Source organism: Struthio camelus, chromosome 8 (assembly GCF_040807025.1).
Source record: "Struthio camelus isolate bStrCam1 chromosome 8, bStrCam1.hap1, whole genome shotgun sequence".
Classification (NCBI taxonomy): Eukaryota; Metazoa; Chordata; class Aves; order Struthioniformes; family Struthionidae; genus Struthio; species Struthio camelus.
Window position 1 is genome coordinate 29384614 of NC_090949.1, and position 128712 is coordinate 29513325.

Below are 128712 nucleotides of genomic sequence, written 5' to 3' on the forward strand. Positions count from 1 at the left end.
GACATCATCAGCCCTTGTTACTCTTTTTTTGTTTCCTTCTTCCGATTTGAAGACTCTATGACTTTTTCAAAGCCACTGTGGCTGTAAATCAGAATTCCATCCGGACACTGCCTCAGACACCCTGCACTTCTGTGCTTGTTTCTAAAACCTTCAATGTAAATGGGTTTTTGGGAGACTCAGGAAAATGGTGAAATAATGCACCTGTGTTTCTCTTCGAAGGAAGACAGCTGGAAAGGAGCCAGGCCACAGGTCAGATTAACTTGATGATAGTCACATTTCTGCCTCTGGTTTAAAGAAGCCTTTGTAAAGGCCTGGGATACACTGCTTAATGTGCAAACAGCAGACTTTCTGCCTGGGATTCCATCTCTGTAGTTTGAAAACATTCACTGGTAGAAAAAAGCAGACTCCTTAGCTTGAACATGTCCTGCAGAATGGCTCCCAGACTCTTCAGTGAACTAGGCACAGCTGAATTTCAGTGGTCTATGGATAGGTACCAGATCCAAGGGGAGGAGAGAGAGTGGCAGGAATAGGATGAGGAGCAGAGCTAGCACAGAGAAGCGGAGATAGATCCCTGGAGCCATGAGTTGCTGCACCTGCCACCAAAAGGAGAATGAGAGGACAGGAAGGCAACTGCTTCAAGCGGGAAGGGCTAGCCCTGCCTTCAGCAAGTGTTTGTTATGCCTGACCTTCTGGGGCTTTCTTCCCAAGATGCAGGCCATTATACAAGGCATGGGCCATGGATTTAATTTCTTACATTTATCACACACAGCAAAGAAATCTCTGTTGCAGATGGCTGCAAGGGAATGAAATCCATCCATGGTTGTAGGCTGCTATGATAGTACAGAGATGAGCAAGATGCTGGTCTTTTCCATGCTGAACTTCCACGCCAGGACAGCAGGACACTTCTATGAAAGCACCTGGTTACTCCATGCTCAGCTGCAATTAGTTTCCTTGTACCTTATATCACTAATGGAGCAGCACATGCACAAGGAGTTCTCACAACCTACTAATTTTTCGTTTAGTCCATTAGATGCAAAACACCAGTTCTGGAGTCTTCTGCTTTTTTTAAGGCTGTTCACAAAACCAATGAGGAACTTCCGCTGTTCTTTGACCCCTCCAGCACAAGATCGACACAGGGCTCGGTCAGAGCTGTTCACCAGTGCTTGCTAGCTGAAAGTACAGTAGAGGTCTCCTTCAGGTGTCCCAAATGATTGATAAAAGCCATATCACCTGTCCAGCTTTGAATCTCTGCAATTTGTGGGAAACATAATGGAAGCATAATTATGTCACTTAGCAGTCCTGGCAAAACACAACTGCAATAGCAGAAAACATCCAGGGGGTAGGGCTGGCTATTTATTCAGTCCTGGCCTTGGAGGTGTCAGTAACACTGTGAAAATGGATGGGCTATTTCTCTTTGCTCGCCAGTTTGAGAAAGTGAATAAAAAATGGATTTATCAAGTGGTTTAAGCAGACTGGAAGTCTCCCAGGGATTATTCCACATCACAGGGAGGAAGTTCACGCTCATAGAAAGAGCCAGGGCTGTTCCCGGAGGACAGAAAAAGCTGAAAAAGGCAGATCTTCCCCTAACCTGCTATCCCCTTACCCAACTGCCTGCACATGAATTGCCATGTCTCTGAAATGAATTTGACCTTCAGAATGGGAGAAGCAAAATGTTGCTTTTTATTCTACAGGCATAATCGCCTCCGCAGTCTGTTACATATCAGCACAAAGGAGTCATTAACAGCACGGGGTGTCCCGAGGAAGCTGGCAATGCCACTTAGGACAACATTGCAGTTATAATTCTCCTGGGGGGCTTCTCCTTCTTCCCCATCTGCTCCAGATCAAAGGGCCCAGGGGCAAGTGGATTTTAGGAGGTGGGGGGAGGTTAGCTGTTGTGAGAGTATGCTTGTGTGTTTTACTGCCATATCCCGGTGGCTGCGCAGTTCCGGCGAAAACCAGAGCTCTATTATTAATTCTGTTGTATCCGTAAAAAAGAGCAGGGCAGTAGGGTCAAGGGAACTGAAAGAGGCCTTGCAAGGCAAGCAAAAGAAAGCATTGAGGGGAAAGTAGCACTATCAACTCTTCTGATGTGATAGCAACTTTCATCATCCTTGACCCCTTTTGGAAAAAGCGTGCCTATCAGAGATAAATGACTGTGCTGGGAGATCCTAGAAGTTGGATTGAAGAGCAATTGAAAAGGTTTTTAAGATGCATGGGGGGAAAAAAACGCTACATATTTTATATAAAAAGTATAGCTAGATTCTAATGTCAGCTGTTTTTTGAAACACAGAAAATCAGCTCTATGGTAAAAAATGATATTAAAATTAAATTATGCAAGGTGATCACAAACTGAAATGGAAGCAGTCTAAAGATTTACAAAATAAAAAAAATCTGTGTGTGTATATGGTGTTATAAGAAATTATGTATTATTTATAGATAACTATTATCTGTGGAATTATTTAGTTTTTATTTTATGTAGTATACATAATGTACAATCTAAACTGATGTGTACTGTTCTGTATAAAGTGTCTAGAGCCCGGTCCATTTTCTTGAGGCAGATTGATGAGTTCTGATGGGGGATTGAAAGAGGTGACAGCTGACAGGAAGTTCAGCTTTAGCTGCGATGTGGAGCGCCTGTACCAACAGAGCTTCTGTGACACACCACCTTGTTTTCACTTTTAAAAGCCAAATAAATGAGCTTGTGACTCAGAGTCGTGATTGCAATGGAAAAGAAAAAAGTGCACAATGGCTTAAAACAAGCCCAGAGTAGTCCTGTCTGAGGTCACCGCCCTGCACAGCAGTGTAATGAAAGAAACAGAAAACATGTTGTGGAAAGCAGCAGGTGTTTTTTTCTTTTTCCCTAGAAAAAGGCAAGATTCAGAGCTAGCAGAGAGCTATCCAGTGAGGTTCCCATCCGTTGGTCTTACTTGTGCAGACACTGCACAAATGCTCAAATCTTCATTACAAGAAGGTCACCTGTGCAAGTATTTTCCAACTGTGATATGCTTCATTCCCTACACAGGCTTTTAAGGTCGTTGTTAGATTCTCTGGAGGAGGAAGGGAGAGAGGAAGTTATCTGTTTATCCAGGTTTCTGTGAAATTGCTATTAACCTGTGACACAGTGCAAGGCTTGCTGGCTCTACCTGCTGGCTAGAGGAGAAACCGCACTCACCTCACTAGGATGCTGTTAAAGCATTAACAAACCTTTTCGTGAGACAGTGGATTAGAGATAATAGAATAAATACAAAAGCAACTGCTACCTGGTTATTTTCGAGCTGTCAGATATGTCAGCAGAACTAGACTGATGGTCCAGAGCAGTGGGAACTGATAACATTTCTCCGCTTCCTGTCAGGCTCTCTCAATAACTGAGGGATGAGAAACATCAGCCTTGAAACCAGTTCCACTGCAGTAGTTTTGTCTATGTAAAGATTAACACTTAGACCATAGTATGTCCTGCTGCAGTTCTGAGAATTGAGGATCAAATACATTTCACCTCAATCCAATTCCGGCCTAGGGCAGTACAAAGCCATGGGCCGCAAGGAAGGTTTTTCATTACTGAATTTTAGCCCCGCGGTCTGAGCTCTGATGGAAAAAATGAACAACTACAAAAGCAAAAAGAGGTTTGTCTGTGGTTTAGTTGATCCCTTTTTATTTGGCATATCAGCAGGAATGAAGTGAATGGCCCTCTTCTCTCAGCTTTTCCTCCAAGTAATGATTGTCTCCAAACAGCGACTCTTACGCAACCAGTATTACAATCTTGACATTGTAATCCTTTCCTGAACACATTTTCAAAGTCGACAGTAAAGAATAGAGTGTTTTTCCTTCCTAACTGCCATTCCAACCTGGCTCTTCATGGCAGCTTGAGCTCTCCTGTTCATGTCCTGTCACAGGCAATCCAAGGTATGCCTATCCGGAAGCCTTAGGGAGCCTGGATGCCAGACCCATAGATGAAGATCAGTGAGTTTCCTGTGGAAAAAATACTGGGAAATCTTATCAGCCCAGTAATGTTATTTTCCAGACATGTCTAATCTTGAGGGACTTGCCACTGGATTTACATCTGGATTGTATAAGTTTCACTGAAACACCTGCATTAGGCTCCCTCACCAGTCAGCAGGGTTGACAGAGTCCTCTTAGAGGTACTCTGCTCTGCCCAGAGGCCATGGCAGGCACATATGGGTACGTGTCTTCTAGCCTGGATGCCAGAACAAAATGCTGAAAATGACAAGGATACGTTGGAGCCTTAGCTAATAATTTTGTTTGAGTTACCAGATCAGAACCTAGCTGATTCTTGTCTTTCCAAAGCAAACCCCACACAATCTGATTTTATCCCTCAGAAAAGTAGCTGAGCTTTTGCACACAAAAGGCCTTGGTGGTCTCCGGAGAAAGTAGAGATCATATTTTTAAAGCAGAACCTCTCAACAAGGAAAGAATTTTCCCCCACTTCTGCCCCATGTTTGTCAAACTTTGTTCCCACTGAAGTCAGCCGTCAACAGAGTTAGATCATCTTGGGCTTTTTTTGAAAACCATTCTTCAGCTATTCAGGAGATGCACCTATGAGTTTGCCTAGCACAGATCATGAAGCTTTTCTCTGTCTGTATGCGTGTGTGTGTGTGCATGTGTAAACTATTTAATTTCTCAAACTTTTGTCCCATGCAAACTGACAGCACGAATCTCCCTCCGAGAGACATGTTCTGCTCCCATAAGCAAGAAACCAGAAATGGAAGTGCTCAGCTGGAAGTTTATGGTTCCCTCTGGGTACAAACTGGATAGAGATATTGCAGCTGTGCAGTGTGACTACAAAGACTTTGGATCCCAAATTGCCTGCCCAAAATTTAGTACCACCACCGAGTACACAAAGCAAGCACATCAAAACCTCACAGATCGAAAAAGATCTGTCCACTGTTATGGTGGAGCTAAACAATGATGTGGTTCTTTTGTTGTTCTGTAGGGTAAATTCTGGGCAATTCCCTACTGGAGGATAAAATCTTTCTGTGTGGTTTCTAAAAGGCACTGGTGACACTTGGCTTTTTGGCTTTGCAGAAGAGCAACAGAGATGACCATAAAGTGTTGTTGCCCCTTTAATACATGCTTGCCATGTTGATTGTATGTTATGTGGCCAGCCAAGTGGTAAAAGTCACTAGAATCTCTAAAAAATCTGATTTTACTCATGAAAAAAGAAATACCTTCTAAAAGCTACTTTAGACAAAGTAGTGTCAAAATGCCCTAAATAAATATCATGTTCACAATAGTTCTATCACTGTCTCATTAAGACAAAGATCCCCTTGTGCCTGGTACTGTCACAACACAAGCTAAGATTACTCTTACCCCAAGGAATTTATGCTCTTAAGTCTAGGAAATAGTAAAATTCATTTTCTTCAATTTGCAGGTGGAAAAGAGTAAGTGATTCGCCCAAGGTCACACAGGAAATCTATAAAAGAGGCAGAAACACGACCCAGTTTTCCTGAGCTGTACTCTAGAGCTGTAACCACAAGATCATTTCTCCCCTTTCAAAGCATAAATTGGTTCTGGCTGCAGCATGTACTCAATGAAGGGATTTAACCATCATTTGGGTCTCCGTCATGGGTGGGCGGAGCTGAGACAAACCTCACCATTAAATCCAGGATGGTATTCATAGAATTTACCATGTGGATGTCCCCTATGCCCACAAGATATTCATTATGCAAATAACCCTAAAAATCAGCCCATCATTTCAAGTTGCTAATAGAAAACAATTCTCCCTAAACTGCATACCCAAAACATTTTCACCAAGCAGCAGGCTTTAAAATATACATATATACTCATATATATTTTTTATTTAATTGGTGTTGTATTTCTCTGACAGATTGGTCCAGAATGCAGAGGGAAGGGAGAAGCCACTGGAATGTGTTCTAAATTAATAGTGAATTCTGACAGAATCCAGAGCACTCATAATAATCAAGTTAGTATGTTTTACATTTTCTCTCAATGTGTTTTGCATTTTTGCTGCATTGGGAAGGAGGCTTTAGATATTGAAACAACATAATGTTAAACTTAAAAAATGACAATTCAAACACTGGCTGCTTTAAATAATTTATACCTTGATAGTCTAATGCTCTGTGCAATGTACATATGGCTGTGTTAGGGACCCCTCAAATAAATACAGATTATTTATGGTTAATGGACGAGTGCTATTAAAGATTGAAAAAACTTCTGACTGCTGCCTGGCTAACTACTCAGCAATGTTTTTTTTTCACATAGGGGCAATAACAGAACTGAAGAGAACAAATGATCACTTGCTGCTGTTGTTCCTGACCTTTACCCAGGACTAATTCCAAGGCCTGGAGGATGTGTGCCCATGGGTCCCTGCAATCCTGTTTAGTAGTACCAGGCAGCTATCGTCTCAGCCTTTCCCAGAACCCCGTCCTGCTTCCTTCAGTTTTCTCTTCCCATCTATGTTAAATGTCACCCTGTGCTCACCTTCTGACCTAGAGAAAAGGCCGTCACAGGGGGTTAGGCAGCAGGGTCGTTTAGTGAGTCTGTTTTAGGAGTCAGGCAATTTGGCTTTTAGTTCTGTTGTGAAAGGGTGAAATTTATTTCCTGTAACTTAAACTTTTCAAATAATAGATGTTTTGTTGAAGCTCATTGTATATGGCTCTCTGTCTCACCTGTCTTGGACAGATGAATCACAACTGAAGTTGTCTGTCACTCTCCTTTCCTGTAATGGGATTCTCCATGGATGTCTTAGTCCAGAAACTAGACTTTTAGATTAGAGGAATCCTACCGCGAACTGGCACATAACATGTGCAAGGAGAGATTCCCATCTTAGTCGTCGTGGCTAGGGTAACTGTGAAACTCAGCTCAACAACGGGCAGTGCAGGCTGACTGCTGTGTAAGGCAGCCGCAGTCCTGATGCTGAAGACGACAACCCGCAGTATATGGTAGCACATGACTCTGGGCCATTTCTCTGCTTTGGTTTACAAATTCCCAGTATTTGTATTGTTTCCTTTGTGCATTCAGGATAGAAGTTATCCAAGGCAGCAGAAACCTTCTGCTCAGCGTTTGTGCAGTCACCTGAACCATAGGGGGATGAATTTAGTTGGGGTGGACCCTCCTATAATAAAGTTCATCTCTTAGTAGAGCCACAAGTGGGCAAGTGCAGGCATATGAGACAGCCCAGCTTGCTTTCTAGTCTGATTATGTATGAAGAGATACATAATGTCTAAGTCAATTCAGTTTGGCTATTAGTTTAGGTCAAGAAATCGTGGGAAGCCAATACCTACTTTTACTCTATTCTGCTTTTGTACAAGCAAAATACTATTATAGCTCTTAATGATACTGTCTGACTACACTGTAGCCCTGAGAACAACGTGATAAGTACATATATATTTATTTTATTTAGGCCAAACAAGATTTCAAATACTTCTAAGGCTGCTCCATCTTATATGCCATTCTGCAATGCATAGTACAGATGTAACATAAGTAACAAGAGATTCCTGTTAGACTGATGACTAATGTTCTATTTTAAGAATCAGTAATATCAAAAGGCCCTGTTTAGGGCCTTCTTTGTATATGTATTGTGATCTGGCTAATCAGGTTAGACCTATCTAATTATTGGCAACAGTTATATTAATGATGTCTCCTATTATATAGATTTCCAAGTCAAAATTCAAGATCACATTGATTTTCCAGATGACAGACGACTTAAGTCAATAAATGGTTCTTGGAAAAAGGTAGAAAATTGAAATAAATTGACACAGAAAAATGCCTCAATGTGTGCATGACTTGGACTAAAAGAAGTAAAGATTCAGCTGATGTGTGTCATCTTTACTTAATTTTTGAAAGGCTATTTACATCCTGTGGTGATGGCTTTGATGTATGAACAAGATTCTTAGAATGAGAGTAGCACAGTAAAGCTGGTCCACTATTGTAGTTTTGTACTAGGAGTGTGTAGTTTGAACCCCCCTAGCCCCATGCTATGTGCTAGCCATGTCTGCAGCCACACACAAGCCTCAGTGCCAAAGAACTCCAAGCTAAACAGAGCAAGCTGAAAGGACAAGGAGACTTGCCTAATGTCACACAGCAGGTCTCTGGAGGATTTGAGAATAGAGCAGTTGGCAGTGGGTACCCATCTGATGATGGTCAGTTAGTCAAACCAACATCCAAGCAAGTTCACATCCTAATTAATACGCAACTGAAAGAGACTTGAGGATAATGTTTAAGACAATCCCATGTGTAAATGTGCCTTATTATATTAGCTGTAATAATTCAACACATTCAGAGAAAGAAGAACGCGTGAAAAATACAAGGTGATATTTCTGACTATGATTCCTATTCTTTTCACCTTTAGAGTGCCAAAAGAAGAAAAAGAAAAAAGAGGCACTGATGTTTATTGAGGGCAGAAGTCACTGTCTGAGGATCTTCTAATCAAAGTCGAGAACATTTGGGAAGCCTCTTTCTCCTAGGAGCATCCTGAAATCAGCCATACAGTTTTACTGATAAAGAAAGGAGGACCTCTGCCCTAACCCACTAACCTATGATTTCCTCAACTCATTGTTTCTTTTCTGCTGACAAACCAGCAAACACAATATGTTTTTGGCCTTCTGAGGCTTAACACTTGATTAGCACCTTAGTTTTCTGTGTTTGCAGTAAAGGATACTGTGGGTCTACCACAAATTAACCAAAGAGCACATAATACAGGGATTGCTACAAACATGGAGTGTTTCCAAATCAAACTATAGCACACGTTCCAGATGCGTTTTTGATTATCTATGACGTACATCAAACAAATTCAACCTTCTTGAGTCCCAGTGAGCCATTTAATAGTCTAGGCATAGTTAATCCATTGTAGTTTGTTTTTGTAAGAAGTTCAGCATATACATAAAAGTTAGACTGTCCATAGCCTTGTAGCAGTTTATTACTAGGAACACAGTGAAAAATTAGGTTATTGTGATGGGAGAAGGAAACAATTTAAGCAAAACAAATCCGTAGTGTTAGTTCCACTGCTCACATCATTACTTGTTTCTTATTGAATACTCTTACAGCTTCATTTCTTGTGTCTAGTCACCAGCGAGCAATTTTTAACAATATTTAACTTGCAATCTGATCACACCAACTATTCACTGATCTTTGCACAGGACTGATTTTTTAGGTTGCACGCCATCTCTTTCTGTTGCCTCGTTCAATTCCTAATGCTTTTGGACTTCATAATAGTACAATATGAGTCATAGAAACAACTAATGAAGAGCAATTAACTAATGAAGTACTGGAAATACAGACAGTAATTACCTATAGTCTGGGTTTCATGGTCCATCAGTAAGTCTCCAGACACTTTCAGAAAACAAGTAATATACTGCTACTCCTCATAAGAAATATATTCACCACTTGCATTCCCCCAAAAAAAAAAAAGTCCTCAAATCAAAATATTATGGTACAATATTTTGCAGCCTTCTCTGAATGCGAGTAGTGCTAATGCAGTCACTGGCTTAGTAAATGATGTAGCTGCAGCTTTGTAAGTACTGATGCTACTCCAGGATGTGTGACCTTATAGGACGGTTACAGTTTTTTATATGTGACAAATGGTTTCTTCTGTGCAGAAATGAACTGAAGGAGTCTGAGAGAAGATACTATTGACTGATACTAACGAAAATGATAGAATTTTTTTTTGAAAAAGGTGGAACACAAATCATACATGTTCTGGATCTTGCCATTTTATGGGGGTTACACGCTTTGTCTTAGACCTCACGTAGACCCAAGCTAGAAACATATCCAGGGGATAAAAGCATGCACAAGAGAAGAGCTATTAAAAATAAAGGATGAAGTTGGCATAGGGAAGACGACATGAAGAATAGAATAAAAACTGATCGTAAATATAAACTGGCTGTGAATAAGTTCAGACTGAAAACTAGGAGAAGAGAAATTTAATCTTGTAGTAGTTCTGCAAGAAGAGGAGAGAGGAAAAAGAAACAAACATCAAAAAACAAAGATTTGTGACAGTTTCAAGATAGAACTTCATGAAATTGTGTTTTGGATGCAAGACCATGAGGTCCTTCCAGATCTATGTTGTCTCTCGGAGGAGTATTCCACCAATATGAAAAAGAGGTTGATAACAGGAGACTGATCTTTAACTACAGAGATTTGGGGAACATAGAAAGGCAATCTCTGTTTACGATGCTGTGGTTCTGGCATCTGTCACTGTTACATTAAAGTCATGGTCTAATTGGCTTTAGAGCATATGTATGGAAGCTATCTCAACACAAAAACAGTTCCAGCAGCAGATGTGGACAGTGGCAAGTTACTCCTCTGTATGTAAAATGTTACTGGAAAACTGTATGTACACTTTGTTACTTGTCATGACAGTTTATTTCTTTTCTTTCTTCTTTAAATCAATCATTTGACTCCCCCCAAATATCAGCCTTTAGAAGCAGAAGGCATTTATGCAAGAAGGCTATTACTGTATCCACCCAGACCTCCATGCTGATTGTGCAGATTATATAAACCTTTTGGTTACATTAGCACCTGAATATGATTTATGAGCGTAGACGGGAGCTGGTGATTGACCTGCTTTCATGAACGCAGCCTGTTTGCTGTGAAACAGCTTCCGGCATAAATCATTTTAGACATGCTTTTACACCAGGACTAAGTAAACACTCACTTGCCCCTGGTACCTGCTAATATGTTAACAAGTAATGTCCTCTAACAGCTTCATTATTTGATTGCATCCGAGATTGGGGACTTTATGCTGGTGCTTTCTCTGCCTGCCGGGATCTCAAGAGCCCAGACACATTAGCTCACTTGAATACAGAGAGAAAGTGGGAGTTTTATCAGTCTCCATTATCAACCCAGCCTAGCAAAACAGAGCATAAGGGCATTTATGATCTCATGGCTGAAGCATTATAGCACAAATGTCTTAATCCTTACAGTTCCCAACAGTGCTGTTGCCATGTCCTTGGGTCAGTAACATGGTGCAGGGTTAATTAAGAAAGACAAATACAGTGGAAGAAAGAGGGAGGCTGGAGGGGTGCCCACATCCCATTTCCACCTGCACATGTGACCAGTGTTGTCTTGGCCTTTGGAAGACGTTCTCTGCTGCTGCAGTCTCAGTGTACCTACGCGTGTACGTTTGTGTGCTGACACATGTTTGGCTGGGTATATACAAAGATATGTCTGTATCAGCAGATGCACTCAGAGTCACCACCATATAGAGACAGAATTCCCTAAGCACTTACATTACAGCTGAACCAAAGGGCCTCAGCCAAACGCAGGTCCTGTGGTGCTAAGTGCTGTGCAGCCACCATATGAGAGGTATCACCTGGTGGCAGAGACAAGCATGACAAAGATGCATGATTGCTATGAGAAGAGAATCAAACCTGCAATGCCAGGAAATTGCCCCATTTTTGTCATGGTTCTCTGAGCTCCGAAGTTTGTTTCCTCACTCTAGCTTGAAAGGTGCCATGTTTTACAGTAACATGCCATTATCCCTTGCAAAAGCCACAGCAGATTTAACAGACTTCAAACCCTCACTCAGGAAAGCATTCCACAGTAGGAAAACGTCAGAAGTTCGTACAAGTCCCATGGAAGTCAAAAGGGATATATACATGCGCTGAAAGTCAAATACAGGTTTGGACAATTTACTGAATCAGGCCCAAAATGCAAGGTGCAAGAATGCGTTGAGTTCAGGATACTCGTTTACCTGAAACTACATTCTTCTGCCATCCCTGCTAAGAAAGATTATTAACACTGATAAAGGTGAACACTGAACAAAGACTGTTTTTATTTTACTAGATTTACTTTGCACCTCACATTTATTGTGGTTGTCCTAGCAGTGTTGCTGTCTTAGCCATGATGTAATCTGCAATTAACTAGTCTCCTTTTGTCAGCCTGCATCATCAAAGCCTCTTTTTATGGAGTGTTAAGTCTAATATTTACAGTGTTAAATACTTGGACAATATTTAAATTGGTTTCATCACGTACTATATTTAGTTGGAGTGATATTGTCTGGTTAACAGCAATGAAAACAATTCCGTTCTTTTGGGTTTTATATTTTGAGTGGGTATTAGGTAACTGGAAAATATGGTCATTATATTTGTCTAACATTTCTACAAGTTGTAACATGGCATTTCAATTTGGGCTTTAACTCATGAATTATCCGTACGCATAAGCCTTTGAGAAGTTTCCAGGTTCAACATCCAAACAAGCGCAGAGTTCAGTGGTGTGTCTGAAAGAAAGGCAATTTAATATTTATACACATGCATAGAAAGGTATGAAGACATTTTTAGGACCTTTTCTTTCCAGCAGTGTTGCTATTAGACAAAGCCTACTCTAAAAGTATTTTTACTATCAAACAAAAATCACAGTTAATGTACAATCTAATTCCAGTATCATGGAGACAGATATCACTACATTTCTGGCTATTGCTTCTTGGAGTTTGTATTCATCCATGAGATTCATGTTTGTCTCCATTTGTGGCATATGTAGACAATCTTGCCCATACTCTCCTGAATGATTTTATCCTTCAGCCCTAAGGCCCATAAGACCTAACCTTGTGCTTGCTTCTCATCTCCAACATCAAGGAACTCAGATAGGTGTCTACCTTCAAATTAGGGAACTTTCCTAGGAGTTTTTGCTAATGCTTATATGTTTGAGCAACTGCAGGGGCAAGCTCTTACCTTCTTTCCGGTCTTTAGATTTTCTTTCTTTTCCTAGTCCTGGTGTCAAGATATCTTCCTATCTCAGCTGTGTGATTTCTAGCTATCCCACTGAGCAAGTCATTCCACTGTTTGATGATCACAGCCATGGTCTTTGGGACAGAACAATACCTGCTCCACATATTGGCCCTTGCCCACCAGAAATATCTTCTATAGAGACTTTTGTCTATAGTTCAACACAAGAGACATAACGTTAGAGGAGCACTGCATTGAGAAGGATTTTCTTCTGACTCCCTTAAAAAGTCTCTTCTCACAAAACTACCACTCAGACAAAGTGCTGTTGAGCCAGGTTTCTATCCAGAGGATCCCATTAACAAGAAAGAGCTATAATCCCTTCAGATAGCCCTCTGAACTGCCCAGGAGCTCTTTGAAAAAGCCTGATATAACTTCTGGAACAGTGGAAACTTTTAATCATTTTATTTGGTTTTAGCAGATAAAAAAAAGGTTCTCAAGAAATCTACAGGCAATAGGCTACAGAAAATCTAAGCACAAACCAGTAGATATATGGTAATTTTGGTACTTGGTGTATGAAATAAAAATCAGTGCATTTCTTCCTTTGATATGTCATAGGCTTTTGAGATTTGAAATCTGTCTATTAGACACTTTTAAAGAAACCTGGTAAAATTCATTTCTTTCTTGACTGCAGTTTCTCCCTAGCACTGCAATGTTAGTTGGATCATTATATGTAAAGTTAGGAGTATGGAAATGCTGAGACTTCCACTATGCTTCTACTAAAATCTTTGTGTGTGTCAAAAAATTGTTGCTTGTGCATAGCTGGCTGGAAGAGGGGTTGGGATGAGAAGATCCCACCTCTGAGTGGCTTTGCCATGACTTGGTCTTTGACTGACCAAACTCTCTTGTGCGTGCTTTTAAAAATAGCTCAGATATCTTCTGCTGAAGTTCCTGCTTTCAGAGGGTTAGATTGAAAGTAAAAAATTACTCCTCTAATAAATAACTAAAGGAGTAAAACCACAAATAACAAAATAAAATATTCTTAAATTTGCCATCCCTGGAAGCTCACTTGGGTAAGGCTGATATCTACCTTTGGCCCCTTCCTTCCTCTCACTAGCTAAGTATTGCTGACGGAATACATCAAACAAACAACCTTTGCTTTAGCTTGAATGTCACTGCCAACCAGTCCAGGGCTAATACAGCAATCTGGGGAGCATTAGACACCCTGAACAGTCACTTCCAGAATATGGAAAGCCTGGATGATGTTTTCCTGTTTTCTTTTCTATGTGCTTATTGACCTTCTGCTCTTCACTGAGGGGGACACAATCTTTTCTACATAGGAAATAAGATGCTGAACACTTCTCTCACAGATTCTGATCTTATTTTTGAAAAAGTGCTTTGAGACTCTAGAAAGACGTTGGGCAACCAAAATTGAAAATGTCTTTGTTTTTCTTTCTGTCCCTTGCTCTTGCAGGATGGACCTCAGTTTGCAGCACATAGTAAATAACCTCAAACGTAATTTGGAATTCCCTGATGAAAAAATCTCTGAATGTTACAGGTGTGGGAAGAATAAATGGACCTGGAAACCTATGTCTTCGCGTTTTATTTCCTATTTTCCACATAATCCCATTCCTTTCCTTGTGTAAATTATTCTATAGAGATTACATAAAGTGTAGCATTTTGCAGCTTTCACTCAGTAAGAGTCTTCTGCATTTTTTTAGGGAAAAGTTTCTTTGGGTCAATCCCCTTCTCCAATAATCTGCAGAACAATTTGTGAAACTTTCAAAATATCGTTGTATGTACAAACACAGTTTATTTCAGGCTTTATTAAAGTAATGGGTTGTTTTGGGAAAATGAAAAGAAAAGGTTTAGTCGCATTCTTTAACGAAACTGTATTTTAGTTCAAAGATGTTACAGATTTTATAACAGTCTTTATTTACTTTCACTCCACCCCAAATAAATAAATATGATTTCCACATTTTTACAAAGAGAGCAAAAGAGCATGAAATGTAAAACAAACTTTGATTAAGAGCCTGATTCTGCTGATTAAAATCAGTGGCCAAACACTCTTTAACTCCAGAGAGATCAAATTTGAACCTCCACTGGGCTGGACATGCTCCAAATCCTGCTCAAGTCAATAGGAGTTTTTCTTTTGAGCCCAGTCACTGGGTATCTGTCTGCCTTTTTCTCTCTTAATTTATAAATCACCAGGAGGAGTTTAATCTTACAATTTTCAGTACCAGTTATGACATTTATTTTAACTTTGGCTGTTGACAAAGTACCCCACATCCTGCACTTCCCTGCTGGCGATCACATGTCTATTCTAACTCACATGTTTGTTTCTGTCAGTGATTTTATTTCATTTGTCCTCTGCTTGTTCCCATCCACTTCTCCAGCCCTCCGTTTTCATCCGCCCATCACATTTGGCAGCAAGAAAAATGGATCTGTTTTGCAGTACCAAATTCAGTGCCACTTGCCAGTCCAAATAAGAGTTGTGTATCTAACACACCGTACAGGGTCTCAGTTTCTGGATTTTGTCACAAGAGCTGTATTTTCTCAGCAGCTTATTAACAGCATGTGTTTGGGGTGAAAATTAAGCAAATGGAAAAAGGATGTCACAGCAAGGAGCTGTGTTGCAACACTTAGTTTATTATATTGCATTAAGTTAAACAAAGACTGTTTAGCCATGTTATGACTATGATTCTCATTCATTCCTGTTCCTTAAGAAAATGTATTTGCAAAGAGGCAACTTTGTTCAGTCAATTTCCCATTGGTCAAAATGTTCCCAGGTGCCACTCTTGTGAATTTGACAGGAAAAAAAAGATTTGTTAAGGGGGAGTAGAGCTTGTGGGGGGCGAGGGGAAGAGTGCCATAACTCCACTCATGCCAAGAATAAGAAGAATAATGGGAACCGCCACACACTGGAAACTTTCTTGTGGTCATTTATCAAGCCCATATTATTTTCCCATCTTTCACTGTCTTTGGAGCACGTGTGTCAGGTGAACAAAAAAAGTTACAAGAAATCTTGAATTGCACTCGACTTTCCCAGGAAAATGTGCTGACCATCTATCGTGTGCCTGAGGTCAACCATGCAGTTTTCAAACTGGCTCTGGATCCATAAATAGCCCTTAGACAAGCCTGCTAGACAGCTGAGAAAGCTTTGAATTTCTCGTTCAAGAAAGGGGTGATATACAATTGCTCAGTACCAACCTTTCAGTTGGCCCTTTCCCACATCTGGCCAATGACTTTGTAGCCTACATGGGAGCTGAACAATTCTGGAAATTGAACTCTAAGTAGAAAACATTCCCACTTCTGCTCCGTCAGTCATGTTGGTAAGGAAACAAAGCATGGTGACGCTTTTACCATATGTGGCTTTCAGAATAATTTCTAAATCCCCTGTGCCTGAGCCATAGTTTGCTAAACAATTCCCATCAACTGCTGTTCCTGATTAGGGTGGAAATGATGCCGGTGACTATGATAAGATGAACTTAATTAAAACACACCTATTCTACCTCATAGCTGCTTAGCCATTTGGTGGGTTTTAGCTGGAAAATTAAGAGTTCTCAAACTAAGAGGACAACAGTGTCTGCCAGGTTAGTTTTACAGAGAAAAGACTTTCACTGACCTCTGCAGGGAAACCAGTCCTTTCATATGCTCTAACAGTGAGTGCTGTGTTCTTTCTTCCTGTAGAATCTCTCATTTTAGGATCTTGCTTCCAAGTCTTCACATACAACCCACTGCATTCAACTCAGTTTTACTTACCTAAATCAATCATAAAGCTGTTGGAACACAATTTCCTCTTTCCTGAGCAGGGATGCCACCTTCAATCACAACACTTTCTACTTATCTGATGATCTGATTTTCTCCCATACTGTCCTTCATTTGCTACTCAGATTGTGCCCATCTTCTGTTCCTGTTCACTCTTGAAAATTCCCTTCTTCCATAACACAGATAGCAACATGTGACCTGCTAACAACTAGGCAGGTGAGGAGCTATGTTTACTCCTAAAACACACAGTCCATGATAATTTGCACATCTGATCGTAAATCTGATCATGTTACTTAAGACTCTTGCTTGATTACTTCATCTATCCATTTCCAAAGTGTGAGCCAGATCCAAGGCTAACCTTGAGTGGCATCCAACAGAGAAAACTCATCCAGCCTCAGAGTACTAAACAATGGGCTAAAATACGTGTTGTTAAGCTGTGAAACTGATTGCCACAGGAAATTGCAAATACAAAAAGATTTAGAAGTGGCTGGACAAATTAATGGAAGCAAAATTCACTAGGGGCTATTAAATACAATGGCACTACATCTGGCTCTGGAAATCCCAGTGCCAGAAATCACTGGCCCTGATCCATATGCCCTCTTACAAAGCCCTTCCTTAAGTGCCTACTATTGGGGCTGCCATAGGATAGTGGGCTAGATGGACCTTTGGTCTTACCGGTTTGGCCATTCAGAAGCTTTTTTATTAATAGATGAGCTGGGGCTGAATATCACATTCTGCATTAATGTCTCTGCCTTCACCCAGCAGCATTTCTATCACCGGCACTCTCCAAGCTGCTTCTGCCATGACATCTGGACATCACATAGCACCTGAAGCATATTAAGCTTTTTCAGCAGATAATAAACCCCTGGACAGTGTATGGCAGGCAAGCCCCTTTCTCTAAATACCCACCATGGACACTGCTTTCTCCAGCAATTGCCGAAGCCTGGTTTAGATTAAACTGCTTCAGACGAGCCTCTGCAGAAGGGCAAGGCTGAAAACGGAAGTCTCTCTTGTTTTGTTTGGGTTCTTTTTCTCTCTGATTGGTTGTTTTGGGCTTGTTTGTTTTTTGGCAAGTTATTTAAAGGACAAATATAAGGCTAGACAGCTGAACGCACCAAGAAGTTCAGCCAATTTCTCAGGCTACTGTCTTTTTCCAGCTGTTCCAGATGAGAAAAAGGATCAGGCAGGGCTATATCTCCCTGGTTGCTTTCCACAGAGTAAGGTAGTCTTATTTGATATAAAGCAATGGATTGCTGCTGCTGCCAGCTCCCAGAGAGGCTAGAGGACGCTGGGGGTGGGGATGCCATATCAAACTCAAATCAGACCCCTCTGCCTGGCAAGGGATTGCCCTTTTCAGAGCTATTCTCAGTGACACATATCCAAGCTCTGTTTTTCCCAAGACCACTGCATGTCAGAGCCCTGAAATAGAGCTGTGCTGTTCAGCTCTGGGACTGAGAATGATACAGGCATGGCATTTTCTTTCAACAGCTTGCCAGTCTCCGTGTATTACAGGGCAGTCTGAGCCACAGTGGTGGAAAACCCCTTCTGAGGCACGGGCGATGTCTTACTGTCCCCTGTAGCCAACTCTCTGGGGTAAATGTGCACAGATTCTCCATACACTCCAATACACAGCCCCATGTATTAGCACAAACTCACTTTTCCTGCTGGATTACCATGACCAAGGGAAGGTGAAGCGCAGCATCTCTTTTCCACATCAAATATGGGGACAAGACTGGCCTCAGAGCAAGGTGACACCTCCACGTTAGCTAGCTCCTCTAGAGATTCCTTGGGAATTATTCCCCTTTTGTCCTGTTTCTTGTCTGTAAGGGGGCATCTTAGCCTGAAAAGAATTACATCAAGGAAGTTGATATAGTAATGAAATATCACATCAAGAGTACAAGGGACATCTGGGCCTCTACGTCCTTACAGCAGCTGGAAAAGATGGTGATTGGGTTCTGTGAAGTTGGTGCCGCTTAAAATAACAAAAAAGGTGGTGGGGGCAGAAAAATATAAGTCATGGATGACCAGAGAGCTAAAACTTTTTCTGAACCATGCAAGAAAGTACTACAGGTAAGATAGAGGTAAAAGTCCTCCCGGTCAGGTCCAAAGGTGTTTGTGCGCATCTGATGGCAGTTCTTCTGCCCCTAATGCACTCCTCCCAGGACTTTTCAGGATGTTACCCTGAAAAGAGAAAGCCTTGGGTAAGGGACTACAGGACTCATGGGTGGAGTGGATCCCTCTGAATCCACTGCAGTGTCACTGACTCAGGCAGAGGGTGCAGGAGAGCTATGCAGCTCTGGCCTTTCACAGCCACCTTAGTTAAATGGGCTGATCACATGTGCATGCACATGACAGCACAACCAGTCCCAAGAGACAAACCAAAGCCTGCAACCCCTTTAATAAAGATCATTGTAAGAAGAGACAAGACAAGACAATCACAGGCAATTCCTCCTAAATCAGTCAGGAAGGGGATAATGTGGGGCACTCGTGTTCAAAATGCTGTGGGCTTGTAGATTCACCTACATTTGATGCAATTCCACATGGCAAGGTGTTCTTCATATTAACACATTGTGATATGAAGCAAGGGCATCTCTGGCTATGACAGATTGAGGGGAGAGAAAAAAAATCCCTGTACAATCAAACTATAGTGAGTTCCTATGCAAACTACAAACTTCTTCCTCTGGAGATCAACACAGGAACTTGAGCAAACACACTCTCTCAGAAGGAAAGACAGAAAAAATAAAAATAGAAACAAAAATTAAAAAGAAGGGGAAAGGGAAAGGGAAAGGGAAAGAGAAAGAGAAAGCAATAGGGAAAGGGAGAGGGGAAAAGAAGTGAAGTGAAACAAAGAGAAAGAAAAGAAAGAAGAAAGAAGGAAGAAGAAAGAAGAAAGAAGAAAGAAAAAAGAAAGGAAAGAGAAAAAAGAAAAGGAAAAAGAAGAAAAGAAAAAAGAAAAGACAAGGAAAGGAAAAAAAGAAGAGAAGAGAAGAGAAGAGAAGAGAAGAGAAGAGAAGAGAAGAGAAGAGAAGAGAAGAGAAGAGAAGAGAAGAGAAGAGAAGAGAAGAGAAGAGAAGAGAAGAGAAGAAGAAGGAAAGGAAAGGAAAGGAAAGGAAAGGAAAGGAAAGGAAAGGAAAGGAAAGGAAAGGAAAGGAAAGGAAAGGAAAGGAAAGGAAAGGAAAAGAGAAAGGAAAGGAAAAGAGAAAGGAAAGGAAAAGAGAAAAGAAAAGAAAAGAAAAGAAAAGAAAAGAAAAGAAAAGAAAAGGAAAGAAAAGAAAAGGAAAGGAAAGGAAAGGAAAGGAAAGGAAAGGAAAGGAAAGGAAAGGAAAGGAAAGGAAAGGAAAGGAAAGGAAAGGAAAGGAAAGGAAAGGAAAGGAAAGGAAAGGAAAGGAAAGGAAAGGAAAGGAAAGGAAAGGAAAGGAAAGGAAAGGAAAAGAAAGAAAAGAAAAGAAAAGAAAAGAAAAGAAAAGAAAAGAAAAGAAAAGAAAAGAAAAAGCAAGCATGCATTTCTAATGACAGCTGCACAAACGTGGCTTATTCTGGCAGATCTCTCAATTAAAATCAAGCCACCCTAATTTGAGGGGAAAATAAACACAGGACTGATGCTATGTGCTTTGCTTTCAAAAGGAATCAGCCTGAAAAGAGGCAGCTCCTGCCCTTCTGCTCTGGGAAGGCTGGTTGTGAATTAAAGGAGAGGCAGATCTCGTTGCGTTAGCTGCTGCCCCCTGATGCTGAGATTGAGCAGAGCAACAGCTGGTAGCACCTGAAGCCAGCTCAGGAGGCCAAGAGGGACAGAAAGGCCTCTGTTCCACAGAAAACTCTGAGGGATGAGGGGAAGAGGTTGTTTTCAGATAGGTCTGTACTGCAGAAAATTTGGAGCAGGAAGTGAAATGTAGTTTGACTCATTGCTTCTTTTTTGACTGGATCCATATCAGCAAGAGGCCACAAGGGAGACCTCTGAGTTGCCCTGACAGAGTCCGCAATGGTGAAGATGTATTGGGAAAGTCAAAGGACAACCATATTTTCTGATATTTCTCCTCTCATATTCTCACCTTAAAAATTAAGGACCTTTCTTTGCACATATCTATTCCAAGACTACTGGCAAACAACCCAAGGGGCTAGTGCATGAGCAAGCAAGATAGAAGTGCCATTTGCATGGAGGCCACAGCACACACATGGTGACTGTAGTGCTCGCTAGCTCAGTTAATCTGTGTGGCCTACATTTGGGCCTGCACTCTTCAGGATGGGTACTCCACTAACCGCTTGATGGCCACATCGCTGCCTGGGAATAGCAAGATTTTCTTAAAGGCTTGTTCTGCTGTTGACTTTTTTCTCTTCCTGCTGTACTCATGGTGAAATGCAGAATCACCATCCACCTTTGGCTGAAAAAATAGCTGAAGCCAAATGAGTCTGCTCACTGGGTGGGCTCCCTCTTTGTTTGCTGTGTTTACCAGATCATACTGTGCCATTTAGGGACTAGACAATATACCATAGGTAACTATATCCTATTAATACATCCTGGGGCTCTTGCAGACCTCCACAAGTCAGGTACAGCCCTTAGCTTTCACAGTGGGAACCACTGCTATGATATGATGGGAGAAACCAAGAAGAGAAGCACAGGAATGCAAAGGTCCAAGGGTCTGGGGCAGGATAAAAGGGACACTTGACCAGGCTGGACATATAAAATGTCCAGTTGCTGCACAGAGGGAATCTGCTTGAAGTTTTGGGGGGTGGGGAGTGAAATGACTTAAAGAGTGGCACAACAATACAAATGTGCAAACTCTACAACCTGAGCTATCATAGATTCGGCTTTGGATTACAGAGGTTCAAGAGATCAAAGCAGTAGTAACCAGAAGGGGCAAACCAGAGACAGCATACAGATAAAAGAAGAGATGAAAGCCAAAGAAAGCTTGGATAGGAGGCTGATATTGGTAAATGAGAAACTGGTGTTGGACTGAAATGGTACTGCTTGATGTGTTGTCTATTCCCCTTTTTGACCTCATCATTTCCTACAGAACTGAAGCTTTGGGGTTTAGGGGTGAGAGGTGGGGGGAGAAAAACAGTATTTCCATTCTTCATCCTTGCCAAGAAAACCTTCTGTGTGTGAGTCATCCCTGTGCTGCATGTGAAAGGCTGCAAGGAGCCAGGACAGAAAGGATCCTCTTGAGCTAAAATGCTGCTCAGGGCGATGGTGGACCCAGATTCAACTGTGTTACAGGCTCCCCAGATGTCACCCCATTTGGGACCCACTGCCTATTCTTTATCCTACCTGCTTGGACAGACATTTTACACTGTGCCTATATACAATGTCAGCCAACATACTATCAGTGCTTTGAGGAAGACTCAAAACAAACAGCATATGTGAATGGCCCCAGTTGACCTCGGTGGGACACAACTACCATCCAGTTCACCAGGGTGGACAGTAAGTGCAGACAGGGCTCTGTGCCGGTGCCCTGTGTGTGGATCTGACCAGCAAGAGACAAGAGGTTTTTGTCAACTGATGGAGTATTTAATATCATTTGAAATGAAGTATTCCTATTGTGCGGCTTGAGAGGGTAATCCAAGCAGTCTGTACTAGTCCACCCTGAGCCCATCTTGGCCTCTTGATGGAGAATAAATTAGTCAGTCAGTCAGGCAGGCAAAGGGCCTGGTCCTCAATTCTGTGGCTTGTGGAAGAAAGCTCCTCTGAGTGAGCAGGTGGGGCTGATCAGCTCCCACAGCTGCCCTGGATAAGTGCGGTTTCACATCTCTCCCTTTTCTGAGCTGTTCCACCTGGGCTGGGAAGACAATGACATGGCTGTGGGGAGAATTGTAAGGAAGGAGGTGTGGCTGGAGCAAGAGGCATAACTGGATGGAGAGAAAGTGAAGTGGTCCTGTTGCAGGAGTGATGGAATGGAATGGAGGGATGGACGGACGGACCTCTCTGAGCATTGGGGCCCAAAAAGGAGTGGAACAAGTGATGATAACAGGACAATACTAATCTCTGGGCCTGATGCTGTGGAGAAACATGGCAGCACAGTGTTGTGATGCAGTGTGGGCTGGGCCTTGGGGCTGAGGGGGGCATTTGTGCTCAGGGACTGCTGCTGTACTCTAAGTTACTCTATCCAAAATGCATTTGGAAAGACTGGCTGGGACTTCTGTGAGCAGTTCTGAGGTTAGGCTGGCATGGAAAATGAGATCTAAATGATCTTGTGATTTGAGAAAACAAGCTTGGGGTGAAGGGAGGGGAGACATGGCCTGCAAATTGTTTGATTTCCCTGTGCATGGATGTAGGTAAGCGTTGTGTTCTCCCCAGCCTCTTCTCTCTGTCCTTCTTGCTGAAGGTCCCTACATGTTCATTCCCACCCCAGGTCAGAAAGCAGGCAGGTCACCTCCCCCCTCAGGAGAGAGACCGTGGCTGCACCGAGCTCACCAGTTAATCACAAGTGGAAAAAACTCAAAATTTTCCTCCTCGCCATTGTGGAGCTGCACGGCAGCGATCTCCCGCTGCCATCTGCTGGTAACTGCACCTCACCGGAGCCGGCTGGCCAAAGCTTTGCTACCCGACCTGGACCGACGCTAGGGCTCTTCCTGGGCCTAGTACCCTGCAGCTCAGGTGACAGCTGGGCCATCCCTGGGGCAAGGGAGCTGCAGGAGGATCCGTGTGGGTTCCCAAGCTGCTCTGAACAAAGCAGGTGCATGTGACATGGCAAAGAGCTACCTGAGCAAAGGGGACCTTTCTTCATGGTGTGTGGGGATGAATCAATCCTGGTATAGCAGAGCACTGAAGCACAAGTAGGATTTAAGTACTGGAGTAAACTTGATGATTTTACTGGGGACTAACTTTTTTCAATTATGTTTTGATAAATACTAACACTGATAGCAGGTGGGGGGTGATGGAGGTGAGAGACAATCCATTAATTTTCTTCTGCTGTTTTCCAGTCACTTAAGCACAGAAAAATAAGTTAACAAAGGGTAAAGCTGTTAGTGAGAACATGAATCTCTAGCTAGCGTTTTGCATTGAATCGTTCAGCTCCAGAGTTATTCTGCTGTGTATTTGCCGAAGGAGATGTGACTCAGACTGGTCCCAGCAATATTGCATGAATACTGCCTGTTCCTCACAGCGTGAACAGTTGGTTCCTGGTGCCGTTTGCACCCTCAGCTGGACTGGGAAGACCCTTTCCCTGTCCATAGCTTCACACTGCAGTTACCCTTCTCATCTTAGGCCTTGTCAGGCACATCATGTAACACAGTGGTGCTGTATGACCTGCTGGCAGACATTTGTCCCTGCTGCATGTGACCCAGCACGTCACCCCTTCTGCTTTGGGTTACAGCATAAAGCTAATAGGTGTGCATCCAGACACCTTTAGGTGGGAGGTGAAAAGCCACAGATACTGCCAGAAGTCAGCCCAGGAATATATTTCCTGGGATTCAGGAGGGGGATTTCCTAGGACAATCACAATGTGGATGTGGCAGGTTGCATTTGTCCTTCTGAGCACCAGTCCTGGCCCCGGTCACTATTGGATGCATTGGTTTACATCGACTAAATGTAGAAGAGAACTAGCAGTCTTAAGTCCTTACAAGGCTCATGAAAATAAAAGGCTCTTTTTCTTCTACCTAGGCTATCAATCCCACTGGTGAGGGAAAGATGGAAGTGTTAACTTCAGCCTTTACTGTCCCAGAGATAATCCACAGCAGAGACGTGCTCTGACCTCTGGAAACACTGCAGTAAGAGCTCACGCCTTCCTCCAACACTAGAGGCTCCTATCACAGGACAAGAATCCAAAGGAACTAGTTTTCATCGGTTTACTGCTCACAGAAGAGCTTGTTTCTCAGGGTCTTTTGTTTCACAGAGAACTGACGCTAGAGCTGATGCCTGGAAGGCAGCCTCACATCAAATGCTAGGGATTACACGGGAGAGTGCAAGAGTTTAAGAGAAGAGCCTCAACTGAGTGCCAGCATTTCCAATTCTCCTGTGAAATTAGTTAGGTTTATTTGTTTTTCCTAAAGTCCTAGTTTCTGGAGTCATGGGATTGCAGCAAGCATCCCAAATTTCATGCAAATATAAAGTTCATTGCTAGAACTCCTTGTGATGGAGAAAAGTATAAAAATGTACCCTAAGGGAGCAGAAACCAGAAGGAACAAAAAAGCTATTCTGCTAAAAATGAAAAAAATCCTCACAATATCTAAGTCAAAATCATTCAATTTTGGCCCCCAACTCAAGAATTTTTAAGGCTTAGAGTTGGCAGTAACAAAACTCCCCCGATACTTTGGCAAGAATAAGGGCATTATTTTTTGTGTCCTGGCCAGAGTCCCAAACTAGATGATTCCATTTCCTTGTACTTAAAAATCCTTCCCTGGAATTTCAGCTCCGCATGGGTTTCTTTATCACATTTTGTCCTCAGTTTCTCCAGGGCATCATGAAACAGCAGCATCCTCCCACGCTAAGTCTCATCATACTGTGCAAGTTGATGGCAGTAGTTTATCAAGCCTGATGTATTCCTCAGGATACAAGCTGCTCAACTAAGGTACTGAAGTCATGTAAGTTATTAGTATTATCATGGTGAAGATTAACATTTGGGGTGTTGCTGAAGAGTGTCATAATCTTTCTATTTCATTCAAAATTTTTTGTAGGGCAACTAGATTGGAAGCTCAACCAAAGATACTTTTTATTTTATTTTTGTTTTGAGAAATATCACCCTCAAGGGACCTGTCATTCTGGGATGCTGATCAGCTTTTAAAAGTTGACAGGGGGCAAGATCACTTTCTCTGTAGCGATCCCAAGTACTCTCGCCTAATCAAGCCAACACTGCAGGCTCCATGCGGAGGAAGTGTAACCCTATCTCACTGCCTGACAACTCCTTCAGTTCCAGGCTTTCTTTCCTCAATCCCCACAAACTGTAGCAAACCATTAAGTCTGATTTTCATTCTTGCAGCAACCATTCTGGCTCAGCCTTCCTTGCTGGTTCTTTTCCTTGGGGATAGTAACTCTGAAGCCTGTACTCGCTTTATATATATCCTTCATCCGTAGAGCTTTCAACATCTATTTTATTGACTGGTCAAAGGAAATGCAGTATCCTTCAAAAATTCTCCTTTTAAGCTAAGAAACTTGTAACTTTTATATCCAGTTTGCTTTGAAAAATGTTCCAACTAGAAATGGGTCGACAAGCCTCTTAGAAGGCTGTTGAAGCTAAAAAAGGGGGTCTTGCAGCTACAGGGTTTGACTCATTCCCAGTTCCATTGGGAGGCTGTTGCTGAGTAGCTGTAGGGAAGTGACAATGAAGTGTAACTGCCTTTCATTGTGTGTAGCTGTGAAAAGCAGTTAGGCTTGTTCGGGAACAGCTTGTTGGAACAACAGAAGCCACTGCCCCAAACTCTCAGGACTACATCAAGGGAGGGATTGCACCTGAATCTAGTGGGCAGAAGCATTTTCCCTAGGGTCTGAATGCAAGCGTAGAGAACAGTGTTGTTTGAGGGACCTGCATATCAGAGGGGCAGAAGTAGCACAGAAGACTGAGGAAGACAGTATAACCTTAACAGAATGCCTGCAGAGCTTTGGGACAAAAGCCAGTTGGAAAGAAACTTCTTGATTCCTTCTGTTGGACCTTTTTTTTTTTTTTTTTTTTTTTTTTTTTTGAACAAGCAGGCTTGCACCACACTTCGCCTTCCAGCAAAAACAATCGCTACAACCCTAAACATTGACTAATCTGTCAAAAGGGATAACGACCTTATTTTGACTTCTAACTCAAAAATGAAGGTTATAATTCTTCTTTGCCATTTTTCCCTGCCATGGAGAAGGATTTTCTAAATAGTAACCAGGCAGAGATGGATGAAAGCTGCCGATACCTGACTGACTCTGCAGTTCCAAAACATCGGTTGAGATTTGTGCTTTTGCCATGGAGTCTTTTTTCTTGAAATGGGACTCGCAGTGAAAATCACATGCATTGGATTGCATTTTAGTTGTGCATAGGGAGTGCTTTTTAGAGAACACCTATCAAAACTACTTGGCAAAGACTTTTTTTTTTCTCTACTGCATGATGTGGGTTGTGCAAGGTCATAGCAGGAAATAGCATGGGCCCATAGCGTGGTCCCAGTCCTTCACCTACCCCACCTACCCCACAGGAGCATTACAGGTGATCGTGTATCACACCAGCTTTCACCAGTCTCTGTAAGTTCCTCATGATTCTTGGACAGCAGATTGTAGGACAGCACTGAAGGAAACCGGTTGTTCCTGTAGTACCAACCAAATATTCTTTTTGAAGGGAAGCACCACCTTACCTGCCTTGCTGTGGAGTATTGCTCATTTTGCTCGGACCTTCCTGGCCCACCTTTAAAGTTTTCAGGACTTTAGTTACCTTTTTTCTGCTGACTAGAACTGAATAAACATCCCGCAGAGACCACAGCACACCACCAGCCATGTCTCCTCTTTGTTCCCCAGGCAGCCTGACGCTACTCATCTGGCCTACCAGCTCCCTTTCCCTGGCTGTTGTCTTCAGAGGCACCTGGAGAAGATGAAATGAGGTGGACTTATTCTGCAGCTTCTCCATCTCTTCCATTTGTTCATTCATTGGTATTGAATCTTTAGGTTGCTGGTGCTATTTAATGGCCACAAACTCACGAAAGTCTCACTATGCGGCATCACCACAATCACAGCTCAAGTGAATGCTTCCACTTATTAGCAAGTCTCTAAGATGAAATGGACCAGGAGCAACAGCATCATTAATAGAAGAAGATTAGTGTTGGCTTTAGCTGTGTTTCATGTCTTCATCTTGTCTCCATTATATCCTTGTTTAAGTCTGGTTCTGGCAATGAACTTTCTCTGGTAATTTACAGCTCAGCTCCTAGGGTCTGTGCAGCTTTCAGCAGGAATGCAGTAAATTCTTCAGGGGAAGGGTGGTCTTTGGCAGTGTTTGGTGTCATATTGTTAATGGCCATCCTGTATGACAAATAGTAGATGTCTGCAAGATGTAAATAGCCCAGTTCACCTTTCTTCTCTGTTCCTTGATTTTTCACTCTTTCTTTAGTGTTTCTCACATCATCATTTCGTTTGTACTCCAAACCTGTGCTGTCTTTCCAAAAAAAGCAATACCTGGAGTCCTACTACAAAGTGCAAACAGATCCTTTCATGCCTTAAATTCATTAAAAATCCTCCTAACAACAAAAAGAAAAAAAAAAAAAGATTTATTTGCAGGGCTTTTTCCCAGACTTCTGCATGGAGTTTGGCAAAGACATTATGTAATAGCTAAATCTTCATTAGTTATATCTGTTTGCTTTGTGCCTTCGTGACAATGATGAATGCTGTAAATAAGTATACTGTCCCATCTTAACAAGAATAGCGTATCCATCAATAAGGACACTTACTGTGTTGAGATCTTTGCAAGGCTCTACAGGGGAGTAAATTAAAGGGAGAATAACATCCTTCATCTAAAGTGTCCTTGTTTTGTCACTTAATGTTTCACCCTTACTAATATCTTTCAAAGTCTGGCTCTTAGTCAGAAAAGTCACTCAGTAAATATGACACATTTTATCCAGCCTAAATCTATTCAGTACTAGAATGATTTTTCTAGGCAGCCACGGCTGCAAGTATAACCTGAAATTCTGCCTGTGGCTTCTCTCTTTAATTTATCAGCAGCCACAGAAGCTTCTCAGTAGGGTGAGTGAGGCAGGAAGGGGTATCCAGAGCAGTCACTGCCACTCAGCTGTATGAGGAGCTGCTAACCCTTGTTTAGGCCAGCAGATGAGTGAATCTGAGTAAAAGGCAGACGGGATGAGGCTCTGCTCTCAGTAACATTCATTTCAGCCTAGAATGATTTGATTGGTAACACCACGCTTAGCCCAAGGCGTCTCCACTCAGCAACTATCTCAGTTATGCACAGCAAAACTATATGTTTACTTGTAACTGCACTGTATTTCAAGGACATCCTTAATCTATAACAGATTATAGGATCATAGGTCCACAGTGTTCAGACAAGAGCTACAAGTGATCTTCTGGGTTTAGTGAGGAGGGGGAAAGCATGGGTCTGTGCCACTTTTGTGACAGGTCCATGCTCACAGCTGCCTACCAAGCAGAGGACCTAGAGACAGCATATCCACCGTAAACCCATTTGCCTTTGTACCAGCATCGTGGCATCAATGCTGAGCAGAGACATCAGCCACAGGCTCTTCCCCTGCCATGGGAGCGGACACAAATTGTCTCCGACATATGGAGCTATGAGCTTTCCACCTGATGTGATGGGCACAAAAGTTGGATAAAGGAGCCTGTTAAGGTGAGGGACTGAGGTTTCCACCAAAATCAGCATGTTCCCTATGGCATGGCTGTTCTGCACAGCTTTTATACTACTGCTTTCAGCACAGTTGTTTCTCACTCACCCCAGTGTAAAAAAAAAAAAAAAAAAAAAAAAAAAAAAGAAAGAAATAGAAAGAGAATTGAAGTGGTAGACTTGCTCCAGGTTTATGGGACAGAGCAGGAGCGCAAATCAGAGTGTGGCCTGCAGAGGGAAGGAAAGAGCTGTGGTAGCAATCGCAGTGGTCTCCTGGGTGCCTGGTCCTCTTCCCTCTATTTCTGCTCCCTATCAAGCTATTCCTCAGGAGCAGACTCTGGTCTGAATAGCTTGCATTTAAGTTTTAGATATATTTAAAATCCATTCATATCAAACCCGAATTAAACTCCTGGATTTTATTCAAGAGTCATTCCCTCTGAGAAAGGACTGAGAAGAAAATAATGGTGAATGCCTCGCCCATCCAGTATGCACAAAAAAATCTCCTCAGGAGGTAAGAAGAGAGGCTTGACTATTGTCTTGCCTCATTGCATTGTTATCTTTATATAGGCGAATTTCTCAATCCATTTAGAAATTCACTAATTGTCATTGGAGCTATTTGCTGACGACTGTGAAGTAGCTTCATAATGAAGAGGAAGTCCATTTATTCGTTAACATTTGCAAAAATAATTGCCTGTCACTTAACCGAACATCCCTTGCCCCAGAAACACTTGCTCTTCAGCACTTTTTTTTGAGCAGCACTCTTCAAAACGCCACTTATAATTTCCAGTCCCTCAAGGGCTCATTCTCAGCTGCTGTGACATGAGTCAGAAAACAAACTCCACAAGAGGACACTAAATGTCCTGTCAGTTTTGCTGCAACAAGAGAAGAGCATATTAATAGAGCAGCATTGCCGTACTCCAGGAGGCCTCTGGCAGTTGCGTTGCAGCTCCAAGATACTGCTTAAAACTTGTGGGGGGAGCGCGAGTTAAGAGACTGCGACTACACTGCTGCCTGCCCTGCTCCTCTGCTGGACGTTGCGACAGCAGTGGAAGAGGTCTTGCCTGCAGGGCCCAGCAGCCACAGGGCCACCTCTTGGTGGCTGCCTGAGGAGATGGGTGCATGGGGTAGTCCTGGCCCCACTGTCTGAGTCAGAAGCTTTCTTCTGCCTCTCCTCTTCTAGTTTTGCAAGAGGAGCAAAAGAGAGACAAAATGAAGCCAGGCTGGGTGTGCAGGACAGATGCCAGGGAGTGAGTCCTGAAACAAGGAGGAAAGGTTTGGGGGAGGTAGAGGAGAGAAAGGTGTCTCGGGGGGGAGTGGGCAAGGGATGGAGACTGGTATTCCTCATCTCAGCATAGCCCTCTGCCCACTATACCTATCGGTATAGACAACACCTCTACCAGCTCCATTTCGTGCCTCAGTGAAACTCTGGGAGTGCTTTATCCTTTACATGTAGCAAAACACTCCTCCCCACTAGACACAGCATTTCCTCTGCCGTCCCCAGTACTCCCACCAACAGGCATAAAATAAGTCAACTTATCAACTAACCAGTTTTGAGGAAGCAAAATTCAGCTTTTTTATACTACTGAGAAGCTTTGAGGTGCTCTGACTGCCAGGGAAGACAGGTTTGCATCAACAAGATGGACAGGTAACCAGAGAGCATCTGAGGTCCCTTGCCAAGCCCCCTAGAGATAAGTTGCCATTGCAGATAACTCCCCTAAAATCAATAGAGATGTGCCTATTTACACCAGCTGATCTTCTGCCACTGTAATGCTTTTCACTCCAATGATTGCACCATTGTATGCAAGCTGTGTTGAATTTTTATTGCTTCTGAGGCATGTGAAATCCCCCCTCCACCCGATCCGTTCCACAGGGCAAGGAGCACCACATCTCCTCGGGGTGGATGGCTGCCAATATTGACTTAAGAGCAAGGCGAGCCAGGGAGTGTGAGATAAATGCCACTGTCAGAAAAAGTTAAGCAGAGCCGCACTTCTCCCCAGGGTGCGCCATGAGCCGCGCGTCTCACCTGGGGCTCTGGCACCACAGAAGGTCAGCACCCAGGGCCGAGGACGCCTTGCACCTTGGGCTTGCATCATCCACTCAGCAGCAGTGGGCAGGGACAGTGCTGGGAGGTGGGTGACAGCTGTGTCCCAGGGAGAAGCGCAGGAGGAGCATGCCTTTGCGCCAGCCCTGAGGAGCAGGCTTGGAGCACACCTGCCCTGCTGGCACCAGGGAGAGGAAGGCCACAAGACTGCAGAGCAACGAAGCAGGACACCACCGCGGACAGGCTCAGGTATTGGGTGCGTCTGTGGCACAGCCACCGCATTCCTACCCTACTGCACCAGCAATGGCACTGGCCCCGTGGCTTAGGTGAACTCGTCAGTGTGATAATATTTGTAAGGGTCCTGCGGGCACAAGCCAATGTCCTCCTAGGGGACTCAGGAAACTCATGGTGTTTTACAGCTACTGGGAGTGGGATTATTAGATTTACTTACTTTTTAGGGTTGTCACTGTTGCAAGTGTCTGCAAGTGTTAATTTTCACTGGTGCAGTGTCTCAGCTTTATGGGATGAAAGGAGCTGGGTTGAGTAAGTATTTTGGGTTGGGTTCCCTGCGGAGGGCTAGATTCCTGGTTTGAATGGACTGGAGACACTGGTTTTGTTTGCTTCTTGTGCAGGAATTTGATGCATTTCAAGATTAGGTGACTGTCTTTTTGCTTTTGGGTGCTGCAGGGTTAAGAGGGAAGTGTGTGGGTGAGTGTAAATCAGCTCTGTGCACTGAGAGCTGCCTGTTTACACTAGGGGATTTAGATTTCCAGATATTTAATTTCTGGTAACTGTACTTCAGCTTATTGAAACAGTTCAATCTCGGAAAGCCTCTTGTGGATAATGAGACTATGGGGAGGCGCTGCTCCCAGAGAGCCTCAGACCTGGGAGGGGGGGTGGACAAAGGCCTCGCTTTAGCAATGCAATTAATTAGCAAGTCGGTAGCCAGCATTTGTAAGAAAATTCATTGCAAAAACTTTAAGAGAGATGCTGGGAGAGATGGAAATGAAACAAAATGAAAGAAAGGCTTTGATGCTTCCCTTGAAACAAAGAGCAAATGAAACTCATATCAGTTTGAAAAGTCACACATGATATTTCACAGGTGGAGGACCACAGATGGTAGCGAGGGAGGTTTGTGGGGCTGGAGATGGTTCTGCTTTGAGGACCACAGGGACTGCCTAGGGAAAGCTTGTGCCTTACAGCTAGCTTTCTCACTGCTTTGCAATCCTGGTAGGAGCTCTGGCACACGATCCTCTCAAAGCTGTCAGAACAAGGGAGCAGTGGGGCAGCATGACCCACATAGCAGCCCACATAGCAGCCCGAGGCAACCATGATTCAAAGGCCTGATGGTGTCAAGGAGAGCTGAGTTGGTGCAGGAGGTTGCCCACTGCAGATCAAGCGGGATGGGTCTGCCAACCTTGTCCCCAGACCAGGTTGGCACCCTTAGAGCTGAGGACCCCATCCCACATTGTCAGGTATGAAATAGCTGCAGGCAGGGGTAATGCAAGGACCTTTCCAGCCAGGACAGAGCATTGCAGAAACAAGACAGGGTAGCAGGAGCAGTTTCCCCACGCCACAGAGCTGCAAGGCTTCATAGGAAGATCCTGTAGAGCAGGGGATACCAGTCTAAATCTTCTAAGAGAGCAAGAAAATGCTGTTTGCTCATGCTGTCACTGGCTTTGTTTTCCCAAAAGTGACAATAATGTCTCCAGCGTGCTGAGACATCACAAAGGAGTGCATACCTTGGAGAGTCATTGTACTTGGATCAATGGCTGAGATTGAACTAGGGCCCTTACAGGCAGGGAACTTGCCTCGCTCAGATTGCTGGTTCTCCAGGAGAGCCAGACGCTCTCCTCCCATAAGTTAGATTTTATCATCTCTAGCAATGGGCTGGGAGAAATGCTGGTGACTGAGCTCTTGAAGGCCCTGGGGAGGCCATAAGTGTTAGCCTTTGCCAGGCCTTCTTGGATGAATGAGGATGTTTGAGTTTTGGGGGCTGGTACCAGGGTGAAGATAATTCTATATGTGCTCTAAGTCTTTTCCTCTTTCTCTTAGCATCCAGCTAGAGCTCTTCATGGCTTCTTTTCTGACAGGCCCCAGTGCAAACTCCGCTGTGCCTGCCATGGTGGCAGCCCCCAGGCAAACATCTCACAAGGAAATCTGTTGTAGCTTCCAGCTCTGTCTGCTAGCTCGCTTTGGGAGTACACCTGCCCCATTGCTGTGTCTTCTCCTACTGCAGTATCCCCTCTGTAGTAGCGCTTATGAGATGCCTCTGGCACATTCATGATCTCCTTGGTGCTACTGCAGGTGGGGAAAATGAGGCTGTCTTGGAGGGGCATTCACAGCACGACACGGATCTGTCAAGGAGAAAAGTAGTTCCTTCTCAGCCAGCAGAGAGAGAAGGAGAGATATCTCCAGAGGCTGACCAGAGCCAGCCATGATATGAAAATGCTTGTCTTTATAAACCAAGGAGGAACAGAGGCTGCAGACCCATGTGGCATTGGTGGTGGTGTTGGGATCCAAAAACTGGGTGAGGTAAATGCCTTTTAGCATGCTTAAGAACCACCCTGGGAAGCCTGGTCTATGCCTGTGCGACAGTCTGGCTCTTAGAGTACATGGGTTATGACCAGCAGTTCAAGTGCCCGCAGGAATATCCTGGACACCTCCTGTCCCCTCCAAACAAGGCCAGAGGGCAGAGGGAGGTGGAGGAATGGGTCCTGCCTGATTCCAAGCAGTAGGAGGCGGAGAAGGGTGAGATGTTCCCGCACAGCTGGGAAGCGGCTCCACTGTGCCACGTGGCTGACAGTGCTTCTAGGACAGGCAGGAGGAACTGGAGTTACCAGTTTGCTGCTGTGCAAATTGAGGGAAGAGGTCCCCTCCTACCTTCCCTGCCTGTGCCCATGGCAGCTGCTGTTTCTGGTGCACTTCTATCACATAGGGGCCTTGGCTGCGGTCCTGCTTCTCACACAAGCACCTTAACTCCCTCGCTGCTGGCTCTGGAGGTGCCAGGAAGCCTGCTGATAAAACTTAGCTGTTTCCTCTGTTGTGGTTCCTCCCTTTGCTACCCACAAAGTGAAAATATTCACCTTAACACAGCTCCCCTTCTGCTGATGGACTGCCGTGGGTCACTTTGCAGCACAGCGTATCCCTGAGCTGTAGCATGAGGCTGTGAAGGAGGCAACACACGGCAGGCCTGAGTGAGGACAGGGGCACCAGTGCCCTGCCACAGCTCTGTCCCTGGGCTGGTTGGGTCCCTATGAGCCTTGGCTTAGGGGTCTGGGTGTGGGTCCCAGGGTGGGATCTGCTTTCCAGCTGGTACCCTGCTCCAGGGTGAGGGCAGCGGCCAGCCCTGCGCCACGCACAGCAGCGGTGCTTGCATCCCCTGGGCTCTTCTCACCTTGGCTGCTGCTAAGGGCTCAGTTTGTCCTTCAGCTTTTGGTTACATTTTTTGGTTTACATTTTTTTTAACAGCAGCTATACTTTGATCCCAAAGTCCAAGATGCTCTTTGAGAGCAGTTCTCTGCAAATTCCAAACCTGGGGGCTTGCTCCCATTCCCACGGCATGGAAAGACTCACTCTGAGGGGCAACAGGCTAGAGCATCTTGCCTGGGGTGGGGATTGGGAACAAAGACAGCTGGCAGTCCCCTCCAGCCCTTGGACTCATGATGTGTCTCTGTGCTGTATTTTGTGCCCAACAAGAACATTTAGAAATGTGAAAAGAAATGAACTACACAGTCAAGGATTTTTTGTCCTGGCTTTCACCATGAAGGGGAAAGTCTATGTAATGACGTCATGGACGTGCCTGCCATATGCTTTTGATTTATTTACTTGTCTTTACCTTTGAAGTTGACTAGAGGTTTTCAAGGTTTCTCCCTGCACACATGCAGGCTAGGAGCAGCTTTACTGTCTAGTGACGTCAGTGTCACTGAACCACAGGACTCTGGCACCTGGCGCTTTAAGGCAAATGCAAGCTAAACCAAAACTCGGAAAAGCAAAGTTTGCTGCAATAGGAGTTGAAATATACCTAACTGCCCACATTATGACAGCACCAAAGAGACCAACTGCAGATTAGCGTGAGATTGCACTAGGTGCTAAACAAACATAGAACAAAATGTCTATTTATTCCTCTAAGAGCTTCCAGTCTAAATGGACTGTGAGTATTTATTTCCACTAAGTATATGTGGACTCCTTTGTTCAGCTGGCCGTGGTCAGCAGATCCTGCACGAATAGAAATCTTAGCCAAGCATGGCCTGAAAACCCACACCCAGAAAAAAGAAAGACTCTCCTCTTAACTTAGTTCCTCTTAGGAGGAACTTTTGCTCCTAGGACACTACAGAGGAAGGTGATAGGAAACATGGAAGAACAAGCTAATTTGGTATTTACTCCTTTTCCACCCTAGTGGCTGTCCCAGATGGGTAAATGGGAAGCAGAGGGGACCACTGGTCAAAGGACAGAGAAGCCACTGGGATAGCAGCTCACACCCCAGAGCTGCAGGGAGGGCCTTGCTCATGAGCCGTGATCCCAAAGCTACGTTGGGGCATTAACCACAGGCCTGCCTGGCTCCCGCTTCCCACTCACACCTTCTCCGCCCTGTTAATTATTACAAGGAAACTGAAGGAGGCAAATGTGCACCAAAGTCCAGTGTGAAAGGGAAAATCAGCAGTTCATTCTCAGCCATGAGCCAGCCCACCCCAGCCGCCACGGAGCTGCCCACGCTGCCGGAGGAGACGAGTGCGCCCTTTGGGGTGGCCGACATCGTCGTTGTGGTTGTTTACTTCGCCTTTGTCCTCGCTGTCGGGATATGGGTGAGTCTCCAAGGTGACTGGGTTTAGCTCTACCTAAGCCAGAGCACCAGACTCGCACCAGGCCCCTCCTGCATGCAAAGGTATCTGCCTGCAAAGCTCCTGGTGTGTGCTCCATGCACGCCATTATCCCAGGCCCTACTGAGCAGGTTTGGGCGGTGGCAGTGATCTCCCTTTGAGCATTCATCCCTCCCCCACTTCCCCACATGCAGACAACTACGTGGTCATTCCTTGCATTTCCCCAAACGCTATTCGGGGGACGGGGGTCCACCTCCAGTGTTGCAACATAGTCTCCGACCAGGCTGTTGGCAGGCATGCAACAAGGGCAAGAGAAAAGCCCGGGTGGCGGGGAGGAAGACTATAATGAAACCTTAAAAAGATTGTTATTTGTTTTTCATTCTACTTGCTTTGTGAAGGCCCCTTTCTTAGACATCTACAGCGTTTTGGTTGCCTGAAGTGTTTTTCTCATTCCTAATGGGTACATTCAAGGAGAAATCATTAAGCAGACACAAGCAGCCTCTCTCCAAAGCTGGACTACCAGAACTCCGAATGAAGAGAGGCAGAAGCAGAGTGTAGCCTGGCACACCTAATAGATGCACTAAATAATTTCTGTAGCTGATGCTGAGACCAAACACTCAAGCTTTTTCTGACTTGGTGGTAGTGCTGCTAACCAGTCCAGGTACTGCCATGCAGATTGGTGTTTTGCAGCAAAGCTGTCTATTACGGTGCCCAACTGCAAGGGCCTGATGACTGAAAACAGGAAGCACAGCCAACCTCAGTAACACCAGGGGGGCTTGCTAGCCTATGGCTGTCCTATGGCTCTTGAAATCCCTGCAGTTCCCATGCAGCCCCCAAATGGGGCTGAGTAACATGACCACAGGGCTCCTAGATAACTTGAATCCACAGCAATGGAAGGATAGTAGGCAGCAGGGGCTGCTGAAATGGGCAGTGCTAATCATCCTGGTGTGCAGCTGCATGCCCAAATTCATTCCTCATCAGGATCCTATGGGATATACGGTTTTCTCCTACTTCTAACCCTTGGGCCCCGCCCTCCATCATTTGGCTCTGAAGGTGTTTGCTAGGTTCTTGGCATCTCTGAGCCATATGAAGATTCGGGTCTGCAGCTCCAAGGAAAGCTGCCTACCTTCTAGTGAGAATATGAGTAAAGAGGAAGCATTTCCCTCATTGTGGTCCAGCTGTGCTGACTGGGCATGTTGGCCACTTCCCAGGGCCTGGTGCTGATGGTTCTTTCCCTCATGCTGGGGAGAGATCAAGCTCCTGCTCCTGCAGAGGCTTCACTCTGGTGCTGCTCTTTCTGGGGTCTCCAGAGCACTCAAGGTCTCCGCTTTGTCCTGAAAGGACATCAGGAATACCATGGTTTCCTTCCTCTAGCCTTATGAGAGAACAGTACCTGATCTTTCCTAGATATCAGCAATAAGATTGCTACTGCTATCCCAGAGGGTCTGCAAAGCAAAGATACAGCAGGCTCTCTCTGGACACAGGAGGGTGACGACTGTTGTGTCCCACCAGGCACTATGTTCAAAGGGCTCTGCCAAGGTCACCACCACCAGTACTGGAAAACCACAGCTTGGCCCATTCCCAGTCAACTCCACTACCTGACACCTGCACATACATGTCTCCTCCCATATCCAAGTGGGCAACTGAAAGAATGTAAGTCTTCAAAATCAGGTCCCATCCATGTGGGACCCTGCTTCAGCCTGCATTAGAGCCACCTACAAACTACCTTTCCATGCTGTTCTCAATAGGGGGTCCAATTGACTGCAATGGCACCTGAAGGAGCAGAACTGGGGTGGTGCAAGAGGCTGCTGACAGGATGTATCAAGGCTACTGGGATGGGTGTTGGGTCTGGCTTGAAGGTGGGTGAATGGAGGCAGACACTTACCTTTTTTTTTATGTTTTTCAGTCATCCATACGAGCAAGCCGGGGGACCATTGGAGGCTATTTCCTGGCAGGACGATCCATGACCTGGTGGCCTGTGAGTGAACTGTTCCCTCTGTTTCTCTTAGTTTGAAAGCAATTATAGATCAAAGGCAGGCAAGTCTAGCAAGGGGATGTGGTTCATACCCTTTTGGACTATAGCCCTGAGACACAGGGGATCCACAAGAAATCATTCCATGCAGTTTTGCTAATGGGCTACAGCCTGGAGCTACGAGGCCAAAAAGTTCAGCATCTTCAGTTTTTTTCGATGCTCAATTTCTCCACTAAAGTCAGCAACAAAAATGTTCATGTTGATGGATGTGAGGGAGCTCCGATTGTCCATCTGGATTTGAAACCCCTTGGCCCCAGTTCACCAAGCATACAGTTGTCCCCAAAGCCAAGAGAGCATTAGATAATCTAGGAATATACTATCCAGTAAAAATGTATTTAGAGACTCAAGAAGAAAATAATCCCAAATCTCTGAACTTGTGATCCAAGCTCTTGCTATTCAGAGTAAAGTTGACATTATTGACTAACGATGTACAGGATATAAACTTCAAACCACCAAAGCCACAAATCTTCACTATGAAAGACAAAAAAAAATCTATTGAAGGTATCTTTTCTTGGGAGTGAAAGGTACATACAAACATAATTTAAAGTTTTAAAGAAATAAAAATGCCACAGGAATAAATATCCTTTTCAGCCAATGCCAAACTCTAGTGCCGTATATCTCTCCAGTGAGTCATGGGTAATGGAATGCACTTCTCAATCAAAACACTGTTTTTTCTTTCTTTATTCCTTTGAATGTGCATTGCTCATAAATTCACTAGACTTAATTTTCAACCTCTTCCACAGAGACACATATGTATCTCTAAAATCTGTTATTTCTTAAATGTTCTTTATACTTCTGTCTCAACTAAATGGCATTTAGTGAAAAAGCTTAGTTTGATTTTCTCTAATTAGGAAGGGAGAAATTAGACGATATTAAAATGTAGCATTTTCTTATCAACATCCTTCTTCTTTTAAAATAAAAATTCTCATTGTTCTTGGGTCTAACCGCAGGAAGCCACAGAGTCTGTTGGGTTAAACATGTAGGTGCAGGTTATTCTTCAGTTTTGGCTCTTCTGACTTACCGTCTTAGGTCCAAAGCAACCTCTGATGTTGTTCACTTTTTGATTTTGATTGTCCAGCTAGAGAGCCAATTCCAACTCTGCAGATCTTCCTGTAGGTTCAGATCTTTGTAGTCCTGACCTTGAATATGCAATTTACATATGTATTTTTAGGGTGGGCGTGACAGATTTCTGCTGTGTGTTAGACAGCCTCAAACAAACACTGACGTTATAGCTGCTGCTCTTGTGCTACCATCTTCTATATTTCTGTCTGCTTGATGTATATATTAGGAAAACTCTTTGTATTTCTTGGGAGCTCCAGTATCTATCCAAGGTACAAATTCACATTGCAGCAGCTAGCTCTCTAATCAGGACTTTTTGTAGGTAGACGAGAAGGAAGAGTTGTTGGCAGGATTCACTGTGAGCATTCATGCCGTATTAATGTTTTACCTTGCTCAAAGGTGAGAAGCAGGTCAAAGTCCATTATTCTTTGTTTCAAGTTTAGCAGTACCAGGGAGAGAAATACTACTCATGGAAGATCTGGCTAAAAGCAAACTTTCTCTGGACTGCTAAGGTTTAAGGGCTCAACTTGTCCTTTTGGTAACTTGGCAATTGACCCTGAGAGGGATTTGGCCTTGGCATACAGAAATAAAGTGAGGCTTTGTGCCAAATACAAGTAGTAATTAAGTCATATATTTGTTGGCCTGTTTAAAGCACCTTGGAGCGTTCATTCTTCCAATTAGAGGGTCAATGAGCCGTGCTAGTGATAGTGTTATAGTCAACCTGAGTCATTAGTATTTTTGAACCTACTACAGAGGTAAGTATTTTTGAATCTGCATATAGACAATGAACACAAAAGGTTGCATGTTTCTAGCATTGTCCTTGCTATGGTTCAGTGATGCCCTTCCTTAGAAGGAGCTCCAAAAGTGTTCCTATCACCATGGCTATGTAAACACCACATAATGTTCAGTGCAAGAGATTTAAAGAAGGAGGGATGTCTGCAAGCAACGGAGGGGTAAAGCCCAAAGGGTCAGCAAGGTTGGAGAGGGCACATTACTAGCTGTCTTACAAGGAAATGGAGAAATCCATCACGTTACCTGGTCAGTCAAGTGTCTGATTTGGCTGCCACCAGACTTCTCCTCCAAGCCAGAAATAATATATATCTAAGGAGACCATTGCCCAAGTGAACTCTGACTCTGCAATTAAAATTTGCATTGGGGTGGGTGAAAGGCAGCAGACACACCTTTTTTAAGATATAAAAATTTAAGGTTTTTTTAAAAAGAGGATGGAGAAAACCCATATCTCCATTACTGCCCAGCTACCTACGTGAAAGGAAACAAGGCCCTGGGGAAAGTGTCTGAGGGAAATGTTTGCACCAATACAGCAGTTTAGCAAGGTGATTTTCTTTTTTTTTAATGCCTGTGTCATATGTTTCAGATTGGAGCATCTCTGATGTCGAGCAATGTGGGCAGCGGCTTACTCATTGGCCTGGCGGGCACTGGAGCAGCTGGGGGACTTGCTGTTGGGGGCTTTGAGTGGAATGTAAGAGTCAACTAAGCTGACAACTGAAATATCACTATTTACAATGGGTTTGGGGGTTTCTCTCGAAAATCAGCTGCTAACAGGAGGGGCAACTCCAAGTTCTCAAACCTCAGGAACTGAGACAGCTTTAAAAACATGGCATCTTAATTTTCCTTTAAATGGAAGCCACTTAAATTATTAGCTCTCTGACCTTCCCACAAACACACAGGCCATGTTTTTTAAACTTTAGTCTGCTGTTATAAAGACAAAGATAAAAGATACCGAATGCCAAAAAGGTACTTGGATGATCACAGAATTCTGGGAACAGGGACTTTGAAAAAAGGCATCATGTGCTGCTAAATGCAGTGTAAATCCATGAGAATTGGCAACACTGTATTCACCTGTCGTCTTCTGAAATGTGACATCTCTGGGGTGAACATCTGGGTGCGAAGGCAGGTCTCATTCTGCCCTATTGAAATAGCCTGGAAAAATGCCACTGACACCACACGGAGCACGAAAACTAGGCCCTTTGTGTGTGACGCTAATGAAATTTCTCAGCTGCAGTGATGAGGAGTGAGATTAGTGCCAGCCTCGCAGTACGCATCACTCACCTACCTCTAAATCTCTTGTCTTCATCAGCAGAGACTGCTAATAGTGCCGGATACTTGCCAAGCGCAGGCAGGGCCCACCAAAAGCTCTTTCCTGGGTTATGTATTCACTGCAGCTGTTTTTTCCTAAGCCTTTAAGATCACCTTCAAATGCTCTGTGAAGAAGCCAGAGCCTGCATTCCGGTTGATGCATGTGAAATATGTCAATATTACTGTATTTTAAGTAAATGTATGCAGATCCTTTTAGAAATCCATGAAGACAATAGATTGAATTTTAGGGCAAATGTAACTTCATTAGTTTAGATTCATTTCTTTGAGACTGGAAAGTACGTTAGGATATTCCTTTATTTTTTGCCTGTAGCATGGGACACCACTCAGCTACAGAGATCATGGTCAGATATGGGCATCTTTTACCTAAGCCTTTCTCAGCCGCTACAGGAGCCATAGCTGTTTTCCTCAGTCACTCACAGTTTTTGTCCTCAGGGCTCAGTTTCACTTCTGACAACTTCAATAACTAATCTAAGGACAATCTAACTGATATAAGGTACTTGGACAAAAGGTAATGGCCTGAGACATCCAGGAGGTGGGATTTGATAGTCTAATGGCTTTTATTTAAATTAAAGATCTCCTATTGGGGCTTTTGCTGGGTTTTAGAGAAGAAATACATGATGGGAGATGTCTTTATGCCTTCCAAAAGAGTCTCCACCTGCAGCAAAGCAACTGAACTGCCCTTGATCTGCCTGACACAGAAGCAAAACTCTTTCAGTCTGAAAGGAGAATGTCCCGGTAGAGTCTTGCTGTTGCTTATTTTTATGCTCTACAGGGAGAGTCTGTTGCCTCAGCCTCATCACTTGCTAATCAAGCAACAAACAGATGCTCCCATCCTTCTCTGAATCACTTAACTCTTCATTGCCACAGCAGCAGTGACTGCAAAGGCCAGCAAATACAATATCTCCCTTTAGAGACCCGTAGCAGCAAAATACATCTTGCCAGAGGCACAGAGATGGAACAGAATGTGGCACTCTATGACAAAGCGACAAGGTACTTAGGAGGAAAAGTTCAAAGTTAATAATTACACTGCAGTAATTAATTCATCATCATATCTTCTGAGCAGGGACAAAATCCTATGTGCCTCCCCCAGACTGTTTCCCAGCTATATTGCATAGCACTGCATCCTTTTGCTTCCTCAGGGTGTCCACTGAAAGAAAAGGGGAGATAGACCTTCCAGTGTGTTGAATCACGTGAATTTATTTTCTCTTTCTCATTACCAGGCTACCTGGGCTCTCCTGGCTCTCGGCTGGATCTTTGTGCCTGTTTACATCGCAGCAGGAGTGGTCACTATGCCTGAGTATCTGCAGAAGAGATTTGGAGGGCAGAGGATTCAAATCTACATGTCCGTACTGTCCCTCATTCTCTATATATTCACCAAGATATCCGTATGTATCCAATTGAATGCAATCCTTGTGTCTAGGGCAGGTGCAGAGTTTCCTGGAACAAGGCAGGGCTGCTCAGAGATAACTCAGATGTCCTTGAAAGAACCAGCTCAGCTATCAGAAACAGTATCACTGTGTTAGTGTGCTGCTTGACTCAAGTAAATACCTGCCTCTGCATTGATCATGGAGACCTACGCCGAGAGAGAGAGAAAGAGAGCCCTCATTAAACAGCAATGCACAGTGAGAACTTTACGGGGGTATGGCAGCTAATTACTAAGCAGTATAAATACATAGCTATCTGACTCCTTTTACGCATCCATCAGATCAAACCTTAGGCAATGTAGACAGGGGAACAGCCACAGCAATACCCCATCTAAGGATCTGGCAGGCTGCATGTTGTAGGTGTGAAATTCTCTTAAATTACCGTAAATCTGCATTGTCCTGGTCATTATTTTGATGTTGTTCTTGTAACTGAGTTTTCAACAGTTTTATGGTAACGTATTACAGTTGTTCCTATCTCACTCTGTCTTTTGTGTTGTATAAAAAGGTATGGTGAAAAGAAGATAGTTCTTGCTTAAGACAAAACTCAGCATCCTACCTGGTTTGCTTGTTCCCTGTTGGTAGCATTGTACGCTGCCGGCAGCCGAAAAACAGTGTAAGCTGTTGAGTATTTCCTTTCATTTAAATGTCATGAATGCAGGCGCAGAACTTATGTTCAGAGATTTGATAAGGACTGCCTGTGCTCCTGGAGGGAGAGGACTGTGTTTCGGAATCCATTACAGGGACTGAAAATGTCAGTCCTTTGTTTCCAGCTGATTGCTTCGTGTCCAGTCCAAGTTAGTTTTGACTAAACTCTGTCAAAGTATTTGATGTCAAACTGCCCCGGAAGATGTTGACTGGAGATGCAGCACCCACAAGCCTTCGCAGATGGCAGTTGTCTGTGTCTTTCTCCCAGGCTGGCTACATCTCAGGTCCTGGGAGATGTGTTTCAAGGAGCTTAATCCACTCACTAGGCATTCACCCTGGGGGATCTTGAGGAGAAGCAGAGATGTGAACAGGGTGAGAGTGTTGAATAGATTTCCTCCTTAAACAGCCAAGTGCTGATCATGTCACTCATTGCTGCTACCACTGTCTCCAGGTGCTTTGCTCTGCAGGATTGAAGCATTGCCCAAAAGGAGGTCTTGCAAAGAGACATCTGGAGCAGAGTTAGGCACATGTAAGGTAAATGGAAGGTCTTTCCTTCCATAACACAGAACTGTGCACAGCCAGGCACTCAATAGACGTGTTGAAAAGAGACTAGTCTTTCAATATGACCTTCATCCAGGCAACATTTGTTAATGCCTTTCAGAGTAGGACCCTGGCCCTAGTTACTGTCGTTTCATCTCAGTGGTTTCTGCTCTGTGCAGCTAATTCATATGTGGCTGACGGATGTGGCTGCTGGAGTTTATGGGCAGGACAAGTGCTTTCTATTAGGCACTGCCTTTGTTTGTAGAGAGCTCATTTAGTGACTGGCTGGACAGCAGGCAGTTGGTTACAAGAAGGATATTTCCCCCTGTGCTTTTTGACCAAACATAGGTTGGCAACTAGGGCATTGCAGAGTTCTTCCTGCTTGTAAAGAAGAGCAGAGAGCTGAATAAAGAGCATTGTCATAGGAGTGATCCTTCATGTCTGCAGAGCTCTTTGCATTTCCTCCTAGGAAGTCAAAGGCCAGAATACAGAGTGACTTCTGTAGTGTCCTGATACCAGCACTTCAGAGCGTGTCTCAGGTTGGCGGAGATCAGGAGGTGTAGTGGATGATTGCTTTCAAGGTGCTTATTTAGGGGACATGAAATAGCAACTCTTGCCCCATCCCTTCTATCTCACTTTGCTAATGCTTTTTCCTGTATCTTACCAGGTTTACAGGTGTCCTTCAGGTTAATTTCCCAACACATGCACATCTCCCATATCACCTTCTGCATCTGAAAGATATTTATCTATCTGCATAATTTCAGGGTTCTCTCAGACTCTGATTTCCCTCTCTCTGCTAATAGGCCCAATCAAAGTGAGGCCTATGGGGATTTCTGTATTTCTGGTCAGGCCCTCAGCAGGTATAACCTGTTTTACTGGAGTCATTCCAGCATGCTGAACTGCACAAATAGAAAAGTAGCTTGCTGACCATTTCAGATAAGTAAACCATGGCACAAGATACCAGTGATTCATCAGGGGTCTTTCAGGCTGAGAGTGTCTCCTGGCCATGAGACCACCAGACCACAGTGATGGGAAGAGCCTGGCCTGTGCTACTCGCCCCACTTTCCTCATGAATCTGCCCTGTGGAGACGTGGGCTCAGGCTAAAGGCTCCCAGGACATCGGCTCCACTTTCCCATCTGTCACCTGCTCCCCACAGATCTCTTCACAGTCAGTGAATGGTGTGGCAGTTTCCACCAATACCTCTCTGTGCCAGTGAGAAGGCAACCTTCACATGCCATGAAGGCTGCCTGTAGGATAGTCCTTATTTTGGTAGCTTTGTGGTCCCTTGGAGTGGGACTTTGATTTTTAGTCTTCTGCTGCCCCAGCTCCCAGAAACTTGAGAGCTGTGACCTGGAGGAAAAATATTCTTTACAGTAAGTACAAGAAGCTTCACTACCAGCAGCCCCATGCTCTCTCCTCCTCTTCCACTTCACCTTTATGGTGTTCTCCCTTGTCATTGCTTTCAGCCTCAGAGGGCTGCAGATTGCTCTACTAGATTTCACTTGCATGAAGCACTACTATAGTCAGACTCCCTTTGTTGTTGTTGTTTTTTTTTAATTCCAGACAGACATTTTCTCTGGAGCGTTGTTCATTCAAATCTCTTTGGGCTGGAACCTCTACTTGTCCACTGTGGTCTTGCTAGCAGTGACTGCTGTCTACACTATAGCTGGTAAGTAGTTGACTTTAAAAGAAACACCTTGATCTGGACCCTAAAATATAAGTTTCCCCTTTCCTCTATAGGAGAGAATATTCAGGTCCTGATCCACGGCAAAGATTCCTCTGGTCGTGTGTAGTACCTGCACTGCTGTCCCCAGTTGTAGAACACCTCTGGCTATTCCTCTCCCCTCATCACCCAGTGGGAAATCAGTATTTGGAGAATTTCACTGTTTTCTAGAGAAGTTCTGATACTGCATATGCTTCTGATTCCCCCGGTGCAGATGACGCTGCCCATCTTTGCTCTTTTCTCTTTTTGCAACATTGGCATCTTTAGCTATTAAGATGTGGCTTAGCAGAGCTGTTTTCACTGCCTTCAAGTCCTCTCCTGAATATGTAGAAAGGAGTTAGGCTGTTCCTCACAAGATGGCTTGTGAGAGGTCCTGGGGTCCAGCTGGGTACCAGGTTCTCCTGGGCTGGGGCCAAGGAAAATATTTTCCCAGATGATGTACCTGTTTCTATGTATGTATGTGACCCACTTAACACTGTGCCTCTGTTTCTCCTGACAGGCGGTTTAACAGCTGTAATATACACAGATGCACTGCAGACGGTGATCATGGTGCTGGGAGCTTTGGTGCTCATGTTCATAGGTAAGGGGAACCTGCAGTGGCACCATCCCGAGATCATTGACCTTAACAAAATATTCACTCTGTCACGTATGTCTCAGAAATGGGCTTTAATCATTCACGCAAGTGGTGCTAGCACAACTGGCACTTGTTCTCCTTCCCCAGAAAGTCAGTCTTTCTTCCTCCTTTGCACTAACTGTATGGAGGTGAAGTTCTGTATAACTTCCTCTTGCCTGTTTGGGTTTACCTGGAGTTGCCAAAGAGCTTGCAAAACTTCACCTCCCCTCAGAGACAAATCCTGCTATCACTATACTCTTGTAAATTCAAGGTAATTTAGCTGACTTTCTTTGTTGACTTTGGGAGTTACTGCGGATTCACTTGAATGTAACTAAGCATAAAAGAAAAAACCCCAAAACATAAAACAATAACTGAACATCATCAGTCTTTGCTTTAAGTCTTCTTGGCAAACAAAAATACAGATACACCTTGTTTCATTTCAAACCTTCTTGCTCCAGCTCTTGGAGCATATTTGAGCAAAGACCAGATTCTGAGGTCGTCATGGGAATTAGGATCATGGAGATTTTTTTTGCATTGATCCTCTTCCAAGATGCACTGTTAAAACCACAGGCCTCTGAGTAAAATCCAGCTGATTCCTGCACAGACCTTGGCTGCCAAAAGCAAGGGTGGAATGAAAAAAGACATGAAGTGAAGGTGGGAGAAAAGAATCATGAGACTCAGATAAAGGAATACCTTTGCAGGAGGCACCAGACCTGAAATCACTGCTGTTTTCTTTTCAGGATTTGAAAAAGTTGGCTGGTATGAAGGACTTAAGGAGAAATACAGCACAGCAATACCAAAGGTCATAGTCCCCAACACAACGTGTCATCTCCCACGTGCGGATGCCTTTCACTTGTTCAGGGACCCAGTCACAGGAGACATTCCTTGGCCTGGCCTTATATTTGGCCTCTCAGTGCTGGCTCTGTGGTGCTGGTGCACTGACCAGGTAAAGGACATCTTCCTCCTCTCTTCAGGCAAAGCAGCGCAGTAGTATTTCCAGGACACTCCTCAGTTTGTGGATCTGTTAGCGGATACGTGTGGTGCAGGAGTTACTGCCTCCATCACTGGACTAGACCAGAATAGCTCATATCTTCCACCTTCTCAGCAAGCTTCTAATTTTGTGCATTTATTAACGTGGGCAAAGTGTGTTATTTTTATCTGTCTTTATCCCACTGTGAGCTGGTGAGTGTCAATGGGTTTTATGCAGTTAGTTAATTTGACAAGGAGGTGAAAGAATTGCCTCCGCAGTGGCTTTGTGTGGAACCCCCAGTTTTCTTATCCCTATCCAAGCTACAAACAAGGCAAAATGTATTTGTTTGTGTTTGTGGTTTAAGGTGAGATAATTACCAAAACCCACGACTGCACTTTTACCGAATCTGCTCCATTCTTTGTCTCTTGCTGTTGTGTGCACTGCCGCACAGCTGCTGTGTCTCCAGTCCTCAAGGTGGCTTCATTTCAGTCAAGGGCGAAATGATTCCTGTAAAGGAAATTTCCACGCTACCCTCTCCGATAGCCTGTGCGCTGAGCGCAGAGCAGTGGAAGCAGGCTGCAGTCAGCCGAGGTGGGAAAGTTGCCACCGGCATGCAAAACACCCTGGGATCCTACCGGATGAAAGTCATCCATGAGAAGGGGAGAGAGGGGATGGATCCTGCTATCTCTGCAGTGCTTCTGTTTTCTCCCTGATGCCTTTCACCCATTGCAGGTGATAGTCCAGAGGTCTCTCTCTGCCAAGAACCTCTCCCATGCCAAAGGTGGATCAGTTCTGGGAGGGTATTTGAAAATCTTCCCAATGTTTTTCATCGTCATGCCAGGAATGATCAGTAGATCTCTTTACCCAGGTAAGCCTTCCTGTGTTCCTCACTGTGGGGCATTACGTCTGTACAAACAATAATCCCACCCAAGCCCTCCAGCACTGTTACTTCAGCAACTCCCATGTCCTAGGAGTCCTGCAAGCATAGTCATATATATTCCTGTTGTGCGCTGACGTTCTTATGACCTCCCTCCACCTCTGCTGTTCCCACAGTGGCAGAAATCATTGTGAGCACCCATGTGGCCCTTATTGTGCTGTTGGGGGCATATAGCTCCATGCTGTGGAGCTACATTACATGCATCTATCTATCTGGAGAAGGTCAGTGAGAAAAATAATATGAAACACTGAGGTGGTTCTTCAGGTCCTATGGAGTATGTGCATTAGGTATTTGGTGAGAGGCATAGCAATCTGCAACACAGATTCATGCAATTCCTGGTGGATTTTGCAAGGCAGCTTAAATCTCTCCTCTGGGGAAGAGCAAGAGTTCCCCTCAAGTTGTCTCCCAAAGAGCACTCATTGCTGGTTTCTTTAGAGCACTCTGCCTGGAAAGAATACCCTGGTTAGGAAGACCAGTCTTGGAGGAAAACCAAATTGCTTCTCGCGTCTCTTTCCTAGATTGCCTTAAATAAGAGTAAATCAGCCTGCAACATTCTTGGTAAAGTTCCTACCTACAAACAATACATCATCAAGGATTATAAGTGTTATATCTATATATCTATATATCCAGCAGTGTTATATCTTGTACCTTGAAGAAAATTGCAAAATGTCATCTTGAAATTTCACCTTTATTTTATGACATAAAATGTTCTTCACCTGAACTCACTCTAGTGGCATTTCCATCTATGCCTCTGAATTTAGATTAAGCCACAGAAGGCATCAAGATTTGTTCTCTTGAATTATATGTCCTATAGCTGAACAGGCTTTACACTGACTTCTTACTATTTTCCTGTCTCCAACAGATGAAGTGGGATGCGTGGACCCAAACATCTGTAAAAAGGTCTGTGGAGCTGCAGTGGGTTGTTCTAACATTGCCTACCCTAAACTCGTAATAGAACTCATGCCTGAAGGTAAGGAAACTTTATACATGGGCCATACACCCATGCTTGGTGCTTTATACACCAAGCACTGCATGGTGGGATCAGTCTGCCCTTCTCCATTATAAGGATGAGGACCTTTTTTCCTGCAGTTATTAGCCACTGAGATGATAAAATAATGAGTCTTTTCTTCCACAACATACTGGAATATGTCTACATGTGCGTACACATCTGGTAAGAAAATGGAACGTACCATCTGCAAAAGATGCTGAAAGAAATGAAGCATCTTCTAATTTTTTGTCTGAATTGATTGGTTGGTAGGTTTTTAAGATATATATGTGGTATATGCATTTAAAAAAAGAAAAATCTCAGAGGGTTTTTTTTTATGGGTGCAAGACGTAGGAATTAATACTCCAGGAAGTGCTGGTATCTTGGACTGAACCAGGCCACAGATTAGTCAAGGCTCTAATGCAGCACACACCACTGCTGCTAGAAGGCAAAAGGTCTGCTTCTGCTTTTCCTTCCGTTTTTTTCTCCCAGGGCTCCGGGGTCTGATGATTGCTGTGATGATGGCAGCCCTGATGAGCTCCCTCACTTCCATCTTCAATAGCAGCAGCACTCTCTTCGTTATAGACATCTGGCAGCGGATCCGCAAAAAGGCTTCAGAGCAGGAGCTGATGATTGTGGGCAGGTCCTTACATTTCTTTATGTCTTGTTGCTCTCATCATTTGTTTTGACTGCGGTATTTACGCTCTTCAATTTGGACTCACTGGGAAAACGCTCGTGCCTAAAACATAGAACAGGAACCGCACAGCTGATGAGCTGAGCCTCCCAGCGCTCTGCCTCTGAAATAAGTTATAGTGCCCCTTATGGGCAAGCTGTAGTACTGATTATATCAGGGACACGGAAAGTTCTCTTCCTCATAAGAGAATTTGAGACGCATTCTGCGTGTTTGTGGTGCTTTTCCGCTCTACTCACAAACAGTAAGTTTCACAGCTTTGATGTGAAGTGGGTGAAGGATGCAGGCAATTGCATACTTCATCACTATAAGGTACTGACAGGGAAAGTACCTCTTGTTCAGCAATATGGGGAAACCTCTATAATAGCCAGTGCAAAGATGAAGGAGGGTACTGCACGCACCTGAGACCCCCCAGAAGTAATTTAGTAAGCAGAAAATGCACTGGTATATGACATAAGCACTAGACTGAGCATGTTATCTGCCTGGAAAGAAAGCAGAAAGATTGTTAATGATTATGAACTTCCAGCTCCCTATCTCCATCACATCAAAGGGACAGTACTTTGAAAAACACCTCACAGGAGGGCCCTGTACAGAACCACGATGTCCTCATGGAGCTCCCATGCAACCTAAACGGCAAGTCCCAGCACAGCCCGCTCTGAAATCTATGAAATCAACTCTGGGAACTGATTGAGTTAGCTTTAAAGAGAAGAACAATTTTCTCTTTTCCTATGTACACAAGGAAAATCCTTCTTACGTTCTTGAGAGCAATCTGTGGATTTTTTCTTAGGAAATTCTGAAAGCAGTTGGAAGTGTGATTTGCTGCAAAACTTCATTTTCAGGAGGACTAACACCCTTTTGTTCTCATCTTTCAGAGTCTTTATTCTCATTCTCGTAGTCATCAGTATTCTCTGGATCCCCATCATTCAATCATCCAACAGCGGCAAGCTCTTTGACTACATTCAGTCCATAACCAGCTATCTAGCGCCACCAATCACAGCTCTGTTCATCTTGGCAATCTTCTGCAAGAGGATTAATGAACCTGTAAGTGGAATGTCATCAACCAATTGACACACATATTCGATGTTAACTATAATAAAAAAAAAAAATACTCCCATTACCTAGGCTGGGAGCCTCTTTAGACTCAAAGTTGGCCCAGTTAGCGTGACAATTAGAAAACAGTTTCCTGGCATGCATTAATGGATGTCTCTAGTGCATGGGAGTTTGCTTCCAAGAAGCCCCTGCAATTGATACTTCTTGGCAATCTCTGTTGGAAGCACAAAAGCCAAAGTTGTTCCACCCATCAGGGACGGTATCTCTGGATCTGGCTGGAGGCTTGTTACTAGGAGGAGACTCTTGCATTATCTGTGCTCTATCTGTTCCATGTTCAAAGGCAGAAAGAGAAAATGAGGATTTTTAACTGAAAACATGCTCCTTCGATGTATGTCAATGTGAGATTCCATCAGGCATGAAAGGTTTTAGTCTAAAAAAAGAGTTGTATTTAAAAAAAAAGAAAAAAAATGAAAGAAAACTACAACCAAAGGTAACTTTTGCAGTAACTTCTTTTTTTGTCTATGCTTGTACCTTGTCAGGGTGCTTTCTGGGGCCTCATGGTTGGGCTGACTATTGGTCTCGTTCGGATGATCATGGAATTTATTTACAGCACACCGTCTTGTGGTGAGGAGGATAGAAGACCAGCTGTGCTAAAGGATTTGCACTACCTCTACTTTGCGCTCATCCTCTGTGTCCTCACTGCCATTGTCATTGTCCTTATTAGTCTCTGCACCCCTCCAATCCCTGAAGAAAAGGTAAGTAAGAAAGTGACTTGCAATGGCACCTTTTTCTTAGAGTCCTAGTTTAGTTTCCGAAAATCTCTCTAAAATCTGGCCTTTTCTCTTCCTCCTATGATTGAGGAATGGTGTGTAATGCATATGCTGCAAAGTAGTACCTGTTTCTCAGCTTTTTATTTCCTAAGTCTGATAGTGTTAATACTTCCTGAGGCACTGAGTGCTTGAAATTGAGTGCAAGTTGCCATGCTGCGCCTGGAGCTGGGCAGACACTACAGCCCATCGTAACTACAATAGAAGGGAGAAGAAGAAGGGGGAAGGAGAGGAAATCATATTACAGATGACTGCTGAGGAGGAATTAAATATATCTAATTGTAGCATCTACCCTATTTCAGCAGAGCCAGCATCAATCTTGCAGGCAAACAAGATTAATATCTTCTGCAACATAGGCATTTAGGAAAATAACATTTTGTGCCAATGTGATCTCAATTACATTTAATAACTTTGAGTCAGGCGCAGCTTTCTTTTACTTAACACATTTAAAACAGCACACAATTTGGAGGCTTTATTTAGTAACACCTTAAAGCAACTTTTCCCTTTCCCAAGTTCTAAAGCAGCTGTCAGTATAACAAAACTGCCGTCGTCTTCTGAAGGAAGGTTACTGGGTAAATTTAAAAAACATTTTTTTTCTGTCTAACTTCCTAAGGAAGTAAGGGTGATGCCATCATAGTAGGTCTCTCTGCTGCTTCCTCATAGCTTGTGAAGCATTAACCAGGCCCAGCGATGTCTGATTGAACGGCAGTGGTATCAAAGATCCCCAGCTCCTAAAGACTGCATGAAAGCATGTGCTCAGATAGGGAAGAGAAAGAGAGTCTTTGTGCCTGCATTGAGATACAGTCTCAGCTTTTATTAGCTGTCACAGGATCCACATGGGAGCGAGAAATACTGGCAAGGAGGCGCCATTAGTTCTGCTGCTTATAGGATGACTTGTTCACTACCGCTTGGGGGTGGGCAGATGGCTGCCAGCAATTAATTGCTGTGGTTTAATGTGTTCCCACTCATCGGCTGACCTGTGATAACTAAACGTGTATAGCACTCCCTGCTCACAGCAATGGCAAGATAGCATGCATTAGCATAGCACTGGCAAATAGTGAACGTCATACCAATAGTGCGGGAGATGAAGAAACTGGCCATGGAACCTACAGACTTTTTAGTCTGATCTCAGTGGTACAAAAACAATTAAAATGCATTTTAAGAGGTAGGGGGAATAATAAAAGGCATGCAGATCAATGGAAACTGAGACAAAATGCAACATGCATTTACCAAGGCTAGAGTATGCCTGACTAACCTGATTTGCTAAACAAAGGAAGCTTGGTCTATCATATCTAGCTATATTTTAGAAACCATTTTTAATACCACTTGGGATGTGATTAGCTACGCTGGGGAAGATTGGGGTCAGTACAAGAAGTATCTCGCTGGGGGAAGGTACCTATGAATCCCTTCTGGTCTGATGTTATCTAGCCATTTCATTAATAACCGTGTTGCTAGTTCCTCCCAACTTTGTATGATTGTTGTTCTTGATGATGACGATGATGATGACCCAAAATCTCACAAAGGAAGAAGTATAGGAGCTTAAAGTCTAGCTTATTAAATAGGACTGATATTCAATGGACTAAACATGCACTGAGGGGCTAGTAAAAATAAGGGCTGCTACAAGCTGAGAGCTCATCAAGTGGAACTGCCAGAAAACTGGAAAAAAGCCCAGAAAGTGTCTGTTAATGGTGGGATGAGCAACCACTATAATGACATCCAGGAAAAAGAGCTTATGACCATAAGAGATTCCATAGAAGGGACTTTCAGTAGAATAGGTGAGTTAAGAGCTACTGGACTTAAGAGACCTTATTGACATATTTCTCGAATAGCCAATGGTCTTGCAAAAAGATGGGTAAGACTGGTAATGGTCCAGGGAGGATGGCTAACAAGAGGGCCAGGGAGGAGAGCATTTTCTCTGAACGAAAAGTATGTGGTTCTCCCCAGAGAGCAGAGGCCGGAGGTGGCTGCCCCCAAACACACCTTGGAGAGCCAGGGAGGGAGGGGAGGCAGCTAAAGCACAGTGCTGGCCCGAGAGCAAGAGGGATAAAGCTGGCTACGAACAAGTGTAGATTGCACTTTTTAAAGTTTTCTGAAGAGAGGTGTTCAGTGCAGCCTTTTGGTAGGCCATGGATCCCATTAGAGGTAAGCTTGGCACTTGACCTCTGTGTAAGAGATTCTATTCAAGATAATTAATAAGATGATTGCCCATGACAGCAGGATGCTGGACATGGAAACCCAGATGAGTTATCTGATGATGGTGTCTAATGGTGATGGCTATCAATGAGTGACTAATGTCCCATGTGTGGCCCCCCAGTATCTTCCCACCACAGTGAAAATGAGCAAGGCTAGCAATCTGAGCTAGTAAATGGTAATTAATTCCCTCTTTATATGGCTCTGGAGTCTGCCTCTATTAATTCGACTTCTGTTTTAATTTGACTTCCATTGAATTCCTGCTATTTACCCCCAGTTTCAACAAGAAAGATCTGACCTTGTTCCTCGGAGAATAGCCAAAGCAAAGGGGTGTTTTTTAACCTGAGGTAGATGCCAGTATAGCTGGGTTGCTGCCCATCGGGCATGAATCTGAGTGGACAGCATTACAATCAGCATCTTTCATTTTCCCTCAGTCAGACTCACTCCATCTTTCGCCCTGGACATGAGTCAAACTATTATGCATAGTGAAGCAGTTTCCCATGGTGTCCTACTGATGTGCTTTGGCGGTGCTGAGATGCCCCTGCAAACAGGGGTTTTGTCTTTCTCTCAAGTCAGTCTGTGACTGTGCTGAAATGGCTGAAGGACAGAGAGGTTGTGGGATGGAAAGGCAGGAGGTAAAAATCAGGATGGATGTGTCAGGCTCTAACCCCCTGGGTAGAGACTGGCACATGAACTTAGTGTTTGGCTACTGTCATTGTTGGGTTGCTGTTTATTTTGCCTGCGCGTGGGCAAACTTGTGGTGAAGAGACCTCACGTCCCTCTGATAGTGGCTGGGGGTCTTGGGGGTGTCCTGGGCAAGGCTATCTGGAGATTATTCCTGCCTGGTTGTGGCCTTTATGGACTCCGTGTGCTTGGACAGCTCAGAGCCCCAGATATTCCCCCACAGAAATTGCATGAGGATAGTATTACTGGCTCTTATCTGTGCACCACTTTGAGATATAATGATGAAAGACACCATATAAGACCTAGGAATTATGCTATTTATTTTGTCAAGCAAAAGGAAAAGAAAAACAAGCCACCAAAAAAAAAGTCAAGGAAATATAGTGATAGATCAGACTTCAGCAGATGTAAATCAGCATAGCTCCATTGCCTTCAAAGACCAGGAACAGCTGTTGAGCTCAGTTAGGCTACTTTACACCAGCTGAAGATCTACACTGGACAGCTTTAAATATTGAATCTCAATGCTTTGCAAATAGCAAATAGGCAGAAGGAAAAAAGAGATTTGTATCTGATGTTAGAGAGGTACAGTTAATGTGCCTGGCTTTAAATGAATTACAGTCCAAGAACTGCAAGCTGTAGCATTTTCCCCTGCTGTTTTGGACGCTCTCCCATCCCTGTGGTGATTGATGCTGTGCTGGAAAAAAAGTATGCAAGGAATTTGTTTGGTATGCTCCAGAGTTCATATGTCTTCATTGCAGGTAGTCCATATTGTGTCACGCCGTCCTTGAAAACCCTGCAAAAGAGCTTACAATTAAATTTGAGACTGTGAAGCTGAAACACAACTGTCAGGTGCCAGATGGCATTTTGGAACAGAAGGATTTATTCTAGTTTACAAACAACAAAAGAAAAACTTTGCCGAGTTCTTGCGAACTCCCTTGTCTAAGGAGAATATGGAGGGGAAAAGGGAGAAAAACAGTCCACAAAATAACAGTGTTATGCAAGCAGGTCACCTACCTAGGGATCAGGGCTTAGGTGTGCCTGTCGGGCTGATGGATCAGCAATTCCGGCCGTTGTGCTCCAGAGTCAGGGCTGTTTTCCTAGTGTGCTGAGATCTGTATTCGATGTCTCCCTTAGATACATAACCTAAGGCTGACTACATATGGTAGCCCGCTTTGGCATGCCCAGCTGGCCTGAACCAACACCATGCACTCCTGAGGTGCTGAAACAGGGCAGGCTGAACCTCCCACAGCATTGTTGAGTGCCACTGAGAGCAAAAAGTCGTCAGCTCCTGTGGAAACCAGGTGCTCATAGAGAAGCAGACCAGCCAGTTTGCCCAGCAAACCCCAACCCCGGCTGCACATCTGCATCAACAATGCAGCCCTGGTGGTGTCCTGATGGAAAAATGTCAGTCACCAGCATCTCTTGCGGCACAGTCTTAAAGCATTTGGCAAATGTTCTGCTGTCCCCTCCCCGCCCCAACCACTACTGAAATGAACCTGTGGAGACAGGGGTGACTTGGGTGGAGGGGGAGTCATATGTGCCCCCACTTGGCTCTGCTCATGATGCTGCACGGCCAGAAGCTCTGCAGCACATGAGAGGCACTGCAGGCTGCCAGCAGCAAGCCCAGAGTGAGAGCACGGTGAGAAGCAGCAGGTCTTGAGGGCCGGGCAACTCTGATCACACACAGCCTCCCCTTTGAGTGCTGCACCTGGGAACAGGCCAGCGCCGTCCTCCTCTGCTCCCAGCCCAAGCATTACTGTTCCTTGGTGAGCGCAGACCCCCAAAACCCACTCACCAAGGGGCTGAGTCATCGCCAGAGGAGCTGGGTGGCTCCTCACAGGTGTCACTAGCACCCACGGGGACACAGGACTCCCAGGGCGGTGCCTGTGTGCGACAGCATTTCTAAGGTGCAAGTCAATTATGCTAAAGCAGTTCCCCTGTCAGCAGCTCTCTTTGCTTATTTATTTGCTCACTTGCTTCTAGGCATGCAAAACATGTGCTGGCCCCTTCCTTCCATGCTGTCCCTTTGCTAATTTGTGCCGAGGCAGCATAACATGCTTGTGAGTCATGCTGCCGCTGCCTCCGCAGCCATGCAAAGCTGCCAGCCTGCCCTGGCATGTTGTTCTGGATGATGGCAAAGAGGAGAAAGAGGGACCTCAAGAAATTTACCTGGCCAAAACTCACCCTAGGGAGGGCTAAAGCTGAAGCATGTGTATGAGGCTTCACTGATGACTGCCCATGGGTCTCTCCAGCATTCTGTGGACAAGGGCTTGGGTGCACAGCTGCCACACTTGTGGGCTGCCCCTGCCAGGTGTCTGTGGGGCAAAGAAACACTGAAGAGGGAAAACAGTGAATGAAAGCAGACCTGGCAGCTCATCACTCTGCGCACCCTTGAGGCAGGAGAGCACATCTCAGCTCATAGCATTATAATGGTGCCTAAGCACTGGGAAGGGCATCTCAAGGCATTCGATGGTCTTCTAAGCTCCCTCTGGTTACTAGGTATGTTTGGAAGCAACAACTATTATCCTGAAAGGAGAAAATTGGTATTTTTTGGTGCGTGCTTTCCCAAGTGTTACTAACCATTGCCCTCACTCTGGAGGTGCTGCTCTCCCTCATGACTGAGGGCCTGGCGCTGATAGACTGTGGGTTTGCGAGTACCAGGGACCTCGAGGGTGGTCGCTGGTTTTAGTGACCAGGCTGGCTGCTGTCAAAGAGCCAGGTCCTGGGTGAGTAGATGCTGATATGTAATGAGGTAACTCAGAGGTCTATGCTGCTTTCAGCACCTACCTGGGAATTACTCCCATCTGACAGAGCCTGAGCCCCAGGGAGACTCCAGCACTGGCAGGTTTCACTGCAATGGGAAGAAACAATTATTCCGCAACACATGCACAGAGAGGGAAAAAAATAAAAGAAGTTTCTTGAATTCTTTAGTACCCTGAAACTTTACTATGTTTCAGTGACATTTCCTAAGTGATTTGAAAAAAAGAATCCTTGAGAAAGATGAGGATCATCAAAATCAAAGCAATTTAGCACATCGTGACAAGAAAGATTAGCCCTGCCCAGTGCTCATCTTGGTTGAAAATGATTTAAATAAAGCTATAAACCTTCTGGAAATTATGCAACATTTTATGTCAGCTGGAAACTGCTGCCTAGATTTGTGTGTGTAAAATTCAGAAATTAGACTCACGTTACTTTGTTAGTGACTCATTTGAGACCTTCATTTCCATAGGGGCAGGGCGAGGAGGAACCTTCCTTAAATAAGCTAATGACTTTGCCTGATGTGTGGTCTCCCCGCAGCTTCACTTCCTTGGTGCCATCCTGCGGTTGTGGTGCAGGGTGGGCAGGTGAAGGAGGACACGCTTGGACCATGCCAGCCTCTTACAGGCAGGATTGCTCTATGTGGGCCTTGTTGTCCTGCTCAGCTACATACGGAGGTTAAGAAAACACAGGTGCCACTAAGCTCCTGGGAGGGCCATGGCCAGCTTAAATTCAAGGTTGATCTGTGAACGCCTGGAATAGCACTGGCCACCTTTTCCAGGGTGAGGGCCTCTGCACAAAGGAGAGGTGAGGAGAAAACTGGGAAACCTCATGTTCCCAGAGCAGCTCTCCCAGCATCTCTTCACACATGTGCCCCACAACCAGGGACATGCCTGGCTAACCTGTTTGCTCTCTATCCCTCTGTACAGCTTGCTTGCCTGACGTGGTGGACTAGACACAGCAAAGCACCTGCCATTGACCTTGAAAATTATAAGAATGAAGCAGCACAGATCAACCCGGCTTCTGGAGAGCATGATGTGGCTGAAAATGCAGAGTTGGGTGATAAAGAACGGGAAGGTAGGGTGCCTGGCTATGATTGAACTCACAGGCCTGTCTGGGGGGGGTCTACAGCCAGGATAGGGGCCCCCAAGTCCCTTCAAAGCCTATGACAGGCCGTCCGTTGCATTCACTGGAGTTGTGGCTTGTATTTACAGATGTGCCAGTTGTGGAGAGGAAACAAATGAATGTGTTGTGGCTCTTGGCCTTCAAAACATATCTTGAAGGATTTTACTTTACTTCCCAATCATCTGAATGGCTCAAAAGGGCTGGCCACTCCTGAAAAGCAAAGAAAGCCCACCTTCTTATTATTTCCTTCTTATCCTTAAAGCAGGGTATTTACTCATCCATCCCTGCCTCGGACAGAGTGTTATTTCAGCACTTCAGGCCTGGACAATTAGTAGTGTGATGGACTCCTTGTATGCAGGTCACCAGCCACCTCCAAACAGCCCCTGGCAGGGTGGAGGTCTGTGCCCAGGGCCCTGCGCCCAGCCCTGCTCCTAGGCCTGTGTGTTCCTGACGCTGTGGCAATTTGTCACTTACTTACAGCATGATTTTTGAGGTGAGCCATAGCATAACGGCAGGGATAATGCTAATTCTGTGACAGGCATGGAATGCCCTGTAATCTCAACTTCCAGCACATATGAGTGCCATCCATTCCCATCTTCCAGCATGGCTAGCAATCAAACCATTTACGTATGTGCTAGAGATTCTTCTTCCTTACCCCTATGCTGTCCCTAGTGGATTAACTCACTCAGTGATGTTATAACCTGCACAATCCAAATGGCATCATGGTCCAAAGGGGACCATATTGCACTGGGAGCTCTGCTGCTGACTTCTTGGATGCCCCAGGGTAAATCTACAAGCCTCTGTTTTCTCATTTACACTATCCCAATATCCTCTTTCTTACCTGAGGATACAAGCCATGGTTAAAATGCAGACCCAAATTACTTAAGCAGCTGTGTGCCCAGCACAGTGCATTTAATAAGGGGAAAGACAAAGCAACAAATAACCTTAAAGAGTTGTCAGGAAGTAAAAAGAGAGCAAGAGATGCTACATCTGCAAGCTCTTTTCAGAGTGACCAGAGGTTTATTCTGCAAAGCCACTAAAAATTTCAGCTTTTTGATTCTGAGCTTAACCTTCCAAGGTCACAGAGTGGAAACACTCAGAAGAAGGTCACATACACAGGATACATACACAGGATTTTTTTCACTCTTTTCTTTTGCTCATCAATACATAGGATACTGGTACCAATTAAGCCAAACTAGACAGACGTGAAGAATTAAAGGAAACACTTTTTTTTTTTTTTTTTTTTTGACAACAGGGTAAGTTTGCACTTAAGTTGAATGCAGCTCTTCAGCATTATTTATTATTTCTTATCAATTCCTAGCTCACCTAACTAGCTCATTTTTTTATAAACGAATGTCTTGGTAATTTGGTAATTAGTAATGATGGGAAAGGAAATGCCGAACACAGCAGCTGACAGTTTAATGAGTTTTTTTTTTGGTAACACCTTTTTCAAGGCCTTATGACATTCTACCTTTCAGAGGTTATATTTGGAAAGAACACCCAGTGAAATGCACATAGCGCCAGGCTGACAATTAAAACATATACTTCACCTGGCACATCACGTGTAATAAATAAGCCAGGAGATCTCCAAACAGGCCATCATACTGTCAGGAATTTGTGAAAGTGAATGGAAGCCTGGATGGGGAGGAAGGAGAAACATTCTGTTAATTAACAAATGATCCATGTCACAATCAACTGACAGTAATCAGGCTGTCCTGCAGATGATCCAGGCAGAACTTTGTTTCTCCTCTTCTCTCCTCTCTTCCCATCCTGGCCATCTCGTCCCTCTCCCACACAGGCCTTGCCCTGGGAGTCTCCTCCCATCCAAGGTATATGTCAGGCCCCACGGCAGATTGCCCAATGCACCTCCAAATTGGAGGAGCGCAGGAGGAATCACCAGCTGGAAGATAATACCCATTTTTCTCACCCATTTCTCACAGCAGCCAAGCTTCCCTGTTGGAAAATGCTCTACTTCTGGTTCTGCGGACTATCCACCAGCCCTGTACCCACACTGTCCCAGGAGGAGAGAGCTGCTCTGGAAAGGAAACTCACCAGTATTGAGGAAAAACCCCTGTGGAAGAACATTTGCAATGTTAATGCTATTCTGTTGCTGGCCATTAATGTCTTTTTGTGGGGATATTTTGGCTGAGGGTGGGGAGGCAGCATGTGTCTTTGGTTTCTTTCACTGCTCCTCATCGTCTCCAAGCTGGAGCTGTCAGATGACAGAGATACTTGTAATGGTCCTCGGAGGTGCTGCTAGGCCCTGGCGCAGCCCTTCCCCAGAGGCACTGCTTGCTGGCAATGATTGTGGGGCTTGGTTTCTCCATAATTAAGATGTGGTATGACCAAGACTCAAAGCTGGTCACATCCAGGGTTCAGGGGCTGTGTTGGACAGCATTTGGGTCGATCAGGAGACCTGGGGTCAATTTTAAAGGCTTAGAGCTGAGGCAGAGAGGTTGGCTGCAGCACATCCGCGGGCCTCCCTGCTCACATGCCCTTGCTCTGGGTTGATTTTGCACCACTGGGCTCAGAGGACTGACTGCTGGTTTACTCTGGTCTGGGGAAGGAGATTTAAATACTACATGCTGAATTTACATGGCCAAAATCTGAGTATGGGTATGCTGGATTAGCTAACTCCAGGGACAGCCGTGTCTCCTGCACTCCCTAGCCAAAGCCACGGGTAACAACAGCTGGCTGCCGCTGTCCAGGGACCTGTGTTAGACACCCCCACAACGGCAACAGGGAAAGGGGCTTCACCTGCCCAGATCCCCCTCGGTCCCCCATGTAACAGTGTGTCTTCCTTACAGCAATGTAATCCTATTTATTCATCGGACCAATCCTGCCCCTTAACAGCATTACCAGCAATAAAAGTGCCTTAGTAACAAAGCCAATTTTGACTTCAGATTATTGTGGTTATATATCCTGCATTGACGCACAAAGATCTCAGTGGGACCACATTGTCCTGGCGGTGGTAAGGAAAATAAATGCCTCTCCTTGGCCCAGATTGCCCAGGAGTCTGACCCATCCTGGTAGTATCATGAAATGTAGCGTGGCCGTAACCTTTCAAACCTCCTCCAGACAACAAGGTGGAAGTCCCCACTGTAAATATCTTTGCTAGCTGTTTAGGAAGCTCATCCAGAGAAAGTTAAAAATGCCTACAAGCAATCCAATCCTCTGCTCCAGCATCCTAGGGGCACATCCAAGCCACCAGGCATGGCCTGTGCAGCAAAGAGCAGCACCACAAAGGTGAAGAAAATTAGTCATGATCCAGCAAAGAGAGGAGTCAAAGGGCTCTGTGCCCACCTGGGACAGGGAGTCCTGGGGGGTCTGGTTTCCTACTTTTGGATCGAGGAGACTGAATTAGCCATGGCAGGATGGATGCAAAGATAAGCAAAAGAATAATTTCTGCCCTGTGTGCACAAGGCTGCACAGACATAGCCCCAGCTGGCCAGGTGCTCCTTGCAGGCAGCCAAAATGGCCAGCTCCCCTCACCGACTGCATGACTGAGCACCTCCCCGACTGCTCCCAGTGCCACTGCTGAAGCTGAGGGTTTTTTCCAGAGGATATATTATATTCAGAGGATTTTTGTTGCTATTGTTATTTTTAGCATCTCTTTGCCCTGGACTTCAAGGCCAGGTTTGTGCACAACGAGGCTTATCCTGCTTTTCAGCTCGGCATCCTGCAAGCAGTGTGATAGCAGCTGCCCTGTGGCCGGTTCATGGCCAGCTGGTCCCCTGGGCGGCTGTGCTTATCACAGAGAGGCGCTTGGGGCTGCGCTTTTCATATTGAAATGAGCTGGGCTTTGGGCTCAGCTGGTGATGCTGCGTGGGCTGCCCTGGCTTCCTCGCCGTTCCGGCACAGAACGTGGCATGTCTTGCTAGACCTAGCCTGGTCCTTTTATTTCCTTTTTTTTTGGTTTGTTTAAAAACATGGGTGTTCGAAGCCTTGGCCTGGAACATTGGCCTGCAAGGATGTTTGCTGCTCCACGGGTGTCAGCTCTGCACAGCGCTTGCAGCGAGGGCTGCGCGTAGGGGCTCAGCACCACGGGCTGGGATGCAGGGATGCAGGACAGGGGCTGTGCTGGCACAGATCAACACTAGCACTTGTTTTTTCTCTAAGAGGAAAAAGTAAATTTCCTTTAAATAAGGGAAATCTCAGCCCTGGTCACCCGCCGGAGAAGGTCACCCGTCTCTCCAGGTAGGAACAGGCACGTGCTGCAAAGCTCGCTTGCTGGCACTGCCACTGTTCAACTGGGAGCAGGTGGTGCCCAAATCAGAGGGTGCCTCAAAAACATTTAGAGGTAATCATGTTACCAGCTGTGATTAATAGCTGGTAAATGTCTAATAATAACGGACACATTTCTAATGCATTTAGAAATACCACGGATCTCACCTCCTTGCCTGGAGCAGAGAGGCACTGAGTACTTCTGAGACACGGAGCCCCTCAGCAGTACTTAGCTCAATGGCTTTATTGGTTTTTTTTGGACCACACACCCTCTAATGCCACGGGAAAAGCAACACAGACTAAGTTGAGGGATAACAAGGCAGTTTTCACACATTTGAGATGAGTTTTTTCAGTAAAAAAAATCCCAATTTTGCAAAGAATGGAACTGAAGTTTCACTCCTCTTTTTTTAAACAGTATGAACGCTTTTGATCTTTGGACACATGATCCTGATCGCTTCCTTTCCCCTTCTCACCCCTTGGACCCAGGAAGATTGTTTCCTTTAAACAAAGCAATGTGTTTTGAGAGATGTGACTTCATCCCTGAGCTTGGCCCACAGAAGGACTGGAGACATCGGCACTGCCAGCTGCAGCCAGCTGTGCACCCAAGAGAAACTGATTTCCTTGGTAGGTTTATTTGACTTACTACTGTGCTTTTAACTACTACAGCAAAACAAAAGAAAAAAATCAGGAGGGGTGGAGGTGGGGGGGAGGGGGCTGAAATGTTTCATTGAAATAGACAAGGCAGCTCCAAACATCTGGACCTTCCCTTGTATTTTCTGCGAAAATATCATATTTAGCCAAAAAAATTAAAACTAAAAATGAGAAAAATACACCTTTCTTTCTGCTGAAGATGGGGTTGGAGGGGCTAGTTTAAAAGATTCAAAACTTTCAAGTTTCAGGCCTAGGGTTTGTGGCCAAGAGAGTGCCTTTGGGAAGCGAGCGCTCGGGTTAGCAGCACAGGGGATCCAAAATCAAGGCCCTTTGGGACGCATGCTGCCACCGGGGAAGGGACAGCTGCTGGAGCCAGCCCCACCGCACCGTGCACGACCTTGTGCTCTTTCCCGTTTGCGTTATCCCTCTTTTTGCTCGCTCTGCACCTTCCATCTCATCTCTCGCCCTCCTTCCTCCTAGAGACCCCGATGTGCAACCCAAAAAAGCAGATGCACTTTTTAAAGCTGGGACAGCTGAAGCCATACAAGTGCTTAACTTGCTGTGGCAGACTCCAGAGGAACCTTTTTAGAGGTAGATGAAGTGGGAATAGCGCAGACCCCAAGGCTCTTGTCAAACACTGTGTGCTGCCACCACTGCAGCCTGACCTGCTTTGCCTTGGGACCAAGCTCCCTGGTGGCATCAGTCAGGCCGCATGCTCCAGATGGCAGAGGGACAGAGAGGATTAGGATTATCTGCAAATCCAGCCCACCCCAAAACAAGGAAGGAGCAAACAAACTAATGAGGTGCAGATGACTTTCCACCAATGACACAAGGAAGCGTACGCAGAAAGTCAGCGCTGAACAAAACCAGAGCTCCAGCCACGGCAGAAGCACCGAGAGCCCGCGTCGGCTTGCTCTGCACTGGCCCTTCTCAGGGAGCATCCTCCCTCTTCACAGCTTGTGATAAATAGCAATATCCTAACAAGAACACATCACTTTCAGGGCTGTAACTGATATACAATTCCATTGGCAGCAGATGTTATTAATGATGCCAATACATATTTTCTTATTAATCTTCCATACTAGGCTTGTGTCTATCTGCAAATGATTATCATTCATTTTCCTGACAAATCTATCAAGATCATTTATTACTGTTCAGCAAAGGATCTTCTTTTAAACAAAGATTAATAACATTGCATTTTATCTGGCTGGCTGAGCCAAAGGAAATGAAATTAACAACGAACCCTATAAACATGTCATCACTTTAATTTACCAGAAAATATTTTAAACTGTTATTTAAAAAAATATACGCTATGGTGGGCACAGTTTATTACAAAAGGAAGAAACGAGACTCCAAACATTTTAGCATGGTGGAGAGTGAGTTAGCAAACAGGGCACCATCTTTCCTCTGCTTCTTTGTGCTCATTTTCTGGGACAAAGCTGGAGCTGCATTCGCAGCCTACTCATCAGCATGGACCAGACAGCCAGCCACCATCCCAAGTGACCTCCTGGGAGTCACCATTTCCTAGTTGAAGAGGGTAAAAGTTGTTTACCACCTACAATCATAAGCTCTCACCCTTGCAGGGAGCATCGCCCTCCCTGTATTCCTATAGTGGAAAACTTAACCCAGGTAAAACTCACAGAGGTCTGAAGAAGGTGGGATATACTGGGCCTGGTAAGAAGGCCTGGTCAACAGAATCCAATACCCTTCCCCACCAGGGGTGCCTATTAGGAAAATAAATAAAACCAGCAGTTTTGCATGGGTTACTTTCCTTTCTTCTGCTCTCTATCTTCTTGCTTTCCCTTCCTTTTGAGAAAAACAATAATAAATAATAAATACACAGAAAAGAATTTATGAGGACCTCCCTCCTACTTTTACTACGAATAATAATGCAAAAAACTAGCTTTAACTATGCTATTGCTTTGATCTGTTCATATACATGGACCTAAATCTTGAGCCTAGTTTTGCTACAGGTGCCCCCACAATGTACCGCCACAGAGATCTTCCCCATTTGCCAGGCTCTGCCTGGGCTGGCACACTGCAGGCAGTGGGAACCCCTCATTCTCCTCCACCTTCCTCTATCTGGAAATTTTCCCACTAACGCTGCAGCTCACTTATCCATTTTTCAATGCCCAGTGCTTCCAACGCCGGCATAATCTGTTTTGTTAGTGCGTGCATATATCAAAAATCTCTTTGCAGCCTTGGAAACGGCTCTAAATCCTTAGTCATGGTAAAGACTTTTTTTTTATTTGATCATCCTCCCCTGGACTCTCAGTTAAAATCAAAGTGTTTATCACTGCCCAGATTTCCCTTTCTCCTTTTCCTTGGTGGAGTGGGTGAGAAGGTTGCTTAAAACAATTTGGAGTTATGTATTCAAAGCATTTCTCCTACAGATAATAAAGCCAGCTTCTTACCTTCAGTGGTTTCATCTTATCTTATCCACATACCAGGTTAGGAGCACTGGTCTAAATCCTGGGCAAGAGAAAAATCACCCTGCTAACCTCAAGCTGCAATAGTATTAAACTGACTGCTGGTTAGCTGTACATTTTATCTCTACAAAATGAAGTCTTCTAGATTTGTTTTTAAATTTAAAAATACCAGCAATATAGCACATATCTTCAAAAATCCAAAAGAGATACCAAAAGCCTTAATATACCCCAAAACAGGGTTTGGCATGTCTGCCGTTAAAAAGATAATGAGTTAAGAGGAGAAGAAAGTTGGTACTCTTTTTAGGCTATAGCTGTAGCGCCAGTTAATTTGGGGACAATACAAATTGTTCATATATGGCAAGAGTTTAGGTTGTGTGTGTCCAGGCATACAGTTCAGCTGGGCCAAGTTCTGAGCTTCTAAAAAGTTTAACCTATTACTATTTGACTTAGCTTTTATAGGTAGGATTTGGGATCTTTGGCTGAGCGATAACCACAGTGCGCATGACAGAATATCCCTGCTTATTTCTTTATCAACCTGACAGCTCAGACGTGTTTCTTTTAGTCAATCCTAGCATACAGACCCAAGCCAAAAAGAAAGCAGAGTTTCTGGATAAGTTGTTCCAGAAATTAAATACTTGTTACATTAAAACAAATTAAATGCTGCACCCTATTTCTACTGTGACTCCATCTCTCTTCAGCTTTCCACTGCTGGGTTTCATCAAGCCTCTTCTGTTATATTAAACAGTTGTTTGTTATGAACTTATACAATGTAAATAAAAATCATAGGCAGTGCGTGCAGAGGAACAGAGCCGTAAAATCATGGAGAGGCAAAAAAGGGGCTAAAGTCAAAAAAAAGTGGCAGAAGACAACATGTAGCAGATCCAAATAACCAATTTACATATAATGGGGTACATTATCTTCCCCATTTAGGACCAATGAAGGGTAATGTGGTAGGTATCATCCAACCTCAGTGAATCCCAAATGTCTGGCATGAAAAGTTATTAGCTTCTTTGCCTTGTGCAATATATAAAGGTAAAAAGAGATGTACAAGGTGTTGTGAGGGTGACACAGGGAGCAACAGATAAAAGCGATCCTTTAGCGCAGGTAAAATGTTGGATGTCGCAACAATTCAAGGTTTTTGTATCTCTGAAGCACGTGAATATGGGTGAATAAGCCAATTGCCACTCACTCCCTGAACACAGAGATGCTGCAAAGGTGCCAAAGGCATCCTCCCAGGCTGTGAAAGGCCACAAGAAAATGTCACTGCCTGTTTTTTAGAGGAGTTCAAGAACATGACTTCCTCATCATGCAAATGTAATTCTCTCCCCACTGGAGATGGCCAATCCACTGGGAACACCAAAATAACGATGCTGTTGGAAAAATACTCAGGCAGGAGTCTTTATTGGTGTTGGACATCACTATTCTGAATTTCAGCTGCCATCTGTGGTTATGGTCAGCTGTGGTGCCCCAACCCATCACCCACAGGGCAGACCTTCACAGCTGTCTGATAGAAAGGCACACATCACCATAAAGCTCTTACAGGAGTGCGTGGCAACAAGATAGGCTCCACAGCTTCAGGAGTCCTGGCACTGTCTTGTAGGAGTCCTCAGAGTGAAGGCTGTGAGGTGGTAACACCTACAGAGTTGGAAGTGGCTGATGGGGAGCAGCCTCCATCTCTGCTGCTGAAGCCAAACTAAGGTGCAGAAGGGATTCATGTTCTCTGCCTCAGAAGGAGAGATCATCAGCTCAGTACATTTCATCTGAAACACTCGCTGGATAAAACATATGAAACATGACAGCAGCAAAGACAAGCATACAATTCTGCCTTTTCCCCCACCCCACAAAAGTCACACTTCATCTCAACGTCCTGTTCGCTCAGTGAAGCCTTGGAGCCTTGAAACTGTCTAGGAGAGATGAAGAATGCTTCTGTCCTAAAAAAGCTCCTCACCTCAGGAACCGGGCACTCTGCTTGTCTGTTACAGGTGTAAAGCTCTTCAAGTGAGCGAGGTGGTCTGAGGACGTCCAGTGACGCTTTACTTGCTGACCAGAATTCATATATAATGCCTGAAGTCCTTCCTTCCTACCTTCCTTCCTTCCCCTTGTCTCAAATGCAATTTCCAGGACCTCTGCTTGCCTATCTCCATCACAGCCATTTGTACATGGGATGATGTTATTCTAGTAGGTGCCGTCTGGTCAAAGGCTGGCACCAAGGTATCAGTGGATCTCTTGTGCCATTCAAGCACAGCCCAAGATTTCATAAGCAAGAACTGAAATATCACGCTGTGCAATATTACAAATAAGCTGTCCAAGAAAGACCAGATGGCACCACTGTGCCAAGGACAAGCAAAGATATTAAGATGTCAGAGTATGAACCAAGTCAGCCTGAGCTACTGAATTTGTGCCATTTCTGAACACTATTCTCAGAAATGAGAAACAAGCTGTCCTATAATACACTGCAGAAATATTCCTGAAAAGTGCACTTCCACAAAGCTCTGTGAACCCAGGATGCTCCCCTAAGGCATCCTAGTCCCACACAAGGAGGAGTGTGCATAAGTGTACATAACAATATATGTGTGTGCAAAACATAACAGCAACTCCACTTGCAGTACTCAATTACTGCTCTACAGTGCTGTCTCTTTTCTCTATTGACTAACATGGGAGTGGGGTAACAGCGCTCAAGATACAGTACTGTGGATGGAGACCATTAGGGGTCACTTTCTAGTTTAGTCTAAGCAAGCAGGGTGGTTTTTTTTTTTTTTTTTTTGAGCAAGGGGAGGGGGTGGGAAGAAGGGATCAGGGTAACTATTACAACAAAACATAATTTTTGTTGCATTTGTTCAAAACAGAAATGTTCAAAACATTCAGCTGTGACTCGCTACTGTAGCTTCCACAAAAGAAGCATTCAATTTAATATGTGAGACTCATAACCAACTCACACAGTGCAATAGTTCACATCGGTTAAAAGAAAAAAAATTCTGCTGGAAGCACAGGCAAGTAGCAGTGTCAATTTTTCATTAACCTACAGCCACTGTCTCTACAGACTTACAGCTATAAGTAAGATTGCTGTTATAATTTCTTCTGGTCCCTAAGGGGAGGGGAAAAAACTTCACAAAACTTTTAAGGTCATTAAAAAAAAAAAAAACTTAAATTGGAGGTAGTTTCAGTTTACTTTCATATTTCAAAATCAAATCTTAGCTTCAGCCTCACATCAAAGCAGAAATGTCAGTTGCTTTGTTTCTACATCTTCCATGAAAGAAGTTCCAGCTTATACAAGAACTGAATGCCAAGTAAATACACTTTCCCAGGGAACAAAGGCAGCTTTTTGGTTTGTTTTAAACATATGTAAATAGAGTCCCAGGAGCTGATCTGCCTGTCACTTCAACCAGGTTTACACTCATGCCATTCTAGTTGACTGACCCTGGGGTACCTTAGGTCAGAATTGCAAACCTTTCCCTCCCCAGTTCTCCAACCACTCTTTTCAAGCAGCCACTTGAGCCTTTTCCCTCCAGCCTCACACCTCAGCCAGGGGGAAACCGTTGTTTTGCTAGTGAGGTGTTTTTTCTAATAGCTCTAGTTACAAAAATCACAGAAATACTTTGGTCCTCTTTGTCATAGTCAGCTTTCAGCTGGTAAGAGATCAGTATCTGGCAATATGACTACTATCAATAAACAGTCATGGGCTGTGTTCCCACAAACTGGCAGTATATTAAAAACTGAAAGTACCTTCTGGTTCATGGTTAAGATTACAGGGTGCAGGGAGGGAACAGGAATGCATTGATCAGATAACAAAAAAAGCCATTTTTCTTAACAGGACAGCACCATCAGGCTCATGATGATGAAGGATTTCTCCTTCTTCAGTACCAGGCATTTAAACAGGGAGTCATTTTTCACAAAGCCAGAAGACAACAGAGGAGTACAATTCTCTTGCACTCACATCTCCTGTAACTCACGTTTTTGTATTTAATAAAAGTGGATCAGTGCAAAATTAAGAGCACTTATAATGCCTGTCATCTCCAAATCATCTGGGTTATATCTCAATCTCCAGCACTCATTTTGGGTGTAATGCTGGGTAGTACTGAGGGATGCATCATTTTATAGGCTATGCATAAGCCACAACCAAAGAAAATCCTCAAAAAGAATACAAAAAGCCTCAATTTTGACTGGCCAACTTAGCATAACTTACTGATAATTCAAATCACTCTGGTATTATTCGCTGTTTTCTTCTCCCTGCTTATTTCATCTCCTGACAAGTTTACAAAGAAAAGAACGGAGTTGAGCTTAGCTGCATTACATCCAATATGCTGCCTACACAAACGCCAGAGAAGCTGAATGAACCCCAGAACATATGGCACTCTGCTGACAGAGCTCAGAAACTGGTTCTGCATGAGCAACAAGGAACATCTTGAAACGCAGAAGACATATGTGTTTTAGGAAGAAGATTGAAGTGTTTCATAATAAAACAGGACAAAGTGAAATACAAGTGCTGTATAAAATTTTAATTAAAAACTGGTTTTACCCCTCAACGTGAATATACAATATGTTTCACAGATGGATTTCATATTTAAGTATTATCCAAACCAAAAACGTAAATGAGACAAAGACTTCAAAAATGGCACAGAGGCTAAAATGTATGTAAACACTAGCTGACTGTGGTGAAAACAAGGCAGGCAGGGAAAGCAACCTCTTAGCAATTGTTTACTACTGGGGTACTGAATGAAACAGTTCATACAACTGCAGTCTTTATAATTACAAAATTAGCTCAACATCTAAAACTTCACGTCAGTGTAACAATACAAATACAAACATTAGAATTTACCACAGTTCAGTAACGTAAATGGTGCTTTTGTTACTTAAACACATATTTATATAAGTTTCACTGCTCGTTTTACACATCCACAATTCCTGGTACGTAAATGCATAAAACATGGAAAGCCATGCATCGAACCACTCACAGATGAAATCTACCCCCTGCTCTCCACCTCCCACCCCTCTTCATATAAAGCAATCTCCGTTCGGTGGTATCAGTTCTACAGGATTACACAAATGCCTGACCACAGGAAAACCAAAAATTGTGCTGTATATCCTCAGGATCAGTACATTCTGATGAACCAAAAGGGACCTTTTTTGTAACTGTGAACTCTCACTTGAAAAGGATAGAAGGCGGCTCAGATCACTACATCTCAGGCTGCAGAGAGCTCGCTGCAGAGTCCAAAGCAATCACACAGAAACGAGTGGAAATACACACGAAGGAAAGGCACCATCTCCACATTGATCAAGCAAAAAGAAGGACTGCAATTCCTCCATGTTGTCATCCAGACAAATTATCACTGCACTTGAGAGAATTTCTCTTTCAAGACAAACACAGGAAACAAACTGTACATCCTTTGGTCAAATGGGTGAAATCAAGCCAGTATCGTTAATAAAAGCAGGTACAGCCTTTACAGAGTTTTGATTGAAGAGACTTTTAATTCCATGGACAAAGTAGTAGAAACCGGTGCAACGGGGTTTGCATTCAATATTCCATTGCATAACAGAAATTGGAATTATTAAACATTCTTGATCACTTCCCACACCATCCGGTTTGTGGAAACCCAAAAGAACCAGGCACCATCACCTAAACCAGGCATCGCTTTTGTCAGTGAGGTAGCTCATTAAGAGCATCCACAGAAGTGCTGTTCACTCTTAGCTTCAACACAGGTTTACTGGCACGAAGAAGCTAAATGGCTTTCCCTAAGTTTCATTGATTAAAAAGTTTCCCCAAATTCCTTGATTCGTAAACAAATCTCTCTTGAGATTTTTCTCAAGCATCCCGATAATGAGCATTTTGCAACCAGGCAAGCAACTGACATTGTGGTTGGCTTTCATATAACTCAGAGATTTCACATTACATGATTTATACAACTGAGTGGCCACAGCTAAAAGGCTAATTTTGTTGCATAGTTCAGTGTTTTAGAAAACAAGTGTTTAGAAACCCCCACAAGTTTCAGAATTAGGAAGACCAGACTCATATAATAATGATTATAATATGTGGCTATATGTGCAAGGCTATACCTTGCACATGGACTGAAAAAGTGGAGATTCTTTCCAACTTACTTTGACAAGCCTACGGCACAGCACAAAGTTTTCCACTGTCGAGTTATTGCACACATCACTGCATCCCCCACCTATGGGGAGAGGACAAGAACAAATGATCTGATTGATGTTAATAGTGCTGGTTAGTATACATAGTAGAAAGTACTAAGACATTATGATGATAAAAATATAACTTGTATTCAAAAATGTATCATGAGAGCAATCACTATGAATATGGAAGAGCCTGGATCATCCAGGAAATGTAAGCTAAGCAGGATACTCAATGTAAAAATTAACTCCTAAAAGTGCAGGTAGAAAGCAGTTCATTCTTTTTCTCAGTGGAGTCTCTTAGATTTAATACATTTCTATTTTGATGGGATTAAGACTCGTTTGATAGTTGCCTGATTAAAACATAATAAAACTGGGAAAATTAAAATAATACCTTTCTAGTGACCTGGAGATGGGACTTTTCAGCCAGGCTGCCACAAAATAAAATAATTTCTGTAACAACATTCATCTCAAGTTCCCAAAGCACTTTACAGTCATTTAATTAAGCTTCAGAGCACAAACTAGCCATTTCACAGCTGAGGTAACAATGACAGTGAGTTTAGCACAGACTGCTTAATACTGAGCAGAGCTAAAAGTCTGTTATTTTACAGAAATAAAAACAAACAGGTTCCCGACCGTATGGGCAGGCTTCTTTCTCTTCTCACCATTTTTGGCAAATCTCTCAGCAGTAGTAAAATTCACACATGTGATACGCAGTCTGGAAAACAGCCCTGATCACGTTCAAAACTGCTCTGGGTAGTTTGGAGGGTTCAAAGCTGATTTGGGGGTTAAATGTGGCTGCTCATCTTATTGCTACCTGTTCCCATTACTCCATCCATTCCTATGCCTCTTGCCCCTGCTTGACCAGTTAAAGCTTCCCTCCTCCTAGTTGAAAACTTAGATAAGGTAAATCATTACAGAGCTTGACATATTTTACCGCACAACAGGTCCCAGACTGAGTGATTTCCAAAGCAACTACTATTTAGCAGAGGATCCGGCACGCTACTGAAGACAGCTAGCTTGTTTGTGCAAAGCCATCCCACGATCCCAAACTGAACAAAGTTACTTGTAGCAAAGGGGGAAGGGAGGAAATTATAGGTGGACTCTAACTTATTCAAATGAAAAATATTTAAATACTGTTCTGATTATACTGCATACTGCAAGCAACACCGGAAGCCATAACATTTGGTGAGAATACCCATGGGTTGTAATAACTTGGGGAGGGCAGGAGGAAGAGACAGACTCTACAGAAAACAACACTAATTCTCTCTTAATCTAGCTCATTATTTCTAGATTTGAGTAGGCAGCTTTCCTTTAGGAGGTAAAATGATGATGGTGGAATTATGCCATCCCACTGTCACTAACAGACCACTTTGTGGATGACAGAAGATAAGGAATGAGCACAGAAAATGCTATTTAAAGCTCCACTCAGGAACCTAGAAATTTGCATTTGATAGAAGGGATTTAAATTGTATTAGAAAGCAAGGTGCACTAAACAATTACAGTTTATTACTATGTTGGTTCACTGCCTGAACCTATACTTATCACATACCATGTGGCAAAGGAGCAGCAGCACTCAGTGCACTTGAGCAGCATGCATATTAATAGGAGAGCTAGCTGAGCAAACAGGGAAAGGGCCAAAAGCTTTTAAAAAACAAGTGGCTTGCAGATTTTGTGGACAGACCGGAGTAATTTGGGTCTGAAGTTATATTTCATAGAAAAGTTTTCCATTAACCAAAACGGATTTCCAGCACTGTACTTTGAAGAGAACATGCTTTGCTCTATCACAGCATATAAGCTATGGCATGACTCTGACTCAAGAGAGAAACACATATTCTGCAGCAGCTGATTCAGAAAGACCTTATACACACCCTCTGCCTTAGCAGTCAGATCAGGGCCAAAGATACTTACAGTCTATCTGCTTCACTTGTTGTCATGCCGCACATGGAGGCAACAGAGTGAGAACGTTCCTACTGGTCAAAGTAGTATGACACCACTTCTCACATTGAATTCCCCATATGAAATATAGACTAAAAGACCCATTTATGTAGAAATCACAGGCTGCCATATTTACCATATGCTTACCTTCTTTAGTTAGGGCAACAGAATGAAACATACCCCAGTTGTTCCTCTGGACCCTCCAAAGCGTTACCCTGTTTTTTCACAGTGGCCTCCAACCTTCTTCATCCCCTCCTTGTTTCTTGATTTCCTGGCAACTTGTGTCCTTGGTCATCCATACAAAGAGCTTGAGCATTCAGGCCTTCCCACACATTGAACTAACAGAGATAGAAATCTGCAATGCTGGAGTGCCAGGGAGGGGAAAACTGAACACTGAATACTTCTATGTCACAGAACGAGATTCAGCCAAAGGGGAGCAGCCAACCTTCTGACACTAACTTTTACCAAGCTATGACATTAGGGAGGCCAAATATAGAGAGTATTGAATGAAGGCTAGGGGATGCCATGAGAAGAAATGCAAATCTTGAAGGCGCCAACACATACGGGAAAACCACAGCAACTTTCAGATTTCAATAAATTCACTTTATACCAAAAGCTTGGAAAGAGTCCCTCAGAATGCACTCTGCCTATTCAGGCAGGTTTCTGTATGTCTACTTTCCTTAGCAGCAAGAAGAAAGAAACTATTCCTTTATGGACTAATATAGGGTCACAGGAACAGGGTAATGGACGAATACCAGGTACTGGTGCTGTAACACTCTATGGTCACCATGTCCTCAGCAGCACAGCTTGGACAAGTTTTATTTTTCACTTCTAAAGAAAAAAAAAAAAGTGTACTACTTCTCAATAGTGACTCAACACTTATCTACAGCATAAGACTGAACAACTAATGCCCTTTGAAAGCACTAATGTGCTAAATGGCATCAGGGACAGGAAGTTATCAGTGTTAATCCACTTCAACTGGGTTAACTGTTACAAGGAATAGAAATGTCTATATGCAAGACACCTCCTCTGAGAGTCCCCCTTCCTGAAACAGAAGCACACAGCCTTTCAACGTGCTTTCCCACTAGCATAGCTGCTCACCAACTGCTTTCTCAAATCAATTATGTTGTCTCAGCGTTAAAGGACGGAAGGCGGGGTAGACCAACTTTTTGTTTATCTAGGCATGCTGGCAGGTTACAGTCATATGTTCCGCCATCTGTACTGCCAGCTTTATCCTTTATCCAATCGTAACAGGTAAAATGGCATTGGGGTAACCGAATCTGTTCTCTCAGTCAGAGAAGGAGCCACAATATGCAATTGTTTTTTCCCCATTTTAAAAAGAAGCAGGAGATGGACACTCTTGCCCTTTTAAAAAATTCGGTTTTTCAATAGATGGGCAATTTGCCCTGGTCTGTTAATGTGGGATCTGTTCAATGCAAAGCTGAAAAGGTTCCGTCTCTTGGGAAAGCATTGAACTGCTGATGAACATTTGGTGGCCTTTAGCAAAAAGGATGCAATTTCTGCCAACAGGATCCCAGCAGGCTGGTAAGGATAAGCTCCAAATTAGGTAGGATTGTGATGCAGGGACTTCAGAAGGCCTGAACTGGGTATATGAGCTTGCTGACTAGCTCCAATCCCACCCCCTCATCGCCCTTTTCTTATCTGTATTTTTAAAATTACAAGTATGTTGGCAAATATCATGGTTGCATTCAAGAGAACCTGGAAACTTGCAAGTGCACAGGGTATGTGAAGAACTTCCTTCTGATAAAAAGACTACTGGGCTAGGCAGGTTTCTTTTAAAATGTTACAGTATTAGAAAATTTGTTACTAACGGTGCTTGAAACCTCTTTGAAAGCATGTCTATAGGTCAGTATGTTGCTTTTTCCTTCTGCCTTTCTCAACAATAAACATTCCAAAGGCAATATTCTAAAAAACAATTCCCTCTTTCCCAAAGCAGACACTTTTATATCAACACATACATTCACCCTTCCCCTTTAGACTGCCTCTCTGAACACTAAAACATATTACTTTTTCAACCAATTCTATTTATGTTACTAACTAGTTATAATGATTTTTTAAAAAGTTGACTGCAGCTGAAACCTGACTTGATGTCAGACAAGAATATCCAGCAGAACTATTAGTCTTCAAATGACTATCTTCTGATGTCTGAAAGGAGCGACACAGCTTGATTAACTAGGAAGAAGCTTAGTTTTTGTTTGTTTTTAAGTACTTCCCCATTTGGCAACTCAGGCCCAAAACCCCATAGCTCAGCAACCCTGCCTAAACATAATTACACCTTAAAAATAGAGTACAAATATTTGTTACATAAAAATATTTTCATTAAAAATATGAACACTGTGTACTGTGCATTTCCAGGCAAATTGCTATCACGAATGGGTTTTTTGGTCTGAAAGAGTGCCAGAAGCTTTTTGGTACATGTTTCTGTATATTTTCTCCAGACTGTCTTCAAAGATCGCTCTGTGAGGCTTCCCTTTGTATACAGCTGCATGACTGGACCAATATTCACCATTATCCAAGTGAACAGTGGCGTTCTGCTGCACTGGTGAACTGTTAACACAAAGAGGCAAAGCAATAATCATCAAATCAAGAGAAGTAAGAGGAGTCAGAGCACAAAAACATCAGAAACCCAGAGTAAAGCTGCTAACCACAGATCACCTTTCGCAAATAGAAATAAAAGCTGCACTGCAGCTACTTCTAAGAAACGGGAGCCCCATGTTATTCACTCACACAAATTCTCCCCCACATAACCAAGTGCACTTGATAACGTCTCCTAAATAGAAAGAGAATTGATTTTCAAATAGCATGCACTCATTTTGCTATATTTTGATAGGCAGTGTGACTAGGCACTGAGCCTATGCAATAAAAACACAGTAGGATTTTTGTGTCATTCGAAGGTCAAAATGTAACCATAAGCAGTTATTTCAATATGAAGACAATCTATCTGAGGTATATTAAATTACTGTGGATGCAGCTGTAAAGTGTTCTATTAGAAGCATCTGGGATTAAGTATTCTACATTACAGTGTAACGGCAATCGAGTATTCCTTTCCCACCCCATCTTCTGTGTCACTGTTTTAACACTAAACACAAATAGATTCTCATATTTCTGTTTCTTTGAGAAATTATTATTTCCTAGATCTATGAGGCAAAATTTATTCTTGGAAAACCATTATGAAACACTGCCAGATTTGAAGCATGTATACGCAGACTTCATAACTGTCTGCCTTCTCTCGAACCTTTGAAAGAAAAGGTTGTGCTATATAATGAAATGAGCCATTTTCCTGTAATAAAGCATAAAACTAGATCAAAATTCATAAGCAAAAAATGACTACTGAGGTGACATCTTTCACATCTGCTCAGAGATTGAGACACTTAAAAATTAGGACTGAGTTATCCTCAGCCTTCTGAGAAGGTTCTCAGTCTGGGAAAATAAACTGGAAATGTGAAACTTAATGGTGGCCATCTTCACCTAGGAAATGGTTTAAATTTCAAATGGAAGTTTTACATTTTGTTATATACATACCATCTGTTAATCTAGTATGGTCAAACCAGTTGCTAAACTTTTGTCCTCAAGTTAATATCAGCAAACTCATGACAAAATTGAAAGAATCCTCCCATGAAAGCACTCACATATATGCTTTTAGCTAGCTACAGCAAGACGTAATCAGGTTTTCACTTTAAGAAAGGAAAATGGTGAGGGAAGAAGAGAAAGATGTAGGGACAGTTTTTCAAATTCACATTTCTAAGCCTCCACGGTCCCATGGAAAACAGAAGGAGGAATAGCTTCTGCACTTAGATTTCTTATATTCAAATCACAGAATCACAGAATGGTTGAGATTGGAAGGGACCTCTGGAGATCATCTAGTCCAACCTCCCTGCTCAAGCAGGGTCCTCTAGAGCACGTTGCCCAGGATCACGTCCAGGCAGGTTTTGACTGTCTCCAGGGAAGGAGACTCCACATCCTCTCTGGGCAACCTGTTCCAGTGCTCTGTCACCCTCACAGTCAAGAAGTTTTTTCTCTCAGGTTTAGATGGAACTTCCTGTGGTTCAGTTTCTGCCCGTTGCCTCTTGTCCTGTTGCTGGGCACCACGGAGAAGAGTCTGGCCCCATCCTCTTGACACCCTCCTTTCAGATACTTGTACATGTTGATCAGATCGCCTCTCAGTCTTCTCTTCTCCAGGCTAAACAGGCCCAGCTCTCTCAGCCTTTCTTCATAGGAGAGATGCTCCAGTCCCCTAATCGTCTTTGTAGCCCTAAATACTATGGTGATGCCAATCTCCACCACATGAAACAACAATATCTGTATGAGACTCCAAAATTAAAGATGAGAAAGGTCACTTTTACACTTTTGAAAAAGTCAAGCCTCAACATTTTAGTTCAGTCAACAGCATGAAGAAAATTTAAATCTGTTTATCATCCTAGACACAGTGAACAGTACCCTACAGTTTGGACACAAAGAAATCAATATATGCAACAGCCAAAATAACAGGAAAGTTATACAGGTCTATGTTAAATGTAGACAGGTCAATACAACTGGACACCATCGGCAACTGAACTTAACTTCTGCTTTCTTTCCACAGCTTGTATCACCTCACTTCTGATAGAGCCTTCTCAGTCCAACAAATAGGCACTGAACTAGGAGACACATTTGTATACAATCTCATGAACAGCTCCGATATACTTTTCTTCAGAATCCACTTCCTACAGTCAGCGTTATGCTTGCACTTTTTTCTACTAAAAGCTTATCTACTTAGAGAAAACCCAAATCCAACAATTTTAACTGCAGTAGGAGGAAAGTATCAAATAATAATAGTAACTTTTGCAAATTCCTTATTCTGTTTCTGACAAAGACTTAAAAGACATACGCTTCATTATCTTTTTGTGTATTTCCATTAGTCAGTCCTTGCACATGAGATACATAGCACTGGTGTGGACAAAGATACAGCCAAGCTAAGGAAGAGTCCTGTCTCAACTGCAGACCATCTGAATATGAGCTAAGCAATCTGGGAATTACACTCACAAATCATATTAACAGCAGGATTTCTGCACGCAACTCCCTGCTCTGAAATACCTGTCATATGCTTTTGTTCTCTCATACATCTCCTTTAGGAGTCCCAGAAGTTCTTTTCTGAGTGAGTCATATACTAAATATTTCACAAAACATGGACCTTTTCTTCACTCCCAGTGGTTTTCAGTCATCTACTTTACTGCCAACATTTGGTCGACAGTACCATGTCCTTCTCTGAACTCTGTCTCTGTCCTTGTATCTTGTTTATGAGCACTGTGGCAAACACTCGGCAGTCAGACTGTCCTTGAGTCCTTATGTGTCTCTCCTTTTTGTGAGCAGGATTAGTGCTGCCAGCCTCTAAACTCAAGGAACTGTCCTTTCCCAACTCGAATGCCACATTTCATACCCCCCCCATCATCTCTTGATGCTGCAGTATTAGGATTTGCTTCTTCTTTTCCCATGGTCTTCAGTTTTAGCATCAAAATCCCAAAGCTGCCCCAAAAAGAAAAACTTGCGCTTTCTCTCTCACCAAAACATCCTACACATTTTACTTGCAGAAGCTGTCAGGGCAAAGTACAAAGTAGGAAAGAACACAGGAGTGAATATAGGTAGAGAAATGCTGACAACTTCAGTAGCAACTTCATGCAAATGTGCAAATGTGAAAATCTAAGATTTATTTTATATCTTGTGCAGAGGTGACTACAAATTACAGGAATTAAAAAAAAAAAAGCCAAAAAAAATTAGTGAACTTAGAGCTTTTTGAATTACCTTCCTGTCAATGGTATACAGTGGTGATTCATGAGGCCGTTGTTACAAAATAATGCATATTTAATTATCAAAAGAAAACCTTTTAAAGTCTCAAATTTAGCACCATAGTTTTAGAATTTTTCTCTCAATATAAGTCAAAATAGAAAAGCCATACAACCCAACAATGTTTTACATTACTTAACATCATTCCTCCAATGAGTACCCAAAGCATTTTATAAAATATGGAGTGCATACATAGAGAATCTCAACAGCAATCCACTTCTACTACAGAGGTTGTCAAAATCAAATCAAACAATACACTTTAAGTAAAATATTAGAATGAAACCTTAATCACACATCTGAAGAGTACCCAGAATAATTAACCTATATAAACCAGACAAAATCTCAGGTTTTCAAGATCTCTGATGAAATATTGCATGCCGAAATGCTAAAGTGTAGTCTATGTTTTTGCTGTATTTTTTAAGATGCTTTCTCTTTTCCAGGCACGTCCTTTGAAAAAAAGGCAAATTACTAAACACATTTAAGCTTATTTTTGCACTTCTAATTTAAAAAGTATAGTCAAATGGTTATTTTTAAGGTTACATATGCACCCTAGTTGGGCTGGAAAAAACCCCAAAACTACCGCCCAAAGATCATTTTCATGACCAAGTCCAGTTCCAAAATCAGGGTTTTATGAAGACTATACTGACACAGTGCCAGACAGCATGAAAGGCATAATTAACTGTATTTTGCTTTTAGGTGAAAAGGCTTGGTAGGACGAACTCCTACCAAAGCCTTTCCTCTGTGCAATGTATTACATAGCTCAAAATAGGAAGTGAAATTTTAAGCTAAATTTAAAGGGCAATACCATGAGTATCACAGTTCTGTACTGGTCAGAGAAAAACTCCATACCTGCTCTGCAGTTCGCTCATGCATAAGGAGGCTTTATGTGAAAATTCTCCTATTTTAGTTAAGTCTTCTTTTGATGAGTTAGTCTCATCCTAAAACAAAACAAAGCAAAAACCAGAAATCAAATTCTCATTACCTTCGTTTCTGATTACAATGATCCCACCTCAAAAAAACCTTTTCTTTCCATTTACTAAAAGACTGTTGAAGTGCTTAGGGGGAGAAAAGGAGAAAGTGTAATGAACCAAATGCCACTTATGAACACTTTTAATTAAGTTCACCACAACATAGCTAATAATTTTCAGGTAATAAACTGGAACGAATTTCTTGGCATTGTAGAGCTAAAGAACTATACAGACAACATCAGCCTCAATTATCACCAACAAACATGTGGCATAAATGCTATGAAACCCACTGCTCACTACCTTACTTTGTGTCTTGCAGAAGAGGGAGAAAAGAACCCCAAACTTCCAGGATTCGTTAGCTTTTCATAATGAGCTACTGTTATCCACGTAAGGCACTTTACGAGACAGCAGCATTCAACACATCTAAATAATTTCATTCCACATACAGGGTTGAGAATATGCTTATTCAACTTTAAAAAATATCTGTGATATACCTAATGACCCTTTAGTGGTATTCTTAAGAGTTGCTAGAAAGCACTCTCATCTTCCAAACGCTGTATAGACGTTAATCAACCTACAGTTACCCTTTGAGGTAAGTAAGAAATAAAATACCTCCTTTGCAGTGAGCCAGTTGCTCACCTGAGACAGGATGGTAGGAATTCCATCCATATATGACCATGTTCACTCTACACTGAAGAACACAGCCACTACTTAAGAGACGACACCAAGTGATGCTTTCAGCAGAAGCCAATTGCTATAAGGATTAGGAAACAAAATAATCTTTCATGATATACAAGGAATAACTGGAAAAAGAGACTGCAGTAAAAATAAACAAGCTTTTTTTTTTTTAACACAGAACTGGGAGAGAAGACAATAAATATAATGGCAGATGGCAGTAAGATGCAGAGCAAGCTGAATGGCAGGAGTACAGATGAAGGAAAACCTAACACAATTTATTGTGGTGAACTACAAAGTAATAAGTGTGTTTGTAAACAGGAAAACTCTTCTTCCTTCAGCAGTCACACACTATAAAGCACTGAGTGGAGGAAATGGGGTACAGTGGTAAATAAAACTCTGCAGTATTTGCAAGAGGCAAATTATGTTCTGGAAAGCAGAAAAAGGTGGAAACATTATGATACTGTCAAAATATCATAGTGGAAAGCAACAGTGGACACCCTAAGGAACCTGCAGCACAGTTCCAGTCACACTATTTTTAGAGAGCACTATGGAAACAAAGTTCTGAAAAACACAGCTGGATGCTTCTGGGAATGGTTATTTAGCATTAGGCTCATTGGAATAAAACAGAATAAGAGATACTTTTAAACCTTTAGAAGTTTGGAACAGGCTCCAGACTGGAGCCAAAATCTCTTCTCTGTGGTGCCCAGCAACAGGACAAGAGGCAATGGGCAGAAACTGAACCACAGGAAGTTCCGTCTGAACCTGAGAAAAAACTTCTTCACTGTGAGGGTGACAGAGCATTGGAACAGGTTGCCCAGAGAGGTAGAGGAGTCTCCTTCCCTGGAGATATCCAAAACCCATCTGGATGTGATCCTGGGAAATATGCTCTAGGTGACCCTGCTTGAGCAGGGAGGTTGGACTAGATGATCTCCAGAGGTCCCTTCCAACCTAAACGATTCTGTGTGAAATCTTTACTCATCAAATTAGCAGTGCACTTACTAACTACTCCCTCGCTTTCAAGATGACCTGTGTGTCTCATCCACCCACTGCCTAACTACATAGCCTAGATTTTAGACCTTCTGGGGAAGCACAACACAATCCTCGTGTACTTTACAGTACTCAATGAAAGCACGTCTGACTTTTTTTTTTGGTTTGTTTAACAGGTCAGCTGCTATTACCACAACTTTCACAAGTTAGCGGCACGTGATAATTAAACACTGTGAGATCTTTTTTGTAATATCCTCTTATTCCTTTTGCTCAGTGGAAGAAAATGGACTTATGGTGCTTTTCTAATACTCTTGTGACCCGATCAGTAATTAAGGATCCAAAAGTCCTACCCAATACTCTGATGTCTGGATTTTTCAGGGCAGATACACGAGGTTTTCTGGCAGAAGAGGAATCAGAAAAGCTTCACTTCTAATTATTAATCCCTGTGTGTATTCACCATGCGTTCAGTACTGGAAGTGACCCTGCGTGCTAACAGAAAGCCAACAGAAAGCACCATGCTTTAAGAACTTAACACCATACTCTCCAATTTGTGCTCATTTGTGCAATACTGCAGCAAGAAGTGAAAATCAGCATGTTCAAGTCACTCTAGAGTAGCATAAGATTTCATTCCAATAGTTGCTTTAAGTTATGTTTAAAAAAAAATTAGTAAAATACCAAAAGAAGAAAGCAATGGGGTTCTCTTTTACCCACTATCATATTTCATAGTCATAGACTTTATGACTATACAGAGAGACAGTATAACCAGTCATTCAGCTCTCCTAACAAACTAGTAAATCTTTTATCATAAAGTCTTGGTCTGCTGTTCAAAGGAAGTAGTCAATAACCACTGGAGATAGTTTGTTCTATGCAAACTTTCATTACCTGTTCGTGCTAGACTGTTAGAAATTTCAACCTGCTATCCTAAGTTCATTGAAACATCAGAGGAGGATTTGACAAGATTTGTACCTATTTTGGAGTAGCTGAAACACAGAAAAATATGATAGGCATCTTCTATTTGACAGGTAGCAGCTCACAAGAGATCATAACATTTGTATACAAACTCAGGGAGGTAAAACACATACTATTTCACAGTATTAACATGCATCAGGAAAGGTTTTTCAGGATTTAAAGCAAAAAGAAAGCATAAAAACTAAGCTAAAAATAAAGACTTGACAGAAAACAAGAAAATAAACAGATTAAGAGTGCCTACAGGTGTCACAAGGAGCTGCCCAGAATGGCTGTATTTGATGGTGGCGGTGGTGGGGTGTCGAGATTTCAGGTCAAAGACAGATATTCTTCAGTACATCTTTCAGCAGTGGATTAAGACAAGAACCTTCATTTTCTGCCCCAGTCCTCTGCCAAGGGCTTACTGTAGCCACTGGAGTCACTGCATCCCAAACGGCACAGTTCATACTCCAGCATATTAGCGTTACACCTACCTTCTCTGTGCTGAAGTGGGAAGCAAGGAGGTCAGGGCTCGCATACTTTTGTCACATTTTCCACAGACACAGTAAATTCTGGCAGAGGGATAAGATGGGCCACTGGGAGCAGCAGTAACTTTAAATTGCAGCAAAATTTGAAAGTGGATTTCTGTCAACACTCCTTTTCCAAGAGAAATCAAAGCAAATGAGATGTCTGTCTTTCTCCACTAAGAGATTTGTGTCTCTTCTAACTGATCAGTAACATCAGCCTGTTAAGACTTCTAGCAAAAATAACTTCATCAGAGCTCTTTATCTTAACCTTACCTACTCTAACTCTTGTATACTTTTATCTTACCTCTATTTTACGTCATCTCATATGTGAGAACTTAAGTTTTTGCAGACGGACAATCCTGTCATTCAGTTTGTACAATGCTTTTCCCAGGGAGATCCTGTGCCACAACTGGGATTTTTAGCACCACAGTAACAAAAACTGTTATCTGACTAAAACTGCACTTCAAAATTCCATCAGACTCAAGGACAAAATGTTCAGACCCAGGGCATAATCTTATAAGATAAAAAGCTCTGCTCATTGAAAGCCGGGTAATTAAGAAAAAAAAAAGCACACATCTGAAGAATAATATTAGCTCTACAAACAGCTGGACACCAGCAGCTGGTGATGTGCAGCTGCACAACGTGTTATGCCCTTGATGTTCTACAGATCAGAAACATATTTTTTTTTCCTTAAGTTGAAAGCAGGGGACCCAAATTTAAAAAATAATTTAATCACCTTCAATATCTCGTGAGAGGGTTACCCGTACCACCTGCCCACAAAGGCTGCATAAGATGGCTACCGAAATCAGTGTGAAACAGTTCAGTTTGTATACCAAATCCACACTTCTACACTCAAGACTGCCTCGAAACACAACAATATAGTAAAATCAAGTCTGTAGCCACAATTCTCTTCCTCAGCCATCTTGGGGAAAAATAAGGAGTTAGTTTGTGGTCAAACTTACAAATATTAGACGCTGTCTAGCACTGTGTGTCCTTAAAATATTTTTCACTCGTTTATGGATCTCATCTCCATTTGCTGGTGTAGGCCAACCAGAGTTAAACCTGAAAGAGGAAGAGAGAAAATAAACCAACAGAAGAAATAGTTCCTTGTTAAAGCTTTTGATTCTGATTTTTTTTTTTTTTAAATTATGAAGCACGCATTGCTTCCTTCTATTTGGAACATATACAATGTTTAGATTCGATTCTTTCTCTCCTCTGGAGCACAACTAAAGAAAGATTTCAAAGCCATGCATAAACAATATGCATTCACAGTCCCAACACAAGATACAAAGCAGACAGAATGTTGATAATTTTGTAACTGAATATTTCTGTAATGTTTGTATTCTCTCTACAGAATAGAAAAGCTATGCATTTATTCTATTCCCAGTGATCAGGTTGCATTTTTCTCTTTTTAAAGGAAGTACTACACACATGAAATCATTTCCACCGGGCTAAACCAACAGGAAGATAACTCCAACATGTGCAAATTGGAAAAATCCATGGAGTTCAAAACCTGCAAATTCACAATCTTTCCTAAACACAAAAGTAGTGCAAATTTCACAAGACAGAACTGGATTTTAAGTTGCTTTTTTACATTAAAAGCAAGGTAGCTCGCTTGATACGTGTCACTAAAAAACTCTGGATTTATTCTTTCATGTTTTACAGCACAATTCTTCCAGTTTACACAGGAAAATTCTCATCTTTCTCATTAAGCTCAGAAGCTGGCAGAAATTTTTATGTCGATACTTATTCTCAGACTGCTAAGGAAGGCAGATAACATTTTAAGGATAGGATTATTTACACACCAACCTCCATATTTCAGTACATTCAAAAATACATTAGTAGAAAGGTGTAAGACTAAGGCGAAGCAAGAATTCACTGAGGAACAGGTATGAGATTGTGTAAAAAAAAAAAAATCATCAGAATCACAGAAACAAGACACCTGATGTGGTATCATGCTCATGCAAAAATGGGCTATCAGCAGAGCTGCAAGCTGTAGAGCTGCTGCAGACCTCTGCAATTTGAGCTAATGGAATGCTGCATCTAGCAGCAGCGCGGGGCTGCCATGCTCTGGGAGGACTGGAAGCACAGGAACAGAGACATGCTTTGATAGCTGGCATCATGAATTTGATGCAGCAGAGAAATTTCATGACTCTGAATCCTGAGATTCTGCACTGGGCTCTGGATAGTTTTGAGAGACTGTAAGCCCTTCTGCCCTTTTCTGTCCTCTGGCTACCATTGCCCGTTGTCACATTCCCTGCACTATCCAGTCTCTCTCTCTACAATTCCCAATGTGATTGCAAGATGCTAAATTCATCCTCATCAAACTTCTAGAAATTTTGGCCAAAACAACACAGCTTCTTACAGAAGAAAAAGAACCAAGTGCACACATAAACCTTCAGTCCAAAACAAGTAACCTGGCAAAGTTAAAAGTAACCAAAAACAGGGTCTTGAAAACGGGAAGCGCCAAGCTGCCTTAATGGTTACAGACAGGGCTGGGAGCAGCTCCCAGTCTTTTGTATCATTACTTCTATTATAAGAGAGAGAAAAAAATAAAGCAGAAAGTTATCAGCTCTCTGCTTCTGAGTAAATTTCTTCTGCTTTCCTGTATCCGCCTAACTTATTTGAAATTACTTCTTATTGTTTACCTCTCCCAAAATCTATCTTTGTTCTAAACAGCCCCAGTATTTTCAGCCTATCTACAGGTTTTCTTACATCAAATGACCCATTTCTGAATGCTTCTATTTTTTTTTTCCATGAACAGGTGCCAGGAAACCACACAATATTGGAGGGATGAATCATATAACCTATAGGGAGATGTATTTTCCATATTTCTAATTATATTTAACATTGTTTATCTTTGTTCCATCACTGCACACCAGGCAAGGATTTTCACAACGTTTGCTACAAGGACACAGATATCAGCATCCTGAATATCTACAATTCATTTACAATATCTACAATTCAATAGCATGAATAAGAAATCCATATTATTCAGTTCTTTTGCCTGCTAGAATCTAAAAATCTGTTACGTTACAAGAACTCAAATAACTTTTCCTAAAAGAAAGCAAGTATTTTGTGAATTTGGTTTGGAGGCGGAAGAGGGGAGGGTTTGCCATTAAAAAGGTAGAAGTCTAGGACACTTAAGCAGGCAGGATCATTCCTTTCCCTAACACAGTTGAACCCATATGATATATTGCATTACAATGCATGCACTGTATCACTAGCAGTATGCTGAATAAAAACCTGCAGTCCTGCTAAAATACCCTGCTTAGAATGAATCAGATCAGGCAGGGGTTGAAAACAATTTATAACAAAAGAAGAGGTACGGAAAAAGGGGTTGGAGTGGTACTGACATCTTACAACTTCCCATTAGCATTTACAGGCACCAATATTAAAGAACTTCTGCAATGCATGTTTAAAGCCTACATTCTAGATGCAGTAATAGTGGGTCGTTTCTCATTTAACAAATAAAAAATAGACCAATGAAAGCTTGGCATTTCCTCTTATTTATACAGCAGCTGCTGTTCTTCTACCATCCAGGTTACTGGCACTGAGAAGAGAAGTTAGAATAGATTGCCTCTGGGAAATAAATTTTATGAAATTCGTATGTAAGATTTTAGATCATTGCTATTAATCTTAAATTCACAAATATCCTTGGAGACAAATGTATTTGCTTTTATAAAAAGGAAAACCCAGCTTGCTATTGTATTCAATTATAGAAGACATGGCTACGTCTACAAGAAGATTTAAGTATTTAATTCAAGAACTATTAGGGGGTTTCTTTCTTCAGGTGATTTTATTAATCAATCCACTAGTGTGCGCTGTGGTATAAGAAATGTTACCCACTCACACATATCCCAAACTTAACATAGAAAAAAGAGAGACAGAGAGAGAGAGAGAGAGAGAGAGAGCGAGCGCGAGATCAAAACCTTAAGTAAGATTAAAATAGTATCAGTTTATTTTTAATTACTTTTGCTAGTATCGTTATTGTCTAATTTTAGTAATAACTATAAAGTCTAATCCACATTCTAAGTCATAACATTAATATTTACACCAACCAAGACTCAAACTAAAATAAAATGATGCCTGAAATGTAATATCCATAATCTGAAGTGAAACCATTTCATGACAGGCTAACTCTCGTATTGGAGATGTTTTATAAAATAGGCCTTTGAGCACAGCTTCTTAAACTATAAATAAAGGTTTTTCATTTGCCAGTAATATATTTTAAAACAACTAGCTACTTACATACGTGATTAACGTGTCAGTATTGTATTGCAGTGTTGAAAGAAAAGTCATTTCACTTCAATGACTGTTTGTCCTGATAAACAAAATTAACTTCTACAGCTGTATTCTTTGTCATACTTTCAATTTTCCCTGGGACTCACAAACATTCTGCAGTTACATCAGTTTAAATTGTTTATTGATTCCAATAGATTGTATAAACACTTTGGAAATATAGCTCAGTGACCTAGAAAAAGCCAGATCAATCAGAGAACTTCTCAAGATTAATTTCAAAGATGTTGTGTCGAGTATGATCAAGGAAACAGAACCATTTTCCCTTGTAATATGACTAAAGACATTTATTTTCTTTTATGAGATAAGGATTTTTTAAGGTCACGCAGACATCATCTACCTTGATGGGAAAAAAGAAGCCAAGCACAGTCTAGATCCTGTGCTAAAGATTGAAGTTATTTTCGTATATAATTTTATCTATTAGGATGAAATAGTCCATTACAAATACAAACAGAGGATACATCTATCCACATAGTCCAGTCAAACAGCAGCTTGTGAACTTGAGAGCTGTAGCAAATAGGAATTTTCAAATGTCAGACAATCCAATCATACACTTGCACACAGCAAAAATGTTAATATCACATTGCAGCAGCAGATATTAATACTTTTTTTTTCATCAGTAGAATTAATGCAAGTCTACTGAAGAATATTTGCAATGCCTAACATGACCCCCTCCCCACCATCACACTTCCCAGCCTTGTGAACAACTCTGTGCATGTGGCCTACATGAAGAATTCATCAGCTTCAAAGACGCAGACTTCACGCTGCGCAAAACCACATACAAGGACAAACTGTCACAGGACAGAAATCAATGAAGCACGGTAGTACCACATTCACAATTGGAGAGAACGCTCCGCCTGTAATTGGGAGGAAAGGGGAAGAGGGAGGACGAAATAACTCTTAGGCTAAATATAACCTGAAAAACACAATCTACAAGACCTTACACATGGAACAAGAGAAACTCGCAAGGAAACTAAACATATTTAATTCTGAAATTGAAAAAGAAATCACAGATTTTATATCCAAGCAGGCATTTAAGCAGAATTCACATTAAGTGGAGAAGCTACTTTGTTCTCACTTAACAGGTCATGAAATGGTAATTCAGTAAGATGAAATGTGTTATCAGTATATACTGGTATATATGGAGGCACAATAAGAAGGCTGGACTACACTTAAGAGTTCTACTGGTCTGTTTAGTAAATAGTAATTTATTTTATTTTATTTTATTTTTTTTTAAGGACTGCTGATAATAAACCTTGGCATAGATGCAGCTTTACCAGTGCAAAATTGTTTTAGAGACTATATTGGTACATATAATAAAATATATGTAATAAAAACATGCCAACACAAACATCCTTACATTCTTACAGTATTTGCGCTGCAGGAAGTATGCAGCTTTCACTGTACCAGGATACTACAGTGAAAGAGAACAATCACACACGGACAAGGCCTTAAGTGATGGCTTCAGGGTCTAAACATTTGAAAGCAGTAGCTGGCAGCTTGCTTGTGTATCCAATTGCTCTCCCTCTTCAGTAAGAAAAACAAAAAAAAAAGTAAAAGTACCTCAACCTTTCTAGTTTCTCTTACTTTCAAAAGCCCTGCTTAGAGCTAGGCCCTGAAGCACTAGAGACATGTTCAGAGCAGAGTTCCCCTACTGAGCTTCCTATCGAGGCCTTAAAATGGGGCAAGTAGAATGAAAAAGACGACCAAGGAGTTCAAAAGGGTCCTTTTATGCCCCACCACCTGCTCCCTAAGTGGAATCAAAGAATAAATTATCCTCAGGTAAAAAAGTGCATTCCAAGTAGCAGACAACTTCTAAGATTTCAGGGAAGGCCCAGTACTCTAGCTGGGCCATTCTCCAACAAAGCAGCCCTCAAGACATTCTAGTAACTACATCATTACCTAATTTGTGTCATAAATGGGCTACACTTTCTTATCCTCTTTGGAAGCTTTTCCATTGCCCCATCTTCTCTGAATTTCTGAATTAATTCTCTCATTTATATACAGAACAATTTTGACAATAATCACTTTCAAATTTACCTCCCTGCGGCAGCAAAATCAACCGATTAGATGACAAATAATACAGAAGTTGGTCAAAGATGACAAATAACGTAGCAGTTGGTCAAAAATACGAAGCAAGGCTTATGTGCTGCTTAGTCTTTGCATTATATGATATGAGATAAGTGATCTTCAAGGGCTAATTCCAGAGGCCAACTTAGCAAATGCAAAATAAGTAAACTTCCCCAAGAGGTGACATAGATAACAAACCCCAAAGATTTAAGAACAACCTTACTACCAAAATTTGCTTGACAAAGATCAGAAATAATTAGTTTTAAACAGTTAGAATCAGGCAGGAAACCTAGTTGCAGCCTCTCCCTAGAGCAAGCTATTTTCTAAAAAGCCTGCTAAATTTTTCAGTGCTCTACTTCCTAGTAGAAGGCTCTCAAAACATAGTTGCATAATCTCACAGAAGTAGAATAAGCCCTATCCTAGGATACATTCCACTTTCCAAAATATTCGGTGAATTACTTGCGGCTTAGATATTGCTGTGTGACAAAACGAAAACCCAGTATCCTGGGGTAACATCTCAAGACCACTGAAGCGAAAGCTTTGATAACTATCATTTTCAAGGACTTCACACAGGAGCTAATCTTTTATTAGTAATATCTACCTTTATGTTGATATTCTCCTCGAACCTGGAGAAGGATATAAGGCAGAAAGATGGTAGTAAAACAGTATAGGAATGCTACAGAAGGGCATCTGATCCAGATGGGCAACCTCTGTCTTACTTCTAATGAAGATTAAGATTTGTGTTAAATTTTGTAGATGAGACTACACTGCGGGAGCTTCGACAGGAAAAAAAATCAAAAAGACATCAAGAGGGTCTTCACTCTGAGAGTGATTACTCTGCAAATCAATAATAAAAAACAAAAACAAATCCTGCCATGTCCAGAGTAGGAAAAAGAATCCCTTGATCCCAAATGCATGATAAGTAGCTTTGCCTCTCAGCATAACAAAAATGGCCAAATACTTCTATGACTGCTGTAAGCTCTTGAGAAAAGCATTTCTCTTGTGCCAGCAGATAGCTCAATTCAGGGAACTTCTGTCCTTAGCTTAAAGAATCCACTTCACTGTTTCACCTTTTCTGTACAAGAGAATGACTTCAGCTTGGTATTTTCCTTCAGGTTTCAATACCACAAGGAAGGCTTAGCTTACAAATCCCCAGGAACAAACACTGCATTCCAGGAGAGCATGAAGATGTACATGCACTAAGAAAGCAAGGGCTGGACTTGAATTTTGTTTTCCTGCAGCAGTGCAGAGAAATTTCAGTTCTAATGCTCTTTCTCAAAACATAAAAGATACTTACCTATACATAAACGACCAGCCAGGCTTCAGGAACATTTTAACTGCACTGACTTAACAGCCAGACACCATGGACAGGAGCTAAAGAGTGTGCTTGTACCACAGCACTGTATAAGAGCTAGATTCACAATGGGAAGTAGCACAGCCACACGACTACGTCTCGTGTCAGTCTTGCCACATAGACCTTTCCCAGGTGACCTAAAAAATGAAAAACCTAAAAATAAAATGTAAAATAAACACTCTAAACTTTACTACCTAGCAGGCTGGCAGAAAGGGACTGGAAACTGCTAAAAAGGATGCAGAAGGGCTCGCAGGACTTATGCAAGACCCCATTTTCCACAACACTGAAAGGTATTGCAATGGCTTACCAACTCTTCAGCAGGGCTCTGGGGAAGAACTCTCAATAAGGCAGACGCTCACTTCACATTACTTTTTTTAAAAAAGGAAAAAAGGGAATTCAAGGGAGTGGGGGAGGGAGAGTAAAGTTTTATTTTGACTGTAGGTTGATTAGCATTAAAAATCTGCCTGGATATGCAAAGCTGTTTATCTTTGTAATTCAAAATAAAGTGCAGAAAATAACATGCAAATCACCGAGAGATAAGACACTGCAGTCTTGTAAATACACTAACATTGTTACACTTTCAGTAGTACTGATTTTCCCTGTATTCTTATAATCTGAACAGCAGCATTTGCCTGCATTTCCAAACACTGACCTCTGATCCATGTTTGTCATTCCAACTATAATTCTCAGTATAGAGGCAACTAAAGCAATCATTTTTTCAGTAGTACGAACATACAGATCAAATTTATTAGACTGTGCCCTTTACTTCCTTATTTTGAAATCTTGCTGATGACAAAAGTAAACGCTTACATCTTTAATATAAAAAAGATGTTACATCTCTACAGAGCTGAGAGCATTTGTTCTAATAAGAAGAAAAAGCATAATTTCACAAGATCACAAATCACTTCTGGAGAGGGGTTGGTAAAGAGAAAGAGCAAGAACATTCAGATGATTTCAAGATTAACTGGCAGATGACTAAATTACTATGCATATAACAGTAGCTCACAGCACATAAGACATTCCTGCTATCAATACAAGGGACCCTGTCAGCTTTAAGTACAATCCATTTTAAAAGAAAGCAAGCAAGCAAAAAAACCACTCTGGTTGAAAAGAGATTCATACCACAGAATGAAGGATATAAATGACCGTTACAATACCTCTTCTCCCTAGACATGGGTAACTAATGCACAGACAATGTCAGAAGAGAGTGGGAAGGTAGAAAACATGACAAAGAAACCTCCTCCAAACCCCAGATACATCCTAATCTCCGCATTACAGTTCACAAGAAATATTACATAGCATAACAAGCAAGCAAGTTTTCAAGCAGAGGAAGATGTTAAAAGAAGCACCAACTTGATCTTTATGAGTATTAAAAATTTAGTCGCCACCTGCCATCTGTTTTTTTTTTTTCCCAAGAGAAAACCAAGACAATTTTTCTATTCTGAAAAAGCAGCTACACATTAGGCTGTGCCGAGGCTATAAAATGTACCCTGTGAGCTTTCATTAACTGGGGTACTGATGGCATCAAGGACGAAAGAGCCGGGAATGAACATGAACTAGCCAAAGTACATCTTCAAGCAAGGTCTCGGAGAAAAAACATTTCAGCACTTAGGGCAGGCCATCAGTTCAATGCTCAGCTTCTCCCAATTATGTTAGGTATTTGGTTATTCAGGTCCAGTTTTGTAACCAAAGTTTAAGCCTTTCTAATCCCAGAAAGCCCTCCAGAAACTGACTGCACTGCACGTACAGTAGCAGCATCGTGCACCACGGACATATTCTACTCACCAAGAAGTAGGGAACACTCACTCTCCTTGGAGAGTCGGAAGACTTTGGTATGGAAAATCTGTTTCTTCTTTTGACATTTCTTACATCCCACCCTCATGAGACACTGGAACTGCTAGGCTTGCCTAAAATATTAGCCCATGGATTGAAATTCACTGAACTAAGGGATATTAGATGCTGTCTCCACCCCAACCCCATTGGGATCAGTGGAGGACTACTGAGAAAACCAATCTAAACATATCAATTAATGTAAGCAGAATTGCTTCAGGGGCCCACACTCCAACTGAAAAATTTCTTAGGATGCTCATAAAGCAAAGAGATTGAAAAATGATACACTGACTAGACTAAAGCTAATCCAAGCATGCTACAAACTCTAATCACACACTTGACTACAGCATAGCCACAAGTATATGCTTACAAACACTAGGTTGAACAACAGTCAGGAGGAAAAAATTTTCCAAATACCTCCAGAATAGTCTACTTGTAACGTATATTTAATCTATCTATGTTTATCCCTTCTGATAGAGGTGCCATTTAAGTATTCTCTGTTTTGGACATGTGATGGACATTGGGTGCTTGAAATCCGAGGCTTCATTTTTTCAGAGAGTTAGCAACACAGATGTCAAACACACTTTTCATTGCCAAATTATCTGGCTTGCACTCATTAAGTGGGAAGGTGATCAAAAACACAGCTCCAGAGGGCAAGACACATGACAGCACAGTTGTTGGGGAAAAATTCTCAGTCTCTTCAGCCTGCACATCTCCAAACATACAACCTACAGCCATGCAAATACTATTATCTGCTCTCATTAATGAGTCCAGAACTCCACAAAGAACAAAAACAAGTCATTACCTTTCCCTTAGAGAAGATCGACTTAGCACAGAACTTAAGGAATGCTTATGAAACGCCGAAGGTGTCGAACACATTAACGAACCAGCAGAACTGGACTGTCTGTTTCGTGGACCCGAGATCACATGCTCGTTACAGACATCAGAAGAACTATCAAAGTCTTTCCCATGAGCAGATTTTACCTGTATAAAAAAGTAAGCCTTGCTAAAGTTGATTATGCATATGAAAACGTATACTTTACAGGTTTTTATTTTTATAAATCAAAAGGATACAGGTTACCCGTAAATGCAAGAATATCTGTGTACTGAGGAACAATACTGACCTTTCTCAGAAGAGCCCTGGCCTAGAACGCAAGAAACCATTTCTGAACCCATGAATTCAATCAACAAGTGCCAACAGGTTGCGTTAGTATCTGACACACCATCCTATAGCAAAGTCTAGTGTTAATAGCCTTTTAATTGCCTTCTCTGCCTGCACAGTTTAAAGGTTCACCACCTCCAGGACCCTCAGAGATTGAGAACAATACCTGAGAGTCTACACGACATACACCTCAGATCTCTCTTCAGCTTGGGACCCCTTGTCCTTAGACTTCTGTTTCCCATTACTTGCCCTTGCTCCAGTGAAAACCCAGGGACACCTATTCATTTTCTACTTACCCTTCACTATACTAGGTTTCCACTTTTCCTCCTTTCAAAGCTCCTCTTAACCTGTACCATTGAAACGTCTCCATGGGTTACCTCATTCTACCTGGGAGGAGGACTTTTACGGCAGTGTTTCCCAAAGCCCCAAAACCAGGGAAACAAATCAGGATGTTCATTAACCCTTTCCAGGCTGCAGTCATGTATGGCAAATATACCCCACCACAACTTTTTAAGAGGTATTTGATGTTAGTTACACAGTTAAAGACCATTCAAACATAATCTGATGGTCAGACAAACTTTGACAAAAGCCAGTGAAAATAAGAGCTGTTTTATTAAATTCAACAGTGATTTCCCATTAACAGTTACATTTCACTGTGAGCAGTTCTCAGGTCCTCTGAAATTACACAATGCTAACTACAGCTAGTTTAAAGCTATATAGTATTTTGGCAACAAAAACATATATTCTTCTCTGTCTTGACTTTGTCGGAATTTACAGTGCTTAGGGGCATCAGGAAGAGGATGAATCATTCTGTAAGCTCAGCTATCTGCATGCTCCAAACAATGACTGCTGCTAATATTCATTTGTCCATTTAGAGGGGGAAAAAGAAAGATTTTAATTAAAATAGCCATTATGAAAAAAAAAATACTAGAAATTTTCTATTTCCTGTACAATTTCTCAGTTAAAACCATGAAAAAATCCATAGGTGGCACATGAATTCACATGGTACATCAACCTGCAACCCTACATAGTAAAAATTGAGAACCTTATAAAAGTGCGTTTAAAGGGTATCAAAGTTTATCCTTTTAATTCCTCTTCCTTCCTCTGCCCTGTATTATTGCTTTTACCAGTCATTAGGAAATCTACAGGGGCATACATAAAATAATTAAATACTGAAAACCCCAATATCTGCAGTACTTCAGAAACACAGGCAAAAACATCTAAATGAGGAAAGAAAAAAAAAACTCCAAGGAAATCCAGATATTAATCTTCAGATCCACTTAGTGCACAAGCAGCTAAGATCTGAAAAAGCAAGTATGGGAAATAACAGGCCATTGGCTTGCCATTTATACGAGTGACTTCTCACCATACTCTTCCAGAATTAAGTGTGCTCTGAAAATGATTGGGAAAGTAACCGTAAACTACTTTTAAAAAATCTTCTACAGCCCTGTCACAAGCCTTAATGCCAAGGAGAAGCAAGTCCTGTAACTACAGAAATGAATATTTTATAGCCTGCTAAGTTTCACATTTGTGTTTGTAAATCATCTGTCAACGGGGCTAGACTAAGTTATATCAGATTTAAAATTTCCTTTTGTCTTGTTTTTGATGCTCCAGTAGATACTTCTTCTGGATAAATGTTCAAAAATACCTACTACTCAGGACAATCCTCCTTACTCGGAGCTTCCCAAAAAATGATTCGTAAACAATGGCACTTTAGGGTACTCACTTTGGCTTTCTTGGGCCTGTAGCTGCCAAGAAGAGAAGGATCTGGAAAAGGAGAAAAAACAGAAAAGAAAAGAAAAAGAAAAGAACAAAAGAAAAGGTGCATCCCAGAATGAATTCAAAATAAAATTTTACTTCCCTAAGTTTTATGCAGTCTTTTATAAAATAGCTTACCTCTCCTTCCAAACAGCACTAGGGCAATTTATCATTGTTATACATTTTGTTATTCTAAACTGCCCCAGTAATATTTCAGCACTTTCTTCAGTCGAGAACAATGACTTTATATTTAATGCAATACAATGTTTACAATAATGCATCAGTATAGGCACTGCCTTTTGTACAGAGCCAAGTAGTACATTTGTTAAGCTATTAATTGCTTAAAATCAATATAAAGTAAAGCTCTACCAGTCCCCAAAATTCTCATTTACATTACGCTACCTTCCTAATCTTTTCTGAACAAGCTTCCCTACCACCACCTCTTCCTCCTCCTATCGCCTCTTCATTCTCTTCCATCACCACTGACCCATAAACATGAGTATGAAGCCAATGGAGAAACTATTACGTCTGTACCGGTTTAGGACACTTTACCATGTCAAAATATACTTCGCTCTTAGGGGAATGACACTACACCATGTCTGGCTTCTTGATAGGTTATATCAGTCTGCACTGAATACCCTCCTACTGTGACCCAAGATAAGAGGTACTTTTATGCTGCATGACAAGGTAAAGACATCCCTCTATTACCTACCTGCGCAAAGAGCAAAAAAAGAACAAACTGTACTGTCAGTAGTAAGATCTCTGATCCTAAGAATCTATGTTTTTCAGAAGCTACAGTTAAGCCTCAAGACACAGCCAAGTGACCTGTGAATCCTCAGGATACTAGCAGTAAAGTAGTTTTCAGTGTCTTAATTACTGGTCAGAGACCACCAACCCATTTCATAAGTACCTAACAGTACCAGGTGATAACAGGTCTCTCACATCATCCAGATACTGCAGCTTCATATATATGACTCCAAAGGGAATGTGAAACCTTTTAAATGCTACATCCAGTTCTATTACAAAGAATAAATGCGAAATAAATAATTTAAAATGATTTGCTATATAACTATTTATAAATAGCGAGGAGGCACAACCATAGTAAGCCAGAGCACACATAACAAAAATACTGGTGAGACTCATTAAAAACCTCATATTGCCAGACATATGAAATAAAATCAAGTTTTATGGTACCTTCTTAAATCTGTGCTGCCATGCCTTTTACAATACCCTCACTTACTGATACCAATGAACATCCAAGTGGATATGCAAGCACGTTCTGGATGCTCACTAATAAAGCCAAGTCACTGATCCACTATGCACAAATAGCGCTGAAATAAACATTATCCATTCTGAGGCAGTAAAACCCTGGAAAAAAACTGCAAAATGATCAATTTTGGAGTTGAACAAACTCCAAACCTGACCAACACACTTCCAGATCAAGGTGTAGATTTGTTCTACCATCCAACAACTCATGTAAACAAGTAGAGTGATTCTGTGAAAGTGAAAACAGAGCACCTAGCTGGACTTCAGTGTTTTCTGTTCCTACTTTCATATTATATAGAACTAGGTTCTGAGTCTCGTGAGGTAAAGAAACATCCAAAGCCTCCTTTGGAAGGAGTGGGGTTACTCAGCATTCTCACTATTCCTAGGAAGAAAGAACAGCTTCTTCACTGTTACGGACTGTTTTTCAAAACACCTCCACCAAACTACTGCAGGAAATAAAAGAATTAAAGGGAGATATAGTAGAAAATACTAACCATGATTTACCTTGGACCAGGCTTCCACTGTACTTTCTCGAGGAGGACACCAGGTGTGAAGTTCAATACCAGGACTTGGTTGTTCAACCTGAAGCAAAAATGCTTTTAAAGCACTCTGTATTACCCCTTTTCAATCTCTATACTTTTTTTTTAATCCCCGTTTTCCTCCATAAGACCATCTCCTTTCTAAAATAATTTACTCTTATTTAAATACTATTTAAAACTATTTTCACAATATTTTGTTCATGTGTTACATTCATATTAGCTTTACTATGCTTAAACAAAAGCACTGCTAGAAAGGTCTAGACAATTTTCGATGTCATATTGTTAAAAGAAAAAAAAGCTGATAATTTCTCCTTCATCTTTAATGTCTGTAATTTTTTAAACGGTTCTAGGTATCTCACATATTTACTCCAAAGAGTTAAGATCTCATCAAGTGCTGCTTTTCCTAATTAAAAAGTTAAATTTTAACATAATCTAATTTTAATCTTAATGTAACACAAAATCTCCAGGCCAAAACAGATCTCAACAGTAAAAATGCCCTAAAAAGAACATTCACCAAATCTAGAAAAAGCCACGACGTTTGGGATCTGGTACAATAAGGGACAAGCTTTCTCCTTTTTGTACAAATATAATCAAGCAATCAAAATCAATAATCAGTGTTTAAAGATGCAGTACTTAAACTGTGAAATTCACCTATAGACCAGAAAACATAAGAATTGATTAACAGGAGTTAAAAGAAAAAATATCTGTGAGACAGAGATTAACTGTTGTTTAATGAATGATTAATGGCTTATTAAGGCTAATCTGAATTTCTAAAAGGTACCAAAGAGCAGAAGAAAACTTGGAAGAGAATTCTAGAATTTGAGAAGTTATTACTAATTCATTTGTACCTAAACTATAAAAATGAAATAATGTGAGGAGCAAATTAATTAAATGCTAAACTATCTCAGTGGCTGTGATAAGTGTCCGAATTTGTAGACAAATCATAATGTCATAGCGAAAAGATAAACAATTCCATCTCTGCCCCTACAAATTCAAGGGAGGCTTCACAAATAGAGAATTACTGCAATCGTAAGAAATAGTAAGAGAGAACATAAACATATATGAGAACATGATCAGCCTCCAAGAGGCTGGGCATTCTGTCCCCTAAGCAGTAAAGTACTTAAAAAGACTTACTTTAAATAAGTACCTCATTCCAGAACAATTGTTTACATACGGCTAGCAACAAGTCCTTACGCAAGTGCTAAATTCAAGATACTTATGGACTCTGAGTCAAAGTGTAAGGGATGTAGCTCTTAGTAAAGGAAGCATTTCAAAGATCACAGAATGCCAGCATAACAAAAGTTGAAAGAGCGGCAGTATAGTTTTCATAACGTGACTAGACAGTCTTTCTTTAAAGTCTTACTCCGGCACTTTTAATACTAATATCAATTACTTTCAATTTGAATTTATACACCTATTATCCTGTCTAGTACGCTAGATGAAAAGAAACGGGGCCTTAGAGAATTTAACCAGTATATTCATAAAAAGAATTTGATCTTTGTCTGTTACTAATGCTGATAAAAGAATGTTTATTTTAGTTAATTTCACATTTAAAACATTATGTGGCAGATTGTTAAGGAGTGAAAAATATTCATCTAAACTAAAAACTGCATGAATTTTTGCAGTAATATTTAGTGAAAAACAATGTTCTAAGCTTAAGTTGAAAGCACTTTTTAGAGAATACGTACACGTCTAACTACAAACGGAGGTTTATCAGTTTCTCTTCTGAATGCAAAAGGTCCAAGGTTTAAATGGGCCAGTCGTTGTCTGGCTTCTTCTGATAGCTCACACATTCGTCTTTTTGTATATGGAGATGGAGAACGTGATTTAGAAGCTATTGTAGGCTGCTCGTAGTTCTTTGTTGCTAAGTTATGCCTGTTTTTCTCAGGTGAAAGTGTGTTTTTCTTTGGTAACCTTGTTTGCAATTTTCCATTGGGGGCTGAGTGATGTACCCGATTCAAATTATCCTAAAGCGAAAAGAGAAATTATCTGGTTTGACAGCAGGCAGAACAAAGATCACTGACAATAATGCAAACAGTGAACAAATAATTTTAACAGAAATAGATGCATGTCAGTTGAATTCCCCTCACAAAACTATAATCAAGTAGCAATTTGGAAAACAATAATGTTTTTATATTTTTGTCTGAAACCAGAAGGAGGTTAAAACACACACTGCTAAATGTTAGATGTTAAGGTTAATTGCCTAAAACTTGCCTCGTTAGCTTGCTCACACAGTTAGTGTGCAAGGACTGTGAAAAATTAAACTGAACTTTGTCACAAGTTCACTTAACACAAACTTTATCAAAAATACATGGATTGCTACACACAGTTTAAACCATTTTTTCCATGTGTTTAAAAGATTTTTTTTTTAAAAAATAGAGTTATTATCCTTTAAAATAAAATAAACAAATTACAATAAAAGCCTATTTAGTAGTTTAAATTATATTCAGCTAGAGTTGCCTAAAAATTCACAAGCGTAATTACTTTCTCTGAAATTTATATTTTCTTGGATGATGGTGAATTTACCAGTTCTTTAAAAAGTCATGATCAGGAAGCTATGTTTAGTAAAAAACTTAAAAGAGCATCTTCCAAAGATCCTCTTAAATGAAGCAAATACTTTTGCAAATGAAAAGGCAAACAGCTCTTTATTCATATAACTGGCACTTGACATCCAAGATACATTTTTGCCTGCAAAATCCATATAAAAATCATACAACTATCAAAAATTGCCCCAAATATCCATCCCTGTGATGATCATATTTTTAAAATATCCATGTACTGAAGAATGAAGAAAAGTAGGGGAAAAAATAATCCCATCAGTTTCCCACCAGAAACATATGATCATTTGTTTTATCAGCAAAACCTACTTAAGTACTAGGATCAACCCTTCTTCCGAATAATTAATAACTTTTGTGATCAATTTAAAATTCTGGGAAAACCTTTCTGACACTAAAGTTTTGTATGAAATACATTATCATTCCTTTGCAATTCCTGGCATTAAATGAACACTCAATTACTCTTCAATCTTTATAGGTCAAGGCACTCTAGACTACACAACACTTATCAGAACACTCAGTGAGTAGCATGCTTTAGCTTAGAATATCAACAGTACGGATAATTAGGCTTTTGGGTTAAATTTGGCCCAAATTCCCATGCTGTAGAAGGTCAAAAAATAAACTAATTGCAATACATTTCCTTCCTCTCAGAAAGTCTTTTCAAAGCTTGAGGAAGCTGACATTACTCTGAAGTGTGGATGCTGCATGAGCTGCTCGAGTTCAAAAGAACCCAGGAGTAAAATCTACAAAAAAAATTCCAGCTTGTCTTCTCGCCTTTCCCTCCACACCTAACAAAGAATGAGGCTGCTGTTGTGTGTTTGGTTTCCAGCAACCAAATCTGTAGCTGTATTACAGAGATGGCTTGTTTACGCCACCATCCTTCTCATGCCCATACCAATGCCAACGGAAAACTGACCAAATTCTCTTCAAAATTATTTTCAGTTTCACCGGAAGTAGCCTGTGCTTCTGCCAGCTTATACCAACCATAAGACTATACCTTCACAGCAACACATTCTAAATTTGATGTGCTGTTTGTAACGTTTTTAGGGACTTTTTATTTTAAATCAAATTGCCCTTTGTGAAGCCACCTTCAGTGACGCTAGTTTTCGGACAATGCTAATTTTTACTGATTTTGTTAGTCTTCATTTACGTGTCGCTATATATTTCTCTTGCTAAATTTGAAAGAATCTTCTGAGTGAACTACCTGGCAACACTGCAAACAGGCCCAGTTCATCTAATGCTCTTTGCATGCATTCCTGCCTGATGACCATTCTATTTTAATGATGCTGCACTGCTACTGGTCATCTCCATTTTTCAATAATCTAGAGGGACTGCACATGACAGCCTGTCCCGGGAAACCCAACCAAAATGCCAACTAGTGAGACCACAAAAGAGTGCTACCAAACAAATGCAACAGTTTTTCTTTCTTCAGGTTTCTTCAGCCTTTAGCTTTGCTTGCTGCAGGAGCAGCATTTCCAGTTCAGTATCAGTGACAGTCTTTTCAACAGAAATCTTCATTTCCATTACTATTACTGATATTGTTAGGGAAGACAATTACACTAATTGGTTTGTTTTTGATAACATATCTTCTCTCACTTAACCTAGCTTTCGTTGTCCCACCTTAATTTTAAGTGTCTGTAAGAAATGGTGAGACGGCATCTTCCCGCCTACAAATACACCAGGGATTGACACTTCAGCTGATCATAGGACATAGCAGCTGATAATTGTTTCAGATTCAAGGAACTCTCAGCATTTACTGTCATCTACCAAGCCCACTCTTTACCCATACTTGATTAAAAACTTAAAAATTTAATCAAGTTGTCAAGCACTCATGACAACTACTTTAGCCACAACAAAAGAATGAGAAAAATTTGAGGTGAGAAGCACATGCAAAAATTGGAACCAAGGCTATCAATATTAAATCTAGGAATTAAATTGCAAACAATTAAATTATGCTAACCTGTATGTGACTCCTTCCTGAGCTTAACAGACTTTCTGTAATAAGGGAGCTTGTAGAAAATCTCAGTTTTGGTGCAATTCCCTAGAAGAGAGACAATAATTGAACATCAAGCTCCAACTCAAGATAAAGGGTATCAAAGAAGCAAATGTCACCTAATGTAACAAACCATTCCTAATTTTAAGCCATTTCCTTTGTTAATTTCAGCCTTTAATAAAGATAATTAGAAAAGACAGAACAGCAATGGTAAATGTCAAGATGCTAACATTTGCATTTCTGACAATTCAATTACAGATGATTATATTGCTTTCGTACAACAATTAAAGTCTGACTTTTATTTCAATACATCTCTGTCAAAAGCACTTTTCAAATTTTTTCATGCCATGTTATATAGCATCAACAAAAACCGTAGTCATGCTGTAGAAGTTTTATTAATGCTAATTTTGCAAACTTACTTATAAATAATGTCAATTGTGTAAACTTTTTGTAAAAACATTTTGAAAATTAGTCACACTGTAAGTAACCATTTGTTTGTAATGCAAAGGAAACAAAAAAAAAATCCCACTTTCTTCCGTAACTGTTAGAACAAAGTCTGATTTCTGTGGATTGTCTCCATGCTCTGTAACCATTCCGCTTACTCTCAACCCCCTCTTACACATTCACCTGGCAAGGGGTAGGCCTGCTCTGACTGATTTAGAGCCAGTGGGGTACACCTGGGCCTAGTGGTCAATCAACACATATGTGCTAACTGGCCAGCAAATCTCTGCATCTTTATATGGATAATAGTTTATGCTGAACCTGTCTTATTTTTATGATGTCTCTAGAAACCCGCTATCTTTGAGACCTCTGTTTCTGGTCAAATTTGGCTAGAACTGGCCAACATATACAAAATCTACTGGGGGGAAATGGACCAAGATATGACACACAGGCATTGCTTCCCAGAACAGCAACATAAGAAAAAATGCACGTAAAACTAAAGATCATGTTTGCTGTGAATGAATGGGGATTATCTATATGTGCATCTTATACAGCCAAGTAGGAATCAAACGTCCCTAGAGAACTTTCTAACCTCTTCCTTCTACAGAGACAGTTTGTTCATGTCCCTGGGTATCCGTGTGCATGGGCATTTGTGCATCTGAGTGTACAAAATCACCGAGAACAGAAAAGGAGCTTTTTCCTTTCGTGACCCTACCCCTCAGTCTAAAGAATTAGGAGGAACTTCATGTAGGAAGACTGTTGCTGAACCAAACAATTCTCTATCACCTGCTTAAACACACACTGATTTCCCAAGAGGGAATAAGATCCAGCCCCAGCTTAGAGTATGGAAATGAAATGAAATGACAAAAGTGCCAAGAAAGTTCAGTCATGGGAATTAACAGAGTCTAGGATTCAATCCAGTCAAGCTATGGCATATAAAAGAGATCTTAAAGCTGACCATCTTTAATCAATTCATTTTTATTACTAATGAATTATCAAGTGCCATCAACAGTTTAAAAAGTAACATATCAGAATTAGTAAGACTATAAAAAGCAACAGCAGAGCACCTACTCCTCTTATAGAGGCTGAGAACGATTTCAGAAGTGTTAGAAGTTTGTAGCTAAAAATCGCCTAAAATCACAGTTCCTTCAGACAAATGGTTTTTGCAAAGGAAATACAGGATGGCACTTACATTCGTAGGAAAGGATTTGTCAGAAGTAACTTACAGCCCAATATCAGAGGTGCTATTCTTTTTTTCAGCATTTTCCAAACCAGGGAATGCTGAAAGCTATTCAATATAGCATTATGTAAAGACTGAAATTTTGCATAACCCCAAACGCATTTGTAAATGAACCTCTAGCCAGAAAGCGTTTGGAATCTACTCCTCTGCCACTGACACAGTGGTGCCTGCAGCCCTGGGCAGACTTATTTGTCCTTTTGTACCAGGCATTAAAAAAAAAAAAAAAATGTGAAATGGACATAATATTAATCTGATCATAGGAAAACTCTAAAGGCAGTTGACGTTTAGAAGAACCCAAGCTGGAAGGCAAGTCTAACATATGTTTTTAACTGTAAGGAGCTTGAGGAGGAGAAGCCTGTAGTAGTATAAAAAATATGTATGTGTACAATCGAAGGTCTTGTATTGGTATGCTAATGAAAGACACTGGAACTAAAGAAAAAACTGTTTTAAGTAACACAGCAAATATTGCATGAGGGTGGGGAATGGAGATAAGAGTATCTGTAAGAAGTCACTACTAGTCGAGGTTTAAACATATTCTGAAAGGCAAGGGTTGCGGAAAAATACAGAGAAGCCGGCAAAAGCCTCAGCCGGGCCACACTGGACCAAGAGAGATAACTCGAGGCATGTCTTGTATGCATATTGTGTTTGTAAGCCTCATAAGACATTTAGCCAGAGACATTATCAGCCAAGTGCCAGATTTCTGGAGGAGTTCTGATCCTCTCGACTTGGGATTCCTTCCAACTGGCAGATTAACACTGCTAATCAGACACTGCTTGTCGCTGCCTATCTGAACTCTACAACCGTAACCTTGCTGCTGCTACTTTTTTTTTTTTTTTAAATAAAAGACAATTTTATTGGGAAGCAAAATGTCACTGTAGCACAGCTAGCTGTCAGTCAAAAATACTCAACATCTCCGCTAGCTATAAATAACTTTTTTTGTGGGAAGAATATAGCTAGACTACCATAGCAAACACATGAGTGATTCTGGTTCTCAAGACCTTGTTTAACACTTTCCCTTTTGTTTAGCATTTACATACAGTGCTAGCCGCTGACAAAGCTTGCAAGAGATATTTGCCGATGAAGCTCAGGGAACTCTACAAGATGGAAGCATTCGAGACTGTATTTACTCTGGAGGTAGAACGAAAATCCTCTCATGGCTATCCCATTTGGCAACCAAGGAGAAGAGCCACAGGTTCTTCTCAGAGCATTCTTCCAATCCCATGAAATGCAGCTTCTATATTATTCCTGAAAAATAGGGTTAGTATGCCAAAATCCTTTACAAACTGTTCAGCGTTTCTGAGGTGGAACAAAGTAACAGATGCTTCTGCAGTCTCTGTTCCAGGGCAGAAATGAACTTCAATTACAGCTTTCCTGAGGATATAGAAGCACATTTCTATCTTCCCTCAGTCGATATTTTAAAGCTACTACGGTGTGATCATCCAGGTACACATCCAAATGACTCTGCTTCCCATCTTCTCACCGTCCACAAATTATGTATTTTGTAATAATGAAAAGACACCATATATTTTGGTATTAAAGAACTTCAACAAAAAAGCTTTTATAGTGGCTTTGCTTCTACAAAGATTCCTTCTTCTGAATTTACAGAAAATTTGAAACCATTTCACTAATACCTCCTCATTTGTTACTACTTAGTTATCTGTTTTCTTTCTCAACACTGGAAAGGTACCTATACCATAAGTAATATGAGAGTAATACAAGAACGGGTATCATACTTGTACAATTAACTTTTCTAAACACAGGGGCCATTCAAAAATAAAGCAACTGTAAGAAGCATTTGCGTAATCAATACAGTAAGTTTTGGCTTAGTGATTCTTGTCTAGTACCAGATTGACACAACTGACAGCCTGCTTATAGCAAAAGGACATTTCAAAACAAATGAAAATTTAACAGACAGCTCCAGCTCACCTCAACTAAAGACTTATGTAAACAAAGTTCCTTCAAATTCACCCTCTGACTGTTACATCACCTCTGCAGTTCAGGTTATCACTTTGACAGAGCAAATCTGCAATATCAAGAACTTAAGGTATTTCTCTCCCCTTATTAATTCAGAGCACCAGTTTGTGGGGCTGTACCAAGAACTGCATTGTGGAACAGCTTGAATTTACAATCATTCTTTTTGCATAGGTTTACCTGACAAACATTTTTGAACACTTATGTTCTCTGAACTAACGCAAAGTGTGGCTACACCCAGATAAAATGATAGAATGATGGGAAGGAATGAACAGTAGGATACAGGGATGCAGTACTGTCACTGAGGACTGGGTACCTAGCAATGTCAACTTAAACCCATATAAATCAGGGTCGTTTTGGTCCCATCCCCTCTCACTCTTTCCTTGAGCCAGCAACAACATTCATAGGATAAACCATATCAAAATGCTGCCCTGGCTGAAAAATAATGACTTTTTTTTTTTTGGTAGGGACAGTTTAAGGTGCTGCAGGACCACTTGCCTCATGAAATCACAGCTTTAATGAATTCAACAGTAACACAGTATTACCCACCAAATTAGCACTTTTAATTGCAAGTGACAGGGCAATTTCTAGGTTGCCGTTACAGGGGAAATAGTATACCAGTTGACAGATACCAGTGACCTTTAATCAACCCCACCAGCACCGCATTTTTTTTTTTTTAAAATCCAGTCATAACAGACAGGGCAACTGAGTCCCTATCTTCCCAACCCAAACATTCTGCCATTCTTCTTGTACAATTCAGTAAGACAAACAAACCTCAGAACACATCTTCCATATTAGTTGTCATTTATCATAGCTTTTGTGAAACTGCAGAAAAGGCAGTTACTGTATGGGTGTCAACGGGCTGAATAGACTTTGAGAAACAAACTTTGGAACTGAAAATCAGCCACACAGCACTAAGCCAAATTTCATTCACTTACTATTTTGGTGGCTATTTTGGACCTCAAGGAGACCCACAGGTCAGACAGAATAATGCTGTATAAAGCTGTACTGACTGTCACTGTCCTAAAAAGTATGAAAAATAGCCTGAAACAAAATGCTACAAAGAGAGACTGGGGAGGAGGGTTACATGGTTTACCTGTCGAAAACCATCAAGCTGATAGCAAATTTCCCTCTCCTCCCACTACATCCCTTCAACTACCAACTGCACCATGGCTTGAATTCAAACAGGGACATGCCATGGTCCTGTATTCCAAACCAAGTAAAAACTAACTTTTTCCCCACTAAACACTTTCTAAAAGCATTTTGAAAAAAAGATGACATCTTCACCCAAGTTCAGCCCTGGATTAGTACATTCAACACCCGAAATGGCAAAATCTGTCAGAAGTAATCACTTCTCATTTGAAGTAGTTCAAGGGATTTCTCCAGTGAAACACACTGTAACATAAATACAATCCACAGATATTCACTCACTGTAAAAGAAGAGGACCTCTTCATTAAAATCTCACGATCTAAACCATGGTGCCCATGAGTGAGCTTAGGGTCAGGGAACAGGAAATCTCTTGTATTTTCTTCGTAAGTAGCTAGAATTTCTCCCACTAAAAAGGAAATATATACTTTAATTGGAAAATAGACAAAGCCATAGAGTACAGACACCACACACAAGATCATATTGAAACTAAGATAAATTTTGTTCTTTATAAATTTACAGCATGGCTCTACAACTCCGTATCATACTGTGCAACAACCTTATCAAATTAAATGGGACTTTGCTGAGCAGCAGCAGTGTGCAAAATTCAATGTGTAAGTACGTTCTACTCTTTATTGCAAAAAGTTTAAAGAATACCGCATTAACTGTTCTATAAGAGACCTATGAGAAGTTTTCTCAAGCCAATTCTTCAGCAGTTTTCCTCCTCCTCCCCCGACCCCCATGCACAGAAGAAACGAGTCGGTTTTTTTAATGGCAGCCAATCCTTTATGAAAAACTGTATTATTCCGTATTACAGAACATTCATGCTTCTTAAATTGAAAATTGGCACAGTTATCAGAAAGAAATGCAAGATTCTCCCAACATCCTGGTTTGCTACTTTTTTATATTCTTTAGGGGAAAGTACAACTAAAAATAAATTTTATAATATATTATTTGGGTTATCACCGTCATTTTGGCAGCTTATGCTGAGCTGCATCATATCTGTCTATCTCCAAGCCCCCAAAATTAAATTCCTTACTCAAGATCTTTTACCCTCCCACAACAAAAATCCACATTCAGTTCATTTCTTTGAGCAAAAAGTCTGGTAATTCACCTGAGAGAAGCAATCGTTTCCTTGAAACTACTAGGGACACATAACAGAGTGCTTTTAACACCAGAGTTTCCAAATGAGTCCTCTTTCTAACGTGACTTTATTTCCAATAAAATGCAGATTTACATTATTCATGGGAACACTTGAATTTCATTAAAATAGATTTTTATAATCACACAAACCAGTAACAGAAGTACGACAAATCACTATTTATTATCTTCATATATCCCAAGAGACTTGTAATACTTATAGCGAGGATAAGAGTTTTCCCAGTGGTCACCATTAAAATAGAAGGGAAAAAAAAGTGTCATTCTGAGAACAAGATTATGCACTCTGAAATTTCACAGACAGCCACTTTGCAAGTGAATTGTGTTGCAGTTAATAAGTGTGCACTGGACGATTTCAGTTTATTTTCCATTTCTAAAGTATTATCATTTTCCTAAGCCCAAGTATGGTACATTTCAATATTCAGTTATTATTCTCTTTCAAGAATGAGATCCTCTTGATCTATTAACATTTTATGTTCAGAGGACCATTTGTCGAAGAGCTTTCCATGTTGTTTGTGTGTTGGAAAAAGTCTATATGGGCAATATAGTGCTATAATGGGCAATGTTCTCATGGAAATTCACCTACTAAACTGCATAATTTATGAAGAGATTGGTACAGTACCTGGAGGAACAAGTTGTATTAGCTCAAGTACTGCTGTGTCAACTAGAAAGAAAAAAAGTTTTTTCATGAGTTAAAGAGAATTACATGATAAGAAATTATGACAGTAAAAAAATCAAGAAAAACTACTCACCAATTTAACCCTCGTAGCAATGTACATTATAGCTACATTATTTCCACTATATCAACAGTAAGAGTAAATTAAGAATAGCTTGTGGAATTCCTACATACTAGCCCAATGGCATAAGCAGCGTACAAATACTGACTCTAAACTTGACTTAACACTTGACAAATTTGGCATCAGATAGAACTTATCCTTTGAAAACAGCTTTTAAAGAAGATGATGCAAGCTTTGCTGCTTTTTCTGACAACTCCTGGAATGAGGGAGGTATATTCCTGGAGTTTGGGCTCAGGGTCAACACTGTCTCAGTACAAATCACTGTGCTCCACATGTGGCAGCACTGTTTGCAATAAGCACATTCCATTTTCTTAAAAAAAATGAAAAAGTATAATTTGATAGGAATCAAAGCTTTATGCTCAAATTACTTAAAAATTAATTAAACAAACAGTCAGATGGAGGAATCCATTAACTGTTTGGATAATCAAAAGTTGAACTTTTGTTAATTAAAACATGTTTTGCCTTTCTTCTATTCCAAAGCAAACAACACAAATTTATAGAGGCATTCTCTTAACTAACAATATTTTGGGAAACTTACTAGTAGCCAAAAGACAGTAAGAAACTTCTGCGTGCACTTACAACAAAATTTCTATCTTGAACAGCCACTAATGCTAAGGTACTACTTATTTTGTTTACATGGGATGTTATATTGATTATCCTCTAGTTTTTCAGAGAATGGATTTCTGATAGAAAAATAATCATATACATTAACCCTCCAAAACACATGTAGAGCCCATACATGGCTGATATTAACCACTAAATGCATACAACATAGTATACATAAAAAGTAGAACCTACGCTCAAGTAACTCCACAAGGTCTCCAGGATCAACTATATCAGCAAATGCCTGGGGGAAAAAATGGAAGAAATGGAAATATAATAATAAATGAATATACCGGAACAAAAAAATACATATACAAATATGTATTGTACATATATACAAATAAATGAAATCACCAGATGGACAGAAACTGGAAAAACAAAAACACACACACACACACACACACAATGCTATTCCTTGCTTCAGATGGTTGCAAACAGTTCTATCCCCATTAGGAAAAAGAAAAGAGGAAAATAAACTGAAATTATCATTTGGTACATAATCAAATTCATTGTAAGCTAGCAGTCCTTGTCATATGCTTCCTAGCAATTTCAGGGTTCCCTCTCCATATTTAAATTAGGAGGTACTGAGAAGAATTGAACACATGGAGATATAAGTATTGTTCAAGCAAATTTCAAGAGAGAAAGACAAACTGCTGATTGTATTAGAATTCTGAGAGATGCAGAATGTGTTTTTTAATATATTAGGGAACTGATTATTCAGGTACAGAGTACTGGTCAGCGAGGTGGGTTTTGTTTTTTTGTTTTTTAAACCTGAATCCCATGTGATTAGAAGGCAAGGGACAAGGAAGGAATTGCTGTAAAGACTCACATTGGATATTAAGCAGGAAAGACACTTCTCTAATTCTGCACAAAGCATCTCAGCTGGGCGTTACAGATCACTTGGTCATTCAAGGTACCAAATATTTGAAATTACCAAAGCACTGGTACCCCACAAATATCTAGAACAGTTCAAAAGCTATTTGTAAGAGGACAGATATTCTCAGTTTTCTTGTTCAGCTCTATTGTAAGCAGTTAGTCTGTGCTGTCTTTGACTTCCCCTAAATTATACTGAAAACAGTATTCAGCCCATTTTACTTCAAGTGATCGGTGGGATGTTTTGGGGCCTTTCAAGAACTAGAGTTTTCTTTTTTATTCCTTAGTAGTTGGTGGAATTATCACTGCTTGTACCTTATCCCCATCAAAAGAATACCACTGATGTTTAGTCAGTCTGGTTTTCAAAGTGCTGGGGGATGTTTAAAGGAAAAGAACTAGAAAGGGCAAAGTATTATTATTCATAGGTAGTCAAGAAATCAGATCATATCTGTAAGATACTGTGTTTCATTATCCCTGTGGTACTAATAATGAAGCTAGTAGGGACTCAGAATATGCGATAAATAACTATAAATTATAAGGCCAGAATACGACCCAGGGAATTCTGGTGACAAACACTGAAAAAAGTATCTCTAAGGGAGAAAGATGTCACCAGAAAGGCTTTAGCTGCTATTCTATCTTTCTATTGAATGGAGTTGAATCTCCTGTATCTCATATTCTTTGTTTTTCACCTTGTCATAATTTTTAGAACAACATTATTTAGTTCCTTCCAAGCTAGGAAAACAGATACTGAAAAAGCACCATTCATAAAAGAACGGACAAAGACCAAAAAAATCTCATCATATATTACAGTCTTTGGTATTTATATTGCTTAGGTCACTGCGTGGGTAATACAGGCACACACCTCCTTTGTGCTGAAGAGAAGCAGGAGGAGTTATAATACTATGCCATACTCAATGTGATCACTTGTGCTCGGGAATTCTGCAGTAATTTTCTGTGGAGTTTGGGATGAGTTTTGTTTGCCTCATATCAGCACTTGACATTATCTTACCTTTTCAAATACTAGTTTTTCTTCAAAAAGCAGTGGAAATGCTGCAGGGACGCATCGAGTTTTTTTGTACTGCCCAAGTACAGACACGCTGAGATAGAGGTCCTCTTTGTCTTTCAACAGTACGCCAGGGCAAGTTATCTGGAGGAGTAACACATTCATGAAGCAAACTGAACTTTAGTTATAGAAAAATGGCTTTTCTCAGGGTAAGAATGAAATGGTCAAGACAGAAACGGTGGATTGTGCAGAATTAGATGATTAGAGAGTAGGGTCAAAATATGTATTTTTTAAAGCAATTCTATTTCTTCAGCCTGACCAGGAAAAATAATCAACATTCCAGAATAATCAGGGCCAAACTCTTTTTACTGCAAGTAAATTTGTTCCACTGTAGTCAACCAGAACTGAAACTGGTATCCCACTCTCAGGCTAGGACAGTTAAAGGTAGGCACCAACTATCAGAGTTAATCATCAAGGGTCACAACAAACAGATTCTATACAGTTTAATAGATATGTCGACACAAAAACCTGTTCAAATCTTAGCCTACTCAAAGAGAGTAATAAGCTGGTAAATGCACAGGCTTGAATATGACACTCTATCCAGGCACCAAGAAAGGGCATGTTGATCTGGAAATACTATGATTATACTAACTTTCCTTCTTAATATGTAAATAGGAGAGAAAAAGCAGGTGTTGCCCCTTTACTATCAGATATATGTCACACAAGTTTTTCTCTAAGAACTCTGGCTACCTCGGAGGGTACTCAAGGCAGGGAGGGCTCCTCATTACGCTGCCAGATATTGCTGCTACCCTCTCAACTTTCCCTCTCTGTTCAATTCTTATTCTTTGAGTAATAAGAAGCTGGTATGTTTTTAAAGTCCTGATGAACATCACACATTCTCACTTGTGCTTTTACTGCAAGGATGTACACAAATCATTCCAAAACTATCTGTTATTTTCCCCAAGTCACATGGTTTTGTTCTATTAACCAGCCAGGGAATTGTCACCTTTTCACTTAAGTTCTATTCTGCTGCTCACTTTTTATTGCAGTATAATAAATATGAGGTTGGCTCTTCTAACACAAGGTTGCAGGAGAAACAGTGTTCAGACTTTCAATTGCTGGGCAGAAAGACAAAGGAGCAGAGTGACAGGAATTAAAATAAGTGCTTTGGTTACAGTCTCCTACTCCCAAATGAACATTTTACTTGAGAAATCTTTACTGCATCCAAAACAAGGCTATATAAACAGCAGAAAAACAGCCTTAAGTGAAAGGAATTACAGAAACCAATGTTTGATAAATGTAGTATAGCTACAGTACAAGCTTAAAAATAACGTTCCTAAAAATATATATATATCTGAAGGAGAAGGGAGGGAGACAGAGGGAAAAGAAAGAAAAGAGAAAGAAAAGAGAAAAGAAAAAAAACAGAAAAAAAAAAAGAATAGAATTTCCTTTCTATGTAAATGCAAGCTTCAAATCTGGAAGAGAAGTGCCAGAATAGTAGATATCCAAATTGAAAAAGACTGCCAGGCCATTAAACAGCTTATATGACACTCACACAGCTGCAACTGTGAATAAAAGTGAGCGAGAGAGACAGATTTCATCCATTCAAGCCAAGACCCCTTAAACTACACGCAAGTGCTATTAGGTTAGTTCTGACTTTTCTCCTTGACGCTTCTGTAGAACTTACAATCCTTGTTAGCTTGGGCTTTGTGCCTTTCACCTTGGAGGAGGCAACCAATATTCGCCCACTTACTGAGATGAAAAGTGAGAGGTTAGAAGACATCAGAGAAGGCAACCATGCAAACAACGGTTAAGTGTCATTCATTCTGGCTATCCTGTAAAAGAAAAGAAGTTCTAACAAATCAGCATGCAGAGCAAGATAGCAAACGAGGAAGCATGTACTTCTATAACCCTGGAGGAGAACTGAGCACTTCATTGCCCAGGCTGTAACTCTAAATCTAAATGTTCATGTAACTTTAAGCCAGCTCCAAAAAATTAATGATAAATGTGTGTATTTGCAGTTGTTTTTTTTTTTTAAATTTGTGATGCATGGAGCTGCATAACACTTAGGAAACGAATTGAAGCTCTTATCTGACCCCAAACTGTTCAGGCAGGATGAGGGACCACTTTAAAAACTGTAATCTATGGATCAGCTCAGGAAGAGGATTATCAATGCTGCAATTAGTTGATCTCAAAACCAAGCAGGAGGACTATTCTTGAAGATAAACAACTAGGCCAGTGTTAGCCTGGGCTGCTCCGCTGAGATTCTCAGAGGGATGGAAACACATACCAGCCCCATTGTGGGGCATCAAAAATGGCCAAAAAGGAATCATCATATTCCTCTCATGGAAAGGAGAATCCTACTGACCTCCAGTTCTACATGGCATTTGATTTTCATATTCAGTCCTAAAAACTGTAGCATGCATATGTAACCAAGGAAAAAAGCAGGCCTTGAAAAATCCCTTCAATGACCGATTACCACCAAAACAGGAAGAGTTCTGTACCAAGGGCAATGGATGGCATTAACCTTTGCAGAGTGCAAGCTTCCAGAAAGAGAAGCACTTTGGACTTAAAGTTGCAAAAGTGATCTTCTCAGTGTAAAGAGATGCCATTTTAGCCTCCTTATCTGGCAGCAATCCACAACACCATTAATTCACCTTAGTGCTTAAAGCTTTACCTACCTTCACTGTCACAGTTGTGAATTCTCCAAGCAGCAAATACATGAAGAATAATGTGATTTCATTCTGTTGCAACATGAGCAATCTAATAGCAGCAGCAGAGGTAGGAACCAAATTTAGTCTCAAAAACAAATAACAATGAAATCTCAGTCTGAGCAATCACAAATTATTCAAATTAAATTAATGGCAGGATAAACCAAATAAAGTCTGTAACTAAGGTTTTCAATTTTGAAAGAGTAGCCTTTCAGAAATCAAGAAAACTCCTAGGGAAATAAAACAAAGAGCTCATGGAGTCAGATGACCTTGGAATTTCAATAAGTCAAAGAAGCAAAAACAATCTGGAACATGTATCCTAAGCATGGGAAAAATTAAGAGGATAGAACTTCCAACACAAGTGGATGGATTTCAGACAAGGTTTAGAAATAAGCAGAGCATTGGAAAAGAAACGGAATCAGTTATGAGAAATCCACGACTTTAGTCACTAGGGCTTTAGTCACAAATAAAGAGAACAGGAGAATACAAGTGGGAGTACTGTAAATCAACAAAGATGTCAAAACTAACAAGTCTATGGCCCACACACAACTGAATGAGATTATGGAAATGGAAATTACCCATACGCCCTAGGCCTAAACCAAGGAGACAGAGTGAGGCTGAATCATCTTCAGCCCAAGTTCTGAAAGAATGCAGTTCCTCTTGATGGATCTCATATACCATTAAAACCTATGTATGAAAACAAGGATAGTAGCATCTGACTAGAGAATGATAAATGCAGGGTCCATGTCAGGTGGAAAAAGGGATCTGAAAAATTATAATCCCATCAATTAGAATTTTTAAATATGCAAAATGTGGCAAGTAAAGAATAATAATGGATATGGAGTAAATCGTGACTTAAAAAAAAAAAAAAGCAGTGCATGTTTAGTAAAAATAGATCAGTCAAGTACAACCTGACATTTTCCTGAAAGCCTGTTTTCTGAGGAAAGAATATCTAATTTATCTGGACATCAGTAACATCATACGGTGCCACATGAGAACTTATTACTTATGATGCAGAAGATGGGCATTAGTACTAAAGTTCTAAGGTGGCAGTGAACTGGCTAAAGGACAGCATCAATAACGTGCTAAAGCAGGCTGCATCAAGTTGAGGGATGCTATTAAAAAAGTTGCGCTATCTATCCTGGGACCTATCTCATTTTTTAATGACCTTGGCACAAGAAGTCAGAGTGCACTCAGGAAATTTGCCAATTAAAATTCAGAAATCATCAGAGGTGGAATAAAAGATACAGAAAGAACAGTTTGGGGGACCACAGTAATAGACATGAGATACGCCTACTGTGTAATAGCAACAGCTTCTGCTTTTACTGGATGCCTCACCCATCAAAGCTAGCTAAGGAGGAAAAGATGAGTGTGTTAATAAATGACAGTATAACCACAGTGCAGCTGTGAAGAGACTAATACTAGAATACATAGGATGAATTTTAGATTTTTTTCCCCGACATCATCTAAGGCAACAGTGAGACCCCATCTGGAATGCTGAATACAATTCTGATCCTGATCAATGCAAATTCAAAGCGGAAGAGTAGCACCCATGCCTAAGATGATCAGAAGACTGGCGAGCATACCACATAAAATACAACTAAAAGAATCAGGTCTCTTTAGCTCACACAGCTGAACTATGGAATGACAGAAGTGCTGCCCAAAAAATACATCAAGAGAGCAGACACCAGGGAGGGAAAAAAATTATTTGAGTGAAAGGACAGTGTTGACATTTGTGTAAGAGGACGGTATCAGCTAGCCAAAAGGAATTTCAGACTAGTTCAGGAAAGTTTTCAAACCATCACAGGAGTGAAGTGCTAAAGTAGGCTCCAGTGGGAGGAAGGGAGGGAGAAAACGGGCAAAAAAATAATGAAAGTGGTTTAAAACTAGACTAAATATACTTGTGAAAAGGGTTATCTGACAGAAATTATATGGCATAGCAGGGACAGGACTGAATGACCCACATTCTAAACAGGGCACCTAGGTAAGTCCTGGAGAGTGCCTACTTCATCCCTTTCCACTACTATTTGCAACATTGAGAGCATGCTGAATAGCAAATATCCCATAACTGAAGAAGCCTGACGCTGGGGGGACCCCTTTTCTGTACTCTCTTCTAGCACATGAAGAACTCACAGGAGCAGAAATGGAGGAAGACAGCACCATCTTCTCCTTTCCAGGAGCAAGGAGGGCTTTGTGTTTTGAAGACAAACACCAGCTACTGAGACAGCAGAAAGACACTGGTATTGCAATAACCTCTCTCTCTACATGCAGAAATTCACAGGTGTATTTCAGAGCAGCCAAACAAGTTCAGCAGCAAGGGGGGTTAAGTACTCGGGAATACTGGCCACTCCCCAGCATGCACTTTCTGAACCTGCATTTGCATTTTTTGGATGGCATCTCAGATTTTCCTTTTGGCAACAAGTATTCTGGCAGCGCTCGCCTTGTGAGCAGGCCTAGCCTGTAGGTTGCAGCAGCCAGTACCTACAAAGTCACAACAGTTCCAGAGTAACAGAGCATTTCAAGTAATTCTTAACAAGTTGTCTTCAACAAAATTCTTAACAACAATCTCATGAGAATTACACAGTCTCTTAGTTTACTCCATCTTTGTGTCTAAAGGCACAGAGAACATCACAAAGAGCACAGGGAACCATCCTAACACAGTTAATATGAAAACGTTTCCACTTGCACACCTTCTGACAACACTGCCTTCTGCGACCACTGTGGCACTGGGGAGCTGCCCAGCGCCGGTCCAGCCCCGCAGAGGAGCCTGTGCGTGCACAGGCGGCTGTGTGCACGGATGCCTTTGTCTCAAGGAGTGCTTTTCCCATGCAGCACTGCTTCCGCAAGATTCAGCATCTCTTACAAAAAGACTCTTTTTCCATAGCAAAATGGGAGCTGTGAGGGAAGGCACAGGCTGCTGCCCACACCGGCGGGGAGGCACTGGAGCCGTGGACGCAGACACAGCAGAAAGGGGAAGACACCGGCGAGAACGGGCCGCGGCTGACGACCGCGCCCGGGCTGCAGCGCCCGGCCGCGCTTCCCGGCGAGTGGAGGCGTCGCCGGGGCGGCGCCGGAAGCCGGGCCCGCAGCTTCTCCTGCAGCCTCCGGTCGGGAACGGCGGGAGGGCGGAGGGGGCCGCGGCCCGGGCACTCACCGAGTGGATTTCCAGCTGCAGGACGCAGAGCAGCGCCTTCCGCGGCATAGAGGCGGGGGGCGGCCGGCCCCGGCCCCGGCCCCGGCCCGCACCGCCTCGGCCGCGGGCCTCGACGCCGTCGCCACGGCAACCGGGGTGCTTCCGGCGGCGGAGGGCGGGGGCAGGGCGCGCGGGGCAGCGGGCCGCGGCGGGATGGGGGAGGGCCCGCCCCGTCCGGGCACCCCTGCCGCGCATGCGCACAGCGGCCCCCTCCCGCGGCCGGGCGGATCCCCCGGGGCGGGAGGGGCTGCGCCTCCGCCGCAGCCGCTCCCGCCTCTTCCCACAATGCCTTGTGTTCGCAGGCCGCCGTACGGCCACCCTCACTCCCTGACTGCCCTGCGCCTCGCTCCTTCCCATAATCCCTTGCGCCGCCGCCAATGCTGCTTACCGCTAACCGTCGCGCAGCGACCGTTGCCCCCGCAGCTCCTCCCCCCCCGCCTCCTTCTCCCTCAGGTCGCCATAGGTAGCTGCCACTGCCTAGGGTGTCCAGCACCCCACCCACAGCACTAGTGGGCCTGTGCGCTCCCAGACCTCTGCCTCAGGGAGGGCAGGTGTTGGCACCTGGGGCAGGGGCCTTCAGCGCCAGAAGGGTTTCTGGCCACCATCACCGGCCTACAGCAAAAGACAAAACTGCTGCAGTTTTGGCTGCTGTGTTGAGTAATGCTGGGCAGCTGGTGGCCAGTGGCAAATCTAAAGCCCAGAGCATAGGGCAGAAAGCTGAAAAACCCATGTCCTGGGCAGCGTTGCTGCAGGGAGTCCAGAAGGAAAGAGCCAGCACAGGGATGTTTCTGTACTGCTGCAGCTTCCTAGGCCTCCTGCAAATGGGTGCCAGGAAAGCTTTCACTTCAAAAAGGAAGACACCTACCAAATTTTAGACAACTCCAGGGCTGAACAGCTAAAAAACAGTGAATTTCCTTACCTTCTTTTGTCCTTTTTTTTCTTTTGATGCGTATCTGGATTGCATCTACACCCTGTTCTAGGCACTTGGGCCCTTCTGAGGATCACATTTTGATGTCCTCTGTGTGTGAGGCACAGGCGGGGAGGTGATGTGTTCTGACCGGTCTCATCCATGGAGAATCATCTCTGCGTTCTCACCTGAAATTGCCTTTCCATCCTTCCTTTTCTACTTCTATGACTAGCCACATTCAAATTTATGCCACTAGCCTGATCACCACTATCTGCATTGATTCCACAGGGGATGTACCTGAGGAAAGCTGAAGTCGGGAGCTGAGGTTTTATAATTTTGCTTCCTCCTGGCTTCAGGAACTTTTCCATCTGAAAGGTGTATACCCTCATGTAAACCACCACAATACTCTGACTTTCTGTTGTGGCAACCGTAACTCAGTCTGACCTCAGATTGTGGGAGGGTTAAACATTCAAATATTCTTTCCAAACTCACGAATACTTAAGACTGTGACCCTGCAACAGCTTTAGCTGTAGAGAGGTGAAGCAACTCTGAACAATTTTAATCACCTCCAAAAGAGGGCAGTGGCTGAAATGCATCCCACCACTTTGTTTATTTTAATTTTACAGTTTCAAAGACTGACTGTTAGTGCTAAATGATCTGGAAAGAATCAGCCTTCACAAAATATTTTGTTTTTTAATTAAAAAAGAAAAAGACAAAACTATGCAAAGAGCATTATATGCCAGTGCAGACAAAAGTGGAATCAACTGTTTATGATGATATTTAATCTATCAATAGATTTCAATCTTTTACCATTAATAAATGAGTGGAAGTACAGGCCTTATTTTCGTGGCTTCTGTAACAGCTGCAAGCCTTTTTTGTCCTAGCAAAGGACAGGATTCTGTAGTGAGTAGCTGAAAAAGACCCAGTCTTTGAATTGTAGACTTCTAATACATATATTAAGAAGCGGTTTACACTTGGATAAGGTCATTTTCTAGGCATTATCAGTCTCCAGCTTATGAATAATATTCCAGAATTAATGAGAAGGAAATTCTCAAAGATCCCTAGTCTCAGATGGTCACAGTGTTAAAATGGTTTATTGCTTATATTGCTTATTTTCAGGTACCTTTCATATACATAGGAGGAATAAATAACATGTTAAAGATTGTAAGGTATAAGATACTATGGTAAGTGTGGCCATATAAGAACAGAAGATAGATAAATGCTGAAATCAAGAATGGCATCATGTTTGTGATGAAAATTTAATATCCACGTGCGCTGCCCTGGAACAGAAGTACTTTATAACCCTTGAAAAAGGAGCGCAAGGCAGGACAGGAAGTTTCTCAGAAACGATAAGACAGCAACGAGCTTCAATCCTTTTCCCTGATAAATCCGGGAAAGTCTGGGGTGGATGGGTTTATGCACTCAGCACAAAGACACTTTTTCATATCCCAGTCTGCAGAGTTTTGGCCACTTCATCCCACTGAGCCTTGGAAAGAAAGGCTGCTGCATCAGTATTTTTTCTCTCCAACCCTTTCTGCAGCAGTGTGAGATCCATCTGGACCTTCCGGTTATAGTGAAGTGCATAATTTAGCCTTACATTTGCACTGCAGAAACAGGAACAATGATGCAGGAATTTTGGGGACAAGGAAGGGAAATCCTGACTTTGAACACACATCCATTTGCTAGTAAGCCAAACTGATAACCAAAAACACAAAAAGCACATGCTATTTTAATAGACCTAAGGTTTTAACTGCTATAAAGTTTCCCTGCCGTGAAAGCGGCAGCGCCTCTTCATTTCTGAATTCCTTTGCTTTAACAAAAGTGAATCTTCTTGTAATGCTACTTATACTTAGTTTCATGTAATAAAAAAGCCTGGATGGCAGCTTTGCGTTATGTTAATGTTTTTGCAATCTGCTTTATTTTAAAGGCTTCAACTTTTTCCATCCTGCAGCCCCTCCCACATATGTGCTATGGAAAAAACTCAGTGTTGTCAAAACTATTCAATTCTGCTCTTATTTCTACCATTGAAAATCATGAGTAACTATCAACAAGTGTAAAGTTGCACTAGAGTAAGATAATTATCACAAGAGTTATACCCCATTATTGCAGTGCTCCTGAGCGTCAGGCCGCAGGAGTTTCAGTGTGTTGGCATAAAATTGTGTGTTGTTCTATAAAATACTTAAGGTAGGAAATATGGGAAGACTCACATTTGTAAACAGTAGATATTCCAATGTCCAGAGTCTAAAGGTACCAAGGACTAGAGAGAATTAGACTAGGTAAGACTGCTCAGAGCTCATAGAACGAATCTAACACTACTGGGTTTGCCAGAGGTTCACTTTCAGCTGAGAGAGAAGCCAAGAATGTTTTTTTCCTGAAGTTTCGGAAGTACTGCAGTGGGTGCAAAGCGGCATTTCACAGTCATTGTGGCAATAAGAATCAAGGAAATAAAGTACCTTTCCACATTTTTTCACTTTCTACTGCAGTTCTTATAAAAGTGTTGTCAGTAAAAGCGTGTCAGTTGTCAGCAGTTTCTGCCTACTTTAAGACCTTGATGCTGATGGAGCAGCCAAAAGAGACCTCTGTCTAACTGCACATCCACCCCTTCTATTTAGGTATCGTCACTGAGTACAGTTATCTTGTCATTAATAATCGTGGAGAATTCCAGGAAGACATCTGCTCAAATAACAGCAACAAATTATGAGCTACAGAAAAATTTCCGTATTAGAGAAAGCAAACAAACAAAACATTAAGACTGTTTTACTTTAGAGAGGAGAAAAACAAGTTGTAAAACAAAAGAGGTATGTAAGGGATTGAATTATATGTAGAAATGGATTCTTCTATTTACCCATGCCCACTTATCCTTTCAAAGGACATATGCAATGAAATTAAAAACCAGCACATTGAAAACTGATAGAAGAAAGTACTTTAGACAGTGGAACTCATTATCACAAGATGCATTCAACGGTGTTCAAAGCAGAGTCAGAGCACTTTTCAGACCCCATAGGACCATACTCCCATACATTACTTATTTTGATCTTCTCATTCACTGCTAGGTTAAATGTACAATTCACAGAAGTAAATTCCTGCGCAAGTAATTGTAGTCAAGGAAAACAGCCAGAAGAAGTTGAGACTAAACAATCCCAGTATGCTGTAGAGCAGAGCTGTAAGAATTTTGTATTGTGAAAGATCCTAATAGGATCTAAGGGGACCGAAGTGAATTACATTATTGCAGGCAGTAGCGTAACAGAGAAGGTAGAGTTTTAGATTATTGATGAGGATAGAGGTTGGAGATTACCTGAGGGTGTCAGCACACACCTCACACCTCACAAAATATATTTTCATACAATCTTCCTACTTTAGAGCAGGAAGAAAAAGTTGCTCAGACGTTTGCATTCATTAATATCCATTGCTTTAAATAAAAGCCATGATTTTGTCAATCCCATCTTAGTGCAGTATATTATTACCTTTATCTTGTTCTTCCTTAACCTGCAAGGACACAACTGGGCAGAGCTCTCAGGCTTCCAGTTGCACATGATGAACCTCCAAGTTGCTACAGGCAAAAGGCCACCTGGATGTATCCTTCTGTAGAAGGTGCAGTGACCTGTCTTCCCTGTGCCCTTCTGGGCTTGCTACTGCCTGTTGAAGAGCGTTTCCACTACACATGCGGAGCAACTCAGAGCCTCCCTAGCATTTCAATGTGGCTCAGCCACGATAGCCTAAGTCTTCTGTATTGCTACTAAGCTGGTAATTTCTTTGGTGGATGTGACCATTAACCTTTACTGATTCTTGATGCAAGTCATGGCTGCAATAAGAGCAGGGCAAGCTGCCTAAAGACACTGAAGTTTTGCTTAACATATAAGCTATTTTCTAGTTCTTCTAAATTCTTTTTTGACTGGCTACAGCTGAAGAAGAAATCAAATCTGACTTGATCAGAGCCACTGGAGGAATATTCCAGATCTTGAGTTAGTTGTACTAATTGGAAACTTGCCTTGAAAAGGAATGATCTAAATTCATCCAAGAGATAATTCCTATGAAGCCAGTCTTATGAATTCACAAATGGTACATATACAATCAGCCAATGCAGCATTGGATTTCTACTCCTAAAAAGTTTCTGCACTCTCCCTTAATCAATTCAAAACAGGTAATACTTTTCTTTGTGTTTTACATTTTTTAAAAATTATCTTAGATGGAGACATTGCACAAGTGAAGTATTTGCCTGAAACAAAATTCTTCCAACCAAGTTATAAACCCCTGAAAATAGGGGTTTATAATGGGACTGCTGATAGACCTTTAACAATAGCGTTGTGAATGGCGCTGCTATAATTAATGATACTTCAGAAAGATTTATGGTCCTTAGACAGAGATAAAACAGAAATATCATTGCTTCTTTGCCTCCCATCATTTTATCCTCTATGAAATTTTATGTGAAATAAGTCAAATGAAAAATGTAAGCTCTTAATCTTTTCCCAGAGTCCCGTCTCTCACTTGATGAACACTTTTGTAGAATAAATTAGAGCGTTTTATTCCTTATGTATGTACCACTTTGTATTTGAAAAGCAGAGAAAAGGATATTGTTGGGTTGGCAAAGCAACTCAGGATGATGGTCATGGAGGAAGTAGAAACTACCAACTTCTCTTGTTGAGCAGAATTTCCTTCTTCTGCCCTTCCAGAGACAATAATTCTACTCCTGCAATATTTCAGAGCAGCTGGGTGACGAGCATCCAAAAGGGCACGTGTATTCTCCATTTAAGAATAGCTGCTAACAAAAAGTTTGCAGCGATGGCTCTGGCTATAGCAGCAATAGCACAACGGCCAGAGCAGAAAGCCAAAAGCTGGGGCTTGTTTACAGTGGGCTAGTACCTCTGTGCTGAAAAATGCAGGATACTAAAGGGTTCTTTGATCTAAGGGAGAAAGACACAGCAAGGAACCAGTTATCTGGAGGGAGCTGACTCCAAGAGTCACAAAGAGGAGCTGACTAAAGAAATGCTTTCATCAAATACAAATCTTATTTTAATCAAACAGAAAGAAAGGTGACAGCAGTATTTAATGGTCTATATACATGAGGTCTCCCGGTCTAATAGTCTAATAGTGTGTACTGCCCTTAAACTCTGTGACTCTGTAAAGCATATTAAAAGCATAAATGATAAAAGTGTTGATTACTGGGCAGAGACTAGAGGAGGGGACTCAGAACAATCTGTTTGGAGCTTGTACCTTGTAGCACCTAACTTTTAGGCATTGCCAAGGGAAATGCCCATTCCTGAAATAAGTGTCTACACTTTTTATGACCATGGAAAGTTTGGTGCCAAAGTATCAGCACTGCAAAAGAAGCTGAGACCTCTCTTCCGTACCTTCCTGCCTGTGCTGTTCATACCTCCAGCCTTTTCCCAGGATTAGGTGTTTCAGTTCTTTCATTCTAAACTATAGAGAAGCAATCCTCTTACACTGCTCTGTAGTTAATAATCACATTTTACCTAATCAACAAAACAAAACCTCTTAGTGAGTCCTGCAAGCCAGAGTCATGCTCCTGCCGTTTCTGGGCCAATGAATTCTGTGCAAAGTTTCATCATCATCGCAGGAAACCTGGTAGTCACCCCAGAGTGATGGCAGCTATCTGGGAGCTGTGGTTCAATCCTCCTCAAAAAGGGCAGAAGTGGAGCAATCAGCTTCTAAGCCTTTAAGGGCAAAGGCACAACATGGACTCCAGGCTCCTCAGGGTTGGCTTAACTGAGCTATTTCTGAGCATGGGCAGTAAGTGACTATCACACACCTACCAATGAATCAGTAATGGGAAAAGCTTCACCTTCAGGCAGCCAGGCTGAAGCAGCAGCTGAATTGAGGGTTAAGAAATCACAGATTTGGCATAGGCCATCTAAAATGGCAGTTAAAGCTCTAAATCCATCATGTCCCGTTACAGTCCTAGGCTCTGGCCTCTGTTAGCCTCATCCAGCTCAGATGGCATCTAGTCACTTGTTTTTCAAAATCTCTCTTTACAGTGTGTCAGAAGTCTTGTCCCTCTGCCCATTAAAGTAGCAGTGTTTGAGCATCTTCCGTGTTAATTTGATTGACAATGGCAAAGTCACTAGGGAACCACAGGGATCTTCTGACTGGCTTATTTTCCTGTTATGAATTGTGGTTTGTTGTTCTATTAGAAAAAACTACTGTAACACTTCCTATAAGTAATAGGTGAAGTTACTCTGTCTAATAACTCTGAGATCTATATGCAAATTCTCCATAAATTATAGCATTGCTCCTTTAAAATTTCTCCAATCCATCAGGAACAGCAAGGCATTTTTTTTTTTTTTAACGAGAATTTTTGGTTTTCAATGGAATTCACTCCAGAGAGCAGAACATTTTTTCATTTTAAGGAAGATTTATAAAGGGGCAGAATTGTGGTTATTGTTAGAGTCTGTCCTAAAGAAAACCATCAAATCCTTTACAGTACTGGGCAGATCTGGGCTAGAAAGCGTAACAGGGTGGCATATAGCAGCTCAGGCAGAAACAGAGGAAATGGAGCAGGAAGAAATAAAAAAATGGAAGCCCCAAAAGAAGTGCGGGTGCCAATTAGAATTCTTGTGGGCTGCAGCAAGAGATGAATATAAGAAGCTGCAGGAATGGATTAGTGTTAATCACAAACACAGGAAAGTAGGAAAGGTTTTAAAAAAGCTTTAAAAAGCAAAAAATGAGTTAGCAGCTCAGAAGAGAATTCTAGATCCATAAAGTGTAGGAGCAAAAATGAAATGCAGAATATCAGGAGATGCATCTGGGACCTAAGCAATTACCTTCTTAAGGTAATAAGACATTTTTAGGGAAGTAGAAGCTTCTCTCTCTCACCCTCTCTCTAAGGGCAACCCACTTTCCTTATCCTAGTGAAAGGATGCATTTAGAATTAGAAAGAAAGTGACTCCTCTTTTTCACTGTCATGATGATATAAACATATAGCACCGTGCTATAGTAAAAACAGAGCATTAAGGAACTAGAGCATGCCCAGTCATTGGTAATAAATTTGCCTGGCCACCCAATCCAAATGAATCACCTCTGGATTTGGTAAGAATTTGGCATAGTATTGCGTGGTATTTGTAGAACAGCCTTGAGTTGTATTAAGACCTTGAGGTTGGAGATTAGTTCCAAAATCCACTAAAGCCATTGTTGACTGCAATACACTTTAGAGCAGGATGACTGGATTGTGAGGGTAGGGGTTCTCTTTGCAGCTGTGAGATATGAAACATCACTTAATATTTCTGTGCTTAGTCACTTATAATAATGAAAGACAAAAATGCCAGTTATCTGTTCTTACAAGCTGCATGATACTATCATTAAGAAATCCTATTCTGTCTTTGGATTTATTTGCAACGTAAGGAAGAATATCATGGTTGTTTGACTTAGGATTCTTTTACGTATGAATCATCATTTAAAGGTTAGCAAGGAAACTAACACTGTATGAAAAGTTTGTTTTCTCTTCAATCAAACACTTTGTTTTTAAAAGCACTATATCTTCCTAGAATATTACGAATTTGTCATTTGCCAAACAAAATCTTAAACAGCCCCTTTTTATTTGCTTACATGGCATCATTTCAAACAAATCAACCAAGGCCATAGTTCCAGTCATCGGTCTTCGCTCTGTGCTACCAGATCTCCAGCAGAACGAATGTGATCCAGACAAAGCACAGACATGTACAAGAGATCAGCCAGAGCACCGGACCCAGAATATATGCCAGCTTTATGCTTTAAAATTGGCTTTGCACTGGCTATTGAAGGACAGACAATGCCTGATCCAGTATAATGTTGAAGTAGCACAGAGAGTCAATGCATACCATAAAGCCTGCCAGCACCATGCCATACCCTCAACATTTTTTGAACAAATGTCAATTAACAGATTGAGTTTATATGAGATCAATGTTTTCCAACAGATTGCCGCAGTGGTTTGGATCCAAAGAAAGAGTCTTGAAGTCAAAGATGCTATCTGGTCACAGCCAAGCCTTAAGTCAAATTTTGCTCTCAAGTTACAACCAGTTCCACCAGCTTTTTACTAGCATCATTGAATTCAAGCAAGTGCTGAGGGCAGATCCTTTTCTATGCACTGGGATATATTTTGAAAGCAACCCTTCTCCTGATATGGTAGAAGATGAAGCCTACATTACAGCCCCAAGCCAAGCCATGATACATTTGGCTGCACAGGGAAAAGGTATGTTCTCAGGGAATAGAAGACCGAAAGTTTGCTCAAGCTTCTTGCTCAATGCCAGGGATGCGTATGTCAGTTTTTCCAGCCTGACATGACACTCTTTTTAAGGATCAAAGTTACAGGAAAAAAACCCTCTGAAAATGGGGCTTCATGATGGAAACGCCTACACAGCTGTAATAGATGCTTCTCAAATGTGCTGCTTATGAACCACAAGAATAATATGGCTAAATGTGCCGACTTTTGCAGTTTTCACCTCTTTTGTTGAAACTAATGAGTCACGATTAGAGTAATGCTTTTCTGTGACTCGGAAACCATTTTGCTTAATGAGGTACTAAGTCTTTATAATTAGGCCCAGAAGGGAACTGGGACGTGGCCCCTTAAGAGCAATAATTATTTAGGTTATTTATGATAATAAAAAATTGAAAATAGGAATTCTTCCTTAGAATATGACTATTTATTCTTTTTACATATTGCCTAACAGGCAATTACCCTATTAAGGCAACGTTTTGTTGCTAAAGACATTAATTGAAATGTAAATTAAATGTAAATCAGCTAATTAAATTGATATGTAATGAACTTGTCATGCAGGCCTTTGAGATCAGATGCATTTTGCTAATAAACAACTGTTATAGTGGTGCCATTGCTCACTAGAGTTAAGGTTGTTTAACATGTTGCTTCTATAACATTCTCCCTCCCCAAATTCAAAGGTTTGGATGGTGTCATTAGAGTCCAGAATGAAACCGGCACTGGGAGTTTCCAGATTTATTCCCTCCAGTTATTTCCAGATCAACTTCAGTGCATGGTTCTCCTAATGGTTAGCGCTGCAAATCCCGTCTGGGTGCAGCCCAAAATCTGACTATTCCTGCTATTCTGTCCCCAGAAGTGATAAAGCACTGCATAAAAATGCTCACTGAGACTGACCTGCCATTGTTCATCTCTCACTTACCACCTCAGCTCTGCTCTGGGGGCTCCAGCAGATGACTTCTAGAAGGGTTAGCATCAGTTGGTGGTGGTGCCCCTGCTGTGTGCCTGCCCCATCTCTGCCCCGGAGGTTGCCACCTTCCGGGCAGGTTAGCAGAACTGGATGTGTGCCTGTGTCTCAATCAGGTGTCTTTCATTAGCAGTTTAAGCAAATATCTTTGATAAACTGGGTTGCTAGGAGCATATCCTCTTTTGCTGCCTCTGCAGAGAACTGCTATTAAGCAGTAACCTCTTCATCATAGCTCTTTAAAAAAACTCTTGAAATGTGTGCTGTAGCCACTGTTTTTTGATACTTAGCATCATGTCCCAGTTACCTTTTCTCTTCTGGTTGTTGTATCACTGTGCGTTCTCTCTCTCTCCTCAGATTTTGACTGCAAGCTCTTGGGACAGCAACATTATTTTTGTCTCTGCACACAGTGGCCAGTAATGAACTGTCATGGTAGGGGGACTCTAGACATTCCTGAAATACAAAGAAATAAAATGATAGATGAAAAAATCAAAATTTCCTTGGAGATTATGTTGTTGGCAATGTGTATGGCAAACATCAAAGCTGACATCACCAAGTCAACTCAGCAATAGGAGAATGAGTTAGAATAACCTTCTGCATTGTCTGTAAGACACAAGTAATCTTAATCATCAGAGTGCGAGCATGTGTCAAACTGTAAATTAAGGGGAAGGGATATGAAACTATCAGTTCTCCTGCAGCTACGTTTTGAACCTGACCTACTAAAATTTCTAGCATAAATTCAGGCCCTATATTAAAGATATCTGGGAGGACAGAAGTCCCTCCCTTAACAGATATGTGGACAAAACTCGCTGCCTATAGTTAATGCAACAGCAAAGCAAATGCCACAGATTTTGCTTCTGAAAAAGCTCAGGCAGGCACCTTATAAAATCCACTGCCCTCTTCCACTGGAATCATGTAGACATTTTGTATCCTTGGTCATGAAACTAAAGCAAATGTAGCAAAAAGGGCTACAGAGGTGAGAGAATAGAAGCCTGTGTCAGAATTGCAGAAATGCTTTTGCAGAATGTTTTCATGGATTCATCACGCCTTAGTTGCACCTGAGCATCCACACATAATTACTCTGTCTTGAATAAATCTGATGCTGCATTTATAACTTCAACACAAAGAACCTTCTACCCTGCAGTCCTTTGGGGGCTAGGGGTATTTAATAAACATGTCAACTATCACTCTTTTAGCTTGAATACAGTATGTTGTTTTTTCCTAGTGAGGAACACTCCAGTTTGAAGTTTACAGAGCAATTAAAGACCCTCACGGGGCCCCTGATATGTAGAGATTGTCAGCATATGTAGATTAGTAATTGTCAAGTTTCTCCCTGAGGCCAAAGAGCTCTTAGTCAAATTCCAGAGATCATCAAGTATTCAGATTTCAGTGGGCTTTGTGTCTTACACAACATAGTGGCATAATTAAACTACAATGCTTCTTTTCTAATAAACTTTTGGATCTGGCTATGTTTCTATTAATTTCTTTTAATTAGCTATGAT

General features: G+C 41.8%; 2 protein-coding genes across 13 annotated transcripts; one reads left to right on the plus strand and one right to left on the minus strand.

The window, feature by feature from the left end:
• Nucleotides 1–30586: 30586 nt before the first annotated feature.
• Nucleotides 30587–69394, plus strand: SLC5A9 (solute carrier family 5 member 9). 3 transcript variants are annotated; one of them, XM_068953078.1, is made up of 17 exons: nt 30587–30929; nt 35288–35485; nt 37407–37478; nt 39967–40071; nt 41930–42094; nt 44883–44988; nt 45542–45622; nt 46396–46601; nt 47358–47493; nt 48425–48532; nt 49040–49190; nt 50111–50279; nt 50828–51043; nt 57673–57820; nt 59809–59960; nt 62508–62716; nt 68984–69394. In XM_068953078.1, the coding sequence occupies exons 2-16, from the start codon at nt 35357–35359 to the stop codon at nt 62520–62522; spliced, it is 1959 nt and encodes a 652-aa protein (XP_068809179.1). In that variant the 5' UTR covers nt 30587–30929; nt 35288–35356; the 3' UTR covers nt 62523–62716; nt 68984–69394. The 3 variants fall into 3 exon arrangements, with proteins under 3 accessions (XP_068809179.1, XP_068809178.1, XP_009672472.1); XM_068953077.1 differs by lacking the exons at nt 62508–62716; nt 68984–69394 and having other exon boundaries at nt 59812–62288; XM_009674177.2 differs by lacking the exons at nt 62508–62716; nt 68984–69394 and having other exon boundaries at nt 59809–62287.
• A 259-nt stretch (nt 69395–69653) lies between these two features.
• SPATA6 (spermatogenesis associated 6) lies at nt 69654–117180 on the minus strand. 10 transcript variants are annotated; one of them, XR_011142607.1, is made up of 15 exons: nt 116634–116996; nt 111239–111376; nt 109552–109600; nt 108579–108620; nt 107083–107207; nt 101967–102047; nt 99140–99418; nt 97407–97494; nt 95615–95655; nt 93532–93710; nt 84136–84235; nt 79918–80006; nt 71687–75798; nt 71266–71336; nt 69654–70519 (listed from the first exon to the last, which is right to left on the minus strand). XR_011142607.1 is itself a non-coding variant. In XM_068953084.1 (13 exons), exons 1-13 carry the CDS (start codon nt 117143–117145, stop codon nt 75618–75620), a joined length of 1440 nt encoding a protein of 479 aa, XP_068809185.1. In that variant the 5' UTR covers nt 117146–117180; the 3' UTR covers nt 69654–75617. The 10 variants fall into 10 exon arrangements, 5 of the variants coding, with proteins under 5 accessions (XP_068809185.1, XP_068809183.1, XP_068809184.1 ...); XR_011142606.1 differs by having other exon boundaries at nt 69654–70786; XR_011142604.1 differs by having other exon boundaries at nt 69654–71336.
• Nucleotides 117181–128712: the final 11532 nt, after the last annotated feature.

Excerpts from the sequence above, each read along its gene's own strand:
- SLC5A9 (XM_009674177.2), top strand. The coding sequence starts at position 35,357 with ATGAGCCAGCCCACCCCAGCCGCCACGGAGCTGCCCACGCTGCCGGAG. Across the intron at positions 47,494-48,424 it reads CAGTAGATCTCTTTACCCAG|ATGAAGTGGGATGCGTGGAC; the intron begins GTAAGCCTTCCT and ends TGTCTCCAACAG. Across the intron at positions 48,533-49,039 it reads AATAGAACTCATGCCTGAAG|GGCTCCGGGGTCTGATGATT; the intron begins GTAAGGAAACTT and ends TTTTTCTCCCAG.
- SPATA6 (XM_068953080.1), bottom strand. The coding sequence starts at position 116,771 with ATGGGAAAAGCACTCCTTGAGACAAAGGCATCCGTGCACACAGCCGCC. Across the intron at positions 111,377-116,633 it reads GAAGGCAGTGTTGTCAGAAG|ATAACTTGCCCTGGCGTACT; the intron begins GTGTGCAAGTGG and ends TTACTCCTCCAG. Across the intron at positions 108,621-109,551 it reads CCTTGTGGAGTTACTTGAGC|TTGACACAGCAGTACTTGAG; the intron begins GTAGGTTCTACT and ends TTTTCTTTCTAG.